Source organism: Diplotaxodon limnothrissa, linkage group LG4 (genome assembly GCF_057381915.1).
Source record: "Diplotaxodon limnothrissa isolate DT_005_m linkage group LG4, D_limnothrissa_male_GT1.1, whole genome shotgun sequence".
NCBI lineage: Eukaryota > Metazoa > Chordata > Actinopteri > Cichliformes > Cichlidae > Diplotaxodon > Diplotaxodon limnothrissa.
In genome coordinates this window covers 801,144-929,277 of record NC_140599.1, presented here as the reverse complement: position 1 = coordinate 929,277, position 128,134 = coordinate 801,144, and the positions used below count along the sequence as shown (strand labels likewise).

Here is a 128,134-nt window from a genome sequence, read left to right as displayed (position 1 = left end):
TGCAGAAAGCCTTTTCTGCTGTCCAGCACTCATTACATCAGCTTAAACTTGTTCTCAACGCAGACAAAACAAAGCTCATGTTGTTTTCTAAATCAAGGAGACGAGCCCAAACAATCCCATCAGTAACCACTCTTGAAGGTAATAAAATAGAGTTGGTTCACACCTATAAATATCTGGGAATCTTAATTGATGACTCGCTTACCTTCAAACCACATGTAGAGAATCTTGTGAAAAACCTGAAGTTAAAACTGAGATTTTATTTTCAAAATAAGTTGTGTTTCTCTTTTAATACAAAGAAGCGGCTTGTTGCTGCAACATTCTTGCCTGTGCTGGATTATGGTGATATTCTATATATGAATGCTTCTGCTCAATGTCTTCGAATGGTTGATTCTGTGTATCATGCTTGTCTGAGGTTCATCACTAACTGTAAATTTCAGACTCACCACTGTGAGTTATACTCTCAGGTAGGATGGCCTGCTTTGGTAAGTCGGAGGAACTCTCGTTTATACAGTTTTATATATAAGGCGATACTTGGGTTGCTGCCTTCTTATATATGTTCCCTGCTTGTAATGAAACATGCTGGTCGGTATTCTCTTCGTCCGCATGGTTACTTGTTGCTTTCTGTTCCATTTGCCCGAACTGAACTTGGTAAAAGAGCTTTTGTCCATTTAGCACCCTCGGCCTGGAACAAACTGCAGAAGGAATGGAAAATGACTGAATTCATTTCATTAAGTGATTTTAAATCTAAACTACGAATCCTTGAGGCCAAGTCCATAACATGCAACTGTTTCAATTAGATTGATTGTCATTTTAACTGACTTTTTATTTTATTTGAATTTTATTGAATTTTATTTTTATTTTATTTGTATTCTTTCACTTATTGTTGCATGTGTGTTGTTGCTGCCTGTGTTTGAGTAATTTCTGTAACTGTGAGACATCTGCTGCTGCCTATCTTGGCCAGGTCTCCCTTGAAAAAGAGGTTTTTAATCTCAATGGGATCTTCCTGGTTAAATAAAGGTTAATAAATAAATAAATAAATAAATAAATAAATAAATAAATAAATAAATAAGGAAAACTGAATAAAATAGATCTGTGGCCTAAATGAGTGAAGAGCACAGGCCTGGTGATTAAACTCATAGCTAATATGACATTAGGGTTATGTTGTGCAGCTGATGGTTGGTTTGGAGTGAATCTAACTGATGATTCTTCTTTAGTTGTGAAGTTGAGCCTGCCAATTAGTATGATGGTATGATGAACCATGCTACTGGTATGATTTTGTGTCATGACTTAACAAGGCCTTTTTATTTTGATACTTTCACAGTGTACTTGTCATGGTCCTGGGTCGTTGACCCAGCGTTTTGTGTTTATTCTGATTTGTATTAGTTTAGGGTTGAACCTGAAGTTGATGTATATTCAGCCCTACCTGTGTCTGTCCTTGGTGCTCTGTTCATGTCCCCGTGTTGTGTTGCAAATCAGTCTGTTTCCTGCTTTACTTTGAAGGCTCGTGTTCTAGATTTCCTGTTTTGTTCTGAAAGTCTGTTTCTGTTGTCATTGTGTTCAGCTTGTCTCCTCCGGTCATCATGTGTATTCAGATCAGCTGTTCTTCCCTCCTGTGTGCGATTACCCGATTACCTTGTGTGTGTGTATATTTAGTGGGTGTCGGTCTGTGTTCGTTGTCGGCTCGTCTGCACTCATCCGTGTATTTCTGCGTATCTCTGCATTCATCTGCGTTCCATGGTGTCCTGTCTCTGCGTCCCTCTGCCCCGCACCCCCTTTGTACGGTCTCAGGTTTGCTATTTAGTTTCTCCCAGTTTAGGTTTCCGTTTATAAAGTACTCATACCTCGTTGCCTGTTTTTGTCACCGCCACCTTTGTAAATAAAACATCACTCGTATCATCAGTTTGCTGCATCTTGGGTCCTCCTTTTCCTCCACACCACACGGCTCCCTCCGCCAGCCGTGACAGTACGAGCCGACCAAACATGGACCCAGCAGCATCCGCACCTTCCCAGGAGTTTCGGGAGGAATTAATTGACTCCGTTTCAAGGTTGGTCAACCTATGGCTCGAGCATGAGGGGGAAGAGTGTCTCCGCGCTGTAGAAGCCAGGCTACAGCAGCTCATCTCTGCTCACTCCTGGCTGCTCGGCTCTCTTCACCCGCTCGCACAGGACTTCATTCTTCATGAACTGCACCTTCACCCTCCAGCTGCTACCGCTTCCCAACCCAGCCCGCCGGAGGTTTTGCCCGGCCCGCCGGAGGTTTTGCCCGGCCCGCCGGAGGTTTTGCCCAGCCCGCCGGAGGTTTTGCCCGGGAGGAAGCGACGATCGCGCCGTCGGCGCGTCTCCACACAGCCGGGGAATAGGACTTCGGTACTGCCGGCTGTGGTGAGTGGGAAAGACGCTCCATCTGTTTCGCCAGCTCATATGACTGTTTATTCCGGGGCTGTGTTTGTTGAGTCAGCTGCCCAGCAGTCGCTAACTCAGTTAGCCGCTCACTCGTCACCTCCATTACAGTCACAGCCAGACCTATTAGACACTATGTTACAGTCCATAGCCCAGTCAATAGCTCAGTTGGTAGAAGACTCATCAGCCTTATTATCAGCTCAGCCGTCATCTTCACCTACTCCTCCGATACTTCAAGTTAAGTCCATCCAACCTGAAAAGAATTATTTTTCACCTGTTCATGTCAAGCAGAGAGACACACCACATAACACAGTAATCAGTCCCCAACAGCTGGCCAGTACAGAGACTGTCACGCACTCCAGGGCCTCCCCAGAGGCTGGGTTCCAGCCCCCAGCCGACTCTGGACCCCTGGAGGTTAAGAAGCCAGCTGAGGACTGCACCGGACTGTCGCTGCCTGAGCTGAGTCACTGCTCTGTGCAGCCGCAGTCCGCTTTGTGTTCGCCAGAGGCCCGTGTGCCTGCTGGTTCCGACCTGTCCCTGCCAGAGGCCCGTGTGCCTGCTGGTTCCGATCTGTCCCTGCCAGAGGCCCGTGTGCCTGCTGGTTCTGATCTGTCCCTGCCAGAGGCCCGTGCGCCTGCTGGTTCTGACCTGTGTGTTCCAGAGGCCCGTGTGCCTGCTGGTTCCGACCTGTCCCTGCCAGAGGCCCGTGTGCCTGCTGGTTCCGACCTGTCCCTGCCAGAGGCCCGTGCGCCTACTGGTTCTGATCTGTCCCTGCCAGAGGCCCGTGCGCCTGCTGGTTCTGACCTGTGTGTTCCAGGGGCCCCGGTGCCCACTGGTCCAGAGACTGTTTTCGCTGGGGGGCCCGAGGGGCACGTCCAGCCTCCTGCTTCGTCTGCTGGAGGGCCCGAGGAGCCCGTCCAGCCTCAAGTGTCGTCTGCTGGAGGGCCCGAGGAGCCCGTCCAGCCTCAAGTGTCGTCTGCTGGGGGTTCAGGAGAACCCAGCCAGCCTCAAGTGTCGTCTGCTGGGGGTTCAGGAGAACCCAGCCAGCCTCAAGTGTCGTCTGCTGGAGGGCCCGAGGAGCCCACCCAGCACCACGCCTCGTTAGCTGAGGGTCCTGGAGGACCCAGCCAGCACATCCTCACACCTGCTGACGGTCCTGGAGGACCCAGCCAGCACATCTCCACATCACCTCCTGCAGCATCGCTGCCGTCAGGTTTCGCAGCCGTCCCGCTGCTGTCATCCACGCCTGGTCCAGCCTCCGCTTCAGCTTCGTCTGGTCCGGCCTCTGCTTCAGCTTCGTCTGGTCCGGCCTCTGCTTCAGCTTCGTCTGGTCCGGCCTCTGCTTCAGCTTCAGCTTCGTCTGGTCCGGCCTCCGCTTCAGCTTCAGCTTCGTCTGGTCTGGCCTCCGCTTCAGCTTCGGCTTCGTCTGGTCCGGCCTCCGCTTCAGCTTCAGCTTCGCCTGGTCCGGCCTCCGCTTCAGCTTCAGCTTCGCCTGGTCCGGCCTCCGCTTCAGCCTCGTCTGGTCCAGCCTTGGCTCCGCCTTCGTCTGGTCCCGCCTCGTCTGATCCTGCGGTTGCCTCACCGCCGTCGGAGCCAGCTCGACCCGTTCTGCCTCGCCTCTGCCGGCCGTTTTCCGGGCCTCTAAGATGTCATCATGGCCTTCGGGGACGGCCTCCGGAAAGAGTTCGTCGCCGCCGCTGGCATCGCGGCCGTCCTCCGGATCTGCTCGGTGGCCGCCACTACCTTCCAAGTGGTCGGCCTCCAGAACCGTTTGCCCGTCGTTGCCGTGTGCACAGTCGGCCCCCAGAACTGTTTGCCCGTCGCCACCGCTGCCTTCCGCTCGGTCAGCTTATGGATCTGCGTCACCGACGTGGCCGGCCTCAGAAGATGAACTGTCCTGGACTTCTGAGTTGTCAGCCTCCGGGCCGGCCTCCTGAACTGTGTTTTGTTCTCGTACTCCAGCATGTGCGTTTTTTGTTTTGGACAATTCCCTCGATTCGCTGGGGCTTGTTTTGTTCGGTGTTGGTCCCTCCGTCCTGGGCCCCCGCCGCCCGCCCTGGGTTGGTCGTCTGTTTTTGTTGTGGGCTGTCTGGAGCCAGCCCTTGGAGGGGGGGTACTGTCATGGTCCTGGGTCGTTGACCCAGCGTTTTGTGTTTATTCTGATTTGTATTAGTTTAGGGTTGAACCTGAAGTTGATGTATATTCAGCCCTACCTGTGTCTGTCCTTGGTGCTCTGTTCATGTCCCCGTGTTGTGTTGCAAATCAGTCTGTTTCCTGCTTTACTTTGAAGGCTCGTGTTCTAGATTTCCTGTTTTGTTCTGAAAGTCTGTTTCTGTTGTCATTGTGTTCAGCTTGTCTCCTCCGGTCATCATGTGTATTCAGATCAGCTGTTCTTCCCTCCTGTGTGCGATTACCCGATTACCTTGTGTGTGTGTGTATATTTAGTGGGTGTCGGTCTGTGTTCGTTGTCGGCTCGTCTGCACTCATCCGTGTATTTCTGCGTATCTCTGCATTCATCTGCGTTCCATGGTGTCCTGTCTCTGCGTCCCTCTGCCCCGCACCCCCTTTGTACGGTCTCAGGTTTGCTATTTAGTTTCTCCCAGTTTAGGTTTCCGTTTGTAAAGTACTCATACCTCGTTGCCTGTTTTTGTCACCGCCACCTTTGTAAATAAAACATCACTCGTATCATCAGTTTGCTGCATCTTGGGTCCTCCTTTTCCTCCACACCACACGGCTCCCTCCGCCAGCCGTGACAGTACTGAAAGTTTTGTTTGATAATCTCTGTCGTTTGAGCAGATCTGCACGATTAGAACAGAAAGTGCTGTACGACACGTCGTCGAGGAAATTGTTACAAGTGAGTTTCTCCACATTAAAATGGGCTCAGGAGAAAGCCGCTTATTTGGGACAATTATTAGATGAGCGTCCCTTCCTAAAAAGGATTCAGCGAGGAAATCCGATCTAAAAGTTCTTCTTTTTCTTTTTGAAATGACGTCATTTTGCTGAGAGTGGAAACTAAATGCGACGACAGGTTCCACTATCAGCAAAGAAAAAATGAATGCATGAATGAATGAAAGAGGAAAAAAACTGACTGACTGGTAAAAGCTGACAAAAGTTGACAAGACTTTACTGATGTAACACGACTGTGCGAAGTTAACCCCCACTTGACAAAGGTGCAGATGAATCTATGTGTGTTTCCTTTTACAGGAGCAGAAAGATGACAGCCACATTCGAGGTTGCGTGATGATTTAACCTGTTAAATGCCACTTTCTGTGTCTGTGCATCTACCAGGGGTGTTATTCACTACCTTGTGTTGCTTACAGAGGTAACTGTGACAAAGTATGCATACGCCTGCGCAGCGCTAACATTTGCATTTCTTTTACATTCTTACAGCATGCCAGTTCTTCATGTGAATTGATGATGCGATTTATACCAGGACAACTGGTTGATGTTTTTTCCTACTACAGGATTTCTGGGTTTGTGTGTGAAGAAACTGTGTTTACAGGTTATGAGTGGTGATGCTGTTACACTGTGTTTTTGGGAAAATGTGAAGGTTACTTTGATGATGTGAATAACATGTGAGAAATTTCCTGTGTTGGAAACTAGTGTTACTTCTTCCCACAGCTATAGATGGCTAACTTTATGGTCTTTTTATGGCACCTCTGGAACCTGTCGACCTGCGTCTGACCACCAATGGTCACTGTGTGTTGCTAATGTTTGTTTTTCTATGACTGCGTGTAGAGGATTCGGCAGAAGCGGACAAGTGACATGAGAAAAACAAATAGGAGATGCAGTGTTTATGGAAAAGTTGAATATGGGCTCATTAGCTGGCCACTTTTGAGCCCATAGTAATATATGAGCGGAGTGACTTTGCTTAAGAGCAGTCACCGATTACATTAATGTTGACTGAGTACATGGGATTATCCATGTCTGAGGCAAATTAGGGTAATAGTTGTAGTTTACTGATTTGAGAAAATCTGCACATGACACTTGTCTTGCTGATATTGAATGCTTATTGCTCTTATGATATAATTGTTTACAAGTGTGAAGTTTGATTTCACTTCCAGATTTTGCTTTCCAGGCCATGATGGTGTGTGTGCAGGCTCCTGGGAGAGCCAGGTGTTAAGCAAATTTAATATGCAAAACACACTAACATCTTTTATTGCAGGGTTACGGGGCTACTCCAGCGGAGATGCCCTGATGTTGCCTGGGATATGGTCTAGCTAACCTTTTTCTTTATGACAGGGATCCAGGTTTGATGAGTTGACTCGTGGGAGTGTCCATGAGTCAAGAGGAGGGGTCCAGGGATTAACATTAAACAATGTTTACTATTACTGTTACAGTGATTTGTGTGATTAACCGTTTATTTACAAGTATTAAACCTCATGCTATGGTAATGCCCCATAGCATGATGTTTCCACCCCCATGCTTCACAGTAGGTATGGTGTTCTTGGGATGCAACTCAGTATTCTTCTTCCTCCAAACACGACGAGTTGAGTTTATACCAAAAAGTTCTACTTTGGTTTCATCTGACCACATGACATTCTCCCAATCCTCTGCTGTATCATCCATGTGCTCTCTGGCAAACTTCAGACGGGCCTGGACATGCACTGGCTTCAGCAGCGGAACACGTCTGGCACTGCGGGATTTGATTCCCTGCCGTTGTAGTGTGTTACTGATGGTGACCTTTGTTACTTTGGTCCCAGCTCTCTGCAGGTCATTCACCAGGTCCCCCCGTGTGGTTCTGGGATCTTTGCTCACCGTTCTCATGATCATTTTGACCCCACGGGATGAGATCTTGCGTGGAGCCCCAGATCGAGGGAGATTATCAGTGGTCTTGTATGTCTTCCATTTTCTGATGATTGCTCCCACAGTTGATTTTTTCACACCAAGCTGCTTGCCTATTGTAGATTCACTCTTCCCAGTCTGGTGCAGGTCTACAATACTTTTCCTGGTGTCCTTCGAAAGCTCTTTGGTCTTGGCCATGGCGGAGTTTGGAGTCTGACTGTTTGAGGCTGTGGACAGGTGTCTTTTATACAGATGATGAGTTCAAACAGGTGCCATTCATACAGGTAACGAGTGGGGGACAGAAAAGCTTCTTACAGAAGACGTTACAGGTCTGTGAGAGCCAGAGATTTTCCGTGTTTGAGGTGACCAAATACTTATTTTCCACCCTGATTTACGAATTAATTGTTTACAAATCCTACCATGTGAATTCATGGATTTTTTTTTCACATTCTGTCTCTCACAGTTGAAGTGTACCTCTGGTGCAAATTACTGACCTCTGTCATCATTTTAGGTGGGGGAACTTGCACAATCGGTGGCTGACTAAATACTTTTTTGCCCCACTGTACATCCTTTGCTAACACCTCACCGTCCATGGTCCCACATCGCCTTGGACTTTGTCACTGGGCTCCCTGATTCCTCGGGGAACACGGTAATTCTCACTATTATAGACATATTCTCTAAGATAGCCCATTTTGTGGCACTGAAAAAGCTTCCCACAGTGTCAGAGACCTTTAAACTTTTGGTGGAACATGTTTTTAGACTTCACGGAATTCCCACGGATATAGTGTCAGACAGAGGTCCTCAGTTTACTTCACAAGTTTGGAGGGCTTTTTGTACTGCCCTAGGGGCTAAACCATCATTGAGTTCAGGCTACCACCCTCAATCTGATGGACAGACTGAGTGTTTAAACCAAGAGTTAGAATCCACACTTCGCTGCGTTACCTCCCACATTCCATCCACCTGGGCCTCCTACTTACCTTGGTTTGAGTACGCACATAATACCTTGACTTCCTCTGCCACTGGTTTGTCTCCATTTGAAGCCTCAGTGGGATATCAGCCTCCATTGTTCCCTGAGCAGGAGGCAGAGCTGGCGGTGCCTTCGGTGCGACACCATCTCCAACGTTGCCGGCGGACTTGGAGTAGGACTCGGGAGGCGTTGACGAGGACGCCTGTTCGCCAGCAGTACTACGCCAATCAGCGACGGACTCCGGCCCCGGTGTACACCGCTGGTCAGGAGGCTTGGCTTACTGCCAAGGACATTCCCCTTCAGGCGGTTTCTCATAAGCTATCTCCTCATTACATCGGGCCATTCAAGATCACAGAGGTACTCAGTTCTACTGCTCTCAAACTTTCATTGCTGCCTGCCTTACGTGTCCATCCGGTGTCCCATGTGTCTCAGGTGAAGCCGGTTTGGCTCAGCTCTCTGGCAGGATTTGTTCTCTGAGGACCTTTTGGATTATTAGGCTGGATCGCTTCTACCACTTCCACGCTCACCTGCCTGCCTCCCTGTCCAGCTACTCCACTGCCCCCCTCTGGCTTAGCCCCGCTCATGCTAAAGTAAGACTGTGGCATTATCCTGTGAGTTTGTAGACATTTACTTGAACAATCCGCTAATCAGTACTCTCTCCCTGCTCTTCATAGTGACACTTCCTTACCTCTTTCCCTCTTCCCCGGAGTTCCTGCACTGGAACATACCCAGTGTCGGGTTCTCCTCCCCGACTGCGACAGCCCCAAGGCTCCCTCTCGGACCCCTTCCAGTACTCAGTAAAACTGGTTGTTTCACTTGTTTCAGACTGTTAAGTTTTAGTGTGTTTTGCTCGCATCGCGCAGGATCTTGTCCTCGTAGTGTGGTTCACCCTATTCGTGTTCATTACCCTCATCATAGTAACGTTTTCTTTTGTTTATTGTGCTCAGGGAGAGTTGTTATTTCAAATTAAGTGTTTGTGTTTTAAGGCTATGCCGGAGAGTTAACAGAAAACTTCTGAAGATGGAGGTCTCTGTGCGGTGGCTGAAGTCTGTGGTGTAGACAGTGAAGAGGAAGGGGGAGAGGACAGTCCCTTGTGGTGCCCCTGTGTTGCTGATTACCTTTTCAGACACACACTGTGGAAGATGCACGTATTGTGGTCTTCCTGTCAGGTAATCAACAATCCAGGACACCAGAGACGCATCCACTTGCATCACTGTTAGCTTATCACCCAGGAAGGTCGGCCTGATGGTGTTTAATACAGTGGAAAAGTAAGAGAACATGACCCTCACAGTGCTCGCCGGCTGGTCCAGATGGGTGTAGATACGATTGAGCAGGTGGCATCCTCAGCTCCGAGGCAGAGCTGGTAAGCAAACTGAAGGAGAACCTGATGTGGTCTGACTATGGGTTGGAGCTATTCCAGGATGAGTCTTTTCAGAGTCTTCATGACGTGGGATATCAGTCCCACAGGCCTGTAATCTAGGGGGCCGTGGGACGTGGCGTCTTTGGTACAGGAATGACGCATGACGTCTTCCACAGCACTGGGACCCTCTGCAGACTCAGACTAAACATCTGACCAAGTAGTGCAGCAACAACTACCTGTCCCTGAATGTAGAGAAAACAAAGGAGATCATCACAGATTTCAGGAGAACTCACACCCTGCAAACCCCACTAACCAAAGCCCTCTGCATTACAGGTGACTCCACTCATCCGTCCAACAGCTTCTTCAGTTTGCTGCTATCAGGAAGGAGACTGAAGAGCCTCTGGGCCAGAACCAGCAGACTGAGAGACAGCTTTATCCATCAGGCTGCCAGGATGCTGAATTCACTCCCTGCTCTCACACACACCAACTCCAGACCTGCATTCATCTCTACCCTCTGAACCCCCCAACCCCTAATCATACAAAACTCTGAACCGCCACTATTGCCTTTTCACTGACTGCCCCAACCCCACCAGCACATGAACTGGATTGTGTTGTACAACCAGTGGGGAGTAGCAGGGAGAAGAATCCCCCTTAATAACAATGTCCCAGAGGGATCAAGGCCCGGTAAGCCCCAGACCCAGGCCTAGCCACACACACACACATACCCTCTGTGGGGTGAAGGCAGATTTCTTATTATGTTGCCCTGAGTGAGGCTCTTCTGCTCTTCTACCTGGTGCTGGTGGGTGTGGACCTCCAAGGTAGGCAGTAGCTTTGCTGTTTCAGGTGCTATCTTTGCTTCTGCACGATGTTTGAATATGTGAGTTTTAAGAAGCTAAATACAGTTAGAATAGCTGTGAAATAAAATGACTCTCTTTTGCGTGCCCCTTTGTAGAAGGGCTACAGTCCAATCTGAATCCTTAACGGAAAAAATATTTACAGAAGTCCTGACCGAACAGATGAGAACGAACAGACTATAGAGACGGGATGGACAGAGAACTTGAAGGGGTGTGTATGAAGGTGTGGTCTCCTTCCTGAATTTCAGATATTATCTCCAGTTTTGGACTGGAAAATGCAGCCAATTGGTTGCAAAGTGAGAGAAGGTGATCCAGGAGGTGATCTGGTGCCACTCAGAATAGCTACCATTACCTGGGTATTCTCATAGGCCACAAGCATTAGCCACAGCCACATAACCAGAAGGCAAGACAGGTGCTGAGAACTCAGCTCAACAGTAGGAATGAGCTATCAATACATCTGCCCTCCTGGTCATATACAGATACAGATAATAAAATGGCCACAGAAGGACATACACTACCAGTCAAAAGTTTTAGAACACCCCAATTTTCCAGTTTTTTATTGAAAACTATGCAGTTTAATGTCTTGTTGCAATCTGAAATGAAAGCATAGTACAAATAACAAACTCGAGTTAAAAAAGAATTAATGGAATCATGGACCAAAATGTATTCTAAACTTTGACCCATCAAAGTCGCCCCCTTTGGCAGATATAACAGCTGAACACAGCCGTGGCATTCTTTCTAAAATAGAAATCAAGTATTCTCCCATATCTGTAGCAGAAGTTCCATAAATGTGGACCTTGTAGTTTGCTTTGCTTTCACTCTTCTGTCCAGTTTATCCCAAACCAGCGCGATGGGGTTTAAGTCTGGAGACTGTGCTGGACACTCCATGTTTTCAAGCTCACCATTTGTTCTTTTTTCCCGAGGTAGTTCTGGCATAACTCTGACTTATGTTTGGGGTCATTATCTTGCGGTAGGATGAACCCCTGACCAAGCAGAGGGCACTGCATGGTGCTGCAGAATGCTGTCATAGTTGTTTTGGTTCAGGTTACCTGACTGTGTACGAGTCATCGACCCTGGATCCAGCAAACAGCCCCAGACCATCACACTTCCTCCTCCACGTTTGACAGTTTTTTTCCCTTACTTTTGGACCATTTCCAGCTATTCGTTGGACTTGACTGGGGTGTTCTAAACTTTTAAGTGGTAGTGTAGATGCCAGTGATGCAACAACATGAAAACTACTCACAGAGCACAGAGCCTTACATCCAAAGTTTCTGTGTGCGGACTCGTCGTTATTCGTGGATCAGACCAATGACTGTGATGTCATCTGCGAACTTCAGGAGTTCTACAGATGGTTCCCCTGACGTGGGGAGGAAGTGTAGAGGAAGAAGAGCAGTGGGGAGAGAACACATCCCTGTGGTAGGCTGATGCTGATGGTCTGTGTGTGGGGGAGAGCGAAGTACCGAGGCAGCCATTTGGGGCCCCATCTAGGAGGAAAGAAGTAGCACCCATGAAAACATCAGGAAGATGGCATCTCAGAGATGATCTCCTCCAAGAGGGCCTAAAGAAGTGGAAGACAGATGATGATGAGGAAGAGGAAACGTCATGGAAGGCCAAGCTGTTGCATGGGCTGTTTAGCTTATGCCTAAGTTCAGTAAGGAAGATCGGTAATCACTCATCTGCCTGCTTTCTTTGGTGTTCATCTGCTTTTTTGTTTAACATGTCTACCACATGTCTACCCACGCTGTAAGTCTCAGTACTGACTTCATTACTCTTGTCCAGTCATCTTTTTGCTTGGCTTCTTCTAGCCAATCAGCCTCAGCTTTGCATGGTGTACAGTGGGGCAAAAAAGTATTTAGTCAGCCACCGATTGTGCAAGTTCCCCCACTTAAAATGATGACAGAGGTCAGTAATTTGCACCAGAGGTACACTTCAACTGTGAGAGACAGAATGTGAAAAAAAAATCCATGAATTCACATGGTAGGATTTGTAAAGAATTAATTGGTAAATCAGGGTGGAAAATAAGTATTTGGTCACCTCAAACAAGGAAAATCTCTGGCTCTCACAGACCTGTAACGTCTTCTGTAAGAAGCTTTTCTGTCCCCCACTCGTTACCTGTATGAATGGCACCTGTTTGAACTCATCATCTGTATAAAAGACACCTGTCCACAGCCTCAAACAGTCAGACTCCAAACTCCGCCATGGCCAAGACCAAAGAGCTTTCGAAGGACACCAGGAAAAGTATTGTAGACCTGCACCAGACTGGGAAGAGTGAATCTACAATAGGCAAGCAGCTTGGTGTGAAAAAATCAACTGTGGGAGCAATCATCAGAAAATGGAAGACATACAAGACCACTGATAATCTCCCTCGATCTGGGGCTCCACGCAAGATCTCATCCCGTGGGGTCAAAATGATCATGAGAACGGTGAGCAAAGATCCCAGAACCACACGGGGGGACCTGGTGAATGACCTGCAGAGAGCTGGGACCAAAGTAACAAAGGTCACCATCAGTAACACACTACAACGGCAGGGAATCAAATCCCGCAGTGCCAGACGTGTTCCGCTGCTGAAGCCAGTGCATGTCCAGGCCCGTCTGAAGTTTGCCAGAGAGCACATGGATGATACAGCAGAGGATTGGGAGAATGTCATGTGGTCAGATGAAACCAAAGTAGAACTTTTTGGTATAAACTCAACTCGTCGTGTTTGGAGGAAGAAGAATACTGAGTTGCATCCCAAGAACACCATACCTACTGTGAAGCATGGGGGTGGAAACATCATGCTATGGGGCTGTTTTTCTGCCAAGGGGACAGGACGACTGATCCGTGTTAAGGACAGAATGAATGGGGCCATGTATCGTGAGATTTTGAGCCAAAACCTCCTTCCATCAGTGAGAACTTTGAAGATGAAACGAGGCTGGGTCTTCCAACATGACAATGATCCAAAACACACCGCCCGGGCAACAAAGGAGTGGCTCCGTAAGAAGCATTTGAAAGTCCTGGAGTGGCCTAGCCAGTCTCCAGACCTCAACCCCATAGAAAATCTGTGGCTGGGGTTGGAAGTCCGTGTTGCTCGGCGACAGCCCCAAAACATCACTGCTCTCGAGAAGATCTGCATGGAGGAATGGGCCAAAATACCAGCTACTGTGTGTGCAAACCTGGTAAAGACCTATAGTAAACGTTTAACCTCTGTTATTTTTTTTATTTATTTTTTTGCCTGTCCCGTTTGGCTCTTTTGCATCAGAATTGTTGTCTAAAGGCAAAGAAAGATGCCCAACGGATTTACTTTACCAAACTGACCATCCCAGCCTTGCCGTAATGGTCCATTTGATTCACCTTTTATTGTTCATTTTATTTTCACTTACTGAATACGGGACAGACTTGACTGGGGGAAAGAAGGGGAGAAAGAAAGAGGGAAAGAGAAACAGCTGAGAAGAGGGACGGGGGAGAAGGGCAAAAGACAAAAACCAACAGAATGGGCAGAGAAAAAAAATGCATATATCGATCACCTGGATCACCTGCTGAGAAAGAAAAAAGAAAACAAGCAGAAGAGAACAAGAGTAACAGAATAAACAACATCACAATGATATATGGGAATATGACAGTAAATACTAAATATTAAACATTATTGTGCAGCACATAAGATCAACAGAACACAGTGTGCTTTGAGGTAGGAGCCAAAAAGGGTATAGTTTGTGGGTGTGATCACCCGTGTGCACACCTGTGAGCATGGACGCGCTTGTTTTTAAAAGGTTCCTTCATGTAATGATCTGCTAGAGGGTGTGGGGGGGCCACAGCCCCGTCCTCCAGGGCATGAAGCAGGTGTGGAGGAGATCAAAACTCCAGACATCCAGAGGCCCCCAGAACACAAGAGACCAAGGAAGACCAACAGAGGGGCAGCCGCGCCACTGTCCCAGAAAGAGCTGAGGAGAGTCCCAGATGAGGGCTCACTCAGCAGCCGCGGAGCAGAAGCCAGGGGGAGTTGCAGTGACGCGCCCGTGAGCTCCGCCGGCAGCCAGCCGTGCCTGAGTGACCGAGCCCCAGGCCGAGAGGCCGGGGGCACCCCACCTCCGAAGTGGCCCGAGCGAGCCCCAGGCTCCAGGCCCCGATAAGCGGCCGCCAAGGAGTGAGCCGGTGTGTAACTGGACGCCCATCCCCGGACACAAAGAACCACCAACGCACCGATGTCTGAGGGAGTCCGCCACTGGCAGGGGGAGTGGTGGTGGGAGGAGATAGGCCTCCATACCTTGGAGGGCCTGAGATGTCCCCAGAGAGGTGGCGTCTGACACCCAACCTGACATATAGACACAGACATACAGGCACACACAGACACAAACATCCATTCCCACCCTCATGCTCTCATATGCACTGACCTCTGTTATTGCCAACAAAGGTTATGTTACAAAGTATTGAGTTGTATTTTTGTTAATGACCAAATACTTATTTTCCACCCTCATTTACGAATAAATTCTTTACAAATCCTACCATGTGGATTCATGGATTTTTTTTTCACATTCTGTCTCTCACAGTTGAAGTGTACCTCTGGTGCAAATTACTGACCTCTGTCATCATTTTAAGTGGGGGAACTTGCACAATCGGTGGCTGACTAAATACTTTTTTGCCCCACTGTAAATCTGTGCTCTCCGTCCTTCATGTAACCTACCTCCTCCCCATCTCCACCTCAGGCACCTTAGCTAGAGCTCTGTTCAAGGTTCAGGCTTCATCTTCACCACCACCACCTGTCATGGGCTGGGTGAGTGGGTGACCTTAAATACCGCTGGTAATCAACCAGCGGTATTTAAGGCCAGGGTTGTCAATTATTCTTCACCAGTTCGTCCAATAACCTCTGTTAGTATAGGCCGCCTTAACTCTCCATGCTTTGTTTCTTTTTCCTCACCTTGTTTTCCTTGTGTTCCTAGTATCTCTTCGGATTCATCATACTCAACGTTTGCAGTTTGCCTTTTGCTCACCTGAATGCTGGCCGCACTGGAGATTACATTTGGGAGTCTCTCGTGGCAGGAATCATTTGGCTATCTTCTTCTCCAGTTGAGGCTGAATTCTTGTTCTTAGGGAAGAAGGATGTATTGATTATCTAGGCCTAAACGACATCACTGTAAAAACATATATATCCTTTGACACTAATAAACTCAGCTTTTGAACCCATCCACTACGCCACCATGTTCACAAACTTGATCTTCACATTGCTTACCACCTCGTCCACATTCACGAAGAGGACGAGTGTTAAACTGCATACGACACGCCTCTTGGTCACTTCAAGTACTTGGTAGCGCCTTTTGGGTTAACGAGCAGCCCTGCTGTTTTACAAGCCATAGTGAATGATGTGTTAAGGGATTTTTTAAGCTGCTGAAATAGAAGTGAATGTAAGAAAGACACCAAACAACACAGAACAACATCATGTTAAGAGACTTGCACATTAAATAAAGATTTAGCATTAGGTCTACACTTAGCTAGCTAAGGAGAAACTTTTAAAACATGTAGCACGTGACTGCAAATATTGCTTTCAGTATCATATCATATTCTCCGGCGAGAAAACAACATTGTGCCTCCAAGAATGAAAATGGAAATGTTTCTGTGCACAAATGCAAAACAGAAACCTCAACACGTTCTCACTCCTAAAGCGTAACATTTTTAGCTAGGTGACAAATCGTCATTATATTACGCCTCGGGAGTGAGAACGGGCTGGAAACATATGTAGTTTAAACTGGGGTCGTCATCGTCTGCTTTGTGCTTTCTCTTTTCTCTCTGTGTAGATGTGTAACTTTAAACTACACATGGCTTAAACAAAGAATGAACTCAGCAAAACTAAACAAAATGTCATGTCAGGGAGGAACCTGGCTTCCTAGGGCCGTCACAGATTTTTCGTAGCATCTAAGACGTTTTTTACCTTTGAGAAGAAAATGTCTCAGCCAGTCTCTGAGGATAGCAGTCTATAAACATCACATTTCTCCAGATTTATTCACTCCTTTAAGCAATGCTCATTTTTTGACAGTTGCACAGTTGCAGGGAAGTGTCCTATGCTGTTCTTCAGATACACGCATTATATACCAGTTGCTTCAAAAATATCACTTTTTTCCTATTTTCCTTCTATTGGTCAAGAATTATAAAGATGACTGGCAAAAATGTAATCTATAAATGAATAAATGATGACACTGATACGTCATTTGAATGTGAGGATCCATAATTACTCCCTCTCCAAAACATTTTAATGTTCTGTCAATTAATTTCACAGTTCAGGCTTTAAAGTGTTAAGTTGAATATTTTAGCTTTCGCTCGTACACCCACATACACATGCACCACTCCCCTTCAGTAACTGTATCATGGAAACCGATTTCCTTCTTTAGACAGTCCTTACATGGAAAGAGCTTGGGATGAATTTGGCACTGGACTAAATTCATAGAGGAAAATCAATCCAGCTGGGGAATGTCATATCTAGGTGATTAATGAGCAGAAGAAGTGTATTAACTGTCACCTCTCTAATTCACTGCTATTCCCTGCCCAACACCTCCAATAACACCTTTTTTTTCCTTTACCAAGACCTGTTGGATCGGTATGTGCTCTCTGCCTCATTCTGTGGAAGAAGTGTCCAACGCGTGTTTTCCAGTCTTATAACTGAAACGCATCGAGGCAGCTGTTGTTGTGATTCAGTGCAATATAAATAAAACTGAACTGAGTTGAGGGTTTTTTTTTTCATTACAATACGGGAATAAGAAAATTAACGGTTGAGGTATAAATGGGTCACTGCAGCGACAACCACGGGCCAAACTAAGATAGAAGAAATGTCTCTGGTATGTCTGAGCTCATCTCCACTTTCAACCACTTTGCACTCCTCATTTCAGTTTGGTCTCTTCGCTCATTCTGTCCTTAACTCTTTGCAGCTCAGCTGTTTCTCACTGCCACGATCTAATCAGTATTCAGAACTTCATGGGAACTTGTTCTCAAACTTTGCTGATTACTGTACATTTGATTCTCTACAAGGCTTTAAGGTTAATTCTCCTTTTTATTGAGTGTGCAGGGCTGGGATTTGTTGCCAACATTTGTTGCCAACATCATGCATGCTATGACTTCCATCTATAAATTACATGTTGATATTAAAAACACTGACACACTGCAGAGACTGACCTTTGCTCATTCAGTCTTCTGCCCTGCTTTTCTTATTACACACACACGTATAAAGACCTTCCCAAAAATGCAACCAGCTTTTGTGTTGTCTGCGTCACCGGCATCACAACAGTGGCCAAAAAGAGTATAATAAGTATATTTATTCACTATAATCACGTCTTTAAGCTTAGTTTAGGAGGTATATCAGAGGTTCCTGTCACCAACCTCTTTCTTGATGCATGTAGAGGTGAGAATTGACAGAGGATGTGGGAAACTGTTTTGGTACCACTAACAGAGCCAGGAAGGCTCACATTACACTGACTCTTACAGTGTGTGTTTTAAAATAGAACGGCTGTCAACTCCTCCCTGCAGAAATCCATCTATTCTGGGGACAGCATGTAGGGGGAGGGACAGGCAAATCGATGAGCTAAGAGTTTAGTGTCAGTTGTGTATATCTGGAGGTATAACACATTATTTTTCAACAAACCACATGCATTGATCCTGGCTCAATAACACACAATATTAATTAAAAACAATTAGTATGAGTTTTTGTGTGCAGCACCTACACAATTAAATGTTTTGATGTGATGATTCAGCTATTCTCAGAGCTAAAAATATTTCCTGAGGGCAGTATAAGGGTATAGAGTCATTAAAAACCAATGGATTTATTTACACAAGATCAAACACACGATTATGGCAATCATCATGAGGCCGTTTGCTCTAAGAATGATATTTCTTCCATTTTACAGAACAACAATAGTGTTCTGTAGCTATGTCCAGTGCAGTTAGGAGAGTAGGAAGGTGGATGGCAATGATATCAGTGTGCTCTAGACACCACTTCACACAATATTACTGAGGATGAACTAGAAGTGAAATACAATGGTCCCATTTTCATGTTACTTCCACTCAGAAACCATGTACAAAATATATATATGACAATATATACTTAATTTATATATGTGTATATATCAGAACACATAGACAGTATTGGATTTATCCAAGTATCAAATATGAATAAATAATGTCTCAAAGCTTTAGACCACAAACTAAAAGAGACCAACATGCAAACAAAAATAAAAGTCCTTTTAGTCAATGTTATATTTTGGTCCCCACTCTGGCAGTAGCTGTGACCATTTGTAACATCATTGTTTCAGTTACTGATATTATTGTTATGGATCTACATGAACTTTGGCATATCCAAATTTCATGTCAGACTGTGCATTTAAGGGTATAAATCAACAATATTTTAGCTTGTCTTCAACGTAATGGGGGCTAAATGAAAGCAAAGTGTGTATTGATGTGAAGTTTAACCACACAGCTTGTTTGTTTTTTGCTGTTGTCTTTTGTTTCATTTTAACTCAATCAGAGGGTGAGCCTGTGGCAAACATTTTCCCTCCAATACTTTAGAAGAAAGTTTATCAAGTACCTACAATTACAATTATTACCAAAGCTCAGAGTGGTATTAGTACACAGTGTACGTACAAACACACTAACTTCCCAACTAGCCGGGTCAGTCAGTACCGTGTACAACAACATTGTCAATATCCTGCCAGGTCTAACATAATGTGTCATCTTCCTTTCTGCCACAGTGTATTGTCATGATTGGCCAGACTTTCTCCTCATATGTGTCTCTCTAACATTTGTTCTACAGTTGAACAGTTGATGATGGAAAATACATTCCATTTGTTTCATATACCTCCTACAGTCATTCCCCTCTTCATCGTGAACTTAACTTATGGATGGTGCAGGCCTAACCTCCAGCATTTGCCCCTGTCAGTCACCCTGACTGCCACCCCCACCCCACCCTCCAACCTCTCAGCTTACCCCATAGGTCAGTCTCACTCTTTTTCTGTCGCTCACACATTAGTTCTGAATGTGCCTTCAGCATTGGCCACTTACTCCTCTCCACTTTTTCCTGCAGTCTTAACTGTTCACACAAGTGTTACAATTGGACTAAAAGACACAGTCTTATTGTGATCCCAGATTAAAACGGTAGGACACCAATTTTTCTAAGGATCATTTTTGTCACAACTTGGGAACAAGTATTTGGATTTCACTTTGGAATATCTTCTCTGCATTGGACTGTGTCCATTGGATGCCATTTTTACTGGTGTCCATTCCGTACTGCAAGAGTCTGTCTGAAGTGTCTACGTCAGAGTGGGTTTGAATTGATTAACTTGTGTGAGCAGGTGCAAAGAGCTGCAGCGGTGGACTCCTGCAGTCATTCTAGGTTAATTACTCCTTAGTTTGCTCTTTCTTAACTGTAACCATGGCATCATTGAGAAGTTTGATTCTTGCACTGTTGTTGGCGCTGCTCTGCTCTTTCCACACCCCGCTGGCACCTACTGCCAAGGCACAGGATCTGCCATTCCCTTCTGAGCAGGGTCTGATGGCTGACGATGATGACGATGACGATGATGACGACGACGACGACGACGATGATGATGACGACGATGATGACGACGATGATGATGACGACGATGATGACGACGACGATGATGACGACGACGATGATGACGATGATGACGACGATGATGACGACGACGATGACGACGATGATGATGATGACGATGATGATGATGACGATGATGATGACGACGATGATGATGACGACGATGATGATGACGACGACGACGATGATGATGACGACGATGATGATGATGATGACGATGACGATGACGATGATGATGACGATGACGATGACGATGACGATGACGACGATGATGATGACGACGACGATGATGACGATGACGACGACGATGACGACGACGATGACGACGACGATGACGACGACGATGATGACGATCATGAAGGTCAGTCTTTTTAATGGAAGTTAGGGGACGTGTGTTCTCATATTGCTTTGATTTTTCATATACGCAGCCATTTGCCCATGTAACATACTGGAAACTGTAATCCGTCTGAGCATTACCTGTTATGACTTGTCTTTTCAGACAGTTTTTTCAGGCTACGAATGACTACACAAATTGTCAGAACAGGGGAATAAAATAGCAAAGTAGCCACCAGTCAAAGCAGACTGAATATTTAAGTGCCATTGAGAGGTAGTGCTTATCACAATGTTTCAGGGGTCAAATGTTTGCATGTTCAGTGCAGGACAGTGTACAAAAGGGGAGGAGCTAAAATGTTAGCCACTCCCCTTGTTAAGATTCTTACAACCTGATCATCTCTTTGTCCATATTTATTTAATGTCTCAGAGCTCATTGGTAATAAAAGTGCCTCCTCCACCTCTTTCCAGCTGTCCATTTCCCTTGCTGTCTCTGACACTGTGTTCTTTTCCCTGCTTAACTAGAGTTATGAGCACTCTTGGGAAATTGAACTGGCCCATCTGAAGTCCAACTGTCCGAAGTCCTTCGTACAGTATGCTAGATATGAACTTTGGGACTGCAGAAGATTTGATTTGAGAGAGAGAGAGAAAAAAACATCTCAAATAAGGCCAAGCTTGTCTTGGGAGTCAGTTATTGGGGTCACTAGTCTGAGATTTTTTATTTGTGTATCACTTGAAAGAATGTCTCCTCGAGAATGGTTCCTCCACTAGGATCTTCATTTTTCATTTGTTTTGGATTTGTGTCTTTATGTGAACCTACAGAGAAAGAAAGAGAGACAGTGATATTGGGAGTAGACTGGGGAACAGGGCGCTACAGAAACAGACAGAGGGAGAGTAAAGCGTGAGGGGAGGTGCAGGACGGCCACTACCTAAATTCACTCATTTGAAAGCTTTAATTACCAACAGACTTAAAGTTTCTCTCTTTTTCAATATCTCTCATCTTTCTTTCTCTGTGGGGCATTCATGCCACTCACTGCTGTAATGTACCAAATTCATTAATCAAGTCTGGTGTGTGCACTTGTAAAAACTGCTAAACACATATAATGGAAGAACTTTATGTATTTACAAGAAATGTAATAATCTTACCTCATTTTCTCTTGTCAAATTCTCATGTTCTTAATTGTTACATTTAAAAAAAGAATTGTGATGTGCATTTCAGTAGCTTAAACTAAAATTTTATTTCCTTTATTAATTTTTCTCCTATCAATCCAATGCTTATTTGGCACTGATATACCTAAATACAAATACTCAATGTAGAAATTGAACAAATGTATAAAACCTTATTTGTTATGAAATGTAACAGATTTGCCGATGCCTTTTCAGACCTTTAGGATTAGAGTGTTTGGGAAAAGAGAGAAACATCTCTTTCTATAGAGGAATTAAAGCTTTGTCAAAAAAATCAAACTGTCAAGAGATGAATGGGTTGTCTGCATTCTCATTTGCCACATTTGTGGTTTGTGCTGACTGTGAACAATCATGTAGACATTACTACAATCAACATTGTCTTTTGTCTTAACACTTACTTTGATTTATTAAATAAATCGGGTTTTCAAAAATCGCTTATATCTGTTAATGAAGGCAGCGGACTTATATTAGAGTTGTCAAACTGATTGAAAAGCCATATTACTTTTATCAAAGATCTGTACAAATGTGTTGATGGTTTTACCTGTATGAGGACCAGAGCTACAGACATTTGAAATCTCAGTGTTCAAGTGAGTATCTCTTCTGACCACGGCCTATTGTCTATATGAACTGTGCTTTAAATGCTTTTCTAAGCATCTGGGTGGTGGTGTTTTGAAGCAGTGAACACAAATGTAATAGAGCTGCAAAAATGTTCATTAAAATGAAGGGGCAACACATTTTTTAACTTTTGCGTGAAACATTTTTTGATGATAATATAATATCGTGTCAAAAAGTTATTTGTAGCATGATTACTTTTTAGTGAACTACATGAATTTATATCCATAAGTACAGTTATAAGGTAATTCTTCTCTAATGTCTGACTATATACTTAATTACAACTACAAAGTGCACTTCCTGAAGAAATTGAAGTTAGCCGAATGTTACTGCAGCAGCTTTTACACCTGAGCATGTATACAACAGGTACATCAGACTGACCCCAACTCTGGGATTAGTGATGAACCATAATGCTTGTAAAGATTTCTGTAGTTTAGCTCAAATGACATTTTTCGACAGTTTCAATTTACTTCTAATTGAGAATTTTAATACAGTGATAGTAAACAGCTAATGTTGTCTTTTTCTACTTCCATTTCTACTTCCATTGTTCCACTGATTTATTCAGCTTCTTTTGTATTCTGTTTTACTTCCCATGTGTTTTTTGCGCTTTTGCAGCATTAAAACTGTAATTAATTAAGAAGTCACATTCACATCTATGGGCAGTTTAGAGTCACCAATTAACCTAATCCCTTAACCCTATACACCTTCTCATTTTATGGTTTTTCCACTATTTCCATTGTAGATTCTCACTGAAAGCATCAAACTATGAATGAACACATGTGCAAATATGTAGCAAACAAAAAAGTGTGAAATAACTCAAAACATGTTTTATATTTTAGATCCTTTGCTTTGATTACTACCTTGCACACTCTTGGCTCTCTCTCCATGAGCTTCATGAGGTCGTCTCCTGAAATGGTTTCCAACAGTCTTGAAGGAATTCAGAGATGCTGAGCACTTGTTGGTCCTTTGCCTTCACTCTGCGCTCCATCTTATCCCAAACCATCTCCACTGGGTTAGGTTAGGCGACTGTGGAGGCCAGGCCATCTCTTGGTCTTCCTTTCCTGGGGTGGTCCTCATATGAGCCAGTTTTGCCATAGCGCTTAATGGTTTTAATAAATATATAAATAGTAAAGACATCTGCTATAAATAGCAAACAGAAGCGATATATACAGTCTAGAGAAATATATACACAACAATAGAAAGGCACACATTGGAGAGCAAAGTTCTTGGTTGGAGGTAGCGCAAAGAAAATACTTGGTCTGAATAGTCTGTCTGTGGTTGGCCTAAAACATGAGGCCAACCACAGACCATGGCTCAGATTGGTGAGATGGGTGGGCAGGGGTGGCAGAGGGCAGCCAATGGTTTTTTTGGACGGTGTTAATGACTCTCTGTGCAGTCTTCCTGTTCTCAGTTGCGGCCCCTGCGCACCAAACACCTGGGCAGTAGGAGCGCACGTTCTCCACTGAGGAGCCATAGAAGGCCAGCAGCAGCTTCTGGTTCTGGTTGTTTTTCCAGAGGACATGGGGGAAATGCAGCCACTGCTGGGTCTTCTTTACCAGTCGGTGTTGTGGGTACAGGTGGGATCAGCAAAGATGTGGGTGCCCAGAAACCTGAAGGTGGAGACAGATTCCACCCATCCTCCATTTATAATCGAAGGGGAATGGAGCTGTTTGTCGCTCCTAAAGTTCATTATAAGTTCTTTGATTTTAAGGACCTTCTGCCTCAGGTTGTTTTCGGAGCACCAGGAGGACAGGTTCTGTACACTGTCTCATCTCTATCAGAGATGGGCCCAACCACATTGGTGTCAAAAGCATACTTGACGATGACATTGGTTGGGTGGGTTGGTGTACAGTCATATGTTGGGACACATTCAAAGTTTTAGCAGTTTTCTGGACTGTCTGACCTTCAGTTCGTAAATTAATGATGGGCTGTTGTTTCTCTTTACTTAGCTGATTGGTTCGTGACATGATATGAATTCTAACAGTTGTCAACTATGGCTGTCAGCTGTGTACCAACCTGACTTCTGCACAACACAACTGATGTTGTTAAGAAGGAAAGAAATGCCACAAATGAACCCTGACAGGCACACCTGTGAGGGGAAACCATGTCAGGTGACTACATCATGAAGCTCACTGAGAGCAGGGTTTGCAGCTCTGTCAACAAAGCAAACAGTGGCTACTTTGAGGAATCTAAAATATATTTACAGTGGGGCAAAAAAGTATTTAGTCAGCCACCAATCGTGCAAGTTCCCCCACCTAAAATGATGACAGAGGTCAGTAATTTGCACCAGAGGTACACTTCAACTGTGAGAGACAGAATGTGAAAAAAAAATCCATGAATCCACATGGTAGGATTTGTAAAGAATTTATTGGTAAATCAGGGTGGAAAATAAGTATTTGGTCAATAACAAAAATACAACTCAATACTTTGTAACATAACCTTTGTTGGCAATAACAGAGGTCAAACGTTTACTATAGGTCTTTACCAGGTTTGCACACACAGTAGCTGGTATTTTGGCCCATTCCTCCATGCAGATCTTCTCGAGAGCAGTGATGTTTTGGGGCTGTCGCCGAGCAACACGGACTTTCAACTCCCGCCACAGATTTTCTATGGGGTTGAGGTCTGGAGACTGGCTAGGCCACTCCAGGACTTTCAAATGCTTCTTACGGAGCCACTCCTTTGTTGCCCGGGCGGTGTGTTTTGGATCATTGTCATGTTGGAAGACCCAGCCTCGTTTCATCTTCAAAGTTCTCACTGATGGAAGGAGGTTTTGGCTCAAAATCTCACGATACATGGCCCCATTCATTCTGTCCTTAACACGGATCAGTCGTCCTGTCCCCTTGGCAGAAAAACAGCCCCATAGCATGATGTTTCCACCCCCATGCTTCACAGTAGGTATGGTGTTCTTGGGATGCAACTCAGTATTCTTCTTCCTCCAAACACGACGAGTTGAGTTTATACCAAAAAGTTCTACTTTGGTTTCATCTGACCACATGACATTCTCCCAATCCTCTGCTGTATCATCCATGTGCTCTCTGGCAAACTTCAGACGGGCCTGGACATGCACTGGCTTCAGCAGCGGAACACGTCTGGCACTGCGGGATTTGATTCCCTGCCGTTGTAGTGTGTTACTGATGGTGACCTTTGTTACTTTGGTCCCAGCTCTCTGCAGGTCATTCACCAGGTCCCCCCGTGTGGTTCTGGGATCTTTGCTCACCGTTCTCATGATCATTTTGACCCCACGGGATGAGATCTTGCGTGGAGCCCCAGATCGAGGGAGATTATCAGTGGTCTTGTATGTCTTCCATTTTCTGATGATTGCTCCCACAGTTGATTTTTTCACACCAAGCTGCTTGCCTATTGTAGATTCACTCTTCCCAGTCTGGTGCAGGTCTACAATACTTTTCCTGGTGTCCTTCGAAAGCTCTTTGGTCTTGGCCATGGCGGAGTTTGGAGTCTGACTGTTTGAGGCTGTGGACAGGTGTCTTTTATACAGATGATGAGTTCAAACAGGTGCCATTCATACAGGTAACGAGTGGGGGACAGAAAAGCTTCTTACAGAAGACGTTACAGGTCTGTGAGAGCCAGAGATTTTCCATGTTTGAGGTGACCAAATACTTATTTTCCACCCTGATTTACGAATAAATTCTTTACAAATCCTACCATGTGGATTCATGGATTTTTTTTTCACATTCTGTCTCTCACAGTTGAAGTGTACCTCTGGTGCAAATTACTGACCTCTGTCATCATTTTAGTGGGGGAACTTGCACAATCGGTGGCTGACTAAATACTTTTTTGCCCCACTGTAGAGTTATTTATCCATCTTTTCTTTGATACATAATTCCATAAACTTGCTTCATATATTTGATGTCTTCAGTTTGTATCTACAATGTAGAAAGTAGAAGCAAATAAAGAAAAACCATGAAATGAGAAGGTCTGTCCACACTTTAACATGTAGTGTGTGTTAGCCCTGCTGATGGACTGGCAGCCTGTCCAGGGTGCACCCTGCCTGTCGTCCTATGGTAGCTGGAATAGGCTCCAGCCTGGGTGGATGGTATTACAACATAATACAAATGATACTAAACAGCAGAAACTAAAAGTCTGTTTTTACAACACTTTTATGTTGCCACTTTGATTGGTTGATTGATTGGTAATTTATTTCAAACATGTAAGCAATATACAGGTACATTTAGAAAAGAAAATAAGAGAGAAAAAAATACTATACAAAAACATCAATGCATTTCAATATAGCTGCCGTTCTGATTAATTTACATGTTGAAAGGGAGTGGGAAGAAGTAAACACTTATTTAATCCCACCCCTTTGCCATAAATTATCAGATAATATTTAATCAGCTTCCTTACTGATATAATTTGTAATAAAAATAGTGAACAGATTTCTGATATACCATATACTATAATATCACATCATGATTATTTTTTTTTAAAATAGAGACATTCACTTAATTTCAATATTTTACTTTTCTTTATAGTTCGAGTAGATCATATTTTTATAACTCTTTTTGAACGGTTTTATGTTTGGACGTCGCTTTAATAGTGTGAATGCCTCAAGGCATTCACACTATTGAGTTCCTGTTTCTCTTTAAACTTTATTCTTCTACCTTATTCTATTTGCTCTGACCTTTGCTGGTTAACTACTCCCTCAGATTTTCACCATTCAAATTTTAAACTGTTCTGCTCTTTCTGCTAATGCCTGGTGCTCATAGCTTTTATACTTTTTCAGATATTAAGCATTTATTGCATTTTTTGGCCCATTTTGCTGAATGGGACCACATTATCAGTGTGATCACCAGTTTTGCTTGCCGGGCTGAGCCATGTTTTAGCTCAGTGAGATGAGCAGCCGTTCTCAGACCAGGAGGCCTGGGTTCAAATCCGCTTAGGACAAAAAAAAATTCAGTTAACAGTTCAACTATCTAAACTCTTTTCAGCACAAATTTCAGCTTTTTCACCTCTTTTTAGCAGAATTTTCAGTTTTTCACTGCTTTTCAGCACTAATTCAAGCTTCTTCAGCTGTTTCAGCACAAACTTCAGCGTCTTTACCCCTTTTCAGCAGAAATTCTTCTGATTCACCTGTTTTCAGCGCAAAGTTCTGCTTCTTAGCCTCTTTTCAGCATAAATTGTGCTGATTCACCTCTTTTCAGCAGAATTCCAACTTTTCCACCTCTTTTCAGCACAAAGCTCAGCCTCTTCAACTCTATTCTGCACAAATTTCAGTTTCTTCACCTCCTTTCAGCACAAAGTTCTGCTTCTTCACCTCTTTTCAGTAAATTTCAACTTCTGCTCCACAGTGCACATTTTTCTCTCATAATATCTTTGTTTGGCACCAGAACTGGTTTGGCTCAGTGGGATGAGCAGCTGCCGTGAGACCCGGTGGCAAAGGTTTGAATCCTATGTGTGACGGTTTCCACACATCTTCCCTGCTTGCCTCCACTCTGCTTTCTTGACACTCTTCAGTTTACCCTTTCACATACAGCCATCTTCAGCAAGCACTTCTGCTTCTACACCTCTTTTAAGCAGATAATTCTGCGTTTTCAGTTGTTTTCAGCAGATTCCAATACGAGGCATTCACACTGCATTTTCGCAGGAAATTCAACTTTTTCTCGTTCCATATTCAGACTGTTCCAGTTTCACTCCATGAACAGAAACACACAGACCTTCCCTGTTTTGAAGTTATAAAAACCCCTTAAATTATAACTTCCTTCTTTCAAACAAAAAGCATACTCTGAATATCACCTGGCAGTTCTTTATTTTTTGCTTTTCACTAGATCGTCAATTTTCAATATTTCAGACTGCAAAAATAGTGAGTTTGTATGTTCCTGTAACCTGCACTGTGGATGATTCGAATTGCTTTTTTTTTTTTGAAGAGTAAAAAGTGAATGTAATGTGGTTTTATAGTTTTTGCCCCAGACCTCTGCACAATAGCTTAAGTATGGTGAAACCAGTGAACAGTATAGAATATGAAGTGATGTTTGTCTAATAGCTGTTTTGCCTTGTTTAGTATTGCAATGCTTTGTGATACTTTGGAATGAATATATCTTACGTGAGCTCTCAGTTAAGTTTTTCATCTGTTATTACCCCCAGAAATTTATTTTCACTGACTCTTTCAATATCAACACCATTTATTTGAATCTTTGCATTTGTATTTAAATGACTATTTCCAAATAACATAAGTTTAGATTTATTCAAATTTAATGATAACTTGTTTTTATCAAGCCAGAACTTCAATTGACTTATTTCATTAGTCATATCCTCCAATAAATGCTCCAATACTGAAATTATCTATAAATGCCAACCATAATGCACCAAAAATCCCCAAAACTTTAAGAAATGAGCTGTAAACATCTTGATAGTTTTCTATTTTACTCTGTAGCCATTATATACACTTAGCAAACAAGTACTAAATTATTCTAGAATAAAACTAGAACTAGGCTTGCTCCTGTAACCTAAACCAGTCAATGTCTTCAAAGTATACTGAGTCTACTGACTCTGTGCCTTCTTTACTTTGTTGTCAGTCATTTTTACCAGTAAAAAGACAATTTTGCATTTTTTGCACTTTGGTTTTGTTATCATCTGTGAAGAAGCAAACTTATAACAAAAATCTGCATTGTAGTCCAGATCACAATATTAGGAATTAGAACTTCGTTCTTTCCTTTTGTTGTATAAAACAAAAACACCAGGGAAACAACTAGTTCATTTTATTGTAATTATTCTCATTTAGTCATATATCTTTTATAAATAATCTGTGCAGATGACGACGACGATGAAGACGGTACTTATCACAAGGGCTCTGTGTGCGCATATTGTGAATTCTGTGAGGTATGTATGAGATTGACTTTGAGAAATGATGTTCTGTCATTACAGGATCAAAGTCAAATCCTTACTAAAACAAACATCACGATGTACAGTTATGGACCCAAATATCTAAACATTAAAACTGGTGGATTGTTCCTTCCTTACTGACGTGAGAGCACTGCTTGCTATTTCATGATTTGCTTTCTAGTCTTTTTAAAATAAAATGGGCTTTCTTCCAGCACTGTGACAGCTGTGATAAATGTCCTTGTGAGGAGGGAGACACCTCCGAGCACTGTGACGACTGCAAGGTGAGAAAGTACACAACATCTGACCTCCTTCTCAATTTAAAGCAATTCTGCCTTTGATGCACAATAAATAACAACTATGGTAATGTAACACGATGACAATAAATCCAGGAACTAAGAACTGCAGAGCACAGAAAAGTAGGGAGTTTTTGACAACAGTGGTTCCTTTTCTAGTAATATAATGGATGGTGATATTGGTCTGTTGTATTTTTGAGGCAAGGGGGGAGCCAAGACTGTATAGTTTGAGGTGACGTTTGGAGCAAGCAACAAGTGGGGCTGACACTGATACAGGGGAAGCTAGCAAACAGGAAACGCACCAAAGGAGTCCAACAAAAAGCAATCCGGTTGTTCAGTGATGACGCGACGAATCCTACTTCCGGGCCTAAAGTAGTCTGCGTTTAATATGGCTTTTGTGTTGTTAACATGTTTAATGTTATTTATTTTCTTCTATTTGATCTCAAAAAGCTCCTAAAACAGTCAGTGATCACTGTTGACCTCCCTCGGCTTTTATTACCGCTAATCATTTATTTAAGCTCAGTTTTTAAAACCTTACGATGTAACTACAGCCCAGCCCATGCAGCAGTATATGAATGACTAACCTCGTATTGTGGATGGATTATCTCAGTTGTTCTCCTGGCTGAAGTTTGGTCCTTTTACAGCATCCTGCCATGCGATTACATTTGTTCCTGACCACCGAGAACACTCACATTAACTTTTATCGAGTGGAAAAAAAGTTAGCTTGTTTATATTATGCTAACATAGCTGTGTCGCTAGCGGTCACGTAGCACAACATTATATACCAGCTAGCCCAACTTCAGTAACCCTACAAACGTCACTGCTGTTTAGTTTTCTGTCTTCATTTATGCTGGAAGTGATAGCAGAGCTGTACGTTTTAATTTGTTTCCAAAACCCCGCAGTCAGGACATGCTATATTGTATTTAGATAGAAGCTAGCGAGCTAACTCCCTGCTAACTTCTAACTCCGTTAAATGTCATAAATTCCGTTTTCATGGATGCCTGGATGTTAAACTCAATTGTTACACCTGGTAGAGCAGAACGCTGATCATTTTATTAAAGATGAAAGACTTTAGACAGTTTTTCAACTCTCAGTAATGCCATAGTGATCGTTTGATATATGGACCTGCAGCAGAGTTTAGACCCAGACACGGCTAGTGACGTCAGACTGAACAACCGGATAGGTGTGTTTTGATTTAAGGCATTTTGCTGCCATGGTTTGGGTCTACCTTTACCATTAGAGGGATGGGTTACTACCAGAGAGTAGCCAAAAATTGTACTCAAGTAACAGTAGCACTACCTCAACATAGTTTTACTCAAGTAACAGTAAAAACTAGCCGTCCAAGAAATTATTCAAGCAAGAGTTAAAAGGTATTGAGTAAAAAGGGTACTTGGGTACTGAGTAACTGATCATAACATCTGATTTAATGTTTAAAAATGAGATCATCAGACAGGCAGAAATATAAAGTGAAAGAATGAAAAGGAAAAAAATACTACATATATATATATGTAGTATATATATATATATATATATATATATATATATATATATATATATATATATATAGTGCAAAAGTGCATTGAAGCAGTTCTGCTTTTCCATAGTCGTCCCATCTTCCTGACTTTATACTGTCACTTTATAATGTCACTCACCACTCTGCTACTGTTCAGAACCCCCCACCCCCGTACCATTTCATGCCAGGACAAATTTTGAATTCATTAATTTGTTTCTTTTTGTTCATAGATGTGCAGTTTCTGCAATGTTTGTCCTGTTTGCCAAACCGTTTGTAAGCCTGGTGAGTAAATTCTCTGTCACCACTGTGAATATATGAATATATATGGAACGACATTTCAAAAGGAAAGTTTCTTTGTTTCAGTTTATCTGGTCATCACTCCTAAATTACAGGAAGCTTAGAGTTTGGCACTTTATATATAGTCATGTCCTATCTTTGAGCCACAGTTTTGGGGAATCATTAAATTTTCCTTTTGATATGCTCAAGTCATATTTTAGTCTTTTCAGTTCCTTCAGTCTGGTCCCTGTGTTTCTTTATGTCTTCTTTGTTTCCTTGAAGTCTGTCATGTCTCCATATTTTTTCTTCTGTCCATGTCAGCTTTGTATGTCTCACATTACTTCTGGTTTCATTTTGATAAACCCGTGTCTTGTCTGTGTTATGTTCAGTTTGCGGTCTTATTAATCCTGATTTGTCCTTGCTGTGTTCCCAGCTGTCTCCACTTCCCTAATCCCCCCCCCCCCCCCCCCCCCGTGCATTTATTAATGTGAACGTTAAGATCCAAATCTTGATTTATTAAACATTAAATAATTGATGTTTTCATTATTGTTTTCTGTACTGTCCCCTGTTGTCCACTCTTGTTGTCTCTGTTCTAATATGATGTGATCACTGGTTTTTGTCCTTGTCTCTATATCTGTAAATAGTGTCTCTGTATGTTGTTATTAACTTGTGTGTAAATCAACCTGCCACAGGGTCTACAGATGTGTGTGTGTGTGTGTGTGTGTGTGTGTGTGTGTGTGTGTGTGTGTGTGTGTGTGTGTGTGTGTGTGTGTCAGAGGGGTGTTTACATCCTGCCACCAATCAAAAACTGTCTGCTTAGAATTTGTGGACTCATGCTGAGCTTGCTTGAGGTCATTTTTTGTTGTACTGCATTACTTTCAGTACTTCTTCATTTTGATGATCTTCAGTACCAACTTTTGCTTTTTTTATTTTGGAAAAGGAAATTTTAGCAAATGAAGCTCAGTCTAAGTAATTTTTTGGCTTTATTTATCACATTTTTCAGTTTTTGGTACTCTATATTTTGGTAATCTTATGCAGTTAAGCCATTCAGCAAATTCAACTTTAAGTATTTCTAATAGTTTCAAGCATTTCAGGTAAAATTTCCAAATTTTCAGCATTCATATTATAGATTGCAGCTTGTCCAAAATGCTCCGGCACGCCTTTTGACTGAAACCAGAAGGTTTGCCTCTGTCACCCCTGTCCTTGCTGATTTGCAATCAAATACTATATTGAATTTAAAATATTGCTGCTTACCTTTAAAATTATAAACAATACAGCGCCTAGCTATCTCGACGAAACTCCTTAGACCATATACCCCTGGGACAGCCCTCAGGTCATCAGCCCAATGACTTTTGGTACAGTCTAGATCTCGGCTTAAGTATAAAATACAGGCATTAACTAACCAGAAAAGCAAGGTTAAATAAGAGAGTTTTTAATAGTGATTTGAATGATTGGATGGATTCAGACGCGTGAATAGCAATGGGAAGGTTATTCCACAGCTGAGGCGCAACCAGGGCAAACGCATGGTCACCTCTGGTCTTAACTAACAATTTAACTTTGTATACATCTTCTACTTAATACCCATGTGTTTCTAGCAAGTTTGGTTTGATATTCACTTTTATTCTTGCGTAATTAGTGCCATTGACCTGTTGGCATATTCAGTGCTTTGTTAATGGTCTTATATTATTCATGTTTTAACCTGCTGTTTTATTGTGAAGCACTTTGGTGTACCGTTGGTATGGTATTGTATATTGCATATTTGCTGTGAAATGCTTTTTCTAGTTGTCTCTGTCTCTATCTCTAAACTCTGTTACATACTCAACATGGAATGATCCCCTTTGTCAGGGCGTGTAGCTTCTTCTTTAAGATACTCCAATTTGCGTGGCCATGCCCCTTATCTATAAAACAGCTGTTCAGACTTGAAATCATCGATCATTTGAGCTTCACTTTACTGTCAGGTGCAGTGTGTGTATTGGAAGAGTGTGTGGTACAGTGTGTGTCTGTTACCTTTATGGTGGGGAGCCTGTCTGTTGGCAGCCTCCCAGGATTGCTGTCATTTCCTCTGTAGCTCTAGTTGGCTGTGATCACTTCTGGCATATTGCCTGTGGTTTCGCTGGTTTACATGTCCATTGGGTCCTTGCTGTGGCTGATGCTGTTAGCCCCGTGAGCGAGGGTTTCTCTGGTCTGCTAGGTGAGCCCAGTCTGTTTTTCACGATCGTGAGTTTCACACCGAGTGGCTTAGCATAACCCTTCTCACCAAGCATCCTTCACAATATAAACTAAAAGAAAATTGTATGAAAGACAGTCAGGGGAACATGAAGATCAGCAAAGAAAGATGAGCTATTTAGCTTAGCTTAGGAAAAAGCAGTATTTATCTCGCTGTTTCATCGTTACGGCTGCCTCATTCTCCCAGCAAGTATGGCAAGCCCTGTGTGCCATAACTGTGTGGGATGTGACATTTCTATGCCTCTGGATGATGGCATAACAGGTGCGATGTGATTGGGTACTAACATGCCTTGCTGGTGAGGGAAAAACCCCTAGTCCTGTATGGACTGACCTGTACTCACTTTTCTGGCACAAAATGTGCAGGCTCACCCCTTCTCGATATGCCTAAAGTTGGAAAAATGGATGCCTCACAGGCCAAGGGGGAGTGCCCAGACCCTTGGCAGGTGTCTTTCCCTTCCCCTGCTGCTAGGCTTGTCGAAGAGCCACCCTTTAGGAGCTCCTCACTGGCCCCAGCGATTGAATGTGATTAGCAGAGCATCCAGAGCTCTGCCCTTCCTGAGGACTCTGTGGCGCCTGCTTCCAGTTTTGAGGACACTGGACATTTGCGGCCTTCCCAGATGCAGGTGCCTGACATTAAGGACCTGATGAGCTAGTAGTTCGGCTCTTGGCTTTTGTAGACGTGGTGCGCACCCACATGGAAAGAAGGAGGATGAACAGCCAAGGCTCTGACATCCTCCAGCGACCCCCCTCTCCCTTGACCTATCCTGGAGCAAGGTCGGCCAGCCCCCTTCCAGCCTGTGCCTGGAGCGGTCTCACTAGGTAAAAGTTGTGGTCTCCACTGAGCTTTCCATTGGTGGAGGGACTCAACCAACTTAGACCAGGGTCACGCAGTAGGTCTGGTGACTCACCGTCAGCTGGTCTTCACGGACACTTTCCAAGTCAATTTGGGTAGGGTCCACTAAGGCTGTGCGGTAAATGGCTATTGAACCAGCCACTAGGCAACTTATCCTCACTGGAGCTGTAACATGTTATCATCAGGACAGACACAATGGTTGCAACAGCCTACATCAACAGGCCTAGGTTCTCCCCTCCTCTTCAGGATGGCTAACAGGTTGTGGCAGTGTGCTCATCCCCTGTTCCATTGAGTTTGCTTGGGTACATGCAGCAGGGCCATTGAACGTGGACATTAAGTTGATGGGGGCCCGAGCCCAGGAGAGTGGAGACTCCATCCACAGATGGTTGACCAGGTCTGGCATCACTTTGGAAGGGCAAACTTCTATCTTTTCGTCCAGGGAGTTGACGCAATGCCATTGTTTCTTCTCTCTCCAGAATGATGACCTGCCTCTGGGGTGGGACACCCGTGCACACCCTTGCCCCCAGACTCTATGCATTCCTTTCCATTCTCCCTCCTCCAGTTGGTCCTCCACTGAGTCCAGACCGAGGAGATGAGGCTGATCCTGGTGGCCCCTCTTGGTCCCACATGCCTTGGTTTTCAGCAATCCCTCTGCTACTGAATGGGACCCATGAGAGCTTCCCTTCCAAAGGGACCTCCTGTCTCAAATAAGCAGTATGCTTTTCCAGCCCTTCCTGGCAGGGCTCAGGGTGAGAACCTGGAAAGGCACCTTTCCTTAGGGTTGCCTGAACCTGTGATATGAAATTTGCAGGAATCTGTGCACCATCCACAAGGTCTGCCTATCCCTACCGCTGGTGACTTTTTGCTTCCTGATGTGCGGTCCAATAGTTGGACCACTACGAGGCTACATTTAAGACCATCCTGTAGTTCCTGCTTTCCCAACTGATCTGCAATTACCCAGCGAGGTATGGTAACAGCAATCAAGGTGGTTCACACTGGTTGCTCAGCACTCAGTGGGACTGACCTCTCCCTAATTTCCTGGTTTCTTAGGAGTGCCCAGCAACTTACATTTCGCAGGACTGGACCTCCAGTTCCTCCATGGGACATGGATGTGATCCTTGGTGCACTTCAGCATTGTCCCTTTGAGCTGCTCAAAGATGCTCATGTGAAATGGCATTTCCTTAAAATGGCCTTTTTGGTGGACATAACATCTGCCAGTCCACAGAGATTGCTACAGGTGGTTGCTAAAGAGGAAAGAGGTAATCCTGCAAGAAAAATGAAGAATTGCCATCCCTCAGCAGATTAGATCAAATTAGGTTTTCCGATTATGATCCAATGTGTTCCAGCATTTGTAATCCTGAGAGGAACATGTTTTTGGTTAACTCAAACTGCAGTAGAAAGTTACAATAGGTAACAGTTTTCCATCTGATCATATATGTTGACTTTGTCATTGGTTGTCTCCAGCTCACTAATGGTTCATCGTTTTTATTCAGGAGGATTTCTGGATGAAGTGACTGGATCGATCTACAAGTGAGTGCTGTTCACACTGACTTTAAGCCTGCTCAAGTTATTCTGAAATTCAGTCATTCACATCTCTCTTTCTTTTTCCATAGGACTGTAGCTGACGTCTTTGATGAAGATGATGATGATGTCAACTAAATTTAACCATATGTTGCCACCATGTGGACAAACTAATATACCATACTTTCATTGGTTATGGTTATTTGGGGTTTTTTTCTTCAATAACACATTTGCTCCCCAATAACGTCAGAGAAATTTTTAAAATAATAATTTCACATGTTTATGTATTGTTGCTACCTGACAAGTCTGAATACTGAAATCATTATTTAAATAAAACAGACGGGACATTTTTATTGATTGACTGATTTTTAAATGCAGACTGTTTTGGGAAGCGCATCTGTAACTGGAAGGTTCGATCCCCGGGCTCTCTGTCCTGGTTGTTGTGTCCTTGGGCAAGACACTTCACCTACCGCCAGTAGGTGAAGTGTTGGCCAGAGGGGCCGATGGTGCAATATGGCAGCCTGGCTTCTGTCAGTCTGCCCCAGGGCAGCTGTGGCTACAACTGTAGCCTCCACTAGTGTGTGAATGTGAGAGTGAATGAATAGTGGCATTGTAAAGCGCTTTGAGGGCCTCGAAAAGCGCTATATCAATCCAATCCATTATTATTATTATTATAAGTGAGCACTTGGCAACAGTTGGAACTTTTTAACAGGAAGAGACCTCTGGCAGCACCAGGCTTAGTTAGAGGCAGACCAGGGGAAGAAGAGAAGAAGATGAGCACAGAGAGACCACAAACAGCAGATTTTTGTCAACTATATTACCTGACAAAACTTTCATTGGCAACAACTTAAGGATTAATTTGATTCTAGCTTTCACAAGCTTTTTTTAATTCTACAACTATTCTTCAACCTCAAGTGAAAGACCAAAGAAGATATCAGGACAAGATGTTCACTGTGCTGAAATGGGATGAAGGAACATCAGCAAGCATGATGAGAACCTCACAAAACACCAGAGATTGAGAGTAGAGCTAGAGAAGGTGTGGAAATTAAGGGCAACAGTGGTCTCTGTGGGAACACTCAGAAGAGATATAGGTACAAAGTGACTCAAAAAATGCCATTTTATATGGTTAGAAATTTATAGCATTTTAACAGGCAACATGGTATGATTTATTGGTATTAACAATAAAAGTATTGACAATACAAGTAGTCAGTAACTACTGAGGATGATTGTGCTTTTTTTCATCTTTGCCTACGCCAGCTACCATAGGGAAGGACACAGGGTATACTTGGACAGGCCACCAGCACAGAAAGACAAAACAAGGCTGACACAGTGATCCGGACAACGATTCACACTCATATTTGCTCCTCCTTATTGACTAGGACCTTCATGATAATCACCACGCCACCTTACTGCCAACATTAACTTTTATTTCACTTTTTTTCACTTGTACTTTGTTGGAAAAAAGTTTTTTGTAAATTCTGCATTTGGCTGTAGTGAACGTTTAAATCCAGCAGATTTTGCTACTGGGTGACACACCAACAGCTGGTTCGAGCCAGCAGGGTTCACCTCCAAGCACAGTGAGTTACCTGCTGGAGCCTGAAACTGCAGCAAGGTGCAAAGCAGATCTAGTATGCCCAGTGTTGGGTAAGTTACTTTAAATTAGTAACTTAATTACATTACTAGTTACTTCCATCAAAAGTAACTCAGTTACTTCAAGTTACTCGTTACTTTCAAAGTAACTAGTTACTAGGGAAAGTAACTTTGGTTTTACTCAGAATTCTCTTGTTAATGTGTTGCTTCCATAACTTTGCCAGTCTTCTAGCTTGCTTACTTGCCACAGTGCACTGTGCCACCTACCAAAGGAAAAAATAATGTGCATATTTCCACGAGAGAAATCCCACGCCTGGACCGTTGTTGACCGCCGCCATGATTCTAGTCTACGTCACAGCGTCATGTGCGCTTTTTACATCCAACACAAAAACTGCAGTCGTGGTGCTTTCGATTGTACTCAGAACTCAGAAATTCTGCCTTCTGAATAGGAAGATGTAGGTAACAGCAGACTGCAGATGAGCTGCATACAGGGCTGGACTGGGACAAAACCACCACATATCCAGCTTTACAGCTGTGGCTCCAGCAGACATCAGCTGATACTAGAAAGTAATATTAAATAAATTCTAACAACAGCTGATCAAACGTGCTGCTGTTGTTTAACGTGACATCCGCTGGTTTCCTCTTTCTGGCGCAAAGCGGACGATAAATAAACAAGAGGGAAAAGCCGATCAGCTGATCATTGATCAGTTTCATGATTAAAGTAGCAACAGGAGAGGGAGGGGGGAGAATGAGAGAAGAAGAGGCAGCTGTGCAGCAAAGACAGAATAACTCCAGCTTTGTGTCTTTTTCATTGTAGCTGAAGTCCGGGACAAACTGTTCCTTTTCACGTCAACACAAAACGCATAATATTTTCTCTGAATACGAGACGATTTTGTTTTTTACAGGACGGTTGGCAACTCTAATAATTAACCGTATGAACAAAATAAAGTTCACTATCAGTAACATAGCACCACCCAGCTGTATAGAAACTCCGTCATGCTAGCTAGCACGCAGTACGAAAAAGTCAGCACAACAAAAATAAACTCCACCTAAACTTGGTTCATATCTGACCCAGATAGACTGCAGGTCATAACTTCTTACCTGAAGTTCAGTTCACCTGACACTCGGACCAGCGCCCGCTTCGGGTCTCTCCTCCTGCCTCCCCTTTCTCTCATCCACCTGCTGGCCTCCACCACTTGCTAATGTTACTGAATCTGTGGAAGCTCCGCGATAGCCACCACACGAAGTAACGAGTAACGAGCCTATCTAAATCCCAGTAACGACTAACGCGTTCCTGGTTTTGGCATAATAACTAGTTACCGTGCTCGTTACCACAATAATAACGTAGTTACTGTAACGCGTTACTTAATAACGCGTTAGTCCCAACACTGAGTATGCCTGATGGCTTCTGTGTGTGCGCATGGCTGTTATGCGTGCGGGTTGTTGAATTTACACGTTAGGAATTTAATTGCACCTGTAAAATGAAAAGATTTGCTCGGGATTATGTTTTTTTCTCGCAGGTCTGGAAGATCACTTCTGTGCCTGAACAGTAGGAGGGTCTGAAGGTTTTTAATACTGGCTAATGTCTTTGTGTTCTCAATGAGCATCAATAATAGACTAGAAAAATTTGCATTTCCTGTAGAAATGCTGTGTGGATGATGTAAAGCTGAAGCTGTCTGCTGAAACTAGCCGAAAAAGCTGAAAAGTTGCAAATATTCTAAAAACTTTGCCGAACTATAAGAACTTTGGAAAAATGTAATTACTTAGCAGAACTGCAATAACTTAGAGGAAACATAATACTTAGCAGAAAAATACAATAACATAGAAGAACTCAGCAGAAACATAACTTCTCAGAAATACAACAATTTAGGAGAGATACTATAAGAAAACAGAAATGCTATATTTAGCCAAAAACACTTAAACATTACAGAAATACTGTGATTTATGAAAAATACTACAACATAGCAGAAATACTGTGATTTAGCAGAGATACTGTGATGTACCACAAATACTGTGATGTACCACAAATACTGTAATTTAGCAGAAAAACTATGATTTGGCACAAATGCTGTGATTCAGCATATTATATATTAATATTATAACATAGCAGAGATACCATAATTTAGTAGAAATACTATGATATAGCTGAAATAATATGATTCTGTGATTTAGCAGAATAGTAATAACTTAAATAGAAATATTGGAAAAGCAAAATGACCAGCTGAAAAAAGCTGAACATGGTAAGGTTCCCTCAAAACTACTTGTTCACCTGTGAAAAATTGGCAGAAATACAAAAAAAAAAACAGGAAATAACAGCCAGCGGATACACACAATTACAAACATGGACACACATGGAAACACAAAGCCACAGAGAGACACACACAGGATCCATGCCAGTCAACCAGTCTGAACGTATTCAATTTTTATGCTAGAATGAGATGCTGCCAAAAAAGGGTCTCTCCCTCTCTCTCTCTCTTTCTCACACACACACAGACACAACAATGATGGTGACATTTTCTGAAAGCCAGCAAAAATACCTGTGTTTTGATGTGGGGCTTGAGTGAAAATTGAGCGAGTAGCAAGAAGTTGTTTGGACATGAAGAGAAGATTCAGAAAGGGCCAGTATCCACTCTAAGCCAAGAGCATAGCAACCATAACAACACATGTATTTTCTGAAAAATCATAAAGATGAAACTGAAAACTTAAAGAGGGATAGGATTAAAATGGTAAACGATATGAAAAAGCTGAATCATACATGAATAGCCCAATAATTTGAGAACATTTTAAAGTTTGAATTGTTGCTCTACGTGACAGTATGAGGAAGTAGTTAAGTTTCAAAAACAAGCAAGTTTTTGTAGAACTTTGGAAGTTTCCCATTCATTTCAATGGGACAAAAAATGCATAAAAAGCTTAATATGTTAAAAAGTATAATAGTACAAAATACCAAAAGTCATAGCCGGCATTAGCAGAAATAGCAGAATAGTTTAAAATTTGAACGGTAAAAATCAGACAAAAATTGTGGAAGTAGTTAAAGGCCAAAGAACATACGGAAGCGACAAGAATAAAGAAAGTAAGGATAAAGAATAAAGAGAAACAGGAACTCAACAGTGTAGATGCCTACAGCATCCACACAATAATGTTGTTTTTTTAGCTGCAACTTTAGTCCTTAATTTTTTTCTGTTGGCATCAAACACTTTTAAAACATTTTTTATCTTGTAAGCATTAATATTCTAAGAAATCTCCTAAAACAGGACACGTAGACTTTACTTACTGACCAATAAAGTACGGTGTCCACAATAATAATACAACCCGCTTCGAGCCCATGTGCCAATGATAGAATTTGGGTCACTTACATTGTTTGTGGTCCTTCCTTTGAGTGTGATATTACACCAACTTGAATCTATCTCTCCCAGAGTAAACTTAACTGTGTTTTTTGAAAACTTAAAGCACGTGTAATTATTTGGTTTGGATATAAATGGTCCTACTTGTGTACGCTTATCTATTGGTGGAAATAAGCTCGAAAGTATGGTGCAATTGCCGGTGCTCACTGCTTCTCTAGTTAGCCTCATCATGCAGTTGAAACCCCACTCGTCCTCTGGATACAGTGGCGCGGGTTCGGTGAACAGACAAGGTCTAGCCGTGGCACAGGCGACACAATCAGACACGTGCTGTTCCCTAGCATTTTGGGCCACCCAATCCAGCCAGAGGTTACTGTCACTGAATCCGGTGGCGCGTTCAATTAAATCTTGCGGTTTCATTTGCGTGTAGTCAACCACCACTACTTTCCCTTTTATCAGAGATGTACTGACATTGTTTGGTGGCTGTGGTGTTGGTTTAGTTTTATTAATGAAATTGACCTTTATTAACCCCTTTGGATCTGTCCCTGAAACTTCGACACCTAGAACCAGATATAGAGGTGTCTCACGTTACCAACCCCCAATGGACAGGGTCAGCGGGTTCTGTGTTGGGCTAAAATCCCTCTGAAGTGCTAGATCTCCCCACCCTTGTTTAGACGGCTTCCAGCTTGCTCCTGTATACCCCCTTACCTGATTCCAATTCCGACACCAGCTGTCAAAAGGTCGATTTCCCCTTTGCCGCGAACATAAGAGACATTGACAAGCCTAACCCGAGCCCTGTGGTTTTCCACTCTTGACCTAGCCAGTGGCTACTGACAGGTCCAGATGGACCCGAGAGACAGGGAGAAGACTGCTTTTACTACCCCGATGGGGTTATTTGAGTTCCAGAGGATGCTGTTTGGTTTTTGCAACACACCCGCTACATTTCAACAACTGATGCAGCATTGTCTGAGAGGACAGATTGCTGAGTCATTATTGGTGTATTTGGATAAGATATGTCTGTGAAGGTTCTCAGTCATCCAGGTCATCGTAGTCAAAGGAGCTTGGAAAGAAAAGCGTCTGGACTTCTTTAAGTTGCTTGAAGACGTTTCACCTCTCATCCGAGAAGCTTCTTCAGTTCTAAGGTCAAATGGTGGAGAGTCCCAGATATAAACCTAGTGGGAGTTTCCCCCCACAGAGGGACAAAAGGACCCCTGATGATCCTCTAATCGCCTGAGCCAAGGTGGGAAACTGGGTGTGGGTCCCAATCAGCCAGAGTTTCGGGTGTGTTCATTGTGAAACCTGGCCCCACCCTATCATGCGAATTCCTGAGGTCAGATGGCCCAGGATGTGAGTGGGCGTTAAGGCGTCTGGGGAGGATCTCAAAACTGGATTATAGATGGCAGAGAGTTGGTGTCGTAAACCTCGCCTCTGTTCAAAGATGGTCGCTCACAGTGGACATAGATGCTTCTTTCACTCCTCTTTCAAACCATCTGTCCTCTCTGTCCAAAATGTGAACATTGGCATCCTCGAAAGAGTGACCTTTGACCTTAAGATGCAGATGGACTGCTGAGTCTTGTCCTGTGGAGGTGGCTCTTCTGTGTTGTGCCATGCGCTTGTGAAGTGGCTGTTTGGTCTCTCTGATGTAGAGGTCTGGGCATTCCTCGCTGCACTGTACAGCATACACCACATTGTTAAGTCTGTGTTTTGGCGTTTTGTCTTTCGGGTGAACCAGTTTCTGTCTGAGCGTGTTGCTGGGTCTGAAATGCACCGGGATGTCGTGCTTGGAGAAAACTCTCCTGAGTTTCTCTGATACACCGGCTACATAGGGGATGACAATGTTGTTGCGTCTGTCCTTCTTATCCTCCCTCGCTGGTGTCTGGTCTTCTTTTCTGTGCCTCTTTGCTGACTTTAAGAACGCCCATTTAGGATAGCCGCACGTTTTGAGTGCTTCCTTTACATGTGTGTGTTCCTTCTTTTTTCCTTCAGGCTTAGAGGGAACATGTTCTGCCCGGTGGTGTAGGGTCCTGATTACTCCAAGTTTGTGTTCCAGAGGGTGATGGGAGTCAAACAGGAGGTACTGGTCCGTGTGTGTGGGCTTCCGGTAAACTTCGATGTTGAGGTTGCCGTTCTCTTCAATGTGCACAGCGCAGTCCAGGAAAGGCAAACAGTCGTCCTTTGTGTCTTCCCTGATGAACTTTCTGTTTTTATCCACAGCGTTAATGTGCGCAGTGAAGGATTCCACTTCTTGTGTCTTGATTTTGACCCAGGTGTCGTCCACATATCTGTACCAGTGGCTGGGTACTCTTCCTTTGAAAGAGCCAAGAGCCTTCCTTTCCACTTCCTCCATGTAAAGGTTGGCTGCAATAGGTGACACGGGGGAGCCCATGGCACAGCCATGTTTTTGTCTGTAAAAGCCTTCGTTGTACTTGAAATATGTAGTGGTGAGGCAGAGGTCTAACAGTGTGCAGGTCTGATCGGGTGTGAAGTTGGTCCTGTCCTCCAAGGAGCTGTCTTCTTGTAGTCGTTTTCTGACAGTCTCCACGGCCTCCGTGGTGGGTATGCAAGTGAAGAGAGAGACTACATCAAAGGACACCATGGTTTCATCTGGATCCAGGGGAAGTTTCTGGACCTTGACAGTGAAGTCGGTGGACCTTGGCTCACACCTTGGCTCAGGCGATTAGAGGATCATCAGGGGGTCCTTTTGTCCCTCTGTGGGGGGTCACTCCCACTAGGTTTATATCTGGGACTCTCCACCATTTGACCTTAGAACTGAAGAAGCTTCTCGGATGAGAGGTGAAACGTCTTCAAGCAACTTACAGAAGTCCAGACGCTTTTCTTTGCAAGCTCCTTTGACTTTGGATAAGATATTATTTACATACCTGACTTCTCACTTACAGAACCTAGATAAAGTGTTTCAGAGGCTATGCCATTATGGGTTGAAGTTGCAGCTGAACAAGTGCAAGCTTCTGCAACTGGAGGTGAATTTTTGGGCGCTGCCGACTTGGGATTTTTTTTATTGGACTTTTAGTGATTTTAATTGTTCGGCTGAGCTCACTAGAACTTTTAGTTATCTTGTTTTTATATATTTAACTAATTATTGTCCCTGGCCATGGTATTTTCTTGTTTTTTTTCATGTTCAATAAACTATATTTTAGAAATGTAGTTTTTATATTCTCTACTCCCTGTGATCATTCACTGCTCTTCCCATTATAGAGGGGTTCACCTTCTCATAGACCCTCGTGACATACACATCAGCCGGAAGCTGACAAAGCATGAGCACAGGTACAGCACAGTGGAGAAGGACTGTCTGGCTATCAGGTGGGCTGTCGACTCCCTTCGTATTACCTCCTGGCACGCTTGTTCACCCTCTGTTCAGACCAAGCCCTGCTGCAGTGGCTCCACTGCATGAAGTATGCCAACACCTGGATCACCCAGTGGTATCTGGCTTTGTAGCCCTTCAAATTCAAGGTGGTCCATAGGCCAGGGGCAGTGGCCCATTTCTTCTCCCGCTCATCGGGAGGGGGTAGATTCACCTGGACGGGGAGGATAGTTTTCACTAGAGGTGTCCAAATGTATAGGCTGTGTCCTCCTGAGGATCCGGCCTTCGAGGTCTACGTGGGTCAGGTCCTCCAAAGGTCAGGAAGGTCGGAAATGAGCTGCTGTGAAATTGGACATCCTGATAATAATGAATTACAGTCGTCCAGCCTGGAAGTAATAAATGCATGAACTAGTTTTTCAGCGTCACTCTGAGACAGGATATTTCTAACTTTAGAGATGTTGCACAAATGGAAGAACACAGTCTTACATACAGTGGGATGCAAAAGTTTGGGCAGCCTTGTGAAAAGTCATTATTTTCTTGTATAAATCGTTGGTTGTTACAATAAAAAAATGTCAGTTAAATATATCATATAGGAGACACACACAGTGATATTTGAGAAGTGAAATGAAGTTGAGACCTGCCTGATTTTGTTTAAACAATTGTTGCACACTTTCTGTAAATCCAACAAACTTCATTTCACTTCTCAAATATCACTGTGTGTGTCTCCTATATGATATATTTAACTGACATTTTTTATTGTAACAACCAACGATTTATACAAGAAAATAATGACTTTTCACAAGGCTGCCCAAACTTTTGCATCCCACTGTATTTGTTTAATATGTGCGTTGAAGGACATGTCCTGGTCAAAAATGACTCCAAAGTTCCTCACAGTGTTACTGGAGGCCAAGGTAATGCCATCCAGAGGAAGAATCTGCTTAGATACCATATTTCTAAGATTTTCAGGGCCGAGTCCAATAACCTCAGTTTGATCTGAATTAAGAAGCAGAAAGTTAGTGGCCATCCAGGTCTTTATGTCTTTAAGACATTCCTGCAGTTTAACTCATTGGTGTGTGTTATCTGGCTTCATGGACAGATAGAGCTGGGTGTCATCTGCATAGCAGTGTAAATGTATGCTATGTCTTCTAATGATGCTGCCTAAGGGAAGCATGTATAATGTAAACAGAATTGGTCCTAGCACTGAACCCTGTGGAACTCCATAATTAACCTCAGTGTGTGAAGAGGACTCTCCATTTACATGCACAAACTGGAGTCTATTAGATAGATATGATACAAACCACTGCAGTGCAGTACCTGTAATACCTACAGCATGTTCTAATCGCTCTAATAGGATATTATGGTCGACAGTATCGAACGCTGCACTGAGGTCTAGCAGGACAAGCACAGAGATGAGTCCACTATCAGAGGCCATAAGAAGATCATTTGTAACCTTCACTAAAGCTGTTTTGTAGGAATGGGGTCTAAAAGACCCGTTGATGTCAACGTGTCACATATCCTGACCTGTAACACAGAAACAGGAGTTTTGTTACTTTTTACTTTAAAAACATTTTCAATGTCAGTTTTTTAACAAACCATATTCCTAGATATTTAAAATAATCTATTCTTTCTATAGCATCCTCATATATCCTGGTGCAGCCACAACAACCTGGTGCTGAATGCCCAGAAGACAGTGGAGATTATTGTGGACTTCAGGAAGCACACAGCTCCACTCCCCCCCATCATCCTGACTGACACCCCCATCACCTCTGTGGACTCATTCCGCTTCCTGGGTACCACCATCACCCAGGACCTGAAGTGGGAGCCCACCATCACCTCCGTCATCAAGAAAGCCCAGCAGAGGATGTACTTCCTGAGGCAGCTGAAGAAATTCAACCTGCCAACACGGACGATGATGCAATTCTACACTGCAATCATCCAGTCCATCCTCACCTCCTCCATCACCGTGTGGTACGCTGGAGCCACTATCAGGGACAAACAGAGACTGCAGCGTGTTGTGCGCTCTGCTGAGAAGGTGATTGGCTGCAGACTCCCATCTCTGCAGGACCTGTACACCTCCAGGACACTGGGGCGTGCAGCTCGGATCTCAGCTGACCCTTCTCACCCTGGACACAGTCTGTTTGACCTGCTCCCCTCAGGCAGGAGGCTCCGGTCCATTCGCACCAGAACCTCTCGCCATAAGAACAGTTTCTTCCCCTCTGCTGTTGGACACATGAACAATAACCATATGACTGTTCCCACCACTAACACATGACCCTACGCTGTGTTCACTGCATCATTCCATGTTTAGCACTGATCACCACCTGCACTCATGTATATATCATGTATATATCTATCTACTTAGCACTTTTAATTCTTATTCTCATTTTTATTTTCATGTCTATTTAAGCTTAATTTATAACAGTATGTTTGCACTGAAGCACCGCAGCAATTTCCTAATGTTGTAAACCTGCTCAACATTTGGCAATAAAACCCTTTCTGATTCTGATTCTGATATAATTTCAGATTATTATGAGGATTTGAAGTATGATGATAATCTAATGCCTCCTCTAATCTTGCTTCTTCCCCTCCTCCAAATAAACCCATCATGTGCAAATACTGTGATACCCACAGACTCACCTGTACTGCTAAAAATATAATTGAGCATAATAGTAAATATCTATACTGCCTTGAAGAGTACTGTTTTCTACTTGATAATTTGAACTTAATTCTAACACTAAGAAATTTCTTATCCACCTATACATTTATACATTTTACTGTTGACACTCATCTGTTATTTTAATCAAAAATCCTTCTCTCCATAACATATCACATGCCTCCTCTGCATCTACACACAAAAGAACTTCCTGTTTCCTGTCCAGGTATTTGTAGTTTTTTGGGCAGTTGGTTAGGTTAGAATGAACCCTTGCATTTAGATATGGTGCTGGAGCAGGTACTGTCTTAACATTAGAAAACCAGCCACTCTCTACTACAACCAGAGAAAATGCTTAAAACATCACCCACTAGTGGAAAGGAAAAGATAAACATTTCTCTCCCATTTTCCACCCGGCTACATTAGAAATGTGAATGAAGTGATATTCGTCAGATGAGTACTCAAAGTGATTTCTAAGACACATTCACAGACACAGCTGGTGTAACATGGGATCGTTTTAATGATGACCTTTTCTGTCTTTCTTGCTGTGAATATACAGTTTTGGGAGCACAAACACACATCTGGGTCGTAAAGTCTTTATTAGGCACACCTGCTTGCACTCCACAGTACCAAACTGTCTGCTCTATGTAATGACACGAGTCACACGGCCTGTTCTTTTCCTGTAACTATCGCAGCAGCAATCCCACCGCACAAATGGCGTAGTGTAGTTAGCCATAACGTTACAGAAGCTGTAGGTGGCAGTGTAGACGTTTGGGCCGAGTGTCTGAATTACCGAAGAAGAAGAAGAAGAACAACCTTCCGCTTCGTCTTAACAGGCGTTACAAAACAAGCTGAGCTCGCAGCCCCGGCTTTTCTAATGCTTCGCAGCGAATGGGGTTTGATCAGTTCTGTAGCGTGGACAGGTCCGATCCCCTGTGGGTGAGTTACCTGTCACAGACTCCGTGTCTTTTCCTCTAGCTTTAAACTCTCGTAGCTGGCGTTGGCTGCCGGTGCCCGGTACGTGCTAATAGTAAGCCACGGCAGGTTGCGTGTTATTTAGTCACGTCGGACGCGCTTCTCTTATTAGAAGTCATCGTTACAGCTGATCGTTGAGCCTCCGTTGGCCGTTTCACATGTTCTCTGATCTGAACATGGAAGGTTCGCAGTGGAACAAGTGTTCACCGAGCTCGTGTTTGTGTTGTTCCCTCTCGTTTCCTGGTCTGTAGGAACTCGTTGTCATCAGTCCCAGTGCGAATGTTATGAAGTGTCCTGTGGTCTCTCTCCCACGCGTGGCACTGTGGTAGTGTGCTTAAAACCATTATTGAGGACATGTCAGAGCCTGCCGGTAATGAAGGACCTAAGGGTCTGACCTGAAGCTGGTTCTGGAACCAGGACTGCAGTGAAAAAGCAGCCAGTGCCCAAAGAGTGTGCAAGGCAATATAAGAGGTGGCCCAGGATCGATGTAGCAAAGCAGTCAGCACAGGTCCAGGGATGAGCCCCAGGCACATAGAGCTGGGTAGGACCTCACACACCAGCAGGCATGTAGTAGGTGCTAACAGCACACACTCACCTGAACTAGCTAACAGGGCGAGCAACTCGGATCATGAAGAATTCAAGTACAAGTGTGACATCATCAAACTGATTCCCTCCACAACATGGAAGCTCGTCCTGAGCGCTGCTCACAGTAACACCACAGGATGGAGTGTACCCCGGGGGTGGGGGCTGATACAGCAGATACAGAAACACCAAGTATCAGTATTTTGTTCAATAAAATAAAATGCTGTGGGAATACTACGGCCAGGAGGGCTCATCTCATGCACCGCTACTCTGAGATGACATTAACTGAGAAACTTAAACTCAACCAAAACAAGCATCCATCACGTAGCTTGACTGGTAGCTCAGGCACCGACAACAGCAACCATGGTGCGTCTACCAAACACATCCTACAGAACAGGAAGGTTTCTGAGGGGGAATAGCTGTGCATATAACAACCGTTATGATTTTACAGTGAATTGGTGTATTATCAGATAATGATTGGCTGTAATTAGTAACTTGAGCACATTCGATCTGTCTCCATCCTTTATTAGTTTCAGGTATGTGTTTGTGACTGGTGTGATCAAACTGAGGATTATGTTTAGTTGAAATAACAAAAATAAAAAGTTGCTGTTTATTAATATTTCACAGCTGATGACTTTGGTAGGCTATATTTTTGCCATGGGACTTGGCAGCAGCTGGTACGTAGGTCATGGTTTCTTTTGTTTGCTCGGGACATGAAGTCACCATACTTTGAAACTGCAGTCAGGTAATGGGTATCACAACACTGGTTGCCATCTCTCACTGTTTGCCGAACCTTTTACGTCAGGCTCCTGTCACATAACAGGGAGGGATTGATATCGGCTGTAGCAGGTAGTAGAGCAGGTCATCTACCAACTGGAAGGTTAGTGGTTTGATCCCAGTCTGCTTCATTCTGCATGTTGCAGGTTGCTCTCCGATGCATCCGTCGGAGTGTGAGTGTGTATGAATGTTAGTTAGATAGCACTAAAAACTAGTGCTGGTGTGATTGGGTGAAAGTGTAAAGCTTTGAGTGCTCAGAGTGGAAAAGCTCTGGGTCGATATCAGAAGCAGTCCATTTAGCATTACTGCCTCCAGGTAGGGACACTGAAAATAGCACTCCATCATTAAAGTATAATATAAACTCTATTATCTACTGTTGTGAATCCATTTCACAACATATTCTCACTTTGATTTGCTTTGGTCCAAACCAGAGTCATAAGTCCACTGGAGAGTAATGACAAGTTAGCCTCAAAAGGGAAGGGTCACTGGTGGTGGCCACAGACGTGCTTTTTATACTTCCTGCTCCTCTGCATCTCTCTCCAGCTCTTCGAGTTCATTAGACCTTATCCTAGCATCTCTACAGTTTTGAGATGCAGCAAACGTTCTTGCAGTGGCGCATACAGATGCCATCCTGGATGAGCTGGAATACATGTCATTGGGCTGTAGGTGTCATCTGGTAATAAAAATGGAGGAAAATCAGTCCCGTCTGCTGAGAAGAGGGCCGTGGTCTGTGTCCACCACCTACAAAACCTTTTTGGGAGTTGCCTTGTTATTGTCTGTTTAACTGAGTTTGTCTTATAGCAGGGGTGGGCAACTCCAGGCCTCGAGGGCTGCTGTCCTGCAGGTTTTAGATCAGATTTTAGGTCAACACACCTGAATCACATGATGAGTTCATTAGCAGGCCTCTGGAGAACTTCAGGACATGTTGAGGAGGTCATTTAGCCATTTAAATCAGCTGTGTTGGATCAAGGACACATCTAAAACCTGCAGGACACCGGCCCTCGAGGCCTGGAGTTGGACACCTGTCCTATACTGTGATGAGGTCTTCTTTTCATTTTCATTTTTGCAGCTGCATGTAGCAGTAAAATGCAACATTGTTGATCTAAATAAGACAAGAAAGCTATATGAATAACTCCAGGCCACACATAAGTAATGTGTGTCAGGAGTGTCTTTCCCTGCTGTTGTTAGATGTCTTCAGCCTTACTGTTCCTTTTCCAGGATTGGAACCGTACATGGTACACCGATAATCCCGACTTCACCCAGTGTTTCCAGAACACTGTCTTGGTGTGGCTGCCATGCTTCTACCTTTGGATATGTGCACCCTTTTACCTCGTCTACCTCCATACCCATGACCATGGATATATATGTATGAATCACCTCAACAAAGCCAAAACTGTGAGTTATGGGAGCCCGCTGTAGTAGTTTTCATCACTGCACTCATCTGTTCTGTCAGTGGAGCAAAGCAGAAACTCGTTCAAACACAAATGTTTGAAGATTCGAGTCATGATGCAATTCCAACTTCAAGAAAATGGGATGTTGTGGAAAACTGAATGAAATCATTTTATTCATTTATTCAGAAAAACAAATGTTTAAACTGAGGAAAAGGTACAATTAAAAAACAACAAGGTCATTTTGAATTTTTTTTGGAAGTAACGCATCTCTTAAAAACGTCCATGTTTCCCGCTGTGTGGGATTCCCTCTTTTAAAAATAGTCCGCAGTCGTCTGGGAGCTGAGGCCTGTTGCTGGACTTTTGAATTCAGTCATTCAGGAGGGACTCAGAGCAGAGGCAGGTGAGGGGGTCCTGGTATCTGAATGCCTCGTGGGCCGCTCATAGTCCAGGGTTCTGGGCCTGTCCTAACCAGGAGGAAGGCTGGGGACAGTCGTGTTACTGGCCTGTTACCAGTTAACCTGACTGGTACCAAATGTTCCTACAGCTCTATGATATTAGTACCACGTTATATTGCTGCTATCACAGTCATAATGACATTATCTATTTTTTAATTGCGTGTTTTCACAGTTTAAACATTTGATGTTCTGCTACCCAAAGATGATATTATCAAGGATCACAGTTTAATCTAATCTAGCTGTTTTAATTACAGTGACTGAACAGTGTGTTTGTAGTTTCATTGGTTGGTTCCACTTGTCACTACAGTAACTGTGGGAGATGTCAGTCATATGTCTATAAACTAAATACCAAATGTATTTACCAACGAATCCAGGAGCGATTTCATCTGTTTCCACAGGCTGTTGGCTTTTTACTTTGGATTATCTGCTGGTCAGATGTCTTTTATTCTTTCTGGGAAAGGAGTCATGTGAGCAGCCCAGCACCTGTCCGCCTCGTCAGTCCGACCTTACTGGGCCTCACCATGGTGAGCGTCCAGCTGTCTCTACCGTCTCTTTACGGAGCTGAGAAAAGCTTACATGTATTTTGTTATTTAGGGTAGTCTTTCTTTTGTCACTTGACTCTTTAATATATGCTGTAAAAACTAAATGGACCATTTCTTTTAGTATATAAAATATGTGCTTGTGCCGCAGCTGTTGGCTGTCATGTTAATCCACTATGAGCGGATGAAGGGGGCTCAGTCATCGGGGGTGATGCTGATCTACTGGCTGCTGGCACTGCTGTGTGCCACTGTCACCTTCAGGTCAAAGGTCTTCCAGGCCTTGGAGCAGGTTAGTGCTCACTGAGCAGGACTCACTTTACTTACATGATGAGAAATAACTGGTTACTAATCGAACTGATGTTGCAGTAAATAAACAAAATAAGGTTGTTTGATTAAAAACATGCTCTTGTTGTGCAGCCTCAGACAGTGTGTGTGTGGAGGTACACCACCTTCTACATCTACTATGCTCTGCTGCTGATTGCTCTGTTCCTGTCCAGCCTGACCGACCAGCCACCCCTCTTTTCCCGGGAAGTTAAAGACTCTGTGAGGCTGCCTGACGAATCTCTCTTTCTTCCCTTGTCACTCATTTATACTCAGATTACTGTATTGCCATAAGTATTCGCTTACCCCTCCAAATCAGCTCGGCCTTTGTTCCTGGAACTCTTAATGCTTCAGGAAGCCACGACAGTTTGCACATTTTGATGCTCCCAACTTTGTGGGAACAGTTCGGGGATGGCCCCTTCCTGTTCCAGCGTGACTGTGCACCGGTCCATAAAGACCAGTGTGCAGGCCTGTCAGGTTCTTCCACACCAAACTCAGAGTCCCACCTCAACCCAGCAGAAGCCCTCTGGGATGAGTTAGCAGAGACTGTGAGCCGGACCTTCTCATCCATCGTCAGTGTCTGACCTTCAGGAACGACGGTCAAAGATTCCCATAAACACTCCTAACACTTGAGTCTGCCCAGAAGGGTTGAAGCTGTTAGAGCTGCTAACGGTGGGCCGACATCACATTAAACCTACGGATCGGGAATGTGATGTGTGGAGGGAGAAAGACGAATACTTTTGGTAGTACAGTGAAAGCATTGCTGCGTCTTCTGAGCCGTGGAAATCATTGTGTTTAACTGCTCGATGTTTGTCTGCAGAATCCGTGCCCTGAGCCTGGAGCGTCTTTCCTCTCCAGAATAACCTTCTGGTGGATCACCAGGTAGGAACACGCCGTTCCACTCCGGTGAACGTGCTCTTATTTCTGTGTAATAAAGCTGATGAACAAAATCTCACATTGGTCAGTATCATCTCTAAAGAAGGAGCTTGTTATTGATATTTAAGACAAGGCTGACGTCTTCTGTGTTGAAACTTCTGGTTTCTACATGGTCCTTTGGGGCTTTCTGGAAACGTTACTGCGCATTGAGCTTCTACATGTTTTGTTTTATCCTCCTACCTGTCCTAACCTCTCCACCAGAATGATGATGACAGGCTACAGGCGCCCACTGGAGGAGAAGGACCTGTGGTCTTTGAACGCTGAGGACTGCTCCCACAGAGTCGTCCCACAGTTGGTCAAACGCTGGAACACACAGTGCCAAAAATTTAAAAGGTCAGGAAAGGGATCAAACTTCTTTATACAAATGCAGATTGTTCAGGAAACATCCAGCCAGGTTAACTCTGCTTTCTCTTCACAGGTCAGAGGAGAAAATGCTGTACTCGTCCAAGCGAGTGCCCCACAGTGAAAACCCTCAGCGCCAAGCTGTGGAAGAGTCTGAGATCTTGATTCTGAGACCTCGAAAGAAAAATAAAGAGCCCTCACTGCTGTGGGCCTTGTGCCTCACGTTTGGGCCCTACTTCTTCATCTCCTGCATCTATAAATTAATCCAGGACATCCTAATGTTTGTTGGCCCTGAGATCCTGCGGTGAGGAAACTGTAGACCCTTTGATAAGATGACATTGAGTCGTTGATCTGTCTGAAGTTGCATCGTGCATTTATCATGCTCTAGAACTTTAATTGTTCAAACACATCAGAGCCCATCTGTTGCACTAAATATATCTCTGCCAGGACTGCTGTGCCTCAACAAACTCCTCCCACACAAGTTTTTGCTCAGCGCCAAGTCGAGCTCCGCTTGGCGCTCCGTACCCATCAATGGGCTACCCAAAGCTGATAGGACTCCACCTCCAGGTCTCACCGTCAGGTCCCCCTGTGGAGCACCCACTCAGTTACCCTAAGAAGGCTGGGTGCTCTGAACTGAACACAAAATCTAAGCTGCAAATGTGAACCAGCTGGTGAAAGACCAACATTTCATTAAATTATTGCCCCCAACAACCAGATATCTCTAATCAAACAGCATCTTGGTTCTCTCGGCTCATCTGTTCAGCTGAGCCTCAGGTACCTCGGTGTGATCTTTGGTTCTGCCATGTCCCTACAACAACACGCTCACAGTTAATTAGGAGCTGCCTTTTTCAGCTAAGAAACATCTCCAAACTGCGAACTTTGCTGTCTAAATCTGAGTTAGAAAAGGTTATTCATGCTTTAATTTCTTCTCGCTTAGATTATTGTAACAGCCTTTTTCTGTGTTTGAGCAAAAGGAATCTTGAGCCTCTTCAGTTAGTCCAGAATGCTGCTGCAAGGCTTTTAACTAAGACACCAAAAAGAGAGCACGTTACACCAGTGTTACGCTCATTACACTGGCTTCCAGTACACTTCAGAATTCATTTTAAAATCTTGGTACTGACTTTTAAAGCTTTGACTTGTGATGCCCCTGCTTACATTTCTGATCTTTTAGAGCCCCACGCTCCCTCTCGCAGCCTGAGATCTTCTCATCAAAGGCTGTTGGTAGTCCCACGAACTCGTTTTAAGACCAGAGGAGACAGATGTTTAGAGCGGTGGCCCCCAGGCTGTGGAGTGCTCTCCCTCCATCTTTACTTTGACTTGACTGTATTTATTCTTTTAAAAAGCAGCTTAAGACTCATTTATTTAGATTCGCTTTTAATTAGATTTGTGCTGTGTGTTTGATTATTTTATGTATTTCTGTTTTATATTACTGTGAAGCACTTTGTGGTTTTATCCTGTGAAAAGTGCTGTATAAATAAATGGATTTGATTACATGATGACTCTAGGTGTGAAGGTTGTGGTGACAGTGCGACGTGTTGCTTTGGGCTGCTCCGTGTTTTTCTGCTACACGAGTACACGATGCAGTTTCAATAAGGACCGAGGGGCAGGGTGCTTAATGTTCCTTTGTTTCCTGTTTCTCTGTAGACTGCTTATCCAGTTTGTCAATGACTCCAGCGCCCCCTCCTGGCAGGGCTACTTCTACGCTGCTCTGCTCTTTGTCTGCACCTCTGTGCAGTCACTCATCCTGCAGAAGTACTTTCATGTATGCTTTGTGTCAGGCATGCGCTTACGCACTGCAGTCATTGGAGCCGTCTATAGGAAGGTAACGGACAAACACAAGTGCTTCTTCAGAGCGATTTAGATTCTTCGTGATGAAGGTTGATAAATGTAACCATCTGACTGTTATTCTGTCCATTACTGGTTGCTGAAAAGCCTGTATCTCATCGCTTCATCTGCTCCTCAGGCCTTGGTCATCAGCAGCGCGGCACGGCGAACCTCTACAGTGGGAGAAATCGTCAACCTGATGTCAGTGGACGCGCAGCGCTTCATGGATCTCATCACATACATCAACATGATATGGTCTGCTCCTCTGCAGGTGGTCCTGGCCCTCTACTTTCTTTGGCAGGTCAGGTTAAGTAAACTAAACGTTAAATATATTTTTAAAATCAAATGTTTAATGCTGCTTACATACTTTCAATATAAAGAAAATAAACGTACTATTGTGTGTCGGCTCAGCTCATGAGGCTTGGGCAGCTGCGGAAGCCTGATTGTTCCAGATGATGTTTAATGTAATGCTTGTCAGTTACAGCTGGTTTCTCCTTTTCTAAAGTGCAACAAATCTGTTTTTAAAGTGCCGCTCTGCTTGTGGAAGGATGGTTCCACTAGTGTGAATAATGCCCCACAGGCTTGCACTGAAGCAGTTTGTTGTCGTGTGTGCAGAACCTGGGTCCGTCTGTGCTGGCTGGAGTGGCTGTGATGGTCCTCATGGTTCCTGTTAATGCTGTAATTGCAATGAAAACCAAAGCTTACCAGGTGGGTATTAGTATTATTATCCCCACATCCTACACCCGTATACACCTTCCTTACATTTTCGTGTTCTACTGTTATTATAACTATGGCTGGCTTTCAATCCTTCAGCCATGTGGTGGCCTTTCTGTGTGCAGCTTACATGTTCCCCATGCACGGTGCTCCTGCTTCATGCATCATTGGACGTATGTGTGAAAGTCTTTGTGTTAGCCCCATGACAGACTGGGAGCGGCTCCAGGGGGCATCTCGCCTGGGAACGCTAGGATAGGCTCTAGGCGCCACATGTACCCATGTACACATCCATGTCAGGCTTTACTGGAATTACCACATTTTCCAGTAAATAAGTTCCCAATACATACATTTGATAGAATTATACATTTCAGTGTTTCCCAGGCTTTAGAGGCACGGTTCATATTTCACATTAGAAAAATCCCGCAGCACTCCACCAAACAAAAATGTCAAAAACCATACGGATCATTCTTCCACCAGGTATAGCAGAACTGGCTCTGTTTGTCCCAGTATACCTTTGTTGCTTCCTTCTGACCACTACTCATGCTAGGGCCTTCATCTGGGTCGAGTTTTCTCCAGGACCAGGTCAGACTGAACACTTTCTTTTTAAACATCGTCTCACAGCATGACTGTTATTTAAGTTCTTCGTCTTCTTCTGTTTTTACTGCCGGTTGGCAACACATTTATTAGAGCAGGTGGTTGTACTGCCCTCTAGTGGAAGAGAACGTCATTGTTCTGCCCGTTACTCACGCCGTCGCTTAGAGCACCAATCAGGTGGAACCAGATAACCTCCACGGCACACCTACATGCCACGGCCCAGTGGTTGGGAAACACTGCGGTAGATGACGGGCCTCAAATCTGTGAAGCACTGTGTCGATGCACAGTTTGCTCTGGGTGGTCACCATGTCAATGCCAGTTCATTTCTGTTAAAGAGTGTGTGATAACGTGTCGAGTGACAGCAAGTACAGTGATTATTTTCATTTATACACACACACACGTTGTTAGCTGGTAGCTGTTTGTAGCACAGTGTTGTGTGTTTGTTGCAGGTGGCTCAGATGAAGAGTAAAGACAATCGCATTAAGCTGATGAATGAGATGCTGAATGGCATCAAAGTGCTGAAGCTGTATGCCTGGGAGCTGGCCTTCAAAGGAAAGGTGTCAGACATTCGTGAAAGTGAGCTGCGTGTCCTGAAAAAGGCTGCCTACCTGGGGGCGGTGTCCACCTTCACCTGGGTCTGTGCACCATTCCTTGTAAGTCTGACGGGGAAGAGAGCGACACACCACAGTGGACAAACATTACACACATCCAAAGAGCAGCTGCAGATCAGTTAAACCAAACACAGCACTTTGCTGTCATTAATGAAATTCTCATTGCCATGTCTTTTGCGTCACTGCACAGGTGGCCCTGTCAACCTTCGCTGTGTACGTGCTGATTGATGAACGAAACGTGCTGGACGCCCAGAAGGCCTTTGTGTCGCTGGCGCTCTTCAACATCCTGCGTTTTCCTCTCAACATGCTGCCGATGGTCATCAGTAGCATGGTGCAGGTGCGTGTCCCTCCGTCTTCTTCGCACACTCATCCCGTCACAAAGAAACCCACAAAGAAAGCTTCAGGTTTACCAAAACGTTAGATGGATACCAGTCTGTGCCAGTGCTCAAACTGGGATGGTAGGACTGGTATACATGAGCTTAAGGACCTTAAGTAAAAGCTTGGATGTTTTTGTTGTTGCATTAAAAGCTGTTGAGTGTGGGGCGTGTAGTACCAACCATCACAAGGATGTTTTGATGGATGTAATCCAGGTAAGGAGACCCAGGAAGGTGACCATGTGGCTCTGCTTCCTCCTACTGTACAAAAGTGAAGCGGTTTACGGGGCAACCATATCAGGTTTGCAGTGACATAAACAACTGGTTTACAACCATTCCGCCCAGTCTGCAGCCTGCTAACACGAACGCTTGACTGGGTTTCCAGGTGTGGTTTGGTTGTAATGCTACGTTGTAGCTTGCTACACTAAAACAAACATGATGCTGTTGTAGTCAGTAATGCTGTTTAGTGTATGTAAGAATATAACATGGATATTAAAGCTTTGACACAGTCACGACTAGCTAAGCAGCACAGAGGGCGACTGAGCTCTCAGCTCTGCATGGTCCCGTGTTTGTCATGACAGTGGAGGAAGTGTGTTTTCCAGCTCTCTAACTGGTTCCTGTTTGTCAGGAAGTGCTGATGGACGTCCAAAGGTCAGAGTTTCAAAGGACTGATGGTGGAGGTCACAATATGTGCTCCCCTGTTCCAGGTGGGTGAGGGCAGCGTGTGTGGCTCTCTTCCTTCTATAGGCCAATGAGAGGAGGGGTCAGGCGTTGGTGCAACATGAAACTGTTGATTTCCTGTGGCTGCTTCAGAGGTTGAAGATGGTGGAGCACATGCTCTGAGAACACCACCTGGAATGCCGACTGGTCCGGGAGCTTTGTGTGGGTTGACCTTTTCAAAGGATAATGTCCCATCAGCAGCCTGACTGCCCTCTCCAGGCATGAAACGTCTTCCTTAGCATAGCTCATCTGAACACTGTTTTCCTTTCATAGTCAGGGATGCAGCAGAGCTGCTTGGGGTCATAGAAGCTGGACTCCACTTTATCCTCGTAGTTCCTCCTGGGCTTTCCCATGGAACCAGAGGTCATACCTGGCTGCTTTTTAAACTTCAGAGTTGTCGGAGTTTAGGCAGAGGTTAGCACACCTGCCACCATTTACCCAGGGTTTCCAGTAGATGTCTAAGACCTGTCCTGTAAGACCTCCTCAGCTTCAGTTTCCTGTTCCTGAACCTGAAAATGGCTTTTTTTCTTTCTGTTTGAGTCTTGAGTCAGGCAGCAGCAGTGTGGAAGCGTGGTCTTCCTCCCCAAAGGCAGGGTGGGGAGGGTTTGTGACACGCTGGTAGCATTTTCATACCTCTGGGTTTAGAGTTCTCTAAGCCAATGACAATGATGTACAGTTCATCCAGGGCCTATCAGCTCGTGGGGGACGTGTTGAGGAGAACTGAGGTGAATGCTGAGATCATTAATGTAGACTCTGCACATCAACATCCAGCTCACAGGTCCATTCAATTTTATTTATATGGCTCCAAATCTCAACAGCAGTCGCCTCAAGGTGCTTTATATTGTACAGTACAAACCCCTCCCCTGTAACACCTGTCCATGAGCCTGCCCAGTGTGAGGAGGCTGCTCCGCCCAGCACCATGTGCACAAACCAAAGCCCAGGGGCAGAGCACAGTGTCCATGATATGATGACGTGTTAGCGTCACATCTCGCTGTTCCTGCACATGATTTAAATACGACTCCATGATTTGATCCAAATGATGAGATAGACTTTGCACTGGCTCCCAGTTTACACATGACACATTATACCTTAAGTGTTACGGGCTGTTACACTGGAACCTGGCTTTTATATTTAGGGAGCTGTGGACTTTCCCTCTCCTCACTCTCCCACAAAATCCAATCATGAATATTATATTCACATGAATATAAATTGTGGTTTGGGGCCTTTTTCCCTCTGTGTTAGTTGTACTAAGCAGCAGTCTGCAGCACCTTTGCACTCTGACAGCTTCCCACCCTGTCCGTCCTCAGGCCAGCGTGTCCCTGAAGCGACTCCGGGTGTTTCTGTCACACGAGGAGCTGCAGTTGGACAGCGTGGAGCACAAAGCAGCAGAAGGCTGTGAGTCCCCTTTCCTGTAGTACCATAGGCTCGAATCCAGAGACACAGCCGTGTGCGCTTTCATACACAGCAGGTCAAACTAGTCATTGTTCTCCTCTCTGTTCAGCCCAGCACAGCATCTCTGTGACCGACGGGGCTTTCACCTGGTCCAGAACCGAATCACCAACACTCAAGAGGTGTGTGTGTGTGTGTGTGTGTGTGTGTGTGTGTGCGCGTGTGTGTGTGCGCGTGTGTGTGTGCGCGTGTGTGTGTGCGCGTGTGTGTGTGCGCGCGTGTGTGTGCGTGTGTGTGCGTGTGTGTGTGTGTGTGTGTGTGTGTTTCTGTTTCTGTGTGTGTGTGTGTGTGTCTCTGTGTGTCTGTGTCTGTGTGTGTGTGTCTTTCTGAGTGTGTGTGTCTTTCTGAGTGTGTGTGTGTGTGTGTGTGTGTGTGTGTGTGTCTTTCTGAGTGTGTGTGTGTGTGTGTGTGCGTGTGTGTGTGTGTGTGTGTGTGTGTGTCTTTCTGTGTGTGTGCGTGTGTGCGTGTGTGCGTGTGTGCGTGTGTGTGTGTGTGTGTGTGTGTGTCTGTCTCTGTGTGTGTGTGTGTGTGTCTGTCTCTGTGTGTGTGTCTTTCTGTGTCTGTCTCTTTCTGTGTGTGTGTGTGTGTGCGTGTGTGTGTGTGTCTTTCTGTGTGTGTGTGTGTGTGTGTGTGTGTGTGTGTGTGTCTTTCTGTGTGTGTGTGTGTGTGTGTGTGTGTGTGTGTGTGTCTTTCTGTGTGTGTGTGTGTGTGTCTGTCTCTGTGTGTGTGTGTGTGTGTGTGTCTGTCTCTGTCTGTGTGTGTGTGTGTGTCTTTCTGTCTGTCTCTGTGTGTGTGTCTGTGTCTGCTGGCTCTGTGGTTACGTTTTGCTTGTGCACTAGCACATCCCTGTATGACAAAGTGAAGTAATGTGTGAGTCACCCAGCTGGACCTCCCAGCAGCCACTGGTTTACCTCAATTTAAATATTTATAAGCTTGGAAAAACAGACTCTCCTTAATCAGTTCTGTAAAGACTCTGTCATTAATACTGAACATGCTGCTTACATACAGTTGAACTGTACGACTCTCTCTGTTCAGGCTGAATATAAATATCCCAGAAGGCTCTCTGGTGGCTGTGGTGGGACACGTGGGCTCGGGAAAGTCCTCGCTGCTCTCGGCACTTCTTGGAGAGATGGACAAACTTGAAGGATCTGTCACTGTTAAGGTGAACACACACACACACACACACACACACACACACCTCACTGTCTGCTGCTTTTCCCGTTAGATTTCCATGGCAGTGCTGCTCCAATACCTGTTTCTTTATACTTCAGTCATCCAGTAGGTTTTATGCTGATGTCAGCATTTGTTAGATGGGAATCTAGTGTGGTATATGCCTGGAAACTGCAGTGTAGATGGCAGACAGCTGGTGTCATAACTAGGGATGGGTACCGGTATCCGGTGCCATGATGGCACCAGTTCTGACATAAACAGTAGTAACCAGACCGAAAAGCAGCGCACATTTCGGTGCTTTTTTTTCCTGAGACGTCATACACTTTGGATTCTAGCCAATCATTTTATGTTTCCGAGGATAGTAGGCGGGGCCAGGTACGTACGTTCTTTTAGAGCAGAGCTACAGATTAAAAATGCCCAAGGCAAAAAGTCTGGCTGTACTTCACAGCAAAAGATGCAAACTCAGCAGCAACAAGTGCTTTAAGCTGATACTGTGATACTGTCAAAGGAGGTAACACCTCAAATCCAATGATGCATGTAAGGTGAACTAGCAAACATCATCATAGCTACATGCGGCTGTCTTCTTGTTTGATGGCAGATACTCCCTTCACCCTGGCCAAAAAGGCTAAAATGACCAAAGAAAAAGTGGAAAACAGTTAAACATGAGAGGTTTTTGGACAAAGTTTGTGTTCTTCATTCTTTAAGTATCGGTTTGGCACCGGTATCGGGTAAAACCTAAACGATACCCATCCCTAGTCATAAGCCCCGCCCTCTGTTCAACAATGGTCATTTACAGTGGACATGGATATCCTCTTTTACTCTCCTTTTAAACCATCTGTCTAAAATGTGAACATTGGCATTCTTGAAAGAGTGACCTTTGACCTTGCAGATGTAGAGCTGTCCAGGTGGCTCTTCAGTTTTGCACCGTGTGTGTATTGAGTGGCTGTTTGGTTTCTCCAGTACAGAGGCCCGAGGACTACCTGCTGCACTGTACAGCATTAACTATGATGTTAAGCTTGTGTTTGGAAGTTTGTTTGTTTTTTTCCCCCTTAGGATTCCCCAGGGGGCGTGGCTTGTCAGGGGGGCGTGGTTGGGTCTGGGGACGGGACTGGGTCTGAAGAGCACTGGGATGTTGTGCTTTGAGAAATTTCTCCTGAATTTTCTGAGAGGCTGAAGAAGCCTCTTGGATGAGAGGTGAAACATCCTTATGAAACTCAAAGAAGTCGAGTCGCTTCATTTCTGAGCTCCTCAGACTGCCATGAACCCGCTGCCTGAGGGCCCCCGCTGCCTGAGGGCCCCCGCTGCCTGAGGGCCCACACAGACAGCCAGCACAGAATATTTGATCGTGCACAAAAGCACCAGCACCTTTGATAAGTGATGGAAGGATGCACAATTACAATGAAAGTCTTTTTCACAGCAGCGTATTGAATAAATAAAATAAAGGACATGGCAGTGGCCACTTTAGTAGCGCCTGCATTCTTTGAGTGCGATTATGACTAAATAGATAATAAATAACAGGCAGTCTTAATGTTTAATTAAATGTCCAATGAGTGTAAGGTGTGCCTGTGTCCCTGCAGGGTTCTGTGGCATACGTTCCCCAGCAGGCCTGGATCCAGAATTCCTCTTTAAAAGACAGCATAATCTTTGGTCAAGAGAGGAGACAGTCCTGGTATCAGCATGTGGTGGAGGCATGTGCCCTTCAGCCTGACCTTGACATACTTCCTGCAGGAGATGACACTGAGATAGGAGAGAAGGTATGAGCCCATAGTACACGTCTTTGTGTGTAAATTAATGTCGACACAAAACAAGTTGGCCTCGGAGAACGTAAAACAGTTTTCGCTCTGCAGTCCTATGAAAACATCGTCTTACTTATTAAGAGGTGAGTAAAAGCCGAGTGTTGCTATTTAAATGCAGTTTTCTGCAGTTAACTGAGCATGTGTTGTGTCGGTTTGTAGTATTGTATTAAACCACACCTGAACACCCGAGGCCATCAGTCTCCCCAGGAGTGCACATCCCAGGAACTTGTTATCGTGGTCAGACGGTGCAATGGCAAAAGGAAAACCCAAGAGCTACATGTCAGACTGCAGGCCTCAGTCAGTGTGTTACATGTTAGTGAGATCATGACCGTACGATTAGCAAAGACTCAACAGGTATTTCGAGGAGATGCCCGATAAAGCTTTGATGAGGATGTGACCCCCAGGAATTCACAGGGAACCGGTGTCTGGTTACTGAGCGAGACCACAGACAGTAGTTTGGACAGACTTGTTGGTGTGTCACTGAGTCTTTTGTTGCTGTTTGATGACACCGGCAGCATTTCTACAATGATGAGCTAGCCTGCTATACTGTCTGCCTCTGACCGTCTGTCTGCAGGGAGTGAACCTGTCAGGAGGTCAGAAGCAGCGGGTGAGCCTGGCCAGGGCCGTCTACTGTGATCGTGCCGTCTACCTGCTGGATGACCCGCTGTCTGCTGTCGATGCTCACGTAGGGAAACACATCTTTGATCAAGTCATCGGCCCACAGGGACTGCTGAAGGACAAGGTGTGTGTGTGTGATGGAGTCATATACATTAGGGGTGGGGGAAAAATCGATACTGTGTAGTATCGTGATATTTTGTTTGCTAATAATGTATCGATACAGGGACAGCAGAAATCGATATTTTGTTACAAACAATTTTTTCGTGCACTGGAACTCTGACTTCAGAGCAAGAATCCTGACATCCCTTCACTGTCCAAATGTGTTTAACTTGTTTTTGGCAGCAATAAACAAGACAGTTTACTTATTTTCATTTAAGACATGTTTTATTTTAATTAAGTTTAAAACTTTTTTATTTAATGTAAAATTATATTTTGTTTTAATTTACTTTCAAATTCTTCAGTTGCTGAAGGGGCTGCATAGTTTTCATAAATTGCATAGTTCAGAATAGCTGTAATTGTACCAGATGGTTGCATTCAGTTAAGTTGGACTAGACTGTAATACAAACCGTTCAGTTTGTCAACAATAAAACTGAGATGAGAGAAAGACTGAGTGTGAGACTTTGATATTAGATAAAATGAATATTGATGAAGTTTACCTTTATGGACAGAATCTGAATATCGCAAAATATTTTTAAAAATTGCAATAATATCGTATCGTGCGTTAAGTATTGTGATAATATCGTATCGTGCGTTGTATGGTGATTCCTACCTCTAATATACATATACCCAGGATCATGACTGGGATCCTGTGTGTCCCTCACAGCATTGGTACTTTGCTCGTACGGGACTGTGCAAAATTCTTGAGCCACCCGTCTTTCCTTTATATTTTCTAGGAACTTGGAAATGTTTGCAGCACTTTATTGAAACTGAATGTGAAAGTGTGTAGGACGAGTCTTGTTCTTCTACACAGCGTAAACTCTTTTAGTTCCCAGGACTAAAAGTTGCCAGTCCAAAGCTCTTTGGATGTTGGCTTCAGTGAGCAGTAAATCAGCCTGTTCTCACATTTCTTATCCTTACTGTTCTTTTGCTGTGTCAGCCGTAATTCTTTGTTAAAGACACTGCACAGCATCCAGAGATAAGTTCTGGGCTGAAGTCAACCTTCTTGGTCCCAAACTGTTTTTCTGCCAGTCAAACTGGGACATCAGTGTTTTTCTGCTCACTGAGCAGCCTCTGTGTTCATCCCTTGAGTTTATGTGCATTTTAGTCTTGAATGATTCGTAGATCAGTGTTTAAAAAATGTCTCCAGAAAATGTTTGAGAACGTCTACAGCTGTCTGTGAATAACACTGACCTTGTTGTAAAAGCTGACCCATAGGCGACCATGTGGGGCCTTTCACTCTCTCTCCCCCTGTTTCACTCTGCTATCAAAAAAGGCCCCAAAAAGATTGTGTAAAAAAAAAACAACTCCTCTGGCTTCTTACAGGTAAAACCTAAGAGACTGTGGTGGTTTCAGGCTTGTGCACAGTACTGTAGATTGTATGAAATTATCCAAACAACATAAGATGATCCAAATCCAAATGTAAAGTTGTTTTAGTTGTTGAAATTGTCTCTCAGCAGCATAGATGCTTTTAGACCAAGTTTACTAACTCTGTGTAGCCATGTACAGACTCGTGTGCTGGTCACCCACGGCTTGAGCTACCTGCCCCAAGCTGACTTGATCCTGGTCATGATGAAGGGCGAGATCTCAGAGGTGGGCTCGTACCAGCACCTCATGGCCACAGAGGGAGCCTTTGCAGAGTTCCTGCGAACTTACGCTGCAGTCGACAAAGCTGATAACAGTGGTGAGGAGTGTGTCGTGCTGCCGTGTAGCGTAGCACCGTGCAGTGTTTGGAGTAGTAGTTCTGTTAAGATGAAGTCTGATCATTATTTTATCATACTGCAGCTGGTCTTCTCAGATCGACTTCATGTTTTAAATTTCCTTCCTCCATTTAGAGCCCGTGCCAAACAGCAGCATCCAACGACTGGAGAACGGCAGCGTGCCCACTTTTGCTGGGTGAGTGATTTAGGGTAAGGGTCCTGGGGGGCTGGGGTGTCTCACTAAGCACATAAGTGTCCTTCTGTTTAAGCAGCAGTCCAGGTGTCTGCACTGCATCCAAACAGTCAACCACAGCAGACGAGAAGCTGAGCAAGAAGCCCAAGAATCCCGAGGTGGGGAAGCTGACGGAGGCTGACAAGGCCAGCACTGGGCAGGTGTGTGGATCTGCACGTGGTCGCATGTATAAATGCACATGTTTCTGTATAATGTGTCTGTGTTCAGTCTGGGATCACAGCAGCTCTCCTGTCCTCCGCAGGTTAAGCTGTCTGTCTTCTGGGCCTATTTTAAGTCCATTGGAGTGCTTCTGTCCTGCATCAGTCTTCTGCTGTTTCTTGCCCATCACCTGCTTTCCCTGTTCTCCAACTACTGGCTGAGTCTGTGGACCGATGACCCTGTGGTTAATGGCACGCAGCCTAACAGACTAATGAGACTGGGGGTGTATGGTGCCTTTGGCCTGTCTCAGGGTGAGCATGACAGGAAAAACTCTTGTTTTTGTCTGGTTCAGAAAGTGAGGCAACACCAAGGGTAGCCATTGTACACATCACGACGAGCAGGAAACGGCACCTTGGCTTTTTCCTGCTCATCGTTTTTCAAACAAACAGCACGCAAATGTTAGGTGGCCAGTCCAACACAGGCCTGACATGTGTGCTCACTTAATCACATGTCTGTTGGAAGCTAGAGCACCAGAGGACACTCGCACATGTAGGTGCCACCGGACAGAGATGGAGGGAGACTGTGATGTGGTGTCAGCTCACAGAGCAGGGTGACCGTGTCCACCACCACTAATAATATGCTTAGTTAACCCTGCAGCGCGCCCTTGGTCCTACTGTCACAGCTGAGATGGGGTCCAGTAGGGCTGTTCGATATAACGCTATATATCTGATGACAGTATGAAAATATTACGCTATCGTTTGTTTCGTGGTGTCGCAAAATAAACTGTTTACAGCAATATGCTTTCATGGTCCTGACGGTCACTGTAGTGGCTGTATTCTCTCTTTATAGTTAAAATAACCACACTACAGACGTGTTGTCGTTAGCAACAACGACGGTAAACCCAGCATGTGGCTATGCCTTCCTCTTGTTTATTTTCCACATAAACCTTTCACAATAAAGCTGAAGAGCCTGTTGAGACTTTTCAAAATAAACTGAAATGATGACCTTATTCCTAATCGAGGGGCCACCTCGAGCACGGACATGGTTTGGTTATGAAAAGTCTGACACGGACCAGAAAACTGTACGATGCACATTATGCAGCAAACCGGTCCAACACCTCAGACTCAAACACAGCAAACCTCTTTAACCACCAACACAAGAGTCACCTGACAGAATGCAGAGAAGCAAAAAGAGCCGTCAGGTGCTCCAGATACATCTTAGACTCAAACGTTTAAAAACAGGCTTTTCCCCGCAGCACGCCGTCTAATAAATACAAAGAAAACGGCGGCCGTTACAACTTATGTCTAAAAAGTGTATAGCTTCATGCATCGGTCAAAACACTCGACTCCAGGTACACGACGCCCAGCTGGAAACACTTCACAGTGTCGAGCTGCCCGAGATTCCCAGAATTTACAGAACGTGTAACATTTCTGTGATATCGTTGTCAGGGCGATAAATGTCTTATATATGAGAGCTTGGTCATATAGCTCAGCCCTGGGGTCCAGGCCCCCCTTCTCCAGCTCGTTCCCCTCAGTTATAGACTCGTCTTATGTGTCTTGCTGGATGCAGGTGTGCTCTTCACACAGAAATAAGTCATGATATTGTGCAAACTCCTCTGCTGTCCTTCAGGTGTGGCTGTCTTTGGATACTCCCTGTCCATGTCTATTGGGGGTGTTCTGGCGTCCCGGTACCTCCATCAGTCCATGCTGTACGATGTCCTGCGCTCACCTATGTCCTTTTTTGAGCGAACCCCCAGTGGTAACCTGGTCAACCGCTTTGCCAAAGAGATGGACACCATTGACACGCTGATCCCCAGCATTATTAAGATGTTCCTGGGCTCCATGTTCAACGTGCTGGGCTCTTGTGTTATCATCCTGATTGCCACACCTCTAGTCAGTATCATCATTCCTTTCCTGGGTCTGCTCTATTTTTTTGTGCAGGTGAGTTTGAAAAGGGAAACTGATTCTGAAGTGTCAGTATATTCCAGTGTTATCCCCACAGTACTACGCCTCCCTGCACTGTGATTCTGACTATTGTTACGAAATCAGCTTCACCCCGCTTCTTTTTCTGCCTCGAGGCATCCAGAGACGGCACCGGACTCAGTAGCCATTTTCACAAAACCTTTATTCATCTCGATTCATCTTCATTTAAGCATCTTCTAGAAGGGGAGAGGTGCCAGCGACCCCATCATAAAACCCCCATGGTGTGCTGCAAACTCTGTGTCTGTGTGTGTCTGCACGAGCACGTGAGTGTGCATGTAGCTGTGTGAGTGTAACAGTCAAAGCACTGTGTGTGCCTCTGTGTACGTGACTTCCTGGGGGTCATAAAAGGAATCTCCTCACCCAAGCTACACCAGATTCCTCCAGACAACATAGAAAACAGAGTTAACACATTACAAACACTGAGACGCCCACTCTGCACCCACTGGGCCAGTGGCCTCTTGTTGTCTTACATTTACATTTAAGGTGGAGAGTCTCCTGCAAACCTGCTTCTAAGTTATAACAATTATGAGTTTTTATTAAAGGTACAAGCATCAGCAACCCCCCACTGTAGCTCCCTGTCTCCTTTTATGACAGCAGACCCCCAGTGTCCATAACTTCCTTTCCCTCTAAACAAGTACACTCTCAGGCTACAGCTAAGCCACACTGAAACACACAAACAAATCCTTCCTTATTCCTGTGATCTAAACAAATTTAACACATCACATTCCAATAATTGTTTTCTTGTACTCACACTGTATAAGTCACATGTGTCTATCCTTGCTCTGTCCAGAGGTTTTATGTGGCGTCATCTCGCCAGCTGAAGCGTCTGGAGTCGGTCAGCCGTTCCCCAATTTACACCCACTTCAATGAAACCCTGCTGGGCACGTCGGTTATCCGAGCCTTCAGTGAGCAGGAGCGTTTCATCCATGAGAGCGACCAGCGCGTGGACCATAACCAGAAGGCTTACTATCCCAGCATAGTGGCTAACAGGTCAGGAGGCTGCCGCCACACGCTCTCACTGCACCACCTGCTGCAACAGTTTACACCGCCTTTTAGGATGAATGTCCCTAAATTAGGATCTCTCTGAGACTGTTCATTGGAGTATTACTGCAGCAACACGAGTACATTATATTCACTTTGGACGTAGAAAAGCTCCATTTACGTTTACATGCTTTCATTTTCATGCTTTCATTTTCATGTTTCTTTACAATCTCTGGCTGAAAGGTTAAAAGCAGTGTTGGGAAGGTTTCTTTTAAAATGTAAAGTAAAATGTTATTTATATAGCACCTTTCAAGATAAAATCACAAAGTGCTTCACAGAGGCAGGAAACAGACATTAAAATCTAAAACAAAACGACATCAACCAAAAGCAGTTTAAACAGATACGTTTTTAACTGCTTTTTAAAAGACACGACTGAGTCCACAGATCTCAAACTCAAAGGGAGCGAGTTCCAGAGTATGGGAGCCGCTGATACAAACGCTCTGTCACCTTTTGTTTTTAACCTTGTATGCTGGACAACCAGCAACCCCTGGTCACAAGACCTCAGGGACCTGCTGGGTGATAAGAAAGAAGAAGATCACAGATGTAAGTTGGAGCTACACCGTGTAGGGCCCTGTAAGTCATGATTATGATCTTAAAATCGACCCTGAACTTGACAGGGAGCCAGTGCAGCTGAATCAGCAGGGGCGTGGCATGGGAGTGTTTGTGATGCTGTGTCAGAAGCCTGGCAGCAGCATTCTGAACACCCTGCAGTCGTTCCAGGGAGGCATTACTCAAGCAAGTAAACAAGGAATTACAATAGTCTAAGCGAGATGAAACAAAAGCACGAATAATCATTTCCAATTCGGAACGTGACACAATGGGACTCAGCGATATTTCTTAAATGGTAAAAACAAGAGCGAACCAAAGATGTAACGTGTGCCCAGCGTCAGAGCTGGATCAAGTGTAACACCAAGGTTCCTAATGGATGATTTAATATAAGAAGCAAGAGGGCCTAGATTTTTAACCACGAGGGGAACAAATTTCTCAGGAGCAAAGACAATGACTTCCGTTTTATCAGCATTTAGTTGAAGGTAATTACCAGCCAGCCGATCTGTAACAGAATCTAAGCAGGACTGCAGGATTTGGAGCTTAGAAACATCAGAGATATATAGCTGAATATCATCTGCATAACAATGACATGAAATATCAGAGTAAGAGCTAAGAAGTTGCAGAAGAGGGAGTAAATACAACAAAAACAATAACGGTCCCAAGACAGAGCCCTGAGGCACCCCATAGGCAAGAGAGCTGGCAGAGGTAGCCACAAAGAAAGATCGATTTGACAAATAGGATTTAAACCATTCCAATGCGGTACCCGATACACCCACCCAGTGGTTTAATCTATCTAACAAAGTAAGATGATCAACAGTGTCAAAAGCAGAGGTCAGATCCAGCAACATCAAAACAGTGCACTCTCCAGCATCATAATTCATCATTATTATAAAACATCATTAGACACTCTAAGAAGTGCAGTTTCGGTAGAGTGAGTCTTACGAAAGCCAGATTGAAATTTATCAAGAATGTTGTGTTCATCTAGAACAACCGTGAGTTGCTTGGCCACAACCTTTTCTAAAATCTTGGCAATAAAAGGCAATTTTGAGATGGGTCTGTAACTGGAAAGCACAGAAGGATCAAGTTTAGGTTTTTTTTTTAGAAGTGGGTGAATGACAGCACTTTTACAGTAACCAGGGCCCTGACCAGAGAGTAGAGATGCATTAATAATTTTAAGAACACTAGGACCAATAGACTCAAAAACATTTTTAAACAAAGACCCAGATAAAATATCAAGGATCTCACTGAAGTGACCAGCTTCAACAACTCAGGTAAAGACACTGGTGAAAATCAAATCTGACAGGCTTAAGTAAAATCGGAACAGACAAATGGTACATGGAGGGAGAGATGTTGCTCCTTACATTGCTAACCTTTTCAACAAAGAAGGAAAGAAAATTTTCAGTCTTCATTCGAAGAAATAGGGACAGCAGCAGAAGCCGGAGCAACAATATCCCTGATAGTGTCAAATAAGATAAGATAACCTTTATTAGTCCCACACGTGGGAAATTTGTTTTGTCACAGCAGGAAGTGGACAGTGCAAAAGTTATGAGGCAAAAATTAGAATACAATAAGAATAAATACAGTACACAACTGTACAGAATAGAATAAAATAATATACTATATACAGTAAAATAAAATAAATATACAATAAGATAAAAATAGAATACAAATACAAATACTATATACAACTGAGTAAAAATACAACGATGACAGAAAGGATTATTGCACTTAGTATTATTGCATATGTATGGATGATCAGTTAAAGTCTTTGTTGTGGAGTCTGACAGCAGTGGGGAGGAAAGACCTGCGAAATCTCTCCGTCCCACACCGTGGGTGCCGCAGTCTCCCACTGAAGGAGCTGCTCAGTGCTGTCACAGTCTGCTGCATGGGGTGGGAGATGTTGTCCAACAGGGATGACAGCTTAGCCGCAGGTACAGCCTGCTCTGCCCTTTCCTGTAGAGGGCGTCTGAGTTATGAGTCCAGTCCAGTCTATTGTTCAGATGAACACCAAATAAAACCTCAGGGTTACCTCTGCTCCTAGAGACTAGGTTTGAAAAATAAGCAGCCCTTGCATCATGAACTGAAGCGTTAAAAGAAACTAAAAGGTCTTTTAAATGAACGAGATGAACCTGTAAACGAGTCTTTCTCCACAAACGCTCAGCTTTACGACAGACACGCTTTAAACAGCGAATGCTGTCGTTTATCCAGGGCAAGGGTTTTGTAACAGGGGCTAGTCTAGTTTTAATAGGGCAAATAAGGGACCCAAAAGGGTGCTGTTGGCGACATCTGTCAAAAATCTAGACACCGGCAACAGAGGAGGGAAGAAGCCATTGTATGAAGGAGTGATATCCAGGCCCACCATAGATTAGACAGTAGTGTCAGACGATCATAGACTAGGGCAGGCAATACATCAGAGACAAAGAAGGAGAGCAGGACAGTCAGAAACAGCAGCATAACAGAGCGAGGGAAACTGCAGCCAGCAGCGGCAAGGCCAAACACAGGCGCCATCACACCGGAAGCAGGAAACCAGAGAACATATGTATTCCATCACAGATTACAGATTACATGCCCCAAAATGGATTTTTTTTTAACATATTCCGTTACGTTACTCAATGAGAGTAACATATTCTGAATACTTTGGATTACTTAATATATTATCATGCTTTTTACTACATGAATGTACTATTGCTGTGTGATTAACTGAATACAGTTACTCATATTTTGTATTTTAAATACGTAACGGTGGTACATGTATTCTGTTACTCCCCAACACTGGTTAAAAGTCATTAAGCTCCACAAGGGAACTACTGTATTTTTCATACAAAAGGTGGACCGGATTATAAGGCACATTAAGCAAACAAAGCAGTCAGATAAGTCAAACTTAACTCATTCTTCTTGCTTCCTCCACTTCTGTCCCATCGATTCATTAATGCTGTATTCTATCACAGCTGCTCTGTTCCCATGTTGTTGCAGTATATGAATGACTAACCTCGTATTGTGGATGGATTATCTCAGTTGTTCTCCTGACTGAAGTTTGGTCCGTTTACAGCATCCTGCCATGCGATTGCATTTGTCTCTAACCGTCAGGAACCCTCACGTTAACTTTTATCGAGGGGAAAAGTGTTAGCGTTCGTCCTCCAGCCTCACTGTGTTTATGCTAATATAGCTGTGTTGCTAACGATCACGTAGCACATGATTATATACCAGCTAGCCCAACTTCAGTAACCCTACAAACGTCACTGCTGTTTAGTTTCGTGTCTTCATTTATGTTGGAAGTGATAGCAGAGCTGTACGTTTGAATGTTTCTGAAATCTCTCAGTCAGAACATGCTATATCATGCTTAGATAGAAGCTAGCGAGCTAACTTCCTGCTAACCTCTAACTCTGTTAAATGTAATAACTTTTGTTTTCATGGATGCCTGGAAGTTAAACTTCATAGTTACACCTGGTAAAGCAGCAATGCTGATCGTTTTATTAAAGATGAAAGAATTTAGTCAGTTTTTAACTCTCAGTGATGCTGCAGTGTTCGTTTGACTTTGGGACCTGAACTGGACGGAGTTTAGGACCCAGATTACTCCGCGAGGCTCCTTGAGCACAACCAGAATTCATACATAAGGCGCGCTGTCAATTTTTGAGAAAATGAAAGGATTTTAAGTGCGCCTTATATTGTACAATAATCTACTTTCCTGAATCTGTGTTTGTGCAGGTGGCTGGCGATTCGCCTGGAGTTTGTGGGAAACTGCATTGTGTCATTTGCTGCTTTGTTTGCTGTCGTTGCCAGACAGAGCCTCAGCCCAGGCATCATGGGACTGTCCATCTCCTACGCCCTCCAGGTAAACATGGACAATCTCCTTAACCTGTGCACTTATTTCATACATTAAAGAAAAAGAGTGCCAAGTAGCTACAAGGAGCTTAGCCTTCCTACTAATTTAACTGTTTATTCCCTAGTTTAAGCCATTTTATTGATGTTTAGCAGTCAGATTTAGTACACAAGTTCACTGAAAAACATTTATTCTATTGTATTGTTCTGAGGTTTTTAAGAATAGATTCATCACTGTTTCATGGAAACGGTGTCCCACAGTCCTGATGTTAATTTCACAGTAAGTGACTGAGTGGGTACATTTATGAGCCCATTATGGTTTATACAGGAATGCTTTTTACGAGCTCTGTTAATGGTTACCATACTTTGTTTTAATCTATGGTAAATACTCTGAAACAGTCTTATGTCAGTAATGGAATGCACCCCACTTTTAAGTTCAGTTTAAAACGACTTTTTTTATTTAAAGGAGAACTTTGTTATGTAATTTGTTCCATTTGATGTCCTTTCATGTCAGTTATGTTATTTATGAGGGGAAATTCAAACAGCCCTCTGCCTAGAAGAAGGAAAAGGTTTTGTGCTTTATGTTTGTTCTTAATCTGCCAAAACTCTGATCCTGTTCATCGGGACGTTTTCATCATCAGGTGACTCCTTCAGTCTCAGCTGACTGCAGGTTTCCAACATCAGCCCACCGAACAATGGGCTGTGAGGTCATTAATGTGCAGACTGTCATATTGGGTAATGAGTAACATTCAGAGTTTGCAGTCACAGCAGTGTGAGACGGTGATAGATGTACCCTTGGGCCCCCTCCTCGATTCAGAAAATCGTTGGAAACCTGCAGTCAGACTGAAGGAGTCACCTGATGATGATGGTAAATGGCCTGTATTTGTAAAGCGCTTTACTCGTCCCTAAGGACCCCAAAGCGCTTTACACATCCAGTCATCCACCCATCCACACACCCATCCACACACACATCCACACCCTGGTGATGGCAGCTACATTGTAGCCACAGCCGCCCTGGGGCGCACTGACAGAGGAGAGGCTGCCGGACACTGGCGCCACCGGGCCCTCTGACCATGATGATGATGATGATGATGATGATGGGTTTCTCCCACTGAAAACGTCCAGATGAAGAGAACCAACCTTTTGGGATCCCCTGTCTAGAGGACTGAGCGTGCATTAATCTGGTTTTGTCTTGCCCCGTGTGCAGCTAACTACCTCACTTACCTGGCTGGTTAGGATGTCTTCTGATGTGGAAACCAACATCGTGGCTGTGGAGAAAGTGAAAGAATACAGCGACACAGAGAAAGAGGTACACAGAAACAAGCCTTTAAAGGCAGTAAGACAGTGTAGATCTACTGGCAGCCATATGTGGGGTGTTTGGAGAAAGCTTTCGCCTCATGCGTGTCTAAATCGCCTTCTTTAAACATGTGTGTTTGGACCCCCAGGCAGAGTGGAAACACGAGCCCTCCACCCTTTCCCCAGGCTGGCCTACTAATGGCTGCATAGAGATGAGAAACTTTGGCCTGCGCTACCGCCAAGATTTGGATCTGGCCATCCGCAACATTACCATCTCCATTAACGGAGGAGAGAAGGTGGGATTTCACATGACTCCAGTGAAGGCATCAGCCCAGTGACAGTGCGTGTGCTTGTGGCTGTTCTGAGCTGTCTGTTCCATCAGGTGGGGATCGTGGGACGCACGGGTGCAGGGAAGTCTTCCCTAACGCTGGGGCTCTTCCGCATCATCGAGGCAGCCGAGGGCCAAATATTCATTGATGGAGTGGACATTGCCAAGCTTGGCCTCCATGAGCTTCGTTCCAGAATCACCATCATACCACAGGTACGTTCTGAGAGGATCAAAACTGTTACACTGATTAGTCCGCAGCCTGTGCATTACAGCAGCCGGGGAGCTACAGGAGAGTTGTACAGCTAACCCATCCTCAGAGTCGCTGCCCCAGTAATGTTAAGCAAACGTTATTCAGCTTCTGCTCAAACTGCACGATTGAATCGCAGGAGCTAGAAGTTTGTAGGTCACGATGCTCTGATGAGACCTGAGTGCTCACACTGTGCGTCCATAACATGAAGGTTATAACACAAAATCTGTCCCTGTCTGTCTTACACACACACACACACACACACACACACACACCAGCTTTGCTAAATTGCTAATGAAAACATTGGCCAGGCAGCTGCCATCGAACAGCAACGTCCATCCAACTCTTTTCACGGTTGTTGTAGTCGTGATAATTTTGTGAGGCCACATTGGCAAGCTCATCAGAGCCTCTCCAAAGTTGTGCCTCCATCGCTTGTGTCACACGCTGCACTGCTGTGCTGCCCCGCCTTTTCACTTTCATGTCTGTGTTTGCGCGTGCGCCGTGTGAGAGGCTGCGGTGACGCCCTCACGAAGGGCGACAGGATTTCAAACAGGTTTGATTTTCTTACGACCAAACGATGGATGACCGGGCTGGTCGTGAGGTGTTAATCGCTCCTCGTTACCCCACGTATGCTACACGATGCACGACACACGATGAAGGCGAAACTCGGGCCGTTCCCCAGAACGGTCGCACGACTGAAAAATAGTCTCAAAATGGGGAAAAATCCCAGCATAAGACACTCTTCTCTCCCACAGGACCCGGTGCTGTTTTCAGGCTCCTTGAGGATGAACTTGGATCCTTTTGACTCCTACACTGACGAGGAAGTATGGCGGGCTTTGGAATTCTCCCATCTTAAGACCTTCGTGTCCAGCCTGCCCAACAAGCTTAACCACGACTGCAGTGAAGGAGGAGAGAACCTGAGGTGTAACTGCTTTATACGTCCAAGCAACCACAAATTAGAAACTGAATTAGATACAAAGTATCCCAGTTTCACAGCGTCTTTGAAAAACACGTTAGTGTGCACACTCGTCAAGCACGATTAGCAACACCTGCATTTCTTGCAGTTGTGCAGTACACTAGTTATGGGGCAACAGTGCATATACCAGTCGTTGGATAAAGCGCTGGAGTAGTGCTTCCTGCCTTTGAAACGGTCTGCTTTTCCTTCAGCGTGGGTCAGCGGCAGCTGCTGTGCCTAGCCAGAGCTTTGCTGAGGAAGACCAGGATCCTTGTTCTGGATGAGGCCACGGCAGCTGTAGACATGGAGACGGACAACCTGATCCAGTCCACCATCCGCTCTCAGTTTGAGGACTGCACTGTCCTCACCATAGCGCATCGCCTCAACACCATCATGGACTACACCAGGTACTGTACACCAAAGAGACACTGGTACGGCCCCCCACCCCAAACGTGGAATATCTGTATTAATGCCTGTATTTGTGTGTCTCCCAGTTCTGTTTGTTCTCTGTTGGCGCGACCATTTCAGTCTCTTACAGTTGTTAGGCCATACTGAAAGCTCTTTAAGGATAGACAGTTTCTGGTTTCCATGGTTACTACAAGTAACAGTCAGAATGGTTAGTAACAGGGTTTTGACTTTGTTATATTTATGATTGTGTTTGATAAGGTTAATTTTAATAACCTCCATGCAACAAACAAAAAGCATTGAAATATGCTAACACCTGCAGAAACATCCCATGATGCAATGGTGTCCGACAGAAACAAAGCAGAGAGCCAGTCTCAGTGATGGATTCAAACCACGTTTCTGCCTTTCTTTGTAAACTTACATCCACTGTGATTACACTGAAAAACTCCATCTCCCACAATGCATTAGAGCTGGTTCCCATCCAAAAATAGCCACTTTATGCCCGGCTACAGAGATTTGATTGGACGGCAGCGAGGCTCATTCCTCCTGCATCATGTGTATGTCTCGCCCTGCAGTTTGTGATTGGTGGGATTGACGTAAATGCAGTGATGTCACTGTGATTCTATTGGCTGGAAGGATTTAAAAACGAGGCTCAATCCTGCGATTGAAGCTGAAATGACTGCCCTGTGCTTAAAGTCAAATATTTTTGCTGTCATTTCTGTTGGCACCAAACCCATTCTAGTTTATGTGGAATGAATTCAGGGTCATGTGACCCTCTGTATCAGCCTATAGGCTTCCTTGGTTTGGTTCTCTCTGACTAACAGATGTTTATGTGCAGGGGTGGGATTCACTCAGGTGTGTGTCGCCTGTTGTTGCCTGTAATGGAATCCATCCTCATGTTTGTCATTGCATGTACTGAGCTCTAAGATGAGACGGTTTTTGTGCTTTGTTTTCCAGATTCTTTCCTTCTGTTTGAGGCATTTCATTTCTCTTTCCTTTGTTTCTCATGCAGTGTCATTGTGATCTTAGCACTGTGCTACAGCGCCTCACTGACGCTTCACCGCTCTGTACCAGAGAGTATCAGTGTTCAGCGGACGTCTCGTTGGTTCATTCAAATGTCCAGCAGGAAGCCACATCGTCTTTGCTAAACATAAATAGTCTATTGTTGAGTATGAAGAGGAAAAAGTAAATATTCTTTAACTGTGGTGCAGACAAGATCCTCTTCCTGACTCGGGGTTCTCCATAACCCCACCCACACCACTACCACCTCGCTGTAAACGATCATCATCTTCAGCTACTCTCGTCACTGCTCCTCGCTTCATACTTGGCGCTATCGTTTCATGTCATCCTAAGACTGCACAGCTCCAAACCCAGTGTCGCCTTACTAGACGTGTGCGACAAAGTAACCACTTCCCAATCAGTCATTGTAGTGAGGAGCATTTGCTCCAGGTGCAACAACACGGCGTCACATCGAACATTTGGAGATGCAACATATTAGTCTGTCGTTATTCTGTGACGAACGATGCCTTTAGGCATAAACTAATGTGGTGTTGCACTTCAAGGCTAACATCAGCTGTAGCATTTCTGCCTGCAAACAGTTTCCTGAGTGTTCTCTGTGCTTCCAGGGTTTTGGTGTTGGAGAATGGAAAGATGGCAGAATTTGACTCGCCCTCCAATCTCATCAGTCAGAGAGGCGCCTTTCACAAGATGGCCAAGGATTCTGGACTCGTCTGAAGCCGGGGAGTGTCACTATGTCGGGCCTCCTGCTGCAGAGAGCTGATGTTTCCAATGAGAGGGACACAGTCCTACGTGCCAATGACCTTCTTTGCTTTGAAACCAGCAGCAGTTTTCATTGCACAAGGAGGCTGGGCCTACTTACATAAAGAGAATATCACCACCAGCAGTTTGGGGTCTGTTTGTGTTGCCCTGACAAAGTTCATACCACATATCAAGATTACCACGTGAATATCAAAGCCCCCACATTTTTATGATGGGATAAAGAAGCTCGATCTGTGGGTCTGCCTCTTATATCCACACTGTCCACTGTTAAACTCCTCGACAACATGCTTTCATCATCATTATCACAGTAGTAAACACGAGTCATTCATACAAGCAGTGATTCTGGAGCTGAGGCACAGCTTGATTGTACCTGTGCATGCATGCACACTACAAGAGGAAATGAGTTTAAATGTAAGGAATCAGGAATGTTCCAGTTTAACCTTTGGAACAGGGAAGGATGTGGGACATGCTGCGACCAAGCTGATTGGTCAGAATCATACATCAATCACAGAGAAAATGCAGACGCACAGCTGCTGTTGATGTCACTGGACTGTTACTTCTCATTCAGCACTGACTATTTATTGTCTTTCAGTTACAGCTTTCGGTCGTGCTTTTGCTGAATGTGTTGGAGGCTTTATTCATGTAAGAAATGGTTCTAGAACTTATTTTATTTTGATTATTAAAACAAAGACTGTTGCTCTGTCTTTGGTATGCAGCCAAATCTGTCCTGCGCTTTGCTTGCACTCTGTTTTCAGCGGTACGGCGCCTCTGATGGACTCAGAAACAGGTCAACTATGGGATGTGGACAAACTGTTTGAATCTACATGTTGTGTATCTTTGGAAATGTATATACCTGCCTTACACAAATAAAGTTAGACAATGGCAACTAATGTGTTAAATAGTGTATCTGTGACAGCAGTGTTCATGTTGCTTGTGTTAAATGGCTTTGTGTGGTTGTTTGATGTGTGAAGTCTGTTTCTGTAGTTTACTCTACAGAGCGTAGCTTTGCACAGGTGTTAGGAGTGTGCTGGTCCACTTCAGACACTCTGCACAGAAACACTGGGCTCCGTCTCAGCCACAGTGCAGTCTGTTGTGTTTCAGTTATGCACACGCGTGGTGTTTTACCACTGGTCTGCATACACGCTGCTGACAAATTAAGAGATGTGGGTAACCCAACACTTCTCTCATTTGTTCCTGCACCAACCCAACAACTGACCTGTGCGTTTAATACGAACATGTTTGTTTGTCATGTCACAGCAATGCGTGTTTTACTGAAGAGCTAAAAGGAGAAACAATCCTAAGAAAAGGCAGCAAGGTTAGTATTTAAAAAAGTTTTTTCATGTGAAATTATATTCTAAAGATATGAGGAAAAAACCTCCCCGCACTGCTGTGGCCATACTGGACAGCAAGTTCTTATGTCTGTGTGGGTTCTTTCTGTTCACGCCACTGTGCTATTGCAGTCCAAAAACATGCATGGTCATCATCACAAGTGTACATATGAGTGTTAGCCCTGCAGCAGGTGGATGGCCTGTCCGGGCTCTATGGCAGCTGGGACAGACACTGGGTGGACGGGTGATGTTCAAAGCCAGCTGAGCCTGGATGTGCTGAACAGCTACGGTCTCCTTTCTTTAGTAACAGGTGTTTTTACCTGGGGAGCAGTAAGTAGAAGTGAAGTGAAGTATAAGTCCGGGTTTAGGCAGCAGACTTCAGACAGCTGTCTGTAAACCAGTCACAGCAGAAATGAATTAGTTGTTACAAAGAGACACTTTTTAAAAAGCCACTTTGTAGTTCTGTTAAAATGTGTAACAGTGTCGCGAGCACGGCACCTCAAAGGCAACTTTAATGACGTGTGCGGCTCTTTCGCACCACCTGATATTCACTCCGTTTCCCATCATTCTTTGTCGTCCGGTTTCACGGGAGGGAAGATGGCGGTGACTGGTGGAACAGACCCGTTTTAAACCCTGGTACGTATTTAAACACCACAAAAAGCAGCATATGTCTAATTTCGTGGTTTGACTGAATGTCTGACAAAGTAACAGCCAGTAGATGTGAAGCGGTGGCTTTGGCCTGAGACAGAAGGCGACCGGCATGAAGGGAACCCATCAACATACTGCTCTCCTTGCTAGCTGCGCTAAGCTAATTAGCTGCATGGGTAACTGAAAATCTGCCGCCAGACATTTTTAGCGTCTGATAATCAATCGAGTGTGCGACCGCTGACAAATCCGCATTACACATAATGAAGCTAATGGTCAAAACGCAAGGCGGACAGATGTTTTGTAAAGCAACCAACGCGCCACGGAAAGCTAATGATAATGCTATCTGTGACAAGCACTGAGAAGTGAGTCCCTGATATGGAAGCTAAATATATTGTTCTCTTCTTTTACAACTCAGAAATCACGTAAGCATCCCAACAGAAGGAGAACGACGGTAACGTGTAATCCACCGTGTAAACAACAGAGACGCAGTCATGTGCTGCGCAGTTTTTAATGATTGTGTTCAGTGAGCGTGGACTGAAAAATGTGTCTGTTGATCCGGTGTGGGGTCCACTCCTCCTCCGGCTGCCTTCAGCCGTCTCTCAGCTCACCCTGGTGAGAGCGCAGTGGGGCTCGGCGGACCCCTCAGACTGGCTCGGGTCTTCTGTTTCATATGACTGGACTCCAAACCGAGTCCCGACTGCAGAAGCATGTTAGCAGGCGGATGCATATTTAGCTCTTTGTAACAATAATATCATTCAAATTTGTTCAGTCAGTCTTTTCTTAGTTTCTCTGTACTGAAGACATGCCCTCACTCTGACAACACAACTGTAGAAACAGTCTGAGTATCCTCCATGATATTCATCATGTGTCAGGATCGTAGGCTCTCCAGGGAGCCTTTCCATGTGGATTATATTGTAACGTAAAGTGACACATGTTCTTTTCTTCCTGCAAGGTTGGTTCCTGAGCCCTGTTTTCTGGTGTGACCTGCCACGCCCTAGGTGTCTCAGTATTACTTCCCTCACTTTCTGACCCACCAGTATTTCTGGCTCATGGACTTGACTTTGGCATCAGGCTTCAGAAGGAGGCCTAGGGCCTTCTCTTCCCCAGGTGGAGTTGAAGAGACCTCAAAGAGCCCTCCTTCCTACTCACCTTCGTTTTCTGCATCATCTCCTTCAACCGGTCCATCTTCTCCATTGTCTACATCCTCCTCTATATGTGCCAACACATCAGTTTATCCCAGCCATGTAAAAAGCCAATTCAATGGAACAGAGAGAGCCAGGGTTTCCTCCAGCTCTGCCTCTATAGCTACGCAGTCTCTCTCCAAACCTACATGCAGTACCGCTTCCTCAGACTGTTTGCCTCACACTTTAATGCAACAAAGTGCTGACTGTGAAAAACAGGAGAAGAAAAGGGTGATGTACAATCCTTTCAATCCAAATAATGGAGCAAAAGAAGGAACTGAGATGAAGGAGGTGGGGGAAGGGGAGAAATACGATCCTTTTGACCCCACGGGTTCCCCAGCGTCAGATGTTGATGATGAGAGTGGCAAAGCAAGGGTACTGAAGAGAAACACTATAAGAGAAGAAAAGGAGAAGGTGGAGGAACCTCCAGATTCCACGGACACCTTCACTGACCTTCCAAGCGCCTGTCTGAGCACTCAGCTCCCTCTGAGGAGGAGGGTGGACTGTAGCACCATGAAAGCTGATTCAGATCACTCTGAGATAGAGGAGGGCGAGATAGTTGGAGCCATTGAAAGAGATGGGAGCAGTAAGAGACCTGTAGAGGAAACCCTCCCCCTGAGTTCTCCCAGCATCTCCTTCTTTGGGTCAAAGCCAGAGCGAATCTTCCGAGTGCTAGATGGGGATGGCTTTGTGTCCGTTTGCACAGAGGGCAGCTGGGAAGTAGACAGCGAGCTCAAGGATGAGCCTGTGGTAGGAGTAGAGGATCTGAGAAGGAAGCTGGTCAGCAGAAGGAAGGAACGATATCTCTCCTTTCCTGCTTCTTCACCCTGCTCTCCCCAGCCGCCGCCACCACCACCACCACCGCCTCCTTCTCATCCTCCAACCTCTACATCCTCGTCCCCTTTAACGCCTCCTGAAGATCAGGGTGGCAAGTGCTGCAAGTCCTCCAAAAGCTCCAAGGGCCACAGCCAGCAAAAAAGCAAAGATAGAAAAGACGGAGAAAAGGAGATTAGAAGAAAAAAGAGAAGGAAAGGCAAAGAGTGGGCTCAGGAGTCGAACAAGAAAAAGGCGCAAAAGATGGGCAAAGAGGATAAAGGCAGAAGGAGCAGCAGGAGCAGCAGTCGGAAGAGGAAGAAAAGATGGCACAGCAGCCCAGAGACTTCACGGTCCTGCAATTCTTCAAGAAGAGATGGCCACACCAGATGGTCGCTTTCCAGCCTGTCTGAAGAAAGGCACAAAGAGAGGGAAAGGGATAAACACCGGAGCCGGACTGGAGATCGGGACAGAGACACCGACAGAGGGAGGGAACACAATCGCATCAGTAGCCACAGGCGAGATGGACGGGATGAAGATTTTAGCTCCAGAAAGAGGGAGAAGGAAAGGAAGGGAAAACATCATTCAAGGAGCAGAGAGCGAGGCATTTCAGAGCGGTCCAAAAGAAGCAGAGAAAAGAGAGAAGGCAACAGAGAAAGGGAACGTGACAGGGATAGGAGACGAGACGGTCGTCCCGTCATACCTCCGTCCATCCAAGACCTCAGTGGGTCTGACCTCTTCGCTATTAAGCGAACCATTACGGTCACAACCACCACTACGACCACCACCGTTCCCGGGTCTCCGAGACTTACCCCATCCTCTCCTGGAAGAGCCACAAAGGACTCCGACAAGCCCTGTAAAAAGAAGAGAAAATGGCATTCAGCTGGAGAGGCAGGGAAACAAGGCAGTTGTCAGAGCCGATCGCAGTCGCTCTCGCCTCCCAGGTATCACAGCTATGAGTCAGACCGCTATTCAGACAAACTGGAGATTGATGTGTTGTCTTTGGATGGTGAAGCTTTAGACTCAGACTACCCATCTTTGGAGGACACGCCCCCTGCTGCTCTGCCTCCAGAGGCTCCCGTCCCCAGCCCTAAAGCTGCAGCTACGCCCAAGACTGGACATGAACCCAAAAAGAAATCTCGCACATTAAAGAAAATTGCCCGCTCTGAAGCTTCGGCTCCTGCCAGTACAACCAAAAGCAAATGCCTCTCTTCACTGATGGTCTCTTCCGGATCTGCCTCTGTTTCCCCTGGCTTCCCATCAGCAAAGCGAACCAGGAAGATCAAAAAAGACAAAGATCGGGACAAGGAGAGCAGAAAAGACACGAGTCGCTCTGGGAAGTCCAAGAAAGAAGGTGGTGCTAGTCAGAAAGGTAAGCTTCAGTCTAAAGTGTCGGTTCTGGTGCGCGAAGGCGTAAGCAGTACCACGGGGTCTTCGGTTGGCTCTGGAAAACTGAACATGGACCTTCTCGGCCCAGGTGGTGCAGCAGGGAGTACTGGGGGGTCTGTGGTGGGTGGCTCAATTGCAGTTGTGTTCTGCAGGGACAATGAAAGCAGGTCACCTTTTCTGAAACCTTGTTCAGAACCACTGTCACTGGGTGGGCGGAGTAAAGACCTGGTCAGTATGGGAAAACGCAGCGGTCTATCCGCACCGCCATCATCGCTGACCGGTCCTGCAGGACTGAAATCCAAGAAAGCAAAACCCAGCTCCATTACATCCACTTCCTCCTCAGCTTCCTCCCCTTCATCCTCTCTGGTAACAAAGCGGCGCCGCCGCCTGGCCAAGAAGACGAGAGAAAAGGCCGAAGCAGCGGGGTTGGCCGCCGGAGGCAGCAGCCAAACTAAAGTCATGTCCGAAGCCTGGGGTGGGGGTGTCTCCTTAGATGTTCAGTCAGGCGTTGGAGATGCGAGCAAGTCGGTCAGTCCACATATTGGCCAAGCTGGCCCCGCACCCTGCTCTTCCTCCTCGTCCACATCCTCCTCCACTAGTGTGCTCCCACCATCCTCGTCACCTCCTCAGACCCCTCCGCCACCTGTTGCACCATCGTTGCGGGACACCAGGGAGTCTTCACCAGACTCTCAAACTGTAGACAGCAGCTGTAAGACTCCAGATCCTTCTTTCTTAACTGAGGACTGTCCAAAACAGCCGAGTCCTACACAACCAGCATCCAGTCCTTCCAACCTGGCCCCCTCACAAGGAGCTGGTCTCAGCAGCGCCCCGCCCACGGCCAAGCTGCCAAGTCAGGATGATCTGTCAAAATCTCTGGGCTCGCCTTCTTCCTTGTCCTCAACCGTCTGTGGTCTCCCTTCCCTGGCTCTACCTCTGTCTTCTTCTGACCCATCCTCATCTGTGTCCTCTTCATCTGCTGGTAAGCCGCCGCCTCCTCCCCCTCCAGCTCCTGCACCCACTCTTCCTTGGAGTCTCCAGACTGGGGTGGACTGCACAACCGGAGGTGTCTTAGCATGTAAGTTGACTCTCCCTATGCAGAGAAGGCACATTATTCAAACGCAGAGACTAAACTGTTAGTAGTGTGCACAGCTGGGCATTTAGTGGGTGCAGAGTTGGGTCACATGGTCTCTCCTATTTGAACCAGGTTGTCACTGACAGGGTTTTGCTGTTACTAGCATTTCTTCACATCGACCTAAGTGTATGAGATTACTGAAGTAGTTCTTAGTGTTGTGGAGAAAATGAAGAGTCACTGCGCCAGCATTTCACTCACCTTTGCACTTAAACATCATCAGATCACTTTTTTAATGCTGTTGGACATTTGACAGTAACTTACAGATTAATCAAAGTAGATGTGTGCATGAGGGAGCATGTGTGACACAGTGGCAGCAAAGAGGCGACCAGAAGAGCTTTGACAGCAGCAGCGCTTCTTTCCTTCATGGGACAACCTATCAGAAGGGACGGGGGGTAAACTTAGGACAGGTTCAAATTTTCCACATGTTGCTGGTCGCTGTCGGAGTATTTTCCAGGCTTCTGGTAAAGTGTAGACTGACAGTACAGTTTGTGTCCGAGGGCAGCACGGGCTGTGCAGCACTGTTTTAATCTTTTAGACAATCATATGAATGCATCTATAGTTTTAAAGATCATGCTGCCCTGTTATAAAACATGATTGTGTGTGTTTGTCAGTCTGTTTCCCTAAACAGTCTGTTGTTTCTCACAGTGACTGCTCTGCTCTTCAAAATGGAAGAGGCCAATATTGCCAGCAGAGCCAAAGCACAAGAGTTCATTCAAGCAACCAGCCAGGTGACTCAGTGGAGCTTCATTCATCTGCAGTGGGGAGGAACATTTTAGCGCACGTTCTTAGGAGGCCACTCACACACACTGTGCTAGAGTGGGACCTTGCTGTGTGCAGCCTTTTTGAAATGATGATCCTGTTGTTGTTTGAATGACCGTCGACTCGTTTGTCTCCTTTCTCACGTGCAGATGCTCTCACAGGCCAATCAGAACCAGTCCCAGCAGCATGTTCTCACTCCCTCGGCGTCCTCTTCCTCTTCATCCTTACAAATTCCTCCCCCTCCCTCTCTCCCCCCACCTCCTGGACTGAGCCCAGCCCAGTTCATTCTGCACGGCTCCCTCCCATTGGTTAGCTGCACTAAAACCCCACCTTCACATCTGCACCCGTCAATAGCTGGTGGATGCGCTCAGACTCCACCCTCCATCGTACCTGTGGGGATGACAGGTGTGTCTGGGAGTTCTAGTGACACTGGATGGGACAATGAGAGCAAAGACCCGGATAAGGTAAACTTGAACTTCCTGATGAGAGCAGTGTGCCCTCCAGGCTGAACAAGCCTGTGCTGGTGGGACGGGGCTTAGCCGTGGTCCTGCTTCACCCCCTGGGTTTAGCTGTGGCCTTTTTGTATTTGCTGTGTTGTTTGTGTGGGTTCCTTTATTTAACATGATTCTTACCTGAATTGCACAGTACCTAAAGAAGCTGCATACACAGGAGCGTGCAGTAGAGGAGGTCAAGCTGGCGATCAAGCCTTACTACCAACGCAAAGACATCAACAAGGAAGAATACAAAGACATCCTCAGGAAAGCAGTGCATAAGGTGAGCCTTCACACACAAATCCAACCACACACGTAGCACTGTCTTATATATCACATGGCTCATGATGACTTTGCACTTTGTCGCTACAGCAGCGTCAAGTTGACAGTGTGGCTACAACATGCAGCATTTCTACAATAAAACTATGGATGTTTCCACTGAGAGCCTGGTACCTTTGTGTACTACATTAACAAATAAATGCAATAATGTACATTTAGTGAATTGGTATTTATCAGTAAAATAATATGAATTAAGAATAATTAAGACTAATATATGAATATTGACATTATTAGCATAGTTTATTTGCATTAGTCTCAGATCAGCTTGTATTCATCCACACTGGCACGAGTCTATTCTTCTGATTTTCCTATAAGCACACACCTGCACACATGTCCTCAGTGGCCAGAGAAAGGTGAGGTGAAATAAGGTTGCATTAGGTTTTTTAATCACGAGCAGTAAAAGCACGATGGCAGCTCGTCCAGAGAACGTAAGAACAAAGACTCACCATGTGTGCATTTCATTCATGCAGCCTCACATGAACACAGTCACACTCTGCAGACACACAAAGGAACGCTGTTGGTGTCACGGGCGTGGAGTACTTTGTAACTGCTGACCCTCTACTGTTAGCTTTCTCTTTGCTATGCTAGCTATCAGCTGCCACTCAGTGCACCTGAGTGGATCGTCCTGCTCTTTCATTGGAGCTTTTATGATGGGATTGGACCAGCATCTAGTCAAAATGTCTGATCTGTGCGTCCATAAATGAAGCTCTGTACTTGTGTTCTGAGTTGTTACTGTTTAATCACACTGTGTCTTTGTCTTAGATCTGCCACAGCCGCACTGGAGAAATCAACCCAGTCAAAGTCAGCAACCTTGTGAAGCTGTATGTTCAGCGCTACAAATACTTCCGTAAACACGGGCGCAAAATGGACGAGGAAGAAAGGGATGACAGGGAGCCAGGAGCCCTGCATCCCTCTGCCTAATACAAGACTTTTGGGTGGGGGGGGGATGTTCCACCTTTGCCACAATCTGCTCAATACGTGAGCAGTTCGCTGATTGTCATTGCCTAATTTTATTGTTTCCGTACCTTCCCTTGTCTATACTTTCATGTAGAAGTATGTATCCTCATCGCTGTAATCATGCTGTAAATATTCCTTTCCAAATGTATCATGAACTCAAGGTTCAGTAAGTAGATCCTGTCTAGACACTCGTGAGCTAATTCAGTCCCAGATTGAACCCTGCAATAAATCCTACCTTTGTCAAGGGGCTAGTTCTTAGTTTTTGTTGGTTGGATTTGTTAGAAGTGTCTCAATGGTGGGACTAATTACAGGACCTTTTTTAATAGTATTGAATTAAATGTTTCTCCTCTCCTTTATATCAACATCCAGACTGTGAGGAGACGTGATACCCAGCTGCACACCCAAAGGAGTTAAACAATACTAAACAGAAGTACTGCGTCCCTGTGTCTTTACAGGCAGCTTGTAGGCTGTTGGTCACTGCTGATTTCTCACTTCTTTTATTGTGTATTCTGTGCATGTTACTGAGACTGACAGTTATACTCAGTCTCTTTATAAAATGACCAACACACTATAAATGTTGCTTAACACTGGTAAACATTGTATTATTTATTTTGTCTGCTCTCTGTCAGTGTTTCTGTTCATAGAGAGACTGTTCAGGACTTTCTTGACCGTCTACCACAGCTGTAGCTGCTGCTGGAGCCTCACGTCGCAGGCTAGACCGTCCAGTTTAACCACCCTCAGACTGGGCAGGGTCCTTCAAAGGCTGCAGCCCCTGAACTTGGACACAGCCTGTAGACTAAACTATAATAATATAACAGACAGTATATAACTACAAACTCTGGCCAGCTGTGTCGATCGCTTATCTATTTTGGCCCCAGCTGTTCTTAATAAACACTACACGATGGTCCCACGTGACCTTCGTTACATAAATGCACACACAATCCACTAACACGTCATTTTCCAAGTTGAATTCCTGTGCAGAGAACAGACACAGGCAGACTACACTAACAGGATGTGATGTTACAACAATAGTCAAATATTAGTGTGTAATATTTGTCCAAAACACATTTCTTTGTTATGGAATAAAATGAATTCTAAAATCATCTTAACCAATAAGAGTGGCATTTTCTAGAACTTCATGTGTGTAATTGGACATTTCTTACCAGCGTAAGCTAAAAAGAAATACAACCATTTCATTTAGTTTACTAGTTTATTTGAAAGACACAAGAATGTGAAACCCTGAAAGTTACAAATGTAACGTGAATGAAATGGGAGCTAAACGCGCCCGACCTAATGAAGTCAAGCTGCCTGTAGGCTTGGCGCTTGGCCACAAGGGGGCAGTAGTTGGCTGGAAACTTTAATATTTTATTGGTCAAGAGCAACAAGAATGACGAACTGTTTAAATGTGGCCACACAAACAGAATATCCAGTGTTTACTTCCTGGTTTGGCGGAAGCGTTTACCACACATCTGTTTGACCGGCTCCAGCTCATCTGGAAGGCACGTGCCGTGCCAGGCTAGGTGTCCCCAACAGAACGAAAAGAAAGAGCCGATTCTCTAAAAAGAGCCGGAAATCCCATCACTACTAGACACCCTCATCCAAGGAGGCCGAGCCAGGGTTGATCAGGCCCCAGAGTGTCACTGGTTTATGTTAAAATGTTATTTTTCTTCTTCTTTCTTCTGCTTAGTTTCCTACAGTTTATTTTCTATTCACTGCAACTGACAAATAATACCTCTTTAGCATTTATGGAGCCTCAGTTCTTCAAAGGGATAGAAAAGGTGACAGAGAGGAGAGAGCAGAGCCGGAAGTGGCGCGCCCGACCGCTTCCCACACCTCCCCGCCGGATCGGGCTGTACAATCCGACGGGGAGTGAAGTTATTATTTTATTAATGCACAATACAAATGAATTATTGGCGGTTTGTTTTGAAACAACTGTAATCTGCATATTTTGACTCTAATATTCCGTCGTAGCTTCGTTTCAGGCTCTATCCATGACTTTGTTGGTTATATCTTCAAAGGAACCAAAACGATCCAGTTATTTTGGACTTTTTCTGGAACAACAATCGCTTTGTCTCATACGCTACAAAAGGCTGTGAAGAGTCAGAGGGTGTGTCTTTCTTTTCATAAATTAATGTCGACTCAAAACTTTTTTTATTAGCAAAATCAAGTTATGCACCATATATTATTCATTCAGAAAATATAAACTTCGTACCAATTAGCAAACTTTGTACAAAGAAAATAAAGATATAAAGACGGAATCATAAAGGTTAACAGAGTATTAACTCACTAAATCAAAGTCTTCCAAAAAGTAAACAAAAATGCAGTTTTTTTTAACTAAAGTCAAAGATTTAACCAACAAGTTTAAATCGTTTTTCCAGTGTAGGGTTGGTTTGGTCTTAAAAAACGAAATTTATGTATATATTGCTTACACAAGTTTAATAAAACATTAACACCCTATTTGACTTTGTTTTCCTTCATAAACACTCCGAACAATATCATAATGTCGACTCAATGCATTTCCTGAACGATTCGTTTTACGACAATTGTCGTTATTTTGCGGCATCCCGCCATTTTATTTGCGAACTCGACACAGTTAGCTATTTGTCGCCGCTGCACGCTGTGGGTACCCTGAAGATCAGATTCTTGTTACTAATAGATCCAAGTATATTATCTCCTTCAGTCGAAGTAAGTTTGTCACAAAGGACCTGGTCTACCTGATCTCGCGCTTCTTCTTCTGCTACATGATCTGAAATTTGCTAAACGCTGGAGGAGAGAAGGTAAGACTCCGCATGTTAGCATAGTGAGCTTGGTGGCTAATTCGAAAGGCTCAATTAAGCGCTAAACAAGTCGATAGGACTTAAAGTAAAAGCTGTTAGCGCGTACATTTCAGATATCGTTGCCGTGCTGTTTGTAAGTTAAGGAAGATGTTGGGTGAAAATGAAACGCGTGCTAGCCTTATGGTTGTAGGAGTGTCGTCGTAATCAGGACAACAGTTAGCATGTACCGAGAACTTCCGCTCTTGGGGCTGTCGCGTGCTTGCTTTAATGCCCGGATTGACCAGCATATAAGCGTCAATGAAGTGATCCCCTGTTGTTGCAATAGGTGAAAAATGACGCAGTTCCTACCACCCAACCTCCTGGCCCTCTTTGCTCCACGGGACCCAATACCTTTCCTACCTCAGCTGGTGAAGTTACCCCACGAAAAGCACCACAATCAGCCCTACAGTGGGATCGCCCCGTTCATCAGACATTTCGAGGTGAATGTAAAGTCTTCTGTGCGCTTTGGTTAGCCCTTCTTCTTCCGTCCCGCATTAGTCCTGTTAAATATCTCCTTTCTCTGACCAGGACCCGAGAGATGCCCCGCCTCCGACAAGAGCAGAGACCCGTGAAGAGCGGCTGGAGAGAAAGGTGAGTATTCAACCTGTTCTCCTGCACACAACAGCCCATAATGACACCGCGAAGAACGTTTGACTGACAGCTTTGCAGACACAGTAATACTGGCACCGTGTAAGAAAGTAGTTCAGATTACATTCAGAAATATTCAGTACACTGTAAGTCCAAGAAAACAGCCACACAGAGAGAGGACCGGAGCATTTAGCTGTCACTGAATGATCTGTACATTATACAGCTTTATAGAGAACAGGAGGAGTCAGTGTGAGGGAGGAGCTGTGCTGGAGAGCAGTTTGTTCAGTCACTTCCTGTCCCTCATCGACTCAGACGCCTCCCGATTCTGACCAATGACGCTTCCAGCCAGCTGCTGCCAGAGAACGTCTGCAGGCGGCATATTTCAGATCTGAGGTGACTGACTGACCCTGTGCTGCTCCAGTCTTGTTAACCACAAAATCAGAGAGAGTGCTCCCAGAGTACGCACCGAGGCCTGAGCAGTTTCTCACTTAGAAGCAGATGTGGTTGGATAGTTTTTTGTTTGTTTGTTTTTTTTAAACGAAAAATGTAGCAGTAGCAGCAGCATCCGCCTGACAAGAGGCTGGTGAGCAAACTGAAGAGCGAGGAAGGATCAAGAAGCAGCCTCTCCAGGACCTTTGAGTAACCGTGGCGTCCTCCACAGCACCGGCACCTTTTCCTGCAGCAGAATCAAGCTGAAGAGAAGCTGAGAAAGTTGGCTCAAAAGGTTACAAATGTGTGTGGGGTTTGAGGACTCACAAGCACACGCTTCAGTCCACACACACAAAAGCAAAGCAGTGTGAGCACACGTAAAACTACTTTATAAAAGCTTTTACCCGAACCTGAAACCAATCATTTACACACCACAGAAGAAGTTTAGCTTCAGTAGCTGGATCGTTTTCTCTGAATAAGCTTTCTGTTCATGCCGATGTCTGAAACTACGCCTAACGTCCCTCCTGCTCACGTACAAAACTTTGAATACGTGTGCACGAGTCGCCCCATACGCACACGTCACGTTGCATGCACGAGGTTCACGCTGCTAGCTTTGCACAGATCCACAGATGTAAGCTGTGTCCCGGTGTAACACTGAGATGTTTCAGATCATCAGACAAAAAGAATGCACGTTTCTATATGAAGCTTTTATTATTAAGGGGGAATGATAAATGCTCTGCATTTGTATGGATTGAAGCATGCGCCTGTGAGTCGTCAGGTTACACACAAATCCCTGCACACATTCGTGTTGTTCCTTCATGCTTGTGGATCATTTGTAACTGTTTTGAGGCCAGTTTCTCTCCACACTGCTGGACAGCACAGGGTTTGAGCACCGTGGGATCTGGTTCTTCTTCTTCTTCTTTCCACACTGGAGCTCTTTCAGAGTCAGGTTCTCCCTGATCAAGACCCTCAACTACAGCTGCACAGATCAGCCAGGCAGCCGGCTCTGGAAGTGCTGGTGGTTCCAGACGTCGTCCATGTGTAGACGATGGAGGCCGCGGTGCTCTTTGGGACCTTAAATACTGCACACGTTTTTCTGCAGCCTCCTTCACCTACAATCCAGCCTCTGAGGACAACTCCTTGGACTTCACAGCTTGGGTGTGTTCTCTGACTTGGACTGTCAGCTGTGGGACCTTTTTATAGAGAAAGTGTTTCTTTCCAAATAATGTCCAGTTCGCTTTATTTACCACAGCTGGGGCTCCAGTCAGGCTGTAGACATACCATCTGACAGGTGATCAGTGGAAACGGGCATCTTGTAACTTTATGGGGTGTTTTGTGAAGAATTTAGAGGTGGGAATGAATTTAATCCAATGCTGAAAGAGACTAGAACAGATGAAGCTCTGTGAAGTCTGTATGTGTCCGGTTTTCTGAGAACAAAGCAACGATCGTTAAGAAAGCTGAGCACTAACCATTTCTGTGAATCTTTTGTTTTTGTAGAGACGAGAGAAGATTGAAAGGAGGCAAGCAGTAGTAGAGACAGAGCTGAAGCTTTGTAAGTTCCTGACACGGCACACGCTCTGCAAACGCTGCATGATGTGGTGATTTGGCCTAATGTTGCTTTTCTGTTCACATGCTATCAGGGGACCCTCATAATGACCCCAACGCACAGGGCGATGCCTTCAAGACTCTGTTTGTGGCACGAGTGGTTAGTATATTCAAATAGCTGCCTGCCCAAGTGTGTTGGGCTTGGGTTTGTTGGGTGGGGGTGTTACCTGTCTGTGTGAACTCTAAATATCTTCTTTCTACAGAATTATGACACCACTGAGTCCAAGCTTCGCCGAGAATTTGAAGTGTACGGCCCCATCAAACGGGTACGTTTACACGGTCCCGTCTGAGTAATGTTGTGCTTAATGTCTTATTTATTCAGTTACTACTATTTTCAATTGTCGCGTACAGTACACACCTGGCATCGGCACACTTGTGTGTTGCCCCTTAACTATCAAATGTAGCTGTGCAGCAATGGTGAATCGAACAGGATGTTTGAGCCGCGCTTCCAGCCGTCCAGATCCAGCTAAGCCTGTTCTGCAGTCTCACAGTATCAGTGTCATGCAACAAAGATATCAAGGTTAGCCTTTAAAACGGTTGCAGGTCACTTTCTACAGGAAGACAAATGTTACTCTTGATTATTGGAGTACTTTCCACATGCTGTAATAATTGCATTGACTGTCGGGCTCGTGTGCTGGACACGTGTCCAGTTGAAGTCCAGTGTCTTTCTAAAGGTGCTCTGACATGAGCTTTTCTCCAGATGTCACTAACAGCTCATCTGTTGAAATCATGGCTGTGCATAAATGAAGTGTTGAAGGCCGAGTCACGGCAGCTCGTTCAATCCCAACCTGCACAAAGCTGTGTCGTTACCGAGGTGTCACACAAGGAACGTCTCATTATGAGGAGAACCACTGAGCTCTCTCATGACCTTTGCAAACTGGTGGCGCTGGTTACAGAAACATCTCTAAACTCTGCAGCAGTGCTGGGCCGTAGTGGAGAAGTGATCATTTCACCATAAACTGGTCACAGGAGAGCCAAACTGAACTCATCGTCGTTGAATCAGGAGAGCAGCTCATTCAAACCCAAACCTCTGTTGTCTTGACAACGACACACCGTGGTCCCCGAGTCTGACAGCGAGCTACACGGAGCAGGGGCATGCTGTTCCCTCGACGTGCTCCTGTGTCGTGAAACCACGAGTGTTGCTATAACAACCCCACGCACATTAGCTGGTACTCGATTGTCATGGAAAATGATCAAAGTCCAGTTGAGCCAAGCTGGTAGTAGTGGGAAAGGGCTGTTTGGATGCCGTAATACCAGTCCGTGTTTGTTGGTCCAGAACCACACCTGAGGACCGGACTGGTTTGTGCATACAGCAGCTGTCAGCTTTCTCCCATTCCTCGTTATTACACATCCTTTATGGACAGCTGTGGTTGGATGTGTTGCGTGTGTGTAGCATGCCTTGTTACTGACTTTGATGTCAGTAGCACCTTTAGAACATCAAAGATCGACGATGTGTTCAGTACTTCTATTATGAAGACAAGCTAACGCATGTGCACGTGCTGGGCAGGTCGCTCAGGCGTAAACTCACCAGCCACTTAAGGTCCACCCTGATAGTAACAGGTTGGACTCCATGTTCACCTGAAGAGAAAAACTCATGGATTCCTCAAACTGTAGTCCGTATCGCCTTCATGCACATCCATGATGCTGAACTCCAGCTCCTCCATGTTTCAGTAGCACTCTGATGGATTCACATCTGTGACCCAGAGCTCATTTATCCACAATGAACTGATTGTCATGTTCAAGAAACTGATCGACTTTATCACACGGTGTGTTATCCTGCTGGAAGCAGCCATCAGCAGAGGGGCGTGTCCTGGTCCTAGGTGGGCGTGTTACTGTCAGTGCATGCACATTCAGGATGCTCTTCTGCTTACTTTGGTTGTAACAACTTGTGATGTGAGTTACTGTTGCCCAGGCCTGCACGATATGGCCTAAAATCCATATCACCGTATAATTTGAAGCATGTGCGGTAATGATTTAGATTGTGATATATTCTTTTCTTCTACTGTTGTTCCAGATTTACATAGTCTACAACAAGAGGACGGGGAAGCCGCGGGGCTTTGCATTCATTGAATATGAGCATGAGAGAGACATGCACTGTGAGTACCAATATGAACCCAAACATAGTTATGTTACTTAAAGACCAAATACTGTGTGCAGGGCGTTTCTCCTCTGCAGCTCTGTTTGTAACAGCAGCAGCTTTCTCTGTAGTGACTGCTGCTGAGTGAGAGCCCAGCTGCTGGTTAGTGCTGGAGCTCTGCAGTGTGTGTGTGTGTGTGTGTGTGTGTGAGAGAGTGCGTGTTGCGTGTCATCAGTCTGGTCTAAGAACGGCGTTCTCAGCAATAAAGACTTGTTTTCTTTTTTGCATCTTGTGTGTGGGGGCGGGGTCAACTGTTTCATTTGTGAGCCTGAACATCTTTGCCTGTCAAAGGCACATTGTCTTTTTAACTGTTAGGCCTTGTAGCTTTGTGGAAGAGCAGCTCTCCCGGTTGGACTATAATGGTAAGCACATAGTCAGACTGGTCACCAAGCATTGAATGGGTTTTTTACCAGACATGTGTCAAAGCCCACGTTTTACAAACTTTTATCGGTGGTCTTCAACCCTGGTCATGGTGAGATTAATTCAGCCTTTCCACACTAGCGAGATACGTTAAGCTGGTGGCGATGCCACAGTAAATACTGTCTCTTTAGTCGAATGGTGTCATCGAACACAATGACGCCATTCTGGGATGTTGGTGCAATCAGCTCTTCAAGACCAGAGTTGCTGAATCACAGTTGTGTAGTTGGAGCAGGGGATGAACTGATGGGGAATGTGGGGTAAACAGTGTATTAACTGTATGTTGTTCTCATTGCCACTGCAGCCGCCAATCTGTGATGGCTATTGGCCAGAGCTGGCTGGCAGATGATGATGGTTATGATACATCTACACCCTACTACCACAGCTCAGTATATGGTTGGTATAATGGGTTTGTATGATGGGTAAGATTTTTTTCCACCCTCCATCTCCTACATAGGGATAGGGTTCAATGGGTAAAGCGTCTTCTTGCAGACCCTAAAGAGCTTTTATTCAGACTTTTACCATTGAACGCACCCGACCGCCTGTCCTAAATGTCACCTCAGGTTAATGAAGGCAGTGGTAGCTGAGCCTGAGAGAGCCACACGCATGATTAAATGGCTGCCATTCGCATTAGCTGGAGTTTGTGACGTGGAGTTTGCAGTCTTTCTCATTGCACAGCACTAAATTGCTGCAATGCTTAACTTGGCAGCCTTACAAACTGCAGACTGTCACCAAAAAGCTTTAATCTCATCATTTATTTACTGATAATCTTGTTGTTCATCACAGTGAAGAGTGAAGCTCCACACGCTAATCAAGAGGTTCCTGTGCTGTCAGCTCAAAGAATAAGTGTTCCAGGATGGGTCCCCAACAAAATGGATAAGTTAGTGCAGGGGCTGCAAAACATCTTTGACTATCTTTAACATGATTCACTTGAAGTTTCCGAGTGTCGTGTATGAGCCCCCCAGTTTGGGTTTTCTTCCCTCAACCAGGCTTGTCGGGGTCATGTGATCAGCCCCTTTGCGCAGCCACAAACAAACCGTTGTGGTTCTCAGTCTCGCTCTCACTTAGCTTTAATGATTGTCACTGCGTATCCAGCAGACAGTAAATGCAACAGGAAATGACCGCCCGGGGCCAAAGTTTCCAGGTGCTAGTTTTTACAATTCCAGTTTATAACATCTGCGCACTGAATGCATCTCAGCCTACACATCCATGGCATGCCAGTGTTAGGAACATTTCTTTCTCAGTAGGTTGGAGTTGTGATAAAGCCAGTCCTGCAAAGAAGCCCAGTTTTGTTTGTTTTGGGTTTTTGTTTTATATTTTTCCACGTTTCCTTTTCCCCACGTGGTCCATGTCAGTAGGACTGGTGGTAAAATCCTTCTTGAAGAGGGAAGGGTTCGGGGTATGGTAAGTAGATGTGCTGTGACACTGTCGTGGTGTGGAGGTACTTTAGTGAGGCCTTAAAGCTCGGCCTGAGCCTTTCTGAACTCTTATCAGTGAAATGATGTTGTGTCTGGAGGGTTTTGGTAAGGCCCCTTTCATGGATGGTAACGTTTTAGCCTTGGCTCCACACATCAAGTAGCTTAGTCTGGACCGTGGCACGTTCTTCCATCAGTCAACATGGGTCATAACATTGTGTGGTACACGAGTGGACAGTTTGCCAGGTGCTGATGTTCCTACTGTATGTTGCTCTCAGTAAACCTGTAAATGAAAGCAGCTTTGTGTAATAACAGAAGCTGCTGCAGCTTTTTACCAACAGCTCGATGCATTTAAATCTTCTAGAAAACAAAGTCTTATTGTAGACGTGTCAGCGGGTGGCACAAAGGTTTAGCAGCAGTGAATCCAAACATGCCACAGCTTTATGAAACAGCACCTTAGTCTATCAAACAGCAGCTCTTTGGTGTAGCTGGTGTAGGACCCCGAGTAAGTAAAAGAAACGGTGTAATGTAACAATCACTCTTCGGGTGGAAGGAAGTCTACTCCCATTATCCTTCGACTTTTGCCCAGAGAGCAGCCATGTCGGCTTCGCCTGCTCCTGGTCAGTATAATAATGCACTGTTTGTTTCCTTAGCCATATTCCCTCGCTCCCTTTCCTCACCTTTTATCTTCCCTCTTCCCGTTACTCTTCTCCAGCCGCCTATAAGCATGCTGACGGGAAGAAGATTGATGGCAGAAGGGTCCTGGTGGACGTGGAAAGAGGACGTACTGTCAAAGGGTGGCGTCCTCGCAGGCTAGGTGAGCACTGCTTTCTAAGCGCCTCTGTTTTTACAAGGTGGCGCTGTAAACATTCGCCTGAAGAAAGCGGACTTCTCATGAACATGTTAGAAATGTTTGTGGTTTCTCTGTCTAGGTGGTGGACTGGGTGGCACCAGGCGAGGCGGCGCTGATGTCAACATCAAGCACTCTGGTCGAGATGACGCGTCACGCTATGACGACCGTCCTCTTGGGGGGTGGGTCTTCGTTCTACATTTGTAATTTGACGTAAAAATACAAACTGCTGTAAATACTTATTGCAACTGTGCTGCCCACAGTGACCGTGACCGTGGAGACCGGAGGGAACGCAGCCGTGAACGGGACAGGGACAAGGACAGAGAGCGTCGCCGGTCCCGATCTCGCGAACGCCGTCGCCACACCCGTTCCCAGGAGCGAGAAAGGGACCGACAGATCGTAGCAGCAGAGGACAACAGTGGTAGTAACCGGCGTCGAGATCGCGAAAGGGAGCGTGGGGCGGCATCGGGAGGAGACAGCAGGAGCAGGGAGAGGAGTCGAGACCGGAAGAGAAGGAGCAGGAGCAGAGATCGTAAAAGAGACAGGGACAGGGCGAAGGGGCCAGAAGGAGGGGAGGAGATCGGCCAAGGAGAAGCTGCCCCCGAGGTCGGAGAGCGCATGCTGGAGGAGCACGAGGGAGAAGCGAGTGAGGGCTTAGAGGAGCGTAGAGACAGGGACAGGGACAGAAGGCGTAGCCACAGGGATAGGGACAGACGCAGGGGAGATCGGGACAGAGACAGGGAGCACAAACGGGAGCGTGGCGAGAGAGACAGGGGCGATCGGCGAGAGGAACGGCACAGCTCCCTGCGAGATGACATGGGCCCTCAAGACGACATGGTAAACGAGGATGATGGAGGAGTGCCGCCACAGATGGAGGAATACAGCCAGGATGGGATGATGGCGGGCCAGCAGTCTGCGCCGTCAGCTGATGGCTACGTTTCCAGTGAAAATGGCTACAAGATGGAGGCTGCAGGAGACGAGTACTGAAACGAAGCGCCCGTCGGAGCGTCTCGTACACCGTCTGTGTTCGTTGACCTTTGTGATGTCAGAGCCTTCCTGTCAGTCTGTTTCTGTAACCTGGTGTCATGGTACGCTCAACATGACCCCACTAACGTGTGCCACTACATCACACTCTCATTTTACTGTAGCGATGGTTTTGGTTGTAGTCCCCCCCCCCCAAAAAAAAAAAAAAAACAAACAGACACAAATAAACTTTGTTTTGAAATGGGTCGATGGTGTAGCCGTTTTAATTTCCAGATCTAGCAGCCACGTGAGTTTGGTAAATGTGTCCCGATGAGCATCCTGTCAGGTTGAAGATGTAGTGTTGTGGCAGTTATGAGCTCTTCTGTTTATTCCTTTTTATTAATCATCTGCTGTTGGTAATATTTGCAAGGACATTTTAATAAAGATGTGACTTAAAGCCAGAAAGTTTCACGCCATTCACTTTGCATCCTTTGTCCATGAGTCTGTGCCAAATGTTTTATTTCGTAGTCTCCGATCAGTTCTTACAAACCTGTCACCCCAGACCAACAAGGCCAGTTACAGGATATCCAGAGCACATGTAGCAGTGCTCTATCAGCCTTTCAGCTGGGTGATAAATATTAAAAACGCCCATCAGACAACAGCAGATACTGCAAGTGTGTGAGGGATGTCCTTTGTTGTGTCAGTGCGTGGAGCACATGAGTCCTGCGTAGATGACATCGCTGCTTCGCGCACTGAAGCCGCAGCTGGAGGAGAGCTGCTGCGTCAGGTTGTAGTCTCGAAGCTCCACTCACGATGCTAAGCAGGCCGTGGGCAACGATGGGCCACGCACTGCTGTGAACAACATTAATCGGCCATACGAGGTGTTCGTTGGATCAGTGTGCACCGAGTCCGCGATGATGTCCTCGTACTACCACCCGGCTAAAGAAGCAGACATGGCGGCCATGACAGAACCGCTGTGCCTGGAGAGAGGTAACGTAGCTAGCAGGGTAGCTAACCCTAACCCTGGAGAGAGGTAACGTAGCTAGCAGATGCAGTGTGTGTGGGAGACGTGCTCGCAGTCTGATTCCACAACAAAGGCGAAACGATGATCGTTGGCTTGTCTGATGCATACAAAGGTACCGATGTACACGTCCCTGGGCCCCGCCTCCGCTCCTACACTGACACGTTTGTTTGCTGTGGTCGGCTTCTTTGGGTTTTACGGCCCCATCTCCTGCGTCTTTAGCGGTATGGAGCTTGGTTGGGCCTAAAATGCTGAGTATCCATCAGCGCATGATCCAGTCGGTGAGGAGGATCGTGTTCGACGTCTGTTAATGCACACAGACCCTAACGACACAAGTTAATAATTTAACCACGACACAGTTTAGATGATGTGCGCAGCAGGGGTGACTAGGACGTAACCTTTAGGGGGGCTCGGTCCCCAGTGCCACGCCTACCTCTCAGTTACTGTGAACGCTGCTCGCAGACACGTTCAGTTTTTTAAACTCTTTAATTACAACACCACCTTCAAAAGCAACCCTCGTTAGTGGGATGACCTGTTGTAGTGTCAAAGATAAATAAATTAGCCCATGTTTTCAGTATAATACACAGGTTCACACTGGTAAAACTGATCAAACAGCCATGGATGAAGCATCAAAAGTGTGTGGGATACTGTACAGTCTGTGCTACATATACCTGTATACACATATGCTGTGGATCATGGTGGTGACATCGTGCTCTGGGGATGTTTTGCTGCAAGTGCTACTGGTATATCCACACAAAGAGGATGGAGTAACGTCTTCAACTTAACCTCAAGTGAAGAAAACTGGATGTTCCAGCAGGACAGATATTCCAAATACTCATCAAAATTGGTTTTGGAATCATTAAAGCAGCTTAACATCATATCTGTGTAGGTTCTCAGTCATCCAGGTCACGGTAGTCTAAGGAGCTTGGGGAAAAATGTAACTGGACTTCTTTAAGTTTCTTGAAGACGTCTCATCTGAGAAGCTTTGTCAGTTCTAAGACTGGGTGGACAGCCCCAGGTATCTATCCCAGTGGGTGACCCACTATCATGTGCTTCATTACATGAGTCAAGGTGTGAAATGGGTGCTTGGATCCTTAATTAATATTTAATTAAAGGTATAATTCCTCTGTTATCTTCTTCAGTCCCGTGTGCAAACACAGTGCAGTGAAGCTGCTAAACGTTTTGTTTTGGTTTTTATACCTGACCTGTCCAACAGTTTTAAGAAGTAGAATCATCGTCTGACTACTTGGTTGTGTCAAAAATATTTGCTTTGCCGAGAGGAGCGCTATAGACTATAGGCTCCTCATGTTAGTCTTTTTATTTTATATTTACAATATTATCTGAGTGGTTATTATTCTGGAGCTGACGGGGTGAGGGCCTCGTTAGTGAAAGAGACAGGAGGTAACATAAACACATTTTGCAGACCTCTTTCCCCCTTATTTATAAGAATGGTCAAAGAATTTATGATTTCTTTCAGAACTACTTCTTCTGTGAAGACTGCCAATGATCACCCTACTATTAAAACCATATATATATATATATATATATATATATACACACACACACACACACACACGTACATATACATAAACCCCTCATCGGAGCACTAGGTGAGTGGCTCCAGCAATTTTTTTTCTTTAATCCCCCTCTCGCCCCTGTGGGCGGTTTATCCTTCAAGCTCGGGTCCTCTACCAGAGGCCTGGGAGCTTGAGGGTCCCGCACAGTATCTTAGCTGTTCCCAGGACTGCGCTCTTCTGGACAGAGATCTCCGATGTTGTTCCCGGGATCTGCTGGAGCCACTCGCCTAGCTTGGGAGTCACCGCACCTAGTGCTCCGATTACCACGGGGACCACCGTTACCTTCACCCTCCACATCCTCTCGAGCTCTTCTCTGAGCCCTTGGTATTTCTCCAGCTTCTCGTGTTCCTTCTTCCTGATATTGCTGTCATTGGGAACCGCTACATCGATCACTACGGCCGTCTTCTTCTGTTTGTCTACCACCACTATGTCCGGTTGGTTAGCCACCACCATTTTGTCCGTCTGTATCTGGAAGTCCCACAGGATCTTAGCTCGGTCATTCTCCACCACCCTTGGGGGCGTCTCCCATTTTGACCTCGGGACTTCCAGGTTATACTCGGCACAGATGTTCCTGTACACTATGCCGGCCACTTGGTTATGGCGTTCCATGTATGCCTTGCCTGCTAGCATCTTGCACCCTGCTGTTATGTGCTGGATTGTCTCTGGGGCATCTTTACACAGCCTGCACCTGGGGTCTTGCCTGGTGTGATAGACCCCAGCCTCTATGGATCTTGTGCTCAGAGCTTGTTCTTGTGCTGCCATGATTAGTGCCTCTGTGCTGTCTGTCACATCCCCATTGAGTTCCTGATGAAGGCTCTTCTAGGCATTCCAGGATCCAGGTGTGGGGCATCGAGTCATAGGTATCTTTGTAATCAATCCAGGCAGTGCACAGGTTGGTCAGACTGGTCTTGTAGTCTCAGCTAACTGCTCGATCTACCAGTAGCTGCTGTTCATCTTAGCCACTATGACGCCTGACAGGAGCTTCCACGTGGTGCTGAGGCAGGTTATTGGTCGGTAGTTGGAGGGGACCGGTCCCTCCTGGGGGTCCTTGAGGATCAGGACTGTCTGGCCTTTGGTTAGCCATTCCGGATTTCTCTCTGGTTCATCTGTGCTGCCAGACGCTCATGGAGTGCAGTCAGCTTCTTCAGACAGCAGGCGTGATCCATGTCAGGTTCTGGTGCTGTCCAATACTTTATACTGGAGACCCTGTCTTTGATATATGTCACTGTGATGGTTACTGGACCCTGTTCACATCGTCTAGTAGATCTTCTGAGGGTACTTCATGTAGTCTTGATTAACCATCTACAGAAGATCCAGGTTTCAAGCTTTACCATGATCCTATTTTTCAGGATCAGTGCACTCAACAATCCTTCTTCCATCACACTTGGGGCGAAGTACCCAATCTCGGGTGGGGGTGATGAAATCTCACCCCTTTAAACTCCCTTTCAACAGGAAGGAAACAGGAAGAAACCTCTGGCAGAACCAGACTCAGGGAGAGGCGCCATCTGCCGTGACCGGTTGGGGTGAGAGAAGGAAGACGGGATAAAGACATGCTGTGGAAGAGAGACAGAGGTTAATAACAAGTGTGATTCAGTGCAGAGAGGTTCTGGATCTCTGTCCAGAAGAGCGCAGTCCTAGGAACAACAGAGATGCTGTGCAGGACCCTCAAGCTCCCAGGGCTCTGGAAACTGCTCCGTCTACCATTGGTTGATGCGTTGCGCCTCTGGTATTCCTGCCGATTCCTCTCTGTGGCCTGCTCATGTATTGAGCCTTCTGTCTGTTCATCTTAGCCACTATGTTGCCTGACAGGCGCTTCCATGTTATGCTGAGCAGAGATGGGCAGTGACACGTTACTGTAATCCGATTACTTTTTTCAAGTGACGAGTAAAGTAAAAGATTACTAAGGGATCCGCCCCACTCCTGCTAAACAGGTGACAATAGATTTAAGAGCTGCTGAATCTTTGATTTTATTCATTTATTTGCTGAGTTTTACTTGCATCTATTTGAAAGAGTGTAAACACAAAACATTATTTTATTTCATATGCTGGAATATGCAGAACATAGGTTTAAATTAGAGCTGGGCGATAGAACGATAACGATATGTATCGCGATATAACTTTTACTCGATAGAGAAATTAAACTATCGCGATAGACCTCGCCGCTCTTGTCCTCTTAAAAAAAAAAAAAAAAAAAAGGTCAGCCAATCCAAATTAAGTAGCGCAGAGCCGAACCAATCACAGCCGCAGCGTCACGTCGCGTGACTTGTTACGTACAGCACAAGTGCCAAGCCGCACGTGTGTTTGTTTGGGAAGCAGCCAGCGGGTAATGGAGGAAATGAGTGTGCCGACTAGAAAAATCAACCGAGCGTGACCGAAGAGAAAACAGATGATGGTTCCAACGCCGGAGAGATTGTCGAACGGAAGAGCCATAGAAGCTCCGTAGTGTGAAGGTATTTCGGCTATTTCAAGTCTGACAAAAAACAGAGTAGCGTGCACTGTAAATTGTGCCGAAAGCAAGTCTGGAAATACAATAAACTGGTGCATGCGTCACACTGTGCGCCACGTTATTGTTTCGGTGAAATGAATTTCTACAATACTGTTAATTCTACTCTCTGCAGTGTTTAAATGCTTACATATACACACAGTTACTGTCCCTCCACACATACGACTCGGTTCTGCTTCTATGCCCCAGCTTTGTTTACTTTTCCCACCGAGGCTTCTAGACTTCTGATTGGCCAACATTTCTGCACGGTTAGGAATCTAGCGCCACCTGCTGCTTTGGCATGTTCATAGCAGCGTTTTCCTTCATTTCTGCCTTTATGTGTGGACGGGATTATTTTTAAAACGGAAACGGAAAATCTCCGTTTTCAAAAATACGTGTGTACGTGTGGACGTAGCCTCAGTCTCTGACTGGAAGCGCTAATTCGTCATTCGGCTTTTGTCAGACTAAAGTAACTGTTACAACTGTTTGAAAAGCTCAGCTATACAACAAGGAGAGATTGAGAATTTCCTTTTAGTTCTCAGTTTATTTGATGTTGACAAAAGTTAGTCAGTTTTGTCTGTTCTTCTGTAAAACAAACTAAGATTTATTTTTAGAATTAATATTTTGTTTCTAAGTGGAATTGACAATTTAGTCTGTTTCATTTGTTCTATTTTGAAACTTAAACGCTTTAGCGGCTGCCTTTTGTGTAGTTTGCAATATTTGCCTTTATTTATCTGAAAAAGTCTGATGTTCCTTAAGTACATCTACCCTGTTGAACTTATTATGGGAAATAAATATTTAAATCAAAACAAGCTGCTGATTATTTCACATTTCACTTGTGAGCAACGGCACATTTAAATCTTACAAATATAGTTATTTGGCTTATATCGTGATAGATATCGTTATCGCCTGAAATGAAAAAAACATATCATGATATGAAAAAATCTCATATCGCTCAGCTCTAGTTTAAATGGTAAATTTCTTCATGTGAAAGACTGTAACATATAATTAAATTTTTGCTTGATGCAATGTGCATGAAGTTAAAAGATTAAAACTAATAAAACAATTTTTAAAAAGAGACTTTTCCATTTGATTCAATTTGATATGATGATTATGCAGAAAAATAGAGTTGGGCTGAAAGGTCTGTCGCTTTATTACGTATTCAGATTAGGTATTATGTTTTTAAAAAGTAATAAGTAAATAAGTAATCTCAGAGTGACGCTGAAAAACTAGTTCATGCATTTATTACTTCCAGGCCGGACGACTGTAATTCATTATTATCAGGAAGTCCTAAAAACTCCCTGAAAAGCCTTCAGCTAATCCAAAATGCTGCAGCAAGAGTCCTGACAGGGACTAGAAAGAGAGAGCAGATTTCTCCTGTTTTGGCTTCCTGTTAAATCCAGAATTCAAAATCCTGCTCCTCACATACAAGGTCTTAAATAATCAGGCCCCATCCCCTGCTGTTGTGATTTGGTACTGTATAAATAAAATTGAATTGGTATTTGATAAATGGGAAATGTAAAGCTTACATGTGAGTCCTTGTGTTTTTAAATTAGGTTTATACATGTGATGTGTCTGTTCATATGGAGAAATCTGCTGAGAAGCAAAATAGGCTGTTATTTAAGTGTTGCTTGCAGGATGAACAGGTTAGCTTGCTGTACTGTGATGGCTCTACACTAAAGAACAGCGTGTGACGGGTGCACAGTACCTGTGGTGCTTATGGTCAGAGTTAGGTTACATCAAGTGTAGCAGGGATTAGTTAAGCTGATGATGGTGAGATTCATTCCACCTTCATGCTAACTTTATATCATCTAGTATAAAAACAGCATGAGCAGTGTACTGTCAAACATCTGCGTACGTCTTGTTCAGTTCGGTCGTGTAAGTCCACAAAGAGCAGTAAAACTCAGAGCAGCAGCAGCATGTAGCTACTGGAGCGCTCAAAAGAAAGTGTAGTGATTTGTAATTCTTTTCCCCGTACACTAGTTTGTGTACTTAAGTAGAGAATGTGTGTGCCTTTGCCACCTGTGTTACAGTAGGTGTGAATCATGCCAGGGCCTGGTGCCATGTACCAACTCTTCATGCTTCAGGCCTCGTCCAAAATGCTCCATATTCACATTTTCCAGTAGAGCTTCAGAGGGTTTAACATCGTGTTGGTAATCACCCCAGGAGGGTCCACGTTTCCAGTTTAGCCATGATCCTTCCTCTTGGTGGGATCATGGCCTTTAAAAGGCCGAATGTGGATTCATTGTCCTTTTCTGTCAGGTAGTCTCCCGCCATCATGGCCTGGGGTGCTTTTTCCTTCAGTGGAGCTTCAGGAGGTGCAGGGGCGTCAAACAGCTGCTGGCTGTGTCCAGATGTTGCAGAGAGCGTCCCTCATGACTGAGGGCCCTCGTCTGTGTGGTAACCACTGGGTTTATCAACAGGACAATGCTACAGTACACAATGCTGCAGGACAAGAGACTTCTTCTAGGACAATAACATCACCCTGTTGGACCATCCTGTGTGTTCCCCTGATCCAAATCCAACTGAGAACCTTTGGGGATGGATAGAAAGGCAGTAGATGCCTTCATGCGGCCGTCTTCACCACTTGGAGAAATGTTCCCACTCACCTCATGGAAATGCATCCTGTGACTGTGGGAGGGTCTGTAGTGTCCACAGACAGTGTTGTGTTGCTGTGTTGTTAATCCTGGCTTGTGTGTGTTGTGGGTTAGATGTATGCAGGGTGATCGAGCTGCTGGACCGGCTGCAGCGGACTGGTGAGCTGCCTCCTCCCAAACTGCAGGCCCTGCAGAGAGTCCTACAGAGCAAATTCTGCGCTGCCATCAGAGAGGTAAAGTGCCACGGCCCTTTTAAAAGAATGTTTAATAATCGTTTTCCTAATGTCCGGTGCATAAAGTGAGCATTGTCACGTCCTCACAGTCTGTTTAAAAGCAACTCTTTTCATTTAATCATCTCAGACTTTTTTAAATGACCCATGTGAGAACATGTGCACTTTCTTCCTTTCTTTTTGGACATTTTTGTCTTTATTGAATGGTGGCGCAGTGGAGATGGACGATACGCAGTAAAGACCGTGGATTGGACTCTGACCTGGGCCTCAGCACACTGGCCGTACAGCCTTCAGTAGAGATTAGTACATGAGCTGCTCTGCCTCCTGAGCTGCAGCCACATATTTAGCCTCCAATCAGTGAAAACTACACTTTAAGTTTGAGGCCATTTACTAAAATCTGATGCTGAACGAGCAACCAGCCACCACGCTGGCGTTCTTGGCAACACTTGCATTTAAAAAGTTAAGTTAGATAACTAATGACTGTAACAACTAATGACTTAATGAATAACTAAATAGTAAAGAAGATAACAGAAAGTAAATAAGTGTGAGCCTTGAAGCTGTTATCAAAGACTGACTGAAAGCACATGGTGCAGTTTCTTATATTTAGCTAATAATAGAATTTATCATGGATGTTTGCAGTGTTATCCATTGTCTGTGTATCTACTGCACTGTGTGATGCTACATCCCCATTACACTCCAGTCTGAGCCACCTTTGTTCTGCTTTGTTGTCCTTAGGTTTATGAGCAGCTCTATGACACTCTAGACATTGTTGGAGGACCAGAGGTGCGAGCACAGGCAACAGCCAAGGTATTACAAATGACAAAGCAGCTTTATGTTAGAGATTTGGGCTGTTTGTGATTGCAAACCACAGCAGTGTTGTAGTTCTTAGACTACGACGCTCTGCTAATGCCACTACACACACTGTAGTGGCATCTTTAGTCAAAGTGGGAAAAATCTGACTACACATTGGAATATTTAACTGTACTGAGCAGACACTGAGATACTGAGAACAGTGCAGTATGCATTTGTTAAACTGATAAATATGTTTTAACAAAAGTAGTACAGTTAAATGGGATTAACAGTGCAGCACTCCTGCAGTGCTGGAATATGGTGACCTCTGTCATAAATGGACTGATTCTTATACAGCGCTTTTCTACTCACAGCTATACAACAGGCCTCATTCACCCAGTCACACAAGCACTTCCTTCTATACTTAAGTGCAAACTAATCTACATCCACACTCCGATGGATGCATTGGTGAGCAACTTGGGGTTAGTATCTTGCCCAAGGATATTTGGCATGTAGACTAGGGGAAGCCAGGGATCGAACCAGCAACCTTCCAGTCAGTGGCTGATCTGCTCCACCGCCTGAGCCACAGCCACCCCATAAATGAAAGGTTTGCACCAGAGTGGCAGAGTGTGGAATTTGTTTTTGCTCAAAACAAGTGAAGATGTAGTGATCGTGCATCTCCCACTGAAACAGTAGGATGCATAGTTGAAGGGAATCTTGAAATGCTACAGATGAATGCAGCGTTTAATACATGAATTTGCACTGAAGAATACCACCTGACATCCTTCCAGAGTTTGCCTCTGACGGATATCTTTGTCTCCTTAAGCCTTTGACCTCTAAAAGCCTGTCACGGTGCCATGTGAGGACGAATGCTCGGCTGGTTAGCCGGCTCCACAGTGTGCTCTTCCTGACGTCTACTTTCAGCAGTTTGAAATGCTGAGCAACTTCATGTTTTGTGTCCTTACTCTCTCTGTCTGGGTTTTTTCTTCCTTTGTTTCCCTTTCCTTTCCTCTTTTCTGGCAGCTTTTGCAATCAGAATTTACTATTGTTAGAAACATATTTGCATTTCTACCACACATGCTCTCTATCCGATTGTTAAGTGATGACGTGACGAATCCTACTTCCAGGCCTAAAGTAGTCTGCGTTTAATATGGCTTTTGTGTTGTTAACATGTTTAATGTTTTGTATTTTCTTCTATTTGATCTCAAAAAGCTCCTAAAACAGTCAGTGATCACTGTTGACCTCCCTCGGCTTTTATTACCGCTAATCATTTATTTAAGCTCAGTTTTTAAACCCTTAGGATGTAACTACAGCCCAGCCCATGCAGCAGTATATGAATGACTAACCTCGTATTGTGGATGGATTATCTCAGTTGTTCTCCTGGCTGAAGTTTGGTCCTTTTACAGCATCCTGCCATGCGATTACATTTGTTCCTGACCACCGAGAACACTCACGTTAACTTTTATCCAGTGGAAAAAAAGTTAGCTTGTTTATATTATGCTAACATAGCTGTGTCGCTAGCGGTCACGTAGCACATCATTATATACCAGCTAGCCCAACTTCAGTAACCCTACAAACGTCACTGCTGTTTAGTTTTCTGTCTTCATTTATGTTGGAAGTGATAACAGAGCTGTACGTTTTAATTTGTTTCCAAAACCCCGCAGTCAGGACATGCTATATTGTATTTAGATAGAAGCTAGCGAGCTAACTCCCTGCTAACTTCTAACTCTGTTAAATGTCATAAATTCCGTTTTCATGGATGCCTGGATGTTAAACTCAGTTGTTACACCTGGTAGAGCAGAACGCTGATCATTTTATTAAAGATGAAAGACTTTAGACAGTTTTTCAACTCTCAGTAATGCCACAGTGATCGTTTGATATATGGACCTGCAGCGGAGTTTAGACCCAGACACGGCTAGTGACGTCAGACTGAACAACCGGATAGGCTCCTTTTTGTGCTGTTTGTTTTTCATTATTTATTTTAGTATATTTGATCTATTTATTAGGGCTGCACGATTTTGCATAAAATGAGAATCACAATTTTTTGGCTTAGAATTGAGATCACGATTTTCTCACGATTTTCTTTTCCAATATAAATATTTATTGCACTTATTAACTGCACATCAACTTCGTAACAGTTGAGACTGAACATAAAAACAATAAATAAACATAAAAACAACAAATGTCTCACATTTTGTTGTTGCTGCAAAATGTTGTCCTGCTTGAAATTCCGTCTCCACCGTTGCTCGACGATGCGTGTATAGAGCAGGTAGTGCAACAATAGAAAAATAGTTGGCACTGTGTAGCGTTTGTCTAGGGTGTTGATCATTTTCCTAAATCCCTCGTTTTGCACAGTGTTGATGGAGCCATATCTTTGGTCAGGTGATAAGTGATAGCCTCCGTAATTTCTTTGTGCCTGCGGGAGTTCGACATGTATAGGAAAGCGCTGTATAAGGTTCCGTTATTGATGTTTGGGTGGTTGACCGGGACGGATTTTCTCCAGTCACTTTCTCGTCATCCCTGACGTGCTCTCCGTTGTTTTTTCCCTGCTAATTGACCCTGTGCATGAGAAAATGCTAACTTCCTGGTTTGAGACCGGATGTGGGGTTGTACATTTCCGGTAGCTTTACTTTGCGGTCAATCGCTACTGTGAAGATATCCTCCAAAATCATGTCCAAAACTCGAAAACGGAAAGATGGCGTTAAGTTACAAAGAGCAGAAGGTGGGAACACTCACCGCTGTTGTGTCATAAAAAATCTAATGATCAATTTTGACGTTTAAAGCGTTTAGATCGATCAGTTGTTTACATCGCTCAACACAAGCAGAACTGCATCACTGCAGCAGACGACACATCGTCCACATTCAGAAGCACATCTTTGTATAGTGACTGGTCTCATGATTTAAACAGGCAAATGTTCAGCATTCAAACTACAGGTGAACAATAGTCAAACCAGATGTTTCCCCGTTATGTTGAGATCAGCTAGTCAAGTACACACCTACACAGCATGTTAACAAACCGTGAAAAAAGCCACACAAAAAATGAATGATTGCTGGTAACGGTTTCTATACATTATTATTTATGAAGGGTATGTTGTGACTTACCTTCAAAATTACAGCGGTCCCTCGCTATAACGTTCACCTTTCACCTCGCTGTTTCACAGATTTTTTTAGTGCAAGTTTGCACGTTTTTTTACGTCACATTGCGTCCTGATCGCTGCAGACGATCTCCGTGACGTCTCTCCTGTACAGTACAGAATCGCTGCATCGATCGCTGGCAGTGTGACTCTGAAGTGTAGTACTGTATGTCCACGATGTCCACGAAACGTTTTGCACTGTCAAAAAATAAAATTGGCTCCTTGATTTCACCTCTCGCTGGTTATTTTTAGAACATAACACCTGCGATAAACGAGGGACAGCTGAGAAATATAACATTTGAATCCATTTTCTCTTTTGCTCTGAGGCGCGGGGGAAAATATCGACAAGTCGATGAACATCAGAATCAGAATCAGAATACTTTATTCATCCCGAGGGAAATTAGGGGTTACAGCAGGCAGCACGCTAATGGCGCATGCGCACTCACAAAGGAACCTTCTGACCAACTTTACACAAACATCATTTACAGATATATTGGGTAAATGCCCGAGACATCTATAGAAATGTAAATCGCTGCTTGATTCATTCATTTGCTTAACTTGTTTTGGACCGTAAACAAGGCGTGAATAGGACACCGGAAACAAAGCTCCCCACAGGAGTTTCTGCACCGGAAGTAGCACATGCTAACGTGCACACAGTCAATTTTAGCAGCCAGCTTCTGTATCACGTGGTATAAGGCTCCGTCCTTGTCATTTGTTGAGCAGGAAGAGTGAGCGCTTGTTTCCGTGCAGATTACGTCCCGGATCAAAATGCGGTACAATCGTCGTCGTCTTCTTTTTTTTTTTGTAAATCGTTGTCATTTGGAAATGAGATCGCACATAAGTATGAATTGAGATCGCGATTTTCTAACGATTAATCGTGCAGCCCTACTATTTATGCATTTTTATTAAAATTATGTATATAATTCAGTTCTATTCGGTTTTATGTCTATAGAGCCAAATCACAAAAATAGTTGCCTCAAGGTGCTTTATACTGTAAGGTCGACCCTATAGATACAGAGAAAAACCCAACAATCATATGACCCCCTATGAGCAAGCACTTTGGTGACAGTGGGAAGGAAAAACTCCCTTTTAACAGGAAGAAACCTCCAGCAGAACCAGGCTCAGGGAGGGGCGGGGCCATCTGCTGTGATTGGTTGGGGTGAGAGAAGGAAGACAGGATAAAGACATGCTGTGGACTTTATGAGTTACTCAGATTGTCTATAAACAGGCCCACATTTAACACTACCACTGTGGGAAAATAGCTTGTTTTGTATTGCATCCTTTGAATGCAGCATATGTTTGTCCTCCCACCTGTGTACTGTCAGATCCTCTGTTTTGTGTAACAAATAGAGGTAACTGGAGATGTGATGTGAAATAGAACTTGTTGTTTTGCTCATCATGTGGTTTCCTCTCTGATTAGGCCACAGTGGCAGCCTTTGCAGCCAGTGAGGGGCACGCCCACCCAAGGGTGGTAGAACTGCCCAAGACAGAAGAGGGACTGGGCTTTAACATCATGGGTGGAAAAGAGCAAAACTCTCCCATCTATATCTCAAGAGTCATCCCTGGAGGAGTGGCTGACCGCCAAGGTGGGCTGAAGAGAGGAGACCAGCTACTTTCTGTCAATGGTGTGGTAAGAGGATCACAGAAGCCCACTTACAACCTGCTGAGGAGAGGTGCACACAGCGTGAAGACCAGAAGCAGTCACTGAATCCTGGAATTATTTTAAAAGTGTTAACTACAAGTATTTATCCAGTTTCAAGACCCCATTTAAAACCATTGTCTGTAGAATTTGTAAATCCAAAAATAACACAAGAACATTTCTTCATATACGGCACATTTACACTTTGTTTTTAGGTCAGGCGCATCAACAGTCACATTTATTATCATTTCTAGTTCATTTTGTACTTTATGTATGTTCAGTAGAACATCTACATAAATATACAGCATCAGTATATTATAATTGATATAAATAATTGATACTGTTTGATACTAATTGATTCGTTTAGCCTACCTGTTGGCCTGGATAAGGTGTTGCAGGGGTCAGGTGCAAAGTGTGTTGGGTGGGGTTCGGGGGCCATTCCTCCTGTCAGGTCCCTCCAGATCTCACTGTTGTTCCCACTGGGACAATGGGACGACAGACTCAATACTCTGAGGACCTCCTTAAGCCCACTGATGCGTCTCCTGTAGAAGCAAAGGCTGGGGACAGGAGAGACGACTCGTCCATCACTGAGGTGGTTAAACACCTCCGTGGTGGCTGGGCCTCTGGGGTGGATGAGGTTCACCCTGAGTTCCTAAAGGTGTGGATGGTGCAGTGTTTGTTATGCTGACATGCTGAGAAAGATGTAGAGGATCTGTGCAACAGCTTTAAATTATTCCTAAATGCAGTGGAGCAACTTAAAAGACTGCTCTTAACCTATAATCTCTATCTCGTTCACTCACCTTATCCAACATTGATAGTGAAGGTGTTAAAGATCCTCCATCAGTCACTTTAATATGACTCAGATGTAACCATAAGAACAGGTTACTGGCACCCTGAGAGGTAGAACTGGCTGCCTGCCCACATCACTGGGAGGTTGGAGAGGTACTCTAGCCATACGTGACAAGAGATGTGAAAACATGAGAGTGTATCCATCTCTCTAAAATGAAGGAATACTGTAGAAGTGCATGTCAGTGCATCGTCATAGCTGAAACAGGTTAGCACTGTCCTTTCACTCCTGGAAAGTGTTGATAAGAAGTCATTCTTGTTTCTCTCTTCTGAACGGAGCAGCTTCTGTCCCCTTCCAGAACAAAATGAGTGGGTGTGCATCAGAAGTTAATGAGGGTGATCTCTGTGTGTACAGCTTACCAGGGCAACCCTCGGAAAAACCCACAACCTATTCCAGTCGCTGTCAAACCACTTAAGGGTAGAGGGGAGGTCATCAGACGTTCACTTTATGGGTAAAGAGTAAACGTAGTCGGAAGAAACGACTTCTTGTAGCATGTCAGACTTTTGCTTTGTGTTGGTCTTCATGCAGAGTGTTGAAGGTGAGCACCATGAAAAGGCTGTTGAGCTGCTGAAGGCTGCACAGGGATCAGTCAAGTTGGTGGTCCGCTACACCCCGAAGGTGCTGGAGGAAATGGAGGCTCGCTTTGAGAAGATAAGGAGCGCCCGGAGACGACAGCAGCACACCAGCTACTCGTTAGTCTGCAGTCAGCATGTTTGTATGTGGTGTGCACCCATACATATAATCATATGTTTGGATACACACTGCTGTTATCCTGAGTGTGGCAACTAGTCAGCTGACCATTGTCAAGGACAGTGGGCAGTTTTTCTGTGTTTACACAATACACCACCAGTGTAAATAAAAGAGATAATTTGCGCATCTAATAAACTCTTAGATTTTATTCACAGAACACAAAATACATCTCAAATGTTTAAAATTAGATGCATATGAGATTGAATTTAATTCAGTGGACTTTTATTTAAACAGCGACAAATCACAATAACATGAAGACAATAATACAGCAAAAAACCCAACAATCATATGACCCCCTATGAGCAGCACTTTGGCGACAGTGGGAAGGAAAAACTCCCTTTTAACAGGAAGAAACCAGGCTCAGGGAGGGGCGGGGCCATCTGCTGTGATTGGTTGGGGTGAGAGAAGGAAGACAGGATAAAGACATGCTGTGGAAGAGAGACAGAGGTTAATAACAGATATGATTCAATGCAGAGAGGTCTGTTAACACATAGTGAGTGAAGAAGAAACACCCAGTGCATCATGGGAATCCAAGTAGGCCTGCAGAGCGAGAGCGAAGTGCTCTAATAGGGTGATATGGTACTACAAGGTCATTAAGATAAGATGGGCCTGATTATTTAAGACCTTGTATGTGAGGAGCAGGATTTTGAATTCTGGATTTAACAGGAAGCCAAAACAGGAGAAATCTGCTCTCTCTTTCTAGTCCCTGTCAGGACTCTTGCTGCAGCATTTTGGATTAGCTGAAGGCTTTTCAGCGAGTTTTTAGGACATCCTGATAATAATGAATTACAGTCGTCCAGCCTGGAAGTAATAAATGCATGAACTAGTTTTTCAGCGTCACTCTGAGACAGGATATTTCTAACTTTAGAGATGTTGCACAAATGGAAGAAAGCAGTCTTACATATTTGTTTAATATGTGCGTTGAAGGACACGTCCTGGTCAAAAATGACTCCAAGGTTCCTCACAGTGTTACTGGAGGCCAAGGTAATGCCATCCAGAGTAAGAATCTGCTTAGATACCATATTTCTAAGATTTTCAGGGCCGAGTACAATAACCTCAGTTTGATCTGAATTAAGAAGCAGAAAGTTAGCGGCCATCCAGGTCTTTATGTCTTTAAGACATTCCTGCAGTTTAACTCATTGGTGTGTGTTATCTGGCTTCATGGACAGATAGAGCTGGGTGCCATCTGCATAGCAGTGTAAATGTATGCTATGTCTTCTAATGATGCTGCCTAAGGGAAGCATGTATAATGTAAACAGAATTGGTCCTAGCACTGAACCCTGTGGAACTCCATAATTAACCTCAGTGTGTGAAGAGGACTCTCCATTTACATGCACAAACTGGAGTCTATTAGATAGATATGATACAAACCACTGCAGCGCAGTACCTGTAATACCTACAGCATGTTCTAATCGCTCTAATAGGATATTATGGTCGACAGTATCGAACGCTGCACTGAGGTCTAGCAGGACAAGCACAGAGATGAGTCCACTGTCAGAGGCCATAAGAAGATCATTTGTAACCTTCACTAAAGCTGTTTCTGTGCTGTGATGAGCTAGGGCTGCTCAATTAATCGAATTTGAATCACGATTACGATCTGGGCTTTCAACGATCATTAAAAATGACTGAGCTGATTATTAGCCCCTCCCTCATGCTTTACTCTCGCGCTGCTCCATGTGGTAAATCAAGCGTTCCGCTCTCCATTTCCAACACGCGTCACAACAATTAAGAGGACCCGAGGGAAGCTCGGAAAGCTAAGCAGAAGTTATTTGGAGAGGAGAGTGACTGCCGTTGGTTGAAAAGAGGTAAAAAAACTTCAGTGGTGTGGAAACATTATGGGTTCAGTCAGACGTGGATCAAGTAGACACAGTGTGTAAACTTTGCTACGGTGTCGTAGCTGCACCACAGAGCAACACTGCAAAGTTCACTAAACATAGATGTTTACATTTCTCATTTATTTCTTATATTGCAAACATTTGCACTGTTATCAGTATTTGCACTATTTTATATTATTTTTTAAAGTCATTATTCAATACATTGTTATTGTTAACCCTTTAAAGCCGGTCAGAGCAGCACGCTCCGTTTTGTGTAACTATTTTTAAATCCCTGTAGAACCGGAACCGCGTAAGCTAGCGCAATATTTGTTTTGCATATGAAACCGGAGGAGTTGTACTTACATCTTATGCCATCAGCTTGTCCTCGGTCACAGTTTCCTTCCACATGAAGCTTTGCAAAAATCGCATAAAAAGCACTTGCAGGAACAAAAACATAATACTCCAGAAACACGCTTTGCCGATCCATCAGCTGTTCTTAACACTTCCCACATTGAAAAAGACGTCAACGCGAACTATCGCATTTCCTGCCCGAAACCGGAAGTGACGTCATTTTCGCGGAAAATGTAGTTTTTTACTTGTAGGCCTTAAAAGCCTATACTGGTGTTTTTATAAGTCATGTTTGACTCTATACTTTTCTGAATAGTTGCTGGGATGCTTAGAACTCGAATTGCACTGCTGGAAATAGTTTATTTTGATGCTGTTTTCTTTGCAAATTTGCATCATAGGATTGTTTTTTTGTTTTTCCTGCAGTGTATAAAAATTGCTGTATCTCCAAAATAAAACTATGAAGACACTCAAAATAAATTTCCTGTTGTTGTAAACTACTTTTTGCAACTTTTTTGTATTTAAAGTTTTGAGGGATAAGCCTCATAAATTTCTCCAAGTAGAAATATATGTAAAAAAACAAAAAACAAAAACGATTTTCAATTTTTTTTGTAGTTTATTGCACTTTTTTGCAATTAATGTAATTACTATGGACTTAATGCATACATATTATTAAAATATGGGCTATAACAGTTGTATAGCAACTTGAAATGCTCCCACAAATGGCACTACAACATGTAAAAAAATAATATAAGCTCTGGCGGACTTGGTTCTATGGTAGGTCTTAAAGGGTTAAATAAATATCGTCAAATAGGGCTGGGCCATATTATACCGTTCACGGTAATACCGGTATAATGTTAGGCAACGATAGGAAAATGAAATATCGCGATAGAATGGGAGTAAAACGCGCATGCGCAGTGCCTTTGTTTTCATACGCACATGGCCGATTGTGGAGGAACCAGAATTGGTTTGTAAAAATGGTGCAACTTCCATGATGTGGAACTGGTTTGGTGTTTGTCCGTCAGATACACAACAAAGCACATTTTTTTGCAGAACATGCAAGCGGCCGTTGTTATTGTCGTATTTGTCGGACTAAGATGCTCTTAAATCTGGGAGTAATCTGGGTCCCAAACTCTGTATATTTGACTTCAGGTCAAACAACACTGCAGCATCACTGAGAGTTGAAAACTGTCTAAATGATTTCATCTTTATTAAAACGATCAGCATTGCTGCTTTACCAGGTGTAACTATAAAGTTTAACTTCCAGGCATCCATGAAAACAAAAGTTATTACATTTAACGGAGTTAGAAGTTAGCAGGAAGCTAGCGGAAGTTAGCTCGCTAGTTTCGCTAGTTACCTAAGCATGATATTGCATGTTCTGACTGAGAGATTTCTGAAAAAATTCAAACGTACAGCTCTGCTGTCACTTCCAACATAAATGAAGACAGGAAACTAAACAGCAGTGACGTTTGTAGGGTTACTGAAGTTGGGCTAGCTGGTATATAATGATGTGCTACGTGATCGCTAGCGACACAGCTATGTTAGCATAACATAACAGTGAAGCTGGAGGACGAACGCTAACACTTTTCCACTTATAAAAGTTAACGTGAAGGTTCCTGATGGTTAGAGACAAATGCAATCGCATGGCAGGATGCTGTAAACGGACCAAACTTCAGTCAGGAGAACAACTGAGATAATCCATCCACAATACGAGGTTAGTCATTAATATACTGCAACAACATGGGAATAGATCAGCTGCCAGAGAATTCAACATTAATGAATCAATGGTACAGAAGTGGAGGAAGCAAGAAGAATGAGTTTAATAAAGTTTGATTTATCTGACTGCTTTGTTTCGCTTAATGTGCCTTATAATCCCGTGCACCTTATGGTCCGAAAAATGCGTACTGCACACTGCAGTTTAATGTTGCAAAGCACCTCTTTTTAACTTCAGTGGATATTATACATGGTTATGCTCAGGATATGTCAGCCAATTTCTACTGGAAATGCCTTTGGGTTAAACTTTCAGCAAGGAATTTGCATTTGCACTGATAAATTTTTTATAAAGCTTTAGTGTACATAAAAACCAGCTTCTTGTTTACGTGAAAATAAATGGAAGGTTGTCTTTTTGCGCTAGTAATGTTGTGGAGTTGTATTTTGTCTCGCATCAATTATATCGTCGGTTATATCGTTATCGCAAATTTTCAAATATATATCGTGATAAATATTTTTGGCCATATCGCCCTGCTCTATCGTCAAATAATCGAGATCTCAATTTCAGTGAAAATAATCGTGATTATCATTTTTGCCATAATCGAGCAGCCCTATGATGAGCTCTGAAACCTGACTGAAACTCTTCAAATAAACCATTCCTCTGCAGATGATCTGTTAGCTGTTTGACAACTACTCTTTCAAGGATGTTTGATATAAAGGAAGGTTGGAGATTGGCCTATAATTAGCTAAGACTGCTGGGTCTAGAGATGCTTTTTGAGTAAAGGTTTAACTACAGCCAGCTTGAAGGCCTGTGGTACATAGCTGATCATTAGAGATAGGTTGATCATATTTAAGATCGAAGCATTAATTAATGGCAGGACTTCTTTGAGCAGTTTTGTAGGAATGGGGTCTAAAAGACACGTTGATGGTTTGGAGGAAGTAATTATTGAAGTTAACTCAGAAAGATCAATTGGAGAAAAATAGTCTAACTTAACATCAATGGTACTAAGAGTAGCTGTAGATAATATTACATCTGTGGGATGATTACTGGTAATTTTTTCTCTAATGATAAAAATGTTATTTGTGAAGAAGTTCATGAAGTCATTACTAGTTAACGTTAAAGGGATGGTTGGCTCAACAGAGCTCTGACTGTTTGTCAGCCTGGCTACAGAGCTGAAGAGAAACCTGGGGTTGTTCTTATTTTCTTCAATCAGTGATGAATAGTAAGATGTTCTGGCTTTGCAAATTGTTTATGTTTAAGTTGTTTGTTGCTGGTTTTTAGTTTGTTTTTTGTCTGTTTGGGAGCTGACACAGTCTCTATGGAGATGGGTTTTTGGGGGGGTAGCAGGAGGAGAGAAGCTGCAGAGAGGCGTGTAAGACTGCAACTCTGCTTCCTGGTCCCAACTCTGGATAGTCATATTTTGGGGGGTTTAATAAATTTGTCCATATTTCTAGAAATGAGAGCTGCTCCATCCAAAGTGGGATGGATGCCGTCTCTCCTAACAAGACCAGGTTTCCTCCAGAAGGTTTGCCAATTATCTATGAAGCCCACATCGTTTCTGGGACACCACTCAGACAGCCAGCAATTTAAGGAGAACATGTGGCTAAACATGTCACTCCTGGTCTGATTGGGGAGGGGACCAGAGAAAACTACAGAGTCCCACATTGTTTTGCAAAATGCAATACCAGTCAGGGTAATGACCTCAGTGTGTTATCCAATCGGTCTGCCACATGTGATAACACCACTGTCTTTGTTAATCTATTAAACATTCAGACACTTATGAGCAACAACCATCTAATCCAGCATCTCCTCACCAACCGTAAGTTAGACTTTCCCAGCTTAACTGAGACATGGCAACAACCCCATGACTTCTCCCAACTCATTGATCCCACTTCTCTGAGGGTTGTTTACATCTGTGCAGCTTGTGGAACTGGGCAGGCAGGAGACATACCAGTAATGTTTGGCTAGAAGTGGAAGAATGTGGGCATGGGGAGATGGGAGTGGGTCAACTAAGCCTGTCAGAGGTTTCATGTGTCTGCCTGGGAGCAGGTCAGCAGTGACTTAGCGCACATACAACCCATCTGCACCAATTACATGTTGGCTAAAATAACACAAACACTTTATTTTCTTTTAGAAATGATTAAGCTACCTAACACTCGGAAAGGCAAGCCGTTTCCTTCATGTGGACTTGGACTGGACTCAGCTTTTTGTCAGACTTGGGAACCATGCAGTCTTTTGATGTCACATTTTCGGATTGCCTTGGATTGCTTGGAACCCAGCAGAGTAGGTACTAAAAAAGTACCTGGTAACATGTGCTGTGACCTAGTGGAAAACCCTAAAAACATCAAGCCGACCTGAGTAGGTACTAATGAAAAAGGGCTACAAATCTTGCAGGAGCAGGTTGGTTGCTGATGCTGTGGGCAGAGGCAGGTGGCTAAAAATTGACAGGGGGTCCCAAGAATGCTAGCAGGATGGAGGGTACAACTGATGTTAGTAACAAAATTAAGGCTGGAGTGAACCAGTGGAAAAGTTTTAACATCGTTAAGAACCAAGAAGGTAAAGAGCTGGACTTGTGAGAAGTGTGGCAAAGTTCTTGTATTTCATAGTTTCACATCGCTGCTGTTCAGTGACATCTACCTGTGTGTTTTACACTGGCAGGATGAAAGCTTTCAAAGTACAGACTGCTGCATGCATTTGTGATCTGGATGGAAAAAGCACGAGTTAATAATAATAGGTTTAAATGAGCCGCCACTGGCAGCCAGATTGAAAAAATCGTCCTGCACAGGGCTCTAGTGCAGAATGGTCCAGCCAATGCCCCCAACCTCCTCCCCACTACCCCTCTGTTGAACTTCTGCCAAAGATCTTGCAGACTGAGACATTTCCAGCACACCCACACTATATGTTTGGGCAAGTCAGGCCTTTCCAACATCCTCCCTTTCAACAAAACCAAATAATTTCCTCCCGTTTATGTAGTGGAAATGTCAACAAGCGCTGTGTGGCAGGCAGGAGTTGGACCCAAAATGCAGGCTCTCAGACTCGAGGGATGAACTCAAAATCACAGCTTTATTGGCTGGCAAGGAAGATGCATACAAAACAAAGCCACACTGGGAACTCTAAGTTCAAGAAAACACAGGGAGCGAGTAACACAGCAATGAGGGACGACGCGACACTGACTCAGAGAAACACAGGACTTAAATACACTGGGAAATAACGAGGGGAATGAGACACAGGAGGGGAGCACAGCTGGGAGAAATCAGACATAACCAGACGAAAGGGAAGCGAAACTCAATACATTCACGTAGGACACAGACCTTCAAAGTAAAACAGGAAATGTAACACAGACGCAGACTGACTAGGGGAGACAGAGCAACTAAGAAACACAGAGACCAACATAAAAGAGGCACAGAGGGCGGCTACTAAACACTCAGAAAACTAACCAGAATACAAGAAACCCAAACTAAGATACTAGACTATAGAACAAACTGAGGCAACAAAGACAACTTAGAACATGCAACATAACACAAAAACCCTGAGACACAAGAAACTCACAACACTGGGTCAGGAGCTCCAGGATCCTGACAGGAAATGTCCTAGAAAACTACCAAAGATAACACAATCTGGGAGGAATAAAATAACTTCAAAGCTGTTGTGACAGAATAAAGAACCCACGCACAGCACTGTAAATTGTCTTTATTTCCAGACTGTTGTTGTGGCAGCGGTCCAGCTGCCCTCCTCGTTCTTCATGCCACACACAGATCTCTCTTCTAGTCTCGGTCATTGTGTCCTTGGGCAAGACACTTCACCTACCGCCTACTGGTGATGGCCAGAAGGGCCGATGGTGCAATGTGGCAGCCTCGCTTCTGTCAGTCTGCCCCAGGGCAGCTGTGGCTACAACTGTAGCTGCCTCCACCAGTGTGTGAATGGGTGGATGACTGGGTGTGTAAAGCGCTTTGGGATCCCTAGGGGGGACTAGTAAAAGTGCTATACAAATACAGGCCATTTACCATAGCTGTGGAGAGTCTTAAGGTCATATCGACATGCCCTGACAAAGGGGGATCATTCCCCGTACATATGGGAAACGGAGTGGTGAGATAGTCTGTGATAGAGAACTGGTGGCAGTAGATGGCTACCCCTCCTTGAGCCCATTTCTGCGGATGTTTGTTGTTGGAATGGAAATGTTCCTGTTCCTACTGTCACCAGCGCTTGCTCATAGTCAAATACGATGTCCATCTGAAACACGAATGTCCAGATACCAAGTACAAATGGAGCTTAAAGGATCGGTTACTGGATGCTTTTTTCCTTATTTTTCTCATGCAACATGTCAAAGAATTACATATGTATCAAGTAAGCAGTTGGTGTATGACGAAGATACTATAGGTGGCACAAATTGATCCATCCCTCCATTTCAGGGGCAGCAGTCTAAGCAGAAATGACCAGAATCCCTGATCCCCACACACCGGAATATCTCCAACATGTCCTGGATCTACCCTGTGACAACAACATAGCTGCTTAGATAAACCTGAATAACAAATAGGGTCTGGCTGATAGACTGTGTAGCTGTGGTCATATATCACCATGTAGGTTAATGCATTCTTTCACCTTCCACAGATCTCTAGAATCCAGAGGCTAACCAGCCCAACGCCTTCATCTGATTTATCATCCAGACCTCCCGATTCTTCTGCTCCAGCAGGAAGAAAGACCATGGATGGAAGCAAAGAAGTAGTCAACCAACAGCTGTTACCTGAGCTGAAGCATTGAAACCTGCAGTTTAGGATCCTCGTGCCACTTTCTTAGACAAATGAAAAATCTGAGCTAGCTTGTAGTCAGAACGTGCCTGTAAATTTCTTTTCCCAGAGTGATGTCTTCCTGAGCATCCTGTTACATACGGCCAAATATTCTCTCTGGTGTGTAGCTTAATCAGAATCTAAACTGCACATTCTCAAGTGTTTTATAGTACACTGCATTTCTGATTAGAGTCCACATTCTGCAGTAGACCTCGGTAGCAGAAAAAACATTTCCCAGGATAGACCCAGATAGAAGGCTAAGTGTTGGCATTTGTGAATGGCTTGTTCCATTTTGTGAAATTGTTGACATTTTTTTGTATTTTATTTTTTGTCTCTATATTTATTGGCAAATTTCCCATGAATTAAAGTCAGTGTAAAATGAATATTCTTGCATTAGTATTCTTTTATACTGCGTAGTGCTCACACGCACAATCCTCCCATAACACAAGTTTGCAGTCTCACATAATTACACAATCTAGAGCCAGTTTCTTGGAATGCCGACAGACCTGATCATTTCTTCCCAGCGCTTGTTTCCATCCCTGCTAACCTCATTTCTTCAGGGCTGCCTTTACTACCCTTAATGATTTCATGGTACAGTAATTCTTTTTTTTTTTTTTTTGCCTGTCCCGTTTGGCTCTTTTGCATCAGAATTGTCTAAAGGCAAAGAAAGATGCCCAACGGATTTACTTTACCAAATTGACCATCCCAGCCTTGCCGTAATGGTCCATTTGATTCACCTTTTATTGTTTATTTTATTTTCACTTACTGAATACGGGACAGACTTGACTGGGGGAAAGAAGGGGGGAAAGAAAGAGGGAAAGAGAAACAGCTGAGAAGAGGGACGGGGGAGAAGGGCAAAAAACAAAAACCAACAGAACGGGCAGAAAAAAAAATGCATATATCAATCACCTGGATCACCTGCTGAGAAAGAAAAAAGAAAGCAAGCAGAAGAGAACAAGAGTAATAGAATAAACAACATCACAATGATCTATGGGAATATGACAGTAAATACTAAATATTAAACATTATTGTGCAGCACATAAGATCAACAGAACACAGTGTGCTTTGAGGTAGGAGCCAAAAAGGGTGTAGTTTGTGGGTGTGATCACCCGTGTGTACACCTGTGAGCATGGACGCGCTTGTTTTTTTAAAAGGTTCCTTCATGTAATGATCTGCTAGAGGGTGTGGGGGGGGCCACAGCCCCGTCCTCCAGGGCATGAAGCAGGTATGGAGGAGATCAAAACTCCAGACATCCAGAGGCCCCCAGAGCACAAGAGACCAAGGAAGACCAACAGAGGGGCAGCTGCGCCACTGTCCCAGAAAGAGCTGAGGAGAGTCCCAGATGAGGGCTCACTCAGCAGCCGCGGAGCAGAAGCCAGGGGGAGTTGCAGTGACGCGCCCGTGAGCTCCGCCGGCAGCCAGCCGTGCCTGAGTGACCGAGCCCCAGGCCGAGAGGTCGGGGGCACCCCACCTCCGAAGTGGCCCGAGCGAGCCCCAGGCTCCAGGCCCCGATAAGCGGCCGCCAAGGAGTGAGCCGGTGTGTACCCGGACGCCCATCCCCGGACACAAAGAACCACCAACGCACCGACACCTGAGGGAGTCCGCCACTGGCAGGGGAAGTGGTGGTAGGGGGAGATAGGCCTCCAAACCTTGGAGGGCCTGAGATGTCCCCAGAGAGGTGGCGCCTGACACCCAACCTGACATATAGACACAGACATACAGGCACACACAGATACAAACATCCATTCCCACCCTCATGCTCTCATATGCACTTACTCCACACTCAACCAACGTGGAGACAGACATAAAGAGACGCTGTACACACGATCACACTCCCCAAGCGTACTCTACAAACCGGGTCTAGGTACCCTTGCCCCTGGAGGGGGGAACTGCACCCAGACCCAGGTGGTGTTACCCTTTTCCCTGCAGTGGGGGGAGGCAGACCGCCCCGACTCCGCAGCAGCAGGGAGGCCCCACACCCCAGACTGCAGTCGGACGGCCAACTCCTCCTCCTAGCCCCCCCTGCTCCAGCAGGTCGCAGAGAACGGGGGTGAGAGAAGACTCCAAACCTCCCTCCACCCGCTCATTGTAGTGTTGATGCATGTGTGTTCTAAGGTGCATTTAAAACCCAGGAGGGCATGGAGCTACCTGCCAGAGAGCAGCAGGTAAGCGCATGGTCCCTCCTGCTAGCCCTCAATGTCTACGTGTATTTAAAATTGAGAGGTGGGCAACGACGCCAGGGGTGGGATGGTACAGTAATTCAACTCAAGGATGGGAAAGCCATGCTGAAGCCAGTTTATATTTTGGACAGGACATGGGACATTTATTCAAAATGAAACAGTATAGGCGGGTAACTGGACTGGTATTTAAGAAGTGTTTTCTACTCAGTTTGAGCACTCGAAGCACATTCTGCTGTGAGGCTTATTCACCCAATCGCACACATTCACACAGTTTTTTAAATCTATACCTAAGTACTTTTATCTCTGATGGATGCACTGGGAGCAACAGTGCTTTGAGTATCTTGTCTAAGGATAGTTGATACTTCCACAGAAGGAGCTGGAGATTGTTCCACTGACCATCTGATTGGTAGATGAATTGCTCTGATACCTGATCCGTGGCCACCCTACATCCCGGGAAATGGAAGTGAGAAATTAATTTGTAAATAGTATGTAACAATAGAGGTGTGAACTGAAGTGGGAGAAATAGTTCATTTATGTAACCTGTCCATTAATCTAGTACTTTAATGTTACATATATTAATGCACGTGATGCAGGTGCAGTCCGTGTTCCAGTGGAGAAGATTGTATGTGTGAATGACAGCAAGTTCAAATTTCATGCTCTCGCTCTTTTAGAGCTCAGCAGATACCCATGTGTATGTGAGATAAACATCCAGCGGCTCATGGGTGTGTGTGTGTGTGTTGACCTCACATATTCACACTCACGGGGCCATTTTTGAGCCAGTGTCTTTGCAGTAGTGATTGGGGTCGCTGCTTATAACTCACGCTTTCTATTACCTGGCTTGCTCATTTCTCTGCTGATGGTTTCACTGCGACTGGCGGCTCGAAAAATGAAGGTAAATATAAGCAATGGCCAAATGAAGCTCTCTGAAGCATCGGCGCGTATAATTTGAAACAGGATTCATTACTCGAAGCTTTTCAACACAGTCCTCTTTTACAGCATCTGGTGGCCGAAGCACGAAGATCTCAAAGATCAAAGATCTCAAAACTGGATTATCAACACGTTCTCACTCCCAACTCGTCAAACGTGTGACGCATGGTCAGGCTCCCTCTGCTGCACTTATGGACGCGCAGGGTACCCCCCTCGCGTCGGGAATTGACGTGAAGGGTCCTCCGATTGAAGAGATTGCTGCGGAAGAGCCTGTTGTCGGTATATTTAGACATTTTCCAAATCACATTGTAGTGACGTATACAGAACACAATAAATTATATAATGTAAACAACTACCTGAAAAACAGGTAGAACGATACTTTTGTATGGTTTATTGCATTTATGGAGGGAGTGATGTATGCTGGGTAATGGCACAGCTAGCTACTGGGTTTATTCACCCGCTTCGGCTGTTATCAGTCCATACAATGGGCGTTATTAGCACAAATCAGTCCCATAGATATGGGCCATCTCCTGCTAGATTGTTCAGAAGGTTGTTCTCATCCATCCAGATGGAGGATCACTAACAGGAGCGTGGAAGACTCCAGAATCCACTCTGGCTGGAATCCGGTGGATATGCAGTGTTTACAGGTAAGACCATTTAAACGGACAGCATTTATAGAATGACCATTAAAAGTCAGCGAGTGTCAGTAATGTTAATGTGGTTATGTTAGTAATACACCGAGTGCTAATATAACAGCTTTAAGATGCATTTGTAGATATTATTACGTGTTTTACCGTCTTTATGGTGCTAGCTTAAAGTTACGGTGTAAACGTTAGCTTATATTGGAGGAAAGCTGTTACTGGTTAAACGATGTTAGCACAGAAATATTAGCTTCTGTCATGACTGATGAAGTTACTAGTTAATAAAGTTTCCAGTAAAGTGTTTAATCGCAGCCACAGACTGACAGCAAATATCTCGATTAGCTTCAGTGCATCTATAATAAATATGTGCAAGTTTCAGTGCTTCGTTTAAACTGTATGATACTTATACTGACCCAGGGTCAGTGTAAAATACAATCCTAGCTGTGTGAACAAAGCCTGGCTCCTTTAATCCTGCATGACAAACCTCAGGATGCAGGTTATTATTACTCTTTCCTGCTGGCACACCTGTCACACCTGAGAGTCAGCTAGAAACTTACAGTGACGTGGACATCATGCAAAGACTGCCAGACTCTGTAATACTGCAAATGATCAGTGACTCAGGTTATCACTAAACTTTAAACAGTACCTCTGTGTCTCTGTGTGCTGAACATTTAGGATTGAGTCAGGCTGCATTGACTGTGGGACTTTAATGTGTTAAAAGCAGGTTGAAGACGGCTCAGAAACATTTGAAGATTAAAATTTAGCATTATGGCTGCTGGTGGTTTGTAAAGCCTCTACTCAGCTGTATTTTTGTTACTAACTTATGTTTGTTGTTGTTTAACACAGATTTCAGAAGAGCAAAGATGCTTAATAGTTTAACTAGATTTCATTTGTCAGTGTGGGACTGCTGAGTCACCTGAAGAACTCGTTTCATTCATTCTCCACATGATGTTCATTTACAGAAATGTTTCACAGGAACTGATTCCTCCCAAAGGTTGAACTAGTGTGTTTCCATAGATTACCTCTGTATGAATGTACTTCTTAAATGAAGGCAAGTGTTTGTCCTTTGTTGTTCCTCAGGTACAATACGTGATATCAAGGGCAGGCGGTCAACACTGGGGGTAGACAAGAAGCAGACGTACTTCCAAGAGGGAGCTGCAGTGAGGTCAGAGGTCAGAATCTGAAACAGCTCAGGTTTATATTTTAGAGGTTATAAAAAAATCAAAATGTATTTATAAAGAAACCTTTAAATAATAGTCATAATTATGATTATTATAAGAAATATCAAACATTTAAGTGGATTTTCTGTTACACATATCGTGTTAGCCCTGCGATAAACTGGCAGCCTGTCTTTGTCCTGTATCAGCTGGGATAGGCTTCATCCTCCCGCGACCCTGAATTGGATACATTGTATTCCAATTATGTAATCTGATCATTTACAAACTCAAGGTATCTAATCAAAATGTAAGTAATAATTATAAAATGGGAAAGCAGAAATAAGTGTGACATAAATGCAAATGTGTGAGCTGACATAGAGGACAGCTACATGCAGTCTGAAAAACCTTTGTTGTCAAGTTTGCAGGTCTATCAGCACGAGACATTCTTACATAGAAGAGACATTAAAGTCTCTAACTCAGTGAAGCATTATTGGTCCCGTCTGTTTGGATAAATATAATAACCTGATGTTTGTCCATTTATTGACACAGTTTCTTAAGTGCTTATCCAGTTCAGGATCACAGTGGAGCTGCAGCTGGATATGTTCACTAAATAAACCTTACAAAAGTTAACAATAAACCTGCATCCATGTACGTTGTTGTCCACAGGATGAGAAAATCAAAGTGGAAGACTGTGGAACATGTTAATAAATGTTTGTGTGTTTATGCCTGTGTCTTTCACAGGAGGCGCTGGAAGGTTTCCCTAATAGTTCCTGGTGAATCAAAGCAGAACCATAAAGGTTGCTGGACTGCATGATGGCCTTACCCCTGAGCCGTCATCCTGTTAAAGGAGGAACCAGTTAGAAGCTGTTTTCAAAGTAGCTGAGCAGATTTCATCTCAAGTAAGCAATTAACTGTTTGTTCGTTTGTTCTGCCACTTAAAGAGCATTTAAGGACGTCGTTTGAGTGTCCAGTTGAATTAATTCTACTGGCTCTCATGGTCATTTGTTATTATAGACATATTTTTCATGTTCATCCAGCTATTTAGTAAATTCTATCTATTTAGTAATATCCGTCAGCTATAAAATGTAATATAAATATAAAAATATCTAAATATCTCCTGCCCTTTATGTTTTAATGATGTAAGTCTGTTATCGTGTTACATTAGCATTCCTCACATATCAGTGAGATGCTGTACAGTACAATCCTACTGACACAGCAGAGGGATAATGACGGCTATTCAACATCGTTACACGACACATTCGAGCTGCATGACGCAGACAAAGTGACTAAATTATCTTTTTGTGGTTTATTGTCTTCAAACCAGCAGACAAAGCTGATGGCAGAAGATGTCAGAGAAGAACTTCAGGCCGTGGACTGAAAAGGTATTTTTGTCTTGTTATCAAAGACATTTGGAGTGACGGCTTCTACAACTGGTTGTGCTAAAGTAAAGTTTACAGTCTAAGAAATCACAGTGTTGATATTCAGCACAAAGAGAAAAGCTCACTTGTTTGAATTTATTTACAATCATAGTTTTATAAATTCTGACTGTAAACAGCTTTTACAGCTTTGATATTGTTTGACACTCGATATCAGGTTTAATTTAAAGGTTTCTGTGTCCCAATGAGCCATTTACACTGACCAGTGTCAGTTTAACTGTAACACATTCATTATTTAGATTCAACAGAGAAATAACTGAATGTAAAAATGGCAGCCCACAGGCAGGTTTATAGAGATACATGCATGCATTATGAAATTTATGTATCCCAGATAATTGTTATTCATCTAGTCATGGCAGACCTACCTCTTCCTCCCAAGTTAACTGCAACCCAAAAGAACTAGTGGGGCTATTTACACACTCACAACCAGTGTGGGGTAAAAAGAGCCACCAAAAAGCTGTCAGCCACAGATGTGCTAGAAGAGTTAGAAACTCTACTTATGGAGAA

The 128,134-nt window shown here is 44.4% G+C and overlaps 5 protein-coding genes across 8 annotated transcripts; all 5 read left to right on the top strand.

Annotated features, from left to right (window-relative positions):
- Window positions 1–19,329: 19,329 nt before the first annotated feature.
- Window positions 19,330–35,946, top strand: LOC146632965 (uncharacterized). Its single transcript, XM_085351245.1, has 6 exons — window positions 19,330–20,292; window positions 28,825–28,892; window positions 29,108–29,176; window positions 30,932–30,983; window positions 35,550–35,586; window positions 35,670–35,946. Exons 1-6 carry the CDS (start codon window positions 19,749–19,751, stop codon window positions 35,713–35,715), a joined length of 816 nt encoding a protein of 271 aa, XP_085207371.1. The 5' UTR covers window positions 19,330–19,748; the 3' UTR covers window positions 35,716–35,946.
- Window positions 35,947–47,306: 11,360 nt separating this feature from the next.
- Window positions 47,307–78,188, top strand: abcc1 (ATP binding cassette subfamily C member 1 (ABCC1 blood group)). 2 transcript variants are annotated; one of them, XM_085351243.1, is made up of 31 exons: window positions 47,307–47,413; window positions 50,027–50,203; window positions 51,053–51,178; window positions 51,345–51,482; window positions 51,611–51,736; window positions 52,335–52,396; window positions 52,652–52,783; window positions 52,869–53,096; window positions 54,437–54,614; window positions 54,756–54,917; window positions 55,232–55,324; window positions 56,374–56,577; window positions 56,726–56,872; window positions 58,937–59,024; window positions 59,131–59,200; window positions 60,114–60,240; window positions 61,826–62,002; window positions 62,619–62,786; window positions 64,328–64,502; window positions 64,654–64,714; window positions 64,791–64,911; window positions 65,013–65,220; window positions 66,539–66,849; window positions 67,682–67,881; window positions 72,187–72,313; window positions 73,508–73,609; window positions 73,746–73,892; window positions 73,979–74,137; window positions 74,927–75,093; window positions 75,339–75,533; window positions 77,157–78,188. In XM_085351243.1, the coding sequence occupies exons 1-31, from the start codon at window positions 47,366–47,368 to the stop codon at window positions 77,263–77,265; spliced, it is 4,533 nt and encodes a 1,510-aa protein (XP_085207369.1). In that variant the 5' UTR covers window positions 47,307–47,365; the 3' UTR covers window positions 77,266–78,188. The 2 variants fall into 2 exon arrangements, with proteins under 2 accessions (XP_085207369.1, XP_085207370.1); XM_085351244.1 differs by lacking the exon at window positions 47,307–47,413 and adding an exon at window positions 49,369–49,850.
- Window positions 78,189–79,212: 1,024 nt separating this feature from the next.
- scaf1 (SR-related CTD-associated factor 1) lies at window positions 79,213–87,371 on the top strand. The gene is made up of 6 exons (XM_085351242.1): window positions 79,213–79,274; window positions 80,239–83,744; window positions 84,447–84,529; window positions 84,710–85,024; window positions 85,206–85,334; window positions 86,153–87,371. Exons 2-6 carry the CDS (start codon window positions 80,336–80,338, stop codon window positions 86,309–86,311), a joined length of 4,095 nt encoding a protein of 1,364 aa, XP_085207368.1. The 5' UTR covers window positions 79,213–79,274; window positions 80,239–80,335; the 3' UTR covers window positions 86,312–87,371.
- Window positions 87,372–88,935: 1,564 nt separating this feature from the next.
- snrnp70 (small nuclear ribonucleoprotein 70 (U1)) lies at window positions 88,936–98,048 on the top strand. Its single transcript, XM_085351237.1, has 10 exons — window positions 88,936–89,124; window positions 89,450–89,603; window positions 89,692–89,754; window positions 91,678–91,732; window positions 91,821–91,885; window positions 91,989–92,051; window positions 93,800–93,881; window positions 96,470–96,571; window positions 96,687–96,786; window positions 96,868–98,048. The coding sequence occupies exons 2-10, from the start codon at window positions 89,457–89,459 to the stop codon at window positions 97,589–97,591; spliced, it is 1,401 nt and encodes a 466-aa protein (XP_085207363.1). The 5' UTR covers window positions 88,936–89,124; window positions 89,450–89,456; the 3' UTR covers window positions 97,592–98,048.
- A 234-nt stretch (window positions 98,049–98,282) lies between these two features.
- On the top strand, window positions 98,283–121,653 carry lin7b (lin-7 homolog B (C. elegans)). Of its 3 annotated transcripts, none has more exons than XM_085351239.1 (6): window positions 98,283–98,557; window positions 105,358–105,476; window positions 106,209–106,280; window positions 110,817–111,026; window positions 112,411–112,574; window positions 121,111–121,653. In XM_085351239.1, exons 1-6 carry the CDS (start codon window positions 98,482–98,484, stop codon window positions 121,130–121,132), a joined length of 663 nt encoding a protein of 220 aa, XP_085207365.1. In that variant the 5' UTR covers window positions 98,283–98,481; the 3' UTR covers window positions 121,133–121,653. The 3 variants fall into 3 exon arrangements, with proteins under 3 accessions (XP_085207365.1, XP_085207367.1, XP_085207364.1); XM_085351241.1 differs by having other exon boundaries at window positions 98,490–98,703; XM_085351238.1 differs by lacking the exon at window positions 98,283–98,557 and having other exon boundaries at window positions 103,810–105,476.
- Window positions 121,654–128,134: the final 6,481 nt, after the last annotated feature.

Coding starts and splice junctions, on each gene's coding strand:
- snrnp70 (XM_085351237.1), top strand. CDS start 89,457: ATGACGCAGTTCCTACCACCCAACCTCCTGGCCCTCTTTGCTCCACGG. Junction 89,604..89,691: donor CGTTCATCAGACATTTCGAG/GTGAATGTAAAG, acceptor TTCTCTGACCAG/GACCCGAGAGATGCCCCGCC. Junction 89,755..91,677: donor AAGAGCGGCTGGAGAGAAAG/GTGAGTATTCAA, acceptor TTGTTTTTGTAG/AGACGAGAGAAGATTGAAAG.
- lin7b (XM_085351238.1), top strand. CDS start 105,207: ATGCCTTCATGCGGCCGTCTTCACCACTTGGAGAAATGTTCCCACTCA. Junction 105,477..106,208: donor TCTGCGCTGCCATCAGAGAG/GTAAAGTGCCAC, acceptor TGTTGTCCTTAG/GTTTATGAGCAGCTCTATGA. Junction 111,027..112,410: donor TACTTTCTGTCAATGGTGTG/GTAAGAGGATCA, acceptor GTCTTCATGCAG/AGTGTTGAAGGTGAGCACCA.
- scaf1 (XM_085351242.1), top strand. CDS start 80,336: ATGGACTTGACTTTGGCATCAGGCTTCAGAAGGAGGCCTAGGGCCTTC. Junction 83,745..84,446: donor AACCGGAGGTGTCTTAGCAT/GTAAGTTGACTC, acceptor TGTTTCTCACAG/TGACTGCTCTGCTCTTCAAA. Junction 84,530..84,709: donor TCATTCAAGCAACCAGCCAG/GTGACTCAGTGG, acceptor TCTCACGTGCAG/ATGCTCTCACAGGCCAATCA.
- LOC146632965 (XM_085351245.1), top strand. CDS start 19,749: ATGGCATCATTGAGAAGTTTGATTCTTGCACTGTTGTTGGCGCTGCTC. Junction 28,893..29,107: donor CATATTGTGAATTCTGTGAG/GTATGTATGAGA, acceptor GCTTTCTTCCAG/CACTGTGACAGCTGTGATAA. Junction 35,587..35,669: donor GTGACTGGATCGATCTACAA/GTGAGTGCTGTT, acceptor CTTTTTCCATAG/GACTGTAGCTGACGTCTTTG.
- abcc1 (XM_085351244.1), top strand. CDS start 49,731: ATGTTGAGGAGGTCATTTAGCCATTTAAATCAGCTGTGTTGGATCAAG. Junction 55,325..56,373: donor TGAAAACCAAAGCTTACCAG/GTGGGTATTAGT, acceptor TGTTTGTTGCAG/GTGGCTCAGATGAAGAGTAA. Junction 60,241..61,825: donor AAGGATCTGTCACTGTTAAG/GTGAACACACAC, acceptor GTGTCCCTGCAG/GGTTCTGTGGCATACGTTCC.